A 131666-nucleotide genomic window follows, 5' to 3' on the forward strand; every position below is an offset into this window, starting at 1 on the left:
CTGGCTTGGGGTCTGGCACTTACCAGCGCTGGGATAGTAGATAAGCAGCTTCTCGGCCAGGAGGGTGGTTTGGTTTGGTTAGTTGCTGAATTGCACCTTTCCCTGCACAAGACACCCAGGCATTCAACTTGTAGCTGAATCACAGCACCCACACCCATCCATCAGAAACCATGTTAAATGCACAAGAACCAAAGGAGAAAATTACCCAGCTGAAGGTAAACAGTGTATGACACAGAGCTAGTGGAATACTTAACTTTACAGATGCTGTGAACTACACTCTACCTACACATACCACTTACAATAGGGCCCCTACTAAAATTGTCTCCTACTGCTAATCCTTTCCATATCTGAATCTCCTACCTGTGATTTCCAAACCTGTTCTCCCCCACTACTTCCTGACAATTCACATAGCGCTCTCATATAACCCAGAGTGCTACTCTAGCAGTGTCTGACAGGAACACCACTTTCTAAGGGTTTGTCTGTACTACCCGCTGGACCACCGTGCAGCAATCGATCCAGCTGGGGTCGATTTATCATGTCTAGTCTAGACGTGATTGATCGACTCCTGTACTTCGCCACCGTGAGGCGCGCAGGCAGAGTCAACAGGGAAGCAGCAGCCATTGACTCACGCAGTGAGTAGGTCTAAGTATGTCGACTTCAGCTATGTTATTCACATAGCAGAAGTTGCGTAACTTAGATCGACACCCCACCCCCCACCCCGGGTAGACCAGGCCTAAGACATTATCACTTCAGGCAAGCACAGAGCAGTTGGAAAATAGGCTCAGGAGCACTAAGGACAGCCGCGTACACAGCTGCATAGCAGGAAAACCATTTGACTTTTTATCCATTTAAGTTTTCTAGGACGCTGACCTTTGCAAATGATGCCTGTATCCTTAAGACCACAGGACAGTATTCTAAAGTAACCTCCCAGAATTTTGCAGTATTTTTGGTAAGGATATTGCTACAGGACTTTACCTAAATCATATCTTAAATGAAACTACACAATACCCACTCAATATTAGTTTGTTTTTAATGGTAGTATAATTTTTATGATAGAGATGCAACAGTGGCTCTACAACAAAAGTTGCAACTAGCTTTTTCATTTGAGATTGTATACTGAAGGACTCACGTGACAGGCACACGTTTTGGAAAAACATTTATGGATTCTTTTTAATTAGAGTTATACTATACTTTATACAATGTCCATGAGACTGCCCATAAAACAGTGACAGTTGTATCTCGCTATTGCATGTTATCTGCCTTGCTTGATGCTCTACTTTTGGTTCAAAACCTAACTACAGCACAACTTTGTAAAACTGACATTTCAGCAGCATGACAGAGCTGGATCTAAACTCTAATATGACCATATATTTTTACAATATTTTTGTGAAAACATTTTCTTAACTGAATAAAATTAAGTTGTAATTAATTGCTTGTAAGGTTTTTATTTGATTAAAATACACATTACATCCCGTTCTGAGTATATTAATTTATACATATAAAATCTTGCAGTGCCAGCAGTGTGCTATGTACTTTGCAAGCAGAGAAGGCATGATTCCCGCCTCAAGGAACTCAAACTCTTGGCCTCGTTTATTAAACACATAATAGATGACTATTACATTTTGCACAAGAATAATGGAACAAACAGAATTCTGCTGCATAAATGAGAACTTACCTCGTTATTTCAGAGCTTATAATCATTTTAAAGTTTTTTTTTGTTTAAGAATAAAAGCTTCAAAAGTGCCTTGGTACTCATGCACTTTTGAAAATTTTACCATTAATAACTGGCAGCTGGACTGAAATTTTACCACCGCACTTTAAAGGCGAGACCACTGAGTAGAGGAGCTATTAGTGAATAGTCAAGACACCAGTGCTTTTCTCTTTCTCTCCCTTAATTATTTGCACCAAGAGATTTCAGGTCAACTAGCTGCCTAAAATACGTACCGTGTAGGGCTAATTGCTGCACGCCTTTGAGCACCTTGTAAACAATTCTGCGGTCTCTTTCTGCTTCGTCATTCTATTTTATTTTGGCGGTGCCAATTACTGAACACATTTGTTTGAATAAAAGCTCTTCCCCTTTCAGCTCATTTTCCTCCTCTTGACTGGAGTCTTCAGAGGAGTCAAAAACTTACATTTGTGATGACCTCTTCTATTGCCATAGAAATAACTGGAAAAAGAGTCGCTGAAGTTTAACCTGTCAAACTAACTAGAAAAAGCAGTCTCCATTTTGAACAACAGAACATAGACCAGCGGCCATGTACGACCTACAGAATCGTGGAAATGTTAATTGTACATAATAAGGATATAATTACATCCATTGGCTCTTGTTATTTGTGGAACTTCAGGGCATTATTAACATGAGCAGAAGCCTGAGACGGAACAGTTGTCTTTAATGCACATTTGAGGAGGGTTTTTTATTAGATGGTTTAAAAAAAGTTTCCTGGTCCTTTTTCCCCCTTCCTTCTCCTCTGCACCCATTTTCTATTATCAAGTTGAAATAGTCAAACTAGCTGCAGCTTTAGCAGCACCGACAGGGGCTTTCTAATCAAGCTCTTAAATATGGGAAACTTAAACTCCAGTTTTACTTTTTGTTAAGAAAGTGAAAATTACATACGAGCTCTGGAGCATGAATGTTGCAGCCAGAAAGCAGTTTTCAGTCATTTTTAATAATGGTTTTGTTAGAGTCTTTCCAATCTTTACCTTCAGCTTTTTTCCAGTTGCCGTTGCGGACAAGAAGTGCACTAGCCACTGGGCCTGGCCAGCAGACTTGGTTTTCCTGCCACTTAGTTTACATTGTATCATTTCCTTTGCATCCAGCCCCAGGAACTGGGCTAAGCAGGGGAGTACTCAGTAGAACCTGTATGTGCAACAGGAGCAGAGCCATTCTACAGCTGATACTTCAGGCTAAGGACTGGAGTAGGCTTCTAAGCCTACCCACACATTCCCCACATCCACTAGTTGAGGGAATGGACTAGGTCAGTGGTTTTCAATTGTGGTCCATGACCCCTAGGGGTCTGCAGACTATGTCTAAGTTTTCCAAAGGGCTCCACACCTCCATTTGAAATTTTGTAGGGGTCTGTAAATGAAAAAAGGTTGAAAACCACTCGACTTGAGGATCCTTATAGCAATGTATTCTCCAGTCCCTCTGCTCACATGCTCTAAGCACGCACCACTTAGGGGAGTGCACCCCCTTCATAGCCTCCACAAATCCTGCCCTTGCCCCCATGCAATAGATCTTCTTCGTTAGGCTGCATGTGACCCTTCTACACCTGTGAAGTAGTGACAGAATTATTGCTTATTGGTCAGTACAGCTAAACTGCAGACATGCATTGTCAAGTTCATCTGTGCATGACTAAAGTTAACAGAGCTGCAGCTGCTGACACAGTGAATTTGGCCCTCAATGTTCACCACACTTAGAGGCAATTATTCCACCCCTGAATTCAACTGTCATCACAAAACCAGGGAAAGTTCACTAGTGATTTATCAAGTTAAGGTAAATTCCTTGTTATGCAGAGTTATCTTTATAGAGATTAAACTGTAAAAATAACCTAAAGTGTGGTAAATGGCAGTTGTATTAAAAATACAGTTAACACTGGTCAGCTCTGTAAAATATTATTCATACGCTAGGTTGGCTGGCAATTTCATCTGTAAAACTGGATTGCCATTCCAGACAATGAAGTTCTATCAAATACTAGGTCATAATACTGACCTGATGCTAAATCAGTAGCATAGCAACTTCTTGTTGTCAACCCAAGAAGTTATTAGAATTGTCTGTTTACTTTGGTATTATTGAAAATACTACCCACTACCAAGCACTTAGACCGTGTGTGTGTGTGTGTACACATACACAGCATTTTCACCCGTAGCTCTGAGTGCTTTATGAAGTTAAATATTTTTATCTACACTTTATAAAGGAGAAACTGAGGCACAGAACCAATGTAGTGGATCAGTGATAGACCCTGGAATACCCAGATCTCCTGACTCCCAGACCAATATATTATTCGCTGAACCAGGCCGCCACCTCAGCATCGCCCCACTAAACTAACAGATGTCTCCAAAAATCAAATGTTCTTTATTACATAATAGCAATTACTAAAAGGCTTTTTCTTAAAGTAGTTTATTCCCCTGATTCAGTTTTCTCCTTATGGTACTACAGACGCAGTAAAAGCTACGGACTATGCATCTCAAGCAGATTAGACACAAGAGTGTTACCATACCTCCTTCATCAAAGTCTCTGCATCATTATTAATTTTTTCTATTCTAGAATTATACAGATGAATACAACCTTGATAGGCTTGTACACCATCATTATAATTTGAGATCGCTGTTTCCCAGTGACTTAAAGCAATTTTCCACAAATTCATCTGTTACTTCTTCTAAGGTAGCTGGCTTCCACTTTGGAACTTGGTCTTTGTCAATCAGCACTATCAGGTAAAGTAGAAAAAGGTGAAGTTATTAGTGAATTTTCTCAATCAAGAGGTCTTCAGATCACATCAAGACAGTAGATTATACTGTTGCTATATTTAGTATATATCAGGAGTAAAATCAATATGCAGTACAGTGTATTTGCAGTACAGTGTATTTGGCTTCAGTAACGGCTTAACTTTTTACCCTTTTATGAATGTTCACTGAACAGTCACACCCTTGCGTTGCATGACACTGGGAATATTTTACTGCTCCAGAAATCCCCATAATGACCCCATCCAATATAGCATTCACAAACTCTGAGTGATGATCGATACTATTATCAAGCAAGCCTCTAACCAGTCATTTATTGTAGACCTGCTGCTCAATCCTAACATATATAGCCCACCTCCTGGAGGTTGGATGGAGGTATAGGGCTCTATGTAGGATGCTTCAGTTAAAAAAAGAATTATTAAATCCTCATGTAGAATCTCACTTTTGAAGACTGTAGAGGGTAGACATTCAGATTCCTATGGGAATGTCATATAAACTAATATAATAATAATAATGGGGAAAACAATATGGCAGGATATCCTCAGAGGAAAATCAACAGTAGTTATATACAGCTATTGAGAGAGAGAGAGAGAGAGAAGACTTATATAATTTCTCTGAAGAATTACCATTGTAATATGTATATTCTGCACAATACTGGAATATACCCCCAATGCTGTATATAAAAATCAGTAATGAATGGGCTATATGCAAAAATATAACACAAGAAAATATGATGCAGAGATCCATTCCCAACAGACCAGGAGGAGAAATGGATCTTAGTTAGGAAAATAGAGAAGGCAAAGTAATAAACTTAAATTCCATGTGGATCTCTTACATGTAGCTGGAGATGAGCTAATCAGAGGCTAATTACTGTTACTGATATGTCAGTAGAAGAGACTTTTACATAACCAGCAAGAGACTGCCCCCATCAGAAAGGAACAATAAACAGTATTATATGGTGTGGAAAAAACTCAATGGAATTTCAAGAAGGTCTTTGATGCCTCTGTATACAATTTCAGGGAACTCTTAAAGGTCTGATTATGTAGCTCAGTGATTTGACTAAATACATTATTGAAAAATAAAAGCCCTCCACATTTAAATTTAAAAAATGTATTCAGGTGAAAAGAAAAGATGTTCTTTAGTTTTACTCTGATCATATTGACTTGGGCTTTCTTTATTTTAAGCACCAGTCATGAACTCATTAGATAGTGGGCAGAAAGCCTTTTACCCTTGTTCCTCAAAGGTCAATATTTTGGCTACAGGAATTTTAATTTGCATAAGAGGGTAATCTACTGTACGGGTTTGAATGAAGGAGCTATGCTGCTGTTTCTAGGGGAGAAAGACAAATCAATCATTCTGCTGTTAAAATTCAAAGTGTGTGCTGGTTCAGTTTCCACCTCCTGCCTCTAGAACATTCAAGCCAGACTCACAACAACCTGTTCTGTGTGTTGCACAGAAAACTTCCCGTCCTTTACACAACTGTGCAGTTAAACCATTCTCCTTATTTACATCTATTGCCTGTGTTATATTGGAGATCAAAATACATAATCATAACGGTCCTGCCTGGACCTCAATCCATGAAGTCTCAGGGCATGTAGCTTAATAAGTATTATACACTTTGAGCATCTAGTCATATATTTATTGAAGAGGGGAGGGCTAGTGCCACCCCCAGAGACCCTAGATCTGCCGCTGTAGCAAATATGTTCACTCTCTTGTCCTTTAGGAGGCAGGTTAAGTTAGACCCGAAAGGAATGTGGTAGGTTCAGTGACCACACTTAACGTGGCTGGAATTTTAACAGGGTTACTTATCGACATCTTCAAGCACAGCTGAAACCAAATATGACTTGGCCGGCTAAGGAGTTAGGGTCGCAGAACTTGTTTCCCTACAGCCTCTGCCCTTGGAGATAATGGAGACTATATGCACAAGATAGGTTTCATCCAGTAAACAGGAGACAACAACTAGCAGGAAGCTCCTTTTCTTATGTTTAAAACTAGCACTTTCCTTTTCAGGCTAGTTTCAAAACCCTGAGGACTGCCTGACATATCACAACTGATCCTGTTCATCCTAAACATACTTTTTTCTTCCCTTGCTTGTTGATGCAGCTGATTGCCAGTTAGCAGTATGCTGTGTTGTTTCATAGGCCAGATTTCTGAAAGACCTTTGACCCCAGGGTTTTGCCTTTCTAAATCTTTGTCCAATTGTCTTCTTCAATGGAAACCAAACATTCCATAATCACAGAATCTGGGTTGTTAAAATGTTCTCAAATAGTATCCATTAAAATGATTCAAGAAACAGAATGTTTTCATCTGGCTTGATATTGGGAGAGAAGTGTTGTTGTCAAACAGGAACAGATGAGAAAGTTGGGAGACTTCCGCAGCTGATTTAAGGCAAGTTCATGACTTGTTACTAAGTTAACATTGATTTAACATGAACTCCACTTTTAATACTAGTAAATATCTGACCTCCAAAGAACAAGTTCTTCAGACTCTCATGCATTTGATTACAGACTGCTGTTAAGAGGTGATTAGCACCTGAAACTTGCATTGGCTTTAATGGGATTTGCACATCTGCTCAGCACTTCTCGGGAGGAGCCCTATGTCAGAAGAATGTCTGTTCTCCAGGATGGAAAGTACCAGTACTACAACCATTTGCAGTGGCGGAGATGTGAAACCAGTAAAAGCCAGACCTAAACATTGCTTTGAAAATTCCACACATACATTTCTACCTAGCTACCTGTGCTATTGCAACTAATCACATTTGCCACCCGATGCCGTCGAATATTTTTCTCCCATATAGGGCAAAGCTTTGTTATCTATGATACCCCTCTGTGATAACTTAGCAAATGCTGTCTTTTAATGGCAACCACTTAAATATTGTTCTAATTTTTAAATCCACATATTATTAAAGTAGGGCTTGATCCTGTGAGGTGCTGAGCATCTTCATGGGAGTTGAGGGTGCTCAGCACCTTGAAAGATCAAGCTGTCAATGATTTGGGTGGGTGGGTGTGTGTATATATGAAAAAAATAAAATATTACAGTTCATCTTTAAGGGCCAGTTTCTGCCACCGTTTCTCACATTAAATAAGCACCTTATCTGACAAGTGGTCTAAGTGATTTCAGGGAGATTATTCACAGAGTAAAGTACTAATCAGTGTGAGTAGGGGGCAGCTTGGGGTCAAAAATGATTCAAGAACAATTGATAAAATTGCCAATTATATATTGCACAATGAAATTTGAATATTTTCTATTACCTGTAGACCTATTCTAATCATGTAATCGTGCTATAACACACACAAGAAAGAAATACTATGCAGCCAATGGAAGTTTCCCAGCTGTTGCCTCTTGATGCTTGTTTCTTAATCAGTGGTCTGTTTGATTATCTTGAACAGTATGACAAGTAATCTGTCTCTGTCCTCTGCCCAGTTCCCAGATGATTTTAATGACCTTGTGCATTACAAATGAGAATCACGTCTGCTGCTTGACTCTCTCTCTCTTGGCCTTTGAGTGAAGACTGCCATTTTCCATACAGACATATCTCGGTGATTGTGCATATTTTCCCGTAGATTTAGAACATATTCTAGGAACTGCATCTTTTAAATTGTGCATGTTTCCTTCTCTTGTTTGCTAGCACAATGATGCCATACCTGTCCTTTGATAGATATGGCCTGAGGTTTCTTTATTAATACTTAACACCCTTAATCCACAGAGCTTAAATTTGCTTTACAAAGGTAGATAAGGATTATTAGAGAAAAGGAAATAATATTTAAATGAATTAAATAAATTCTGAATTAAAATCTCATCTGGGTCTCTCAGTCTTAACTAGATCTGCTGTCTTACACTGTAATCTCTTTAGGAAACCATCTCCATCAGTGTCTCATGCTGTGCTAAGTGCATCAGCTCTTAAATAACCACCGAGTCCCATTTTACAGATGGGGAAATTGAGAGGCTTGCACAAGGTCACATAGTGACTCAATGGTAGAGCTGAGGAGAGAACCTTAGTCTGACTCCCAGATCAATCCAATAGACAAAAGCCCTGCTGTTTGCTGCCACTTCCTTTCCTGCCTACCTAATACTGAGAAATGGTTTAAAAAATTCAAAAGTTTATGTACTGTGACAGGGTCGCGCCACATGGCTACAGGATAGTGATAGAAGACAGATATATTAGCCCCAGGTTAAGCAGGTCCCTTTCCCCTGGGTAACATGACAGGGAAGTTTCCAGAACAATCAGGAACCTTCTGGAAACAATTAAGACAGGCTGATTAGAACACCTGCAGCCAATCAAGAAGCTGCAAGAATCAATTAAGGCAGGCTAATCAGGGCACCTGGGTTTAAAAAGGAGCTCACTTCAATTTGTGGTGCGCATGTGAGGAGCTGGGAGCAAGAGGCGCTAGGAGCTGAGAGTGAGAACGTGGACTGCTGGAGAACTGAGGAGTATAAGCATTATCAGACACCAGGAGGAAGATCCTGTGGTGAGGATAAAGAAGGTGTTGGGAGGAGGCCATGGGGAAATAGCCCAGGGAGTTGTAGCTGTCGCACAGCTGTTCCAGGAGGCACTCTAGACAGCTACATTCCACAGGGCCCTGGGCTGGAACCCGGAGTAGAGGGCGGGCCCGGATTCCCCCCAAATCCTCCCAACTCCTGGTCAGACACAGGAGAAGCTGACCTGGACTGTGGGTTCATGAAAACGGCCAAACTGAGGGCTGCTGTGAATCTCCAAGGCGAGCAAATCCGCCAATAAGCGCAAGACCCACCAAGGTAGAGGAGGAACTTTGCCACAGTACCCAGGAATGTTTTCCATGGTAAGATATAGGTAATGATAATATATGAGACATTTGCCAAAAATAGTTCCTGTGCTAATGAATGTGCTTCCACCCTGAAACAACCAATGTATCTGTTACTAACTTTACCTTTTGATTTTGTAAATCACTTTAGAGCTGTCTGACTGCCTAGCACTCTGGCTGACACCAGAACCGAACTGAATGCATGAGAGATGGTAGATCATGCGTCACATCGTCATTGCTCGTTATTGCCCACACTGGATATATCTTGTTTCTTTCAGATGACCTGGTGCACATGTTTTCATGGTGCTGTACTAGCAGTTAATGCTGCAAGGGGAACATGTCTACAAAACACTGAAAATACTTTACATTAACAAGAAAGCCTTTTTCTATCATGTTACAGAATGACAACAGGCCAGTTGGCAATCTATGGCTGCATGGAGGGAATACAATGAGCAGGATAAATTAATGTACTGACCATATTCTCTAAGATGATGATACTGGATATTACTGTAAAAACAAACTGCTGCACGTTTACTTATATCTACAAATGAGCAATAAAGCAATGTGTTTTACCCACTATTAACTTTAAGTGATCTTTCTGGCGTGCATGCTTACCTGCTCGAACACCTTCATAGAAGTCATGGCCACTCTGAAAGACAAAGAAACATGTAGAACAATACATTCCATTTCACCCCCTTTCACTGGGGGCTCCTTGCTTTTGCATCAAGTCCATGCTACCCAAGCCTCTACCCAACTTCACTTCCACTGCACTCGTCTTTTTCTCTTACTCTTATTACACTGCTCTGGATGTTCTCACCTAACTGCTCCCTTCTCTCTTTCCTCAATTCTGGCTTTTGCACCTTCTTTCATGCTACACCCTATGTTTGGAACAACCTTCTGAGTCAATCCACCAAGTGCTCTCCTCCCATCCAAAATCTTCCTATACTGATCCATCTTACTACCATAGCTCCAAACCTCCTAACATTTGAACTGCTGTCCTGTGCACTGTGGCTGACTGAATTATGGTCACATCATCCTCCCATGGCACATCTCATTGATTTTCCATTGTATGGGAGTTCCACACAATGGGGGCTTACAGGATTGGTCTTTAGACTGTAAACTCCTCAAGGCAGAGCCCTTGTCTTCATTTGTTTTGTGATGTACTATGTATGCGTATCACACTTTTCAGTTAAATAATTATGTTCTATCAAATCCTGATCACATTTTATTAGAAATGGAGTGACAATACTCATTTGAGGAAAGGAGTAACAATATTTTCAGTATGAATGAGGCATGCCACACATTTCCAAGGTCTATCTTAAACAAAACTATCAATTCCAAAATAATATTTTTATGTCATTTAATATTTTATATGACAAAAAGTGACTAAATGAACAAAGCAGGCTTCCTGTCAGGAATCTTAGAGGGTTTCATTCAGACACTATGAAACTATGCTGCTGCGCCAGAACTACTTCACCAAGCTTAGTACTGGACGCTACTTATTATTTAATTCTCCATATTGTAGCTTCTTATTTTTCTTAGTAAACCATTGTCCCTCCTATAACCTTGTTTTGCTGGCTACCTTTCCTTCCAGTTGCACAAGTAGGCATACAAATGGAAACTGTCATTTTGAACAAAGACACCACTAAGATACTGACAGTTATATATTTGTCAGCTATATTTGTTGATATAATTAGTATGGAATTGCAAAAGTGGGCAACCAGCTCATTATGTCTGGAAGGGGCAAATGTACCATATTTTTTTCTTACCATGCATGCCTGGCTCAGTCTGTATTCCATAGTTAATACATCTTGCAAGTTCATGGAAGCTCCTTCTCTAAGCTGTCTCAAAGTCATTTTTAAGGACGTAGGTGACATTTTATTAATTGTCTGTGGAAGACATTAAACTTCATTTTTTCTGTATTAGATTTTTGTTTAAATGGTTTTCAAAAATGAAGACAAAAGGTTATTTTATTACAGGTGTAACAATACAAAACAACACTTGGCAATACTCTAGCACTTCCATCCTCCTAAGCTTAACTGCCCGATCCTCTCCACCTCTACGTAACCCACCTCTGCCATGCTATGATATAAAATCATGTTAATTTGCCCCAAAATCTCTGTTATTCCCCCTTCCCTAAACTCTTATCTATGGCATATAAAAATAGCACTGAAATCCCATTGATCTCTAGCAGGCTTCCAAGTGGCCTCAAAATTGCCCCTGCTGTTCCTTAATCTTCTTTTTTTCTCTTGTGCATTGTTTCTCAGTACTACAGCCCCTCTTTCAATGGAGAACAGAAGTCTATCCTGTGAAGACAGGGCTCAGGCACTAAACCAGCAACCTACTCCACACAAGGACCCCTGTGCCCAGGCAGACGCTCACTGTAATCTGAGTTCTATACAGGCACATATTCCACCCCCAAGGAGTAGTTTGCAGGACTGGGGCTCAAATCTCGACTAATTTGATTTGTCAGTGGACTTCTTGATTCATACTAGGGTAAATTAGAGCAGAATTTGGCCTTTTATATCAGTTCAGTATGAACTATTACACATTTAAGAATTACAGGCACAAGTTAAAAAAACTTCTAAAATTCTGATCATTATTTGCATCATCTACAGCTACAAGAGATCTTGCAGGTAAGCTGTGGATAGTGTGGCTGATGTTATTAGGCCCTGTGATGGTGTCAGTATTTAAGATTCGTTTAGTGCAATGATCAGAATAATTTGGGAATATGTGAGTTGGCCCAACATTTGAGTTTAAAAACATGCATTTCTCCTTATACTTATTTGTAAAGACCAGATAATTGGTATGCACTACTGCCACTAAAAAAAAAGATAAACAATTGCCAGAAGCCTATCACTCATGAGTAACTTTCAATTAAAAAAGGAGTACTTGTGGCACCTTTGAGACTAACAAATTTATTTGAGCATAAGCTTTCGTGAGCTACAGCTCACTTCACGAAAGCTTATGCTCAAATAAATTTGCTAGTCTCAAAGTGCCACAAGTACTCCTTTTCTTTTTGCGAATACAGACTAACATGGCTGCTACTCTGAAACCTTTCAATTAAAAACAGACCACATGCCAGATGGATGAAAAAACATAGTTAAGGAATTAGAACTGAGCTCCAAAAATTTCCTTGGAGAAAAGAATGTAAACAAGAGTTCTATTTTTTAATTATGACAAATAGGTGATTAATAAGAACATAAGAATGGCCATTCTGGGTCAGACCAATGGTCCATCTAGCCCAGTATTCTGTCTTCCAACAGCGGCCAATGCCAGGTGCTTCAGAGGGAATGAACAGAACAGGTCATCATCAAGTGATCCATCCCCTGTTGCCCGTTCCCAGCTTCTGACAAACAGAGGCTAGCGACACCATCCCTGCCCATCCTGGCTAATAGCCATTGATGGACCTATCCTCCATTAATTTATCTAGTTCTTTTTTGAACCCTGTTATAATCTTGGCCTTCACAACTTCCTCTGGCAAAGAGTTCCACAGGTTGACTGTATTTTTTTAAATCTTAAAACTGAAGGATTTTATGTAAGCATGAATAAATGATCCACACCATTCATACCACAATAGTGTGCTCTGATTTACAAAAGATTATTTATTACTACAATGGGAAGTGGCAGATGGTAAGATTTACCTATTCAGATTATCAATGAGGATATTAAACTCTTAACCCACAGACTGAAATAGCAGATTTCCATCATTAACACCAAGGAATTTTCTGCTCCTCACTGCTCTGATTTCTCATTCTCTCTCCCTCCAGATGATAGCTCCTAGGGAGTAATAACCTTGTTTGCCTGTTTACTTATGTCTATGAACTCAACTGCTGTGCAAGCAGTAGATCCTATAATTGTAACTAGTGATTCAAGTTTTATCACAGTTTTGCATGTATCCATCAGCTGGTTTGAAAATGGAGCTCGGGGAAATAGTTTGGAAAAAAATACATCCTGGCTTGAACTGATAACTTTCATAATTCCATTAATTATCACAGACCCGTAGCTGCTTTTTTGTACTTTAGCTCCTCTACCTCCCTCCCTCACCCACCCCGACTGCAATCTGCTGCTCTTCAGACCTGTTCAGCGATTCCTAATAAAGCCGCCTTAATTTCCCTTTTTCCCCTTGATTTCCTTTTCTCTTCCTGGCCCCATTTCCACATAGGGCCCTTTACCCCTTTGCTCAGTGGCAAACTCTTGTGTGATCTGGAAATCTTTGCTGGGACCAGACCAGATGTTATATTCAAAATTCTGGGCACCTATGAGCTTCCCTGGGTGAAATATGCACAGTGCATCGTGGGGCACCACTGATCAAGGGGAGCACTGAAGCAGGAAAGATTTGAAAACAGCAGTTTACTAAGCTAATGCACACAGAGGCTGCCAAAGAGGTTGGAGGTGGAGAGAGCATTGCTATAAATCGTGCAGGGAATCGAGGAAAGGGAAAGAAAAAGAAGCACAAAAGGTGAGTGTAATGCAGAAAAAAGGAGTCACCAATATATCTATAAATGAACTGATAGTATAAGAGGAAGATCATGTCTGGGGAACAAGATCAAAGAGGAACAAGTTGCATTATGAGGGAGAAATAAGAGAGGCAGATAAGGAAGGGTGTTGCCACTCATTCCATTTTTTAAGGATCATCTTTATTTCAGTGTAGGAGTCCTGCACACTGCAAGTTGGATTTGCAACACCATTAAACATCAGAACTTTATCATCGTTCGGTGAGGGAACTAAGTGTAAGGAATGGAGTCCTCCCAAAAATAACAGCTGGAATAGCAGCATTGCTCCCTTTCAGTCACACAATATAGGTTGCTAAGAAAGTTTCTCATATGCACCATAGCATCCAGTTTCTGGGAAGAAGAGGGTTGTTTGTTTGTTTGTTTGAGATGAGTGACAGAAGTAGCCCTTTCCCCTCAACTGTAAGGGAGGAAGAAACAAAAAGGTTACTTACAGAGATGAAGAGTTAATTATGTCCTGCAGGGAGAATTGGGCGTGAAAATCCTTACTATATTAAGAGAAACAGGTGACAAAGCTGGGATCCAGAAAGGAACTTAGGCATTGCAACACTGAGGGTCACAGTGCCTAGGAAGTCACAGGAATAACACTGAAATCCACACGGCCAAATTAGGCGCTTAGGCTCCCTAGACAATGAATGGGGAAAGATGGGCACCTTAGAATGCACTCCATAAAGCCAGCACACTAGGTGAGGCTCTGCCTAAGCTAGCCAACGAAATGCCAATGAGAAGAGTGTGTGCTCAGCCCCGCCCCTACATCAGAGAGCTGCTGCAGTCCAGGCTGCAGGGAGGTGCCTATGTCATCTTAGCGATCCACAAATGGGAACCAGCTGTCTGGAGTCAGGCACCTAAGCTGTGTTTGAGCAAGAGAATTAGGCGCCTGCCTCCCTACACATAAAACAACCAGAGGAGGTGGTGGTGCGGCTGCTGCTGCCACCGCCACCTTATAATTTTTAGCCTCCTCTGGCAGAGGGGTAAATTGAACCTGGGTCTCTTACTTCCCAGGCAAGTGCTCTAACCACTTGGCTAAAAGTTGTGGGAGAGCACCCTCCCACACATCAATTCTGAATGGACCTGCTCTAGTAGGCACGTGCAGAGCCCCCCACAAGATGGGCTCCACAGGCAACTCAGCTGCTGAATGCCTGTCTTCTCCTGGTTTGTGACTCACTCTGGGCTTAGGCAGGAGATAGGTGTCCAGATACCTAAGGGGGGCAACAGTGCATGTGCTCAGCGGCAGAAACATGGGCATGGAGGGAACTTTTATTCTGAAAAACATAGGCACCGAGTTTAGGCACCTACAGGGCTTGGCAGGAGTTTTGGATCACAGTGGAGCCACTGGGACTGAGGTGCCTAAACCTGATACTTAGGCACCTAGATCTGGGTATAAATAAATAGGGCCTAAGTACCTTTGTGGATCCCACCCAGAGTGTTTGACTAATCTGAGGTTTCCCATGTTAACTCATTTTAAGTTTAATTGAGCTCAAGGAATCAAGGCTACTCTCCCCTGTATGAATGAGTAATATGTGGCACTTTCTTTCTTCAAACTATTCAACTTTTTCCAAGCTCTTTCTACCCCCAAGTAGCTAAAGCAGTAAACTCCATACTGCTGTATCAGGAAAACATAATCTTTGCTGGGTTTCTAAGCCTAAAAAGGAAAGTACTGGTGTCTAATGTGGCACTTCTCCTTAGAATAGAGAGGAGACACTCATTACTGGCTTGCTAAAAGAGAGACCAGTCAACTCTATTAATCTGAGATGAACTCATAAGGTTTCTTTTGGTTGAACTAAGAATGATAAGGAAAAAAAAAAACAAAAGGAAAATGCTGCCCTATCCAGCAGAGTAAAGGAAAACAATTTAAAGGGAACTATATGGCTACATTTTTCTGTTGGCCCATCAGGAATTGCTCTTCTGAAATGCTGATGGGACCTCTGTTAATTTGGGTGCAAGAAGCTTCAAGTTTTGGGGAGGGCTGTGTGTGTTTTCTTTTCTGCTTTTATTATTAGCTTGTTACTGTAATCCAATAGGATCTTGTGATGTGGTATATCTCAATCCTGGCTCTGAAAGGGTTAATGTGAGTCTGAAAGGCCAATTAACTCATCTGGCTGCACCTGCAGGGTGGGTCAGGCACTGGGTGATGACTATATGGAAAGGAAGCACAGATGAGAAGGAGGCTGCAGGGAGAATGGGAAAGAATACTTCAGTTCCTTGTTTGGTGTGAGAGACTGGGTGAGTCACAGAGGAAGTTTAGGGGGAGAGTTGGCTCTAGAATCCTCTGCTGAGTAACAAAGGCTGACAAGAGGCAGCAGAGATACAGAGAAGCCAGTGGGGTGGAGCAAGCTCTGGTGGTGAACCCTGATAAGGGGGCAGGACCTGGACTTCCAAGAAGAAAGCCTTGGACGGTGCTCAGCTGAGGAATGGAGATGGATCAAAGGTCAAGTTTGAGGAGGGGAGAAGTGGGTTATGTTTATACTATTAGTTTAGGATTTTGTTGGGGGAATTCCAAAGTAGAGCCCTGTGAGTTCTTGCCCTGAAAAAAGGGTGACCCTAGAGAGGGTGTGAGGAAAAGGCCTGAAAACAGACTACAAGAGGAAGAAGTCCAGGGAGGCAGTAGAAAGAAGTATGACGAAGCAGCCCTTGGCTTCTAATTATAGGGTCCCTGGACTGGAACCCAGTGTAGCGGGTGGACCTGGGTACCCCTACCAGCTGCTAGTGGAGTTGGTGGTGGGAGGCTACTCATGAGAAGGGAATATGGACAACTGAAAACCTGAGAGAAATGTGTGGGGTCCCTGGGCCCCAAGTCAGGCTGAATTCCTTTGATGCACTTTCTGTCACCCTGTAAAGGGTAAGACTAAAGCATGATTTGTCCAGAGGGCTGAGTCACAAGAAGAGTCAGACCACTGCCGGGCCATAGCCAGCATTAGCAGAGGGTACTATAGAGGACATGAAAGGGTGCACCAACAGAGAGTCCAGCCTTCACAGATCCACACATTAATGGAGGGAATTCCTGAATCTAGAGCATTGTGCCTCCTTTATCCCTCTCACACATCTAAGTATCTGAACTTTCACAAGTTGGTGTTTGTCTCCCAACTTGATTTTTTAAAAAAAGCAACCACCCTAATTTTGACAAGGGGTCCCCATAGCCTGTAAGACAAGTTTATAGGACACTGAAGTGTTTCAAAACATCTTTTAGAGGGAGCAATGTTGGTCGTGAGGTGTTGCTACAGTGCAATACCACTTTATGAATGTCATGACAACACAGCACCACTCTCTCATGATGCTGAGGTAAGTCTGTCCTGAAGGACATTTTAAAAAATATCAACTGGCTACAATCAAATGACCGCTCTGACAGTTTTCAGGTTTTGTCATCACTTCTTGATATTGTAGCTCAGTTGCATAGTGGCCTCATTAAGAGTGCCCATTCGACCATATTCTGATTCAGGAAAGCAGCGGTATTGCATGTCAGGACTGCAGTGGCAAGAGCTGGACAGCCAGCAGAGCAACTGCCTGCAGTATACCTGGATCACAGCCAGTGCTATTCGTTCCACTTTATTAACACTAAAACAACTCACATATCAAAGGCCTAATACTTCCAGAATAATATATTCTGCATTTGACTTTCAATAATGCCTATGGAATAACCATACCCTGCCCACGATACACCATAATAGCTATACATTAATAGATTCTGAGGCCAGAAGGGACCACTGTGATCACGTAATGTGACCTGCCATACAATACAGGCCTTAGAACTCACCCAAAATTATTCCGAGAGCATCTCTCTTAGAAAAACATCCAATCTTGATTTTTAAAATGGTCACTGATGGAGAATCCACCACAACCCTTATTGTTCCAATGGTTAACTACTCTCACTATTAAAAATGTGGGGGGAGTTCTATGGCCTTTGATGTTTGAATAAGTTTAATTATATGTTTGCTTGATTAAAGACACCATTATCAAATATTTGTTCTCCTGGGAGGTACTTACAGACTTTGATCAAGCCACCCTTTAACCTTCTTTTTATTAGACTGAGTTCCTTGAGTCTATTAGCTTATCTCTGTAAGGCAGGTTTTCTAATCCTTTCATCATTCTCTTGGCTCTTCTCTGAACCCTCTCCAATTTTTCAATATCTTTCTTGAATTGTGGACACTAGCACTGGACAGAGTATTCCAGCAGTGCCCAATACAAAGGTAAAATAACCTTTAGTCCTACTTGAAATTTTCCTGTTTATGCATCCAAAGATCGAATTAGCCTTTTGGCCATAACATTGCGCTGGGAGGTCACATTCAGCTGACTATCCACCATGACCCCCAAATCTTTTTCAGAGTCATTGCTTCCCAGGATAGAGTCCCCCATCCTGTAAGTATGGCCGACATTCTTTGCTCCTAGAAGTACATTTACATTTGGCTGTATTAAAATGCATATTGTTGGCTTGTCTCCAGCTTAAAGTGATCCAGATTACTCTGTAGCACTGATCTGTCCTCTTTCTTATTTACCATTTTAATTTACCAAAATACAAACAACGCACACACAACATTTGTATTTATTCCTGTATACACTGAACAAATTAAAGTTTATCTAAGCTATCTGTAATATGCCACTGTAGTATCTAGACACCAACGGTGAAATCCTGGTCCCACTGGAACAGATGGCAAAACCAGGGCAACAGAAATGCACCCAGGGAACTGGAATGACCCTTTGCCAGCTGGGCAAAACTACCAGACAAGGGGCCAAACATCTGCCCCCCCAGGCCTAGTGTCAGATTCACTTTTCTGCTTCTAATATTTAAAAATGCTATTCTGGGTTAGGAGATTTTTATGGCTCCTTCTGTACCTTGTACAATTAGTCACTTGGGGCCTAATCCAATACCCACTGAAGTCAATAGAAGCTTCTGCTGGATGCAGGATCTGGCCAATGGCAATTAAGGCATGTAGACATACAGGTGGAGTGGTACAAAAAGCAGTGTCAATAGATACTTTTATAATTGCCTAAAACACTTTAAAAATATTTTTCCTATAACATGTAGCACACACAGAATACTTAATATGATAGGTAGGGTGATGTAAAGGTTTCATCAACAGTCATTTGGGATGACCTTCATAATTCACTCATAAGTGATGTAGCCATCCCAAGTTCAGGCCAATAAAACTTATTTAGAATATGTAAACTCTCCTGTAAGTTAATGTCAAGCAGGTTTTTGGTCTATACATTTGTACGTACTGTGAACTATTTCAACATTTCTGATCCAGTCTGGATGAGCTGTGGTTTAAAGAAAGACTGATTTTCCCATATAAGTAACTATATCCAGCTATGTTTTCCTGTCTTGTCTGCTGTCTTCAGCTGAGTTTAGTAAAAACATTAATTACACAATTTAAGCACAGCAATATCTGGTAAACTTAATACAGAATTTTTCACTTAAAAAAAAAAATCAAACCTGGTTTTGCAGCTTTTTAAAAATACATAGTTTTGGAATTTAGGTCAACAATGACATTATTAAATTATGAAATATTATACAGCTCTTATAAACTATATTGCTCTTTGTACCAGGAACACACTGCCTTGTCTCACTAGATGTTACCCTGTGTTCATATCCTGAATATAAGGTTTCAGCTTTTTCAACTATTTCTGAAGACCACTTGAGTCAATTCCTAGCCCAAAAGAGAGAACTTTATTGAGCTACCAGTTTAGATCCAGTAAGCATAAGTCATAATGATTAAATGTCTTTTAGGCACATATTTTCAATTAAATACCTATGCTGTTCTGTAGTATTTGACAAAACCATATACTCTATATAGTCAAAATTTCTTAATAGAGAAGATGACCATGACTTACATTTATATAGTCCTTTCATCTAGAGAATCCCAAAGCATTTTACAAACTATGGTACTGTGATAGGGTGCATATCCCACATTGGCACTAAGAGTAAGGTTAATGAGAGCTTCAGAACTCCATTAACCTACCTGTTGGCACCTGAACAGATGTTAGAAAGGCTGGTTCGAAGGGTCACCTGGAAAGGAGTCAAGTTTCCTTAAAAAGACAGAATGCTCAGCTAGAGACAGACTCAGAAAAGATGACGCTGAGAGTTCTTGCACTGTGGGAATGGTTTGATAGAAGTAAGAAGCAAAGTATCTGGGAAGCCTCCAGAAGGACTCACATTCGAGCCTGGGTAAGGTGCAAATGGTTTAAGTTTGTACTTTTGGTTTGGGACTTGTTGGAGATCTTCATGGAAGAATCCTGTAAGTTATGAAGTATGAAACCTCTAAGGGTATGTCTAACTGCAATTAGACACCCGTGGCTTCCTCAGCCTGTCAACAGGCCTTTTCTACAGCTCCTTCCTGGGCCCACTGTGTACCTGTATTTTTCTGAGACTCTCAGGGTACATCTGCACTGCAATTAGACCAGGGCTGATCCATGCCAGCTGACTTGAGCTCAGACTGAAGCAGGGATGTTTAACTGCAGTATAGACTTCTGGGCTCAGGCTGCAGTCTGAGCTCTGGGACCCCCCGTCCCCAGGTCCTAGAGCCTGGGCTCCAGCTTGAGCCTGGAAGTCTACACTGCAATTAAACAACGCTGCTGTCGAAGCCCTGTGAGCCCGAGTCAGCTGGCACAGGCCAGCTATGGGTGTCTAATTACAGTATAGACATACCCTGAGAGTCTGAGAAAAAGACAGGTACACAGTAGGCCCAAGAAGGAGCCATCGGAAAGGCCTGTTGACAGGCTGAGGCAGGAAGAAGTGCAGAGAAGGTAGCACAAGGTGGGTCTGAATAGACAAACTTTATCTTTTCACTATAGGGTCCCTGGGCTAATACCCAGAGAAGTGGGAGGACCTAAGTTCCCCTACCAGTCACCAGAGAAGGTGGAGTGAACTTCCCCCTCGTATAAGGGGATGAGAACTCGTGAAAGCCCTGTGGATAAGAGGATATAAGGACCTGGGGGACAAGAAGATTTAAGGACCCTGGGACCCAGAGTCAAGGGCTGAAAATCTGATGTAAGGTTGTTGGACTTTTTGTTACTCTGGAAGGGGTGGAACTAAAATGTGACCTGGCTGGACGGCCAAGTCATGAGAAAAGAGACCCGCACAGGACCAGACTGAACATCGGCAGGAGACACACCATGCTACAGCGGAAAGAGCAGCTACACCACATTCAGCCACGAGGGGAGCACACCAGCAGCGATTCCACCCTTCCACAGGTAGCAGTTCTGCAAACACTTAATACAAGTAAAGTTACTCGTGTGCGTAAGTGCTTGCAACACAGGGCTCTATTTTATATCATCTGTACATGGGAGAATGAAATGCCATCATGTATAGGGTGAAGTGAGACTACACTGGTTATCAGTTCACAACAGTAGACATAAGAGTTTAAATCAGGAAATGAAGAAGAGTAACATATCCAAATGATACTAAAAGGGCAATCAGAGCTATGCAGAACTGATTACCCAAACTGGAATCTGGCCAGGATATGGGGGTTATGATATTGCTTGGTATTTTTAAAGTATGTGTGCTTTTAACAAGCAAAATGTAAATGAACATCTTCTAAAATATCTGAAATGTTTTTATAAGGGACTTTGAGTCATTTTTGCAGACTAGAAATGAAGTGGGAATTTTGAGAAGCCAGCTCAGGAGAGGGCATCACTGCACCAGCTTTTCAACCACTGTCCCAGCAGCTGACATGTCCATTGTTTCTTCCTTTTGTTTGGCTCTTCTTACCTTTCTAACCGCAAATTTGCGGATGATACTAAACTGGGAGGAGTGGTAGATACGCTGGAGGGGAGGGATAGGATACAGAAGGACCTAGACAAATTGGAGGATTGGGCCAAAAGAAATCTGATGAGGTTCAATAAGGATAAGTGCAGGGTCCTGCACTTAGGATGGAAGAATCCAATGCACCGCTACAGACTAGGGACCGAATGGCTAGGCAGCAGTTCTGCGGAAAAGGACCTAGGGGTGACAGTGGACGAGAAGCTGGATATGAGTCAGCAGTGTGCCCTTGTTGCCAAGAAGGCCAATGGCATTTTGGGATGTATAAGTAGGGGCATAGCGAGCAGATCGAGGGACGTGATCGTTCCCCTCTATTCAACACTGGTGAGGCCTCATCTGGAGTACTGTGTCCAGTTTTGGGCCCCACACTACAAGAAGGATGTGGATAAATTGGAGAGAGTCCAGCGAAGGGCAACAAAAATGATTAGGGGTCTAGAGCACATGACTTATGAGGAGAGGCTGAGGGAGCTGGGATTGTTTAGTCTGCAGAAGAGAAGAATGAGGGGGGATTTGATAGCTGCTTTCAACTACCTGAAAGGGGGTTCCAAAGAGGATGGCTCTAGACTGTTCTCAATGGTAGAAGATGACAGAACGAGGAGTAATGGTCTCAAGTTGCAATGGGGGAGGTTTAGATTGGATATTAGGAAAAACTTTTTCACTAAGAGGGTGGTGAAACACTGGAATGCGTTACCTAGGGAGGTGGTAGAATCTCCTTCCTTAGAGGTTTTTAAGGTCAGGCTTGACAAAGCCCTGGCTGGGATGATTTAACTGGGAATTGGTCCTGCTTCGAGCAGGGGGTTGGACTAGATGACCTTCTGGGGTCCCTTCCAACCCTGATATTCTATGATTCTAACCTGCCTTTCACTGGTTACCAGGTAACTCTGACTGAATTGCTGTGACTGTATATTGAGATGTGACTGCTGTCTTAGTTTTTGTTTTTGAAGTATGGTTTCTCCCTGTCCCATTTCCAGTATTTTAAAGGAGGAAGGAAAGCAACAACTATTGAAATTTTAAAGTTTCTACAGAACTCATTAACAAGCAGCCAAGAGGGGGCACCAGGGTAAAAATATTACATACAAATAGGATTCAGTTTGCCAAAAGTAATTAATGCATCAAGTAAACTATAGGCATCTATCACTCTGGCTATTGCTGTTGGTGACAATTTCACTCTAAAACCTCTCATCCCTCTACCCTGTAGACAAGCTTTCTATTCTTCAGCAACATGGTAGTGGCAATGTAACTTTCCCCACAAGACATCACCACTGTGCCACCATTCTGACCTGGAGATCTCACCCTCCTTGAGGAAAAAATGATCATATGCACGTTCAATCCTTGGCCTCTGAGTTGAGTCTGCCAGTTAAGGTACCAGTTAATGGCAGCAGCAATGGTACTTTAAGATGTCTATAATACTTAAAAATTGACTCATTTCACACAGGCCACCAAACAGCCATCAGATGTTAATGACTTTTGGTCATAATTTTCCTGGGCTGGATTTGAATGACTCTATATTTTATTACCAATTCCCCGAGCTAGTCAGTCTTTCAAAATCTCTATTTCTGACCCAGGCGTGACACTGGAATCTAACTGCCTGTAACCTCAGAAGCCCCAAAGCCAGTCATGTTAACTAGAGGCTTTCATACTGGAGTTACTCTAAAACAGTGGAGACCACATACTTCAGTCTTTTTTTTTTTTTTTTTAACTTTTTAATCCAAGAGAATGGGTAACTATATCTGTAAACTCATAGCAGTGAAAAATAAATGGCAGATTGCATGGGATGCCTGCTTAAACCTCTAAGCAGCACACTAGTTAGTTGATTTTAAAGTGGGTCCAGATAATTTACACTGGATTCAATCTACAGCCAGGAATTTCTAAATATCAGGAATGTTTTTCAAAAGTATCAAATTAATGTTTTATCTGTGAATCATCTCATCACTCTTCCTTTTGCAACAAATATTTATACTATAATTCTGTTACATCTTTGAATTTTGCAGTTAGTGACACCACAATTGGAATTCTAGTCAATTTAAAAAAAAAAAAAAAAAAAAAAGGTTAAAAGTAGTTTCAGGTAGAATATGGGTCCCCTAGCTCCCCCTAGGGAATGTCTGTGGTTTTACCATTTTCCAATTGTTAAAAATGTTTCTTGTTCCTGTGGCTGTATGAAAGACTGACAAAAGCAAAAAGGGAAACAAAGGCCCTGATCCTCTGGACACTTACTAGTGGGCATAGGGCTTCTACTGTAATTCAACTGAAATAAAGGGATTCTTCACAGTAATAAACACTAAATCTTATAAAGTATTTGCAGGATTCATAGGTTCCCAGGCCAGAAGGGACCATCATAATCACCTACTCTGAACTGCTGTATAACACAGGCTATAGACCATCACCTAGTAACTACTGTATCAAGCCTGAGGAACAAGAATCACCCATTAACCAACCATAGAGGGGAAACAGTATCATCTACTACATACCAAGTGCTATTAAATGCACAAACGAATGGAAGAAACAGAGGGGGAAAAAATTCTTTTTAAAGGCACAGGGCCTTTGCTTACTCATACATAGGCTCTTCTTGAAGACACAGATGATACTGCATCAGTTAACCTAAAAAATGTGAAACAAATGTAATCTCCACAACCATAAGGACTGAGAACTTAAATTTTGGCTTTAAATAGGTCAGATTCTGCAGCAAGGGGGTGAATTCTGCAGCAAATCTGGTAGTTATGGGATCGTGGAATATACAGGGCCTGGATAGTGACTATAAACCAATAAGAAAGCACGTCTAGTCTTTATAATGTGAACTGTACTTTGAACGCACAAAACATTGTAACGTCCTTTATACGCTATCTTCTCTGTCAAACAATTCCACTAGATTTCATTATTTTTATAGTGCCATAACTATACACTTAGAAAAAGCCATAGTTAAATAATCTTCGATGGTCTGTCAGCCTCCACAAAAGTTAATTTTATCATCAGCGTGAGGTTAAACATAGTTCTACAATGATATTGTAAAAGGGGTTTACAATATCCCATTGCAGTTCAGCAGATTATAAATACAACTGAGTGGGTTGATCTATGTTAGGTATCTATCTTATATGGCCCCACCACTATAGTATCTAAGCACCTCATAATCTTTACTGTATTTATCCTTACAACATACCTGATTGTTTAATGTTGTGTAGTAAAATAGATCAAACTTTTTCTTCTAAATACTGAGCATAATGCTTGCTATGCAGGTGGCTTCTAAAATTCCCTTTTTTTAGAGATATGTTTCTCTTAATTCACATTTCTCTGTGAAGAAGATTGTCAATATAAACTGTGAGAATGCAAAAATATTACAATGGTCAACATTTTGACTGTCCACAAAAACCCTAGATTGGCCAAATGCTTATTGGTTACAACCTGTGAGGCTGCTAAAAGATAATTTATAGATTCCAAAGCCAGAAGGGACCGTTGTGATCTTCTAGTCTGACCTCAGTGATTACAGATAATTACATCTGTGTTACCTCAGGTACATTCTTTGATAATTTTAAGACATTTATTTCCAGTCTGCCTAGGAAAGTTAATGATACTGTTATAATATGTCTTATACTGTAAGTTCACGGGAGGGTGAGAAGAATACATGTTATACATTTGTACAAGAGCAGCATTTCTTCCCGTAGCTATAATCCTGCATTAGTATCAAAGCTTTCCTTGAGAAATGCATGAATTCTACCCAATATTAAGCAATGTTTGAATAGACCCTGGGAAAATTTTTCACAGGTCAGCAAAGTAAATCTACTTTGAGAGTAATAAAAAGATGGAAAATTCAAAGATTCCATATGACTAAATACATGAAGAGACATTACTTTTTTTTGAGTACTGGAGTCTGAAATGTGCCGCTGAATTAATTTGGAAAACACTGAGTTTGGCACAATTTTTACATATCACTTCGGAGCAACAAAAGGAAAAGTACAAAGAGAACCTCCATTACCACCAAACCTTTGATTATGACGGGAGAGGAGGTGTGTGTGGTCAGGAGTAGATATGAAGTAAAATTTGTGCGGCGTAAGACTGTTTTACAATAAATATGAAGACTTAGGTTCTGATCCTACAGTTACGAGTGTGAGTAGTCCTACTGACTAAATCCTAAAGGACTAAGGATTGGATCTGAAGGGCCTGAGCCTGCTATCACACCAACTTTACACCAGTGTAACTCCACTGACCTTAATGCAGTTGCTCCAGACTTACACAAGTTTCATTGAGACCAGAATCAATCCTTAAGACTTAATTATTAAGGTAAAAATATATAACTAAACATTACCTCTAGCTGCTTAAGAGCAAAAGGAGAACCATCCTGCTTCAAATTTTGAATGATTTCCTCCATGCAGCTTGCTGAAAACAGACTAAAAAAAACCAAGAAAAGCCTCATATGACTAAATGTGTTATCTGATTCCACCCTCCTTCCTGCCTGGAAAGTAATGAGAACTCACAGACATTAAAAACAGAACAGCTTAATTAGATCATCAGCCTGACTCTCTACACTTTCTCATCTCAATTACTGCAACATCCTTTTCCCTGGCCTTGACAAATAAAATTTTGCTCTTCTCATATCCATTCAGAATGCAGCAGCAACGGTCATTTTCTTAGTTCATCATTTTGACCATGTCACCCTCTCTTTGCATCCCTCCATGGGCTCCCTCACTTTTATCATAACAAATATAAAAGTTACTTGTCTTCATTTTCAAGGCCCTTTATGATCCATCATCTCTCATTCAGTGCTGAAAGGACAGCTCCCGCCTCCAATCACCCAATTGTAAAATTTTCAAATAAGCACCTTTGTGCTTTCTTCTGTGCTCCACTTCACACTTGGGAGAAGCTACCTGTAAACATCCACAAAACTAACTACAGTAGCACCTCAGAGTTACAAACACCTTGGGAATGGAGGTGGTTCGTAACTCTGAAATGTTCATAACTCCGAACAAAATGTTATGGTGGTTTTTTTCAAAAGTTTAAAACTGAATATTGACTTAATACAGCTTTGAAACTTTACATGCAGGAGAAAAATGCTGCTTTTAACCATCTTAATTTAAATGAAACAAGCACAGAAACAGTTTCTTTATCCTGTCAAATCTTTTTTTAAACTTTCCCTTTATTTTTTTAGTAGTTTACGTTTAACACAGTATGGTTCTGTACAATACTTGGGGTTTTTTTTGTCTCCACTAACTGATCGTGTACTTCCGGGTCCAAATGAGGTGTGTGGTTGACTGGTCAGTTCATAACTCTGAGGTTCTATTGTAATTATCTTCCTTCAAAACCCTCCTTAAAACTCTCCTTTTTTGTGAAGCCTACAAAAAACTTGACAACTGCTATCATGCTGACCAATGCTGGTTCATTGTTTCCTTGTGCTTCCCCATCAGTCTCTCCGTAACCATCTGTTGTCTCTTCTCTTATACTTAGATTGTAAGCTCTTTCGGGCAGGGGCTCCCTTTTTATTCTGTGTTTGTGTCGTACCTAGTGCAGTGGGGCCGTGGTCTATGAATGGGGCTCCTAGGTGCTATGGTAGTACAAATAATAAACAACAAAATATTCTCTCCTGCTTTGTTCAAACTACTTTTAAATATACTGATGAGGTTTCCTCCATTTCCCTTTCAAGACTATTTCACATTCAAATAAACCTCAGTTGGGAATACTGATATTAATTCTAAAACTTCTACTTTTGTTTTATGTATGTATTTATAATCCCTATCGTATCAATTTCATTCTGACTGCTGTTTGCACTCATAAAATATCTGTAAAGAACTATATCATCTCAGTTATTCAAGATATCCATATATTATTATTTCAGCTTCTCCTCAAATCTATCCTACAAGGCTTAGTTTTTTGTTGGTGGTGTTCCCTGATTTCCATCCATCAACCTCTTTCTGGTACCCAGCTGCACAAAACCGGTCACAGATGTAGCTTCATTTCAATACCCAAAGAATTACATACATATTCTGTCCCTTGCCCCCCAAAACCCTAAATTCCAATTTTCAAGTGTCTTTGTTTTTAGTGTGTTATAGGGCAGTTATGTACAAGAGTGACAAACTGACAAACAAGGGACTTAATGACTATAGCAACGTTCATCAGAAGTTACTTTTATCACTGAATCAGCCAAGAACACCTGTAATATGTAGAAGACCATGGGTAAGTAATAAGTCTACAAGGTCAAGAACCCTACAAAAACAGATGTCCAGACTAGGCTCTAGCCTTTTCTATTACATAACCTGTTAAATCCAGTAAACATTAATATTAATGCAAATCTTCCACACAAAAGAGGTAAGAGGAAAGAATGATTGCGTACCTGTTAATCTTGTCCATATGTTCATCAAGTACAAACTGCTTCTCTTGATCAATTTTGCACTATTTAAAAGAAAATACATCTTTCACTTGGTTCTGTCTCAGCCTATTTGAAAACTTTAAAAGCCCATCACTGGTACTGAAATACTATATTGATTTGCACTACAGAAAAGCTTACGCAGATAGCTCAGTTAATGCTGATTGCCATGTTTAATCAAACAGTATTTTACAGTACATACAAACTTGTCATTGTGTGTTGAACACTTTAAAGTTTTTATCTTGTGATGCAGTTAGTTACAAGCCATCAGATAGCTCAAAGATGTTTTGTCAATATTTGTCAGTAACAGAGACAGAGAGAGATGATTTAGATACACTTTCAGAGTTCTCTGGGGAACAGTAAGGAAAGGGAAGTAAAGCTGTAATATGAGAGATGTGTAGTTTTCGTAAACATTTTTGTACAATGGTTATTTCCATTTTAATATTAGAGATCCATATCTAACTGGAAGGTATGTACAGATTTTCTTTTAATATATGTCCATTTATAAGCGGGGAGGGGGAAGGAAGCAGTAGCAGCTGTTAGCTGCTGAGTTTTTTGGGTGATTTTTTTTTTTTTAAAGAAACTTAGTACGATGGAATTTATTGGCTGATCCCAATTAATTTTATTTTCTCTTTAAGTCTTATAAGAATAAAACTTTTCTCTTTTGTGCTTGCTTCGTTGTTTTGATTTACAGTATTAATGTTGGGACATCTTCTGAACCTGTAAGATAATCAGGTATGCTTGCATCAATAAATATACAATCTTCTACGAGGATAACACCTTACCAGCAACAATAAAATTATTTATAACCCATCCAATCTTCATAGAAGTACCAGGGCCTCTTTCAAGTCCTTTTGTTTATATTTATAAAATGTTTACACATACACAATTAGAAGACATAACAATTTTGCATTAATTGGTTCACATTAACTGCTGGTATTGACTGACTGCCAGCAGCTGGGACTGCATGATGGGGTGTGTTAGAACTGGAGCTCATGACAAATGTTTTAGACCTGCTAGCACTAGGGGGCTTAGGATACAAACTGATGTTTCACTCACACTAGCTGCAACTCAAACAGGTGCCTTGTCACTTCTATTCCAATGACTGCCAAAGTGCAGCTTCCATTCCTTTAACTCTCAGCTTGCACTGTACTTTATAGCAACATATTCTATCTCTTGGCTTATAGTTTCCATTTTATCAAAGATATTCAGTGGCGTTAGATACATTAATTTATTCCAATTATTTTTCCACTCAATGCTTATACAAGAACCTAATAATTCTAACTGGGAAATAGTGGATACTAATCTCATTCTAAAACCAAACAACCTCGGAGGCATACATGGGATGAAGGAACAAAATTAAGCCTCTGTTAGCACCAGGGCTTTTTTCTTTTGGAATAAGTACTGTGAAGCTTACTAGAGTGGCTACATGCCTATTGTACAAACTGAGTGCAAATTATCTAAAACCTTTTGATACATGCATGCAACGTGTTACAAGGAAATCTGACATTTTCTACCTGTTTGATATGAAGTTAAATTCACCGCCAAAGAATTATGAACTCACAGAGAGAATTATGAATTTGCGCTTTGGAAAATAAGTAATCTTTCTCTGAAAATGTAAAACTAGCAATAATTAGTTACTTTAATTTAAAGCATTGCTTTAACATTCCAAATGCATTTCACTAGAGCCTATCTAGAACCTGATCCTGTTAACATACACTATGCTTGGTAGTATTTGCCAAATTGGGCCTCAAAAGTTAAAGGGACATCATTAATCGCTGAAGTCTGGGCTCAAAATTTAGACTCTGACGATGACTTTAAAGGAAATAAGGATGAAATTCACATTAAGCCAGAGTAAAATGGTTTCATGCAGGTAAAGTGGGAATGGCACAGGTGGGAAGGCAAAACCCACCCCAAACTGAGGGATATGTCATGGCATTAAAATGAATGGGGAGTCCCTCACAATTCCTAGTTTGGTCTTTAGGCTGTAACAGCAGTTTTGGTGTCAGGGGATGTCAGAGCCACTGAATCCACATAATTCCAGATTGCGTGGCCACTTCCCCTGCACCCAGTGCCTCCCTCAGTGCTAGTCTCATTCTGTCAGTGGCTGTCCCCAGGCGCTGAACATCAAAATTGAAAAACAATGAATAGTAATACCTAGCACTTACTTAGAAATTTACATGTTCAGCACCACTGTGCCAGTGGATGAGAACCACCAAATAAAACTGACCAGTCTAACTTCATTGTCCAAATCGAAAGAAATGCAAAAAGTAGTGAAAAGTAAATTAGATTTTTAAAATTCTTTCAGTTTTAATCACTTATTTAATGTTAATATATAAATTATTAACACCTTGCAGTAGTGTGTAGAGGCTGGGAATCCATTCTGTAGGGTGCTACACAAACATACAGCAAATGATAGTTATGTAAATAAGATTATTTAACTTTATAGTTGCCCCTTTAATAAAGTTTGAGATTGTAGCTAGCCAGCAGATTACCTTCATGTGATATGAGTTCAGTACATCGGCAACATTTTCTTTAGAAGGAGATTTTAGTGCTATCAAATCTTCCTCTAGTGCGGGCAGCTACCAAAAAAAAAAAAAAAAAAAAAGGCAAATTAAAATAATAGGGGAATAAAATGTATTTCCAGCTAGATTATTTTAACAGTTATGGATTAAAGACTCTTGACCTGATTTAAAGAGGTGATAAGCAGACAATGGGAGCAGCAGATGCTCAGCACTTCTGAAAACTGAGCAGTCTGGACTGAATGACACCTTTGGAGATCAGTACAGAGGGCCTCTTCCTAAGCAGAACCTCTGTGTGGTGGGGCAGAGAGCCACCATACCCCTACCTATCATGAAAGAGTTAAAGAACTGCTGTGGTCACAATCAGCCCCAAACTGCTGCATCTGTGCAGTTTCTCAGGCCTGGGGATGAGCCCTTAAAAGGGAAGAACTCAGGCTAGCTGGGGGTGGTGCTCTGAAACAATCAGATCTAGAGTTCTCAGACCAGAGTTCTAGGCTATGTGTTAAAGAACAGAGCACTACCATCCTGAGACCACTGAGAAAAGAAGATGCGCTGGTTTTGTTGTTGAAACTCCCAGTTCTAACTCTTGACTTTTAGCTCCATAGGAGGATGGGAACTGAGATTTTCTGTGGAGCCTGAAAGTCTGCTTCCCCTTCTCTTCATGAAGAAGAGGGTCTCCTACCTGGAGAGTCTAAAAGCTATTTTCTTCTCTGTATGGACTATTTTACAACCCCCAGGAAGGAGGTGCAATTGCTATGATGTACAGTTGGAGGACTATATTTCAGACCACAGGACTGCTGTTGCTCACAGAACAACATATAAGGTAAGGGAGGTGTCCACCTCCACCTCATGGGGTGACCTTGAGGCATAATCTTTTATACACTGAGACCTGTGGATGAAGCAGGCAAACAATAACTCACAGAGCTTGAGAGGGTACTGGGAGTCCTGATGCTGTGCTATACTTAAGATAATGTAGCGTTTCATAGCCTAGGCACCTAGCTAACTCTGATAGCGCAAATGAGAAGGTAGAGTCAAGGCCTTGCACCCTCCTGATACGCTTCAGAAAAGATACTGTCAGTAGCTGAACTAGCCCTATGGTGTCCTTGTTCCTGAGTGCAAAGAGTGTCACTGTGCAGAGGTGGGGAGAAGAGAGTACAGGGAAAGCTGGTTATTTTCTCTTGCCCACTTAACCCATCCATGCAAGGGATAGGCACAATCTCATGCTATGACTTTACCAAATGAGTTGATGATTTAGATCTCTCTCCAGCCAATTTTTTAAGGCCCCCATCCTGCAAACACTCAGGAATCTAACTTGCACATTAGTAATTTCCATTGGCTTCACTGAAATTGTTAATGTGTGAAAAGATAATCAGCATGTAAAGTGTCTGTGGGATCTAGACATACATATGTTACTGGGAAAGAGAGCTAAAGATGCAGTTTTGACCGTGACTTGATTTCTTCCCTGTGTTTTGACCACCTAGCAGCTCATCTCCAAGTGGGATCTGGAGTCAGTGGCTGCCTTAACTGCTATCACCTAGACTCATACTTGGCTCTCACAAGGACTCAGGTGTGGGCTTGGACTAGTTTTTGATTGGTTGCCCATTTGCAAGCATTAGTAGATTCTTTCAATAGATGCTTCTAGTAAACTGAAGTTTTCACAACTGGCTACCACAATCCAGTGCTGAACATAACTCAGTTACTTTCAGTAGCAAAATATCAATTTAATGTTTTGTAAATAAGAACAGGTGCCTAATACATGCTGAGCACCCAATTACCACTGGCTTCATTGGGAGCTGGCAATGCTCAATGCCTCCTGTGAGCCAGGCTGCTTGAGTTGAGTATGTTTCTGGACCATGAGATCTTCCTGAGTTAGAGAGGAGTACAGTTACCGCAGGCAAGACTCCATCTCACTGGAGGCAGGAGGGTAAAATGGTGATTCATGGTCCTGGACACCCTGAGAAAGTGTAATACCCATATTGCATCAATGGGGTTGATGCTCTTGAGAGACTAAATTTAATTACATAATTAAAAATCAGTTTAATCTGTGATATCTGCACAAAGAAGAAATTCAACTTCAAGTAAATCTAACATTTTGACCTATTATCAAAGGTAGTGATTGACAGACTTACCTTTTCTGATTCTACAAAGTGTGTAGCAATTCCTGCTTTTTGCAAATCTCTTCCTTTCAGTCTAAATCCTGTAAGAGCAAGGTAATAGCCAATCTTTCCTGAAAGTCTTGGCAAGAAGTAGCCTCCACCTACATCAGGAAAAAGGCCTGTAATTGAAGAAAACAAGAAATGTGAAGGAAAGGTCAAAAAGAATTTACTATCATAACAGCCATTTAACACACAACTCACTGCACACTTTCAGCCTTCCTCCCACTCTCACCTCCATGTTTCTACATAGCCCTTTAGCCTGTACCAGCCCTCTTTGACTTGGTCTGCCAGTCCTCCACCCTCTTATCCAAGCCTCTCCCTAAAGTGCACTTCTTCCACAATGCCCTCAAATTCTAGTCCTCCCTCTGGCAAGTATTCACAACAGATAAGCCAGATATCAGTGCTCATTCCTAAGCTTTTCATGAGAACTTTCTCTTTTTATATATATCTGTAAAACACCTAGCATCATGTTGCCGAATTAGCACAAAGAAAAAGATAGTAATTTGTTGCAAATCAAAAGTGGAAGCTAATCTTTCTCTCCAACTTCATAGTTCATTGAATCTATTAAAATATATAATAAACTCCCACATAGCAAATAATATTCTTTTTAAGAAAAAGTCATGAATTTTTTGAGGCCTCCCTAAAATTTTAGGACCCATCAGCTTTGAGACTCCAAAGATTAGTCCTGGGCACCTTTAGAGAAGACCACAACTAACCTGCATTTGGAGGTGGGAGGGGAGGGGGGAATCTCAGCCTTCATGATTGGTTTACATTTTGAAAGTTTTGTAAGTTCAAAGGCAATGGGTAGAAACTTATTTATTTAAAAAGTAAACAATGAAAGTCCAAGAATCACATTAATATTAAAGAGTTCCAAAAGGACAGATCCTTGGGCTTGTCAAAGGCAAATATATACGTTTTGTGGTCCCCAAAAGCAACCCTTAATTTTTTTTACATTTCCCATTACATATTTACACTAATATAATGGTCAAATATTTGATTTTTCTATCCTGTAATGTGTTACTTTGCTTCAAAAATTATATTCACAAAGAAAATTATACTTTTTTTTACTTTTACTTTTTTTAAATTTTTTTTTAATTGCTAAATTATTTGCCTGTTTACAAAATCAATTTCCAATGGCAACTGAGACAAAATTGCAGCTGGAAATATTCACAATAATTTTTCTGCTCATTAGCCAACATCACTGACACAAACCCAATGGCACTGCAAAGTTTCCTACCAATAACCCACTGTTAAAGTCCACAAGCTACCGCATCCTTCTTTAGGCAAGGAGAGCAATAATGGAGAGGATTTGCTCCCATTTTGGAACATAATTTTACAGCTGCCATGGGGGGGATAAGGTCTCTGATGAGATCATCCTTTTCATAATGACGTCACAGTGTAATAGGGTATATTAATAAGAACTCCATGTTACAGACGATAGGCAGAAGCTCTTAAAATATCTAAAAAATGATTCCCCTTGATTGGCTCAAGTTATGGAATTTTCATTTAATGTGAATGGGGTGCCCACTAGCCTGGTTTTGGATAACCTCCTATTAGAGGATGATTGGAATACCCTTCCTTTCAAAGATGTGTAGATTGGCTATTAAAATCTGCTTAGACACACTACCTGGCATGTTGTGGACTGGGGGTGTGTGCACACCCACCCACACCAATTGTGACTTCTTAGTCAACTTATGCATGCTGCTCTCCAGCCCACAGAATGCATAGGCAGAAGAGCATTTACCATAACATACCTTCTTCTGCTGTATTGGAGCACCATAGTGTGAATTAAATATCGTATGAAGAAGCCTTAACTTTGGATTTTTGGGCCTTTGAGGGACTACCAAACTCTTAGCAGTAACACTTTCTGGATTTGTATACTGTACCTCTTCTATCAAGCACAACTGAATTCTAATAACTATAAGAACTTTTTGTATAATGATGAATGGGGGGGAAAAAAAAGGTAAGACTAGATTTTATTTTCTATCTATGGCTCAATAAATAACCTCTTATAATTGCAAGTGATATATAGAATCAAACTCTTTTTAAAACTCTATTGCAAAATGGGTTGTAAGTATTATCCAATAAAACAATTACTAACACCATAGAAATTCTGCAATTTCCCCAGTTACCAAGACACTAAAATTCAGTAAATGTGAACAGTATTATTTGCAGGTCAAAAAGAAATTCAGATGACCAAATATTTTATTTGTATGAATAGTCTCCCAGTTTCCCTACAAACTATAAACATATACAATACTGATCAAATGTTGCTATTTTAGGGTGTCAACTGTCACAATAACACTGCATAACATTGTAGGGAGTGGGGGAGGGGGGGAAGTCTGCCCTGTAACGGCATTGACATTTACAATATTCTGACTCTGTAAACTTTGTTTATAAAGTTTACTGCATCGCATAAGTAGAATGACTAGTACACAAAATAAATAAAACCAATTTTAATATATGGACACGTTTCTTCCCATTCAATCTATACCCACAATTAAACTACTTCCACACAGTACCCTGCTATAGGTCTAGTTTTCCACATTGTTCCATAAAAAAGATGGTATGGCTAGAAAGCACAGAGTGTAAGGATTATGGTCACAAATATTTTATATTACCTATAAAATAAATAGGTAGGGTCACTAGTTGGGGATGTCTGGTTAGATTCCCAGCTGCTTTTAGATCACATATCAACACTGACCAAGACTGCCTTTTTTTTTTTTTTTCTTCCATCGGTATCTGGCCGGAAGAATGCATCCTCTCCTCTCAAATGTGGACCTTGCCACCAGGATTCATACTACTGTCACCTCTAGAATGGACTATGGTACCTTAAATCCACGTTGAAGCAAGCGTAGTATGGAGTAGCTTATTTAAGTGGAGTATCCCACTATGAACATACAATGCTGGTGCTTGGTGAGATGCACTGGCTGCTTATTGTCTTCTGTATAGAATTTAAGGTATTGGTTTTGACATAAATACCTAAAAGATCCTATTTCACTCATATAACCTTTTTATTCATCTTTAGTTGAGTAACCTCAGGTTGGAGAGACCTTTGAATTCCCAACTTGGAATGTTCTGACCTCAAATCTCCCTTGATACCCTCTTCCCTCCTTATGCCTGTGTGTGAAGATCTCTCACCAACTGGCATCTTATAAATGCCTATGTAGACCAACTCCCACATTACCAAAAACAGATTTAAACCAGATCTGAAAACGGGGTATTTAACACTCCCAGAACCTACATGGCACAGGCCATTTTAAATAAGAGTTCAGTTTCATCTACCTCCCTTCTACCACTAACATCTACAGCCTAGCCAACCCTGAGACAAGTTCCTCAGCTGCTTCCTCCTTAATGTCACTCATCTCACTATCCTCATACTGGCTCAGCTCTCTCTCCCTTCCTCCCTCCAGCCCCTCTTGAGTGCTTCTTCCATCCCATCCTTGGCTCCAGAAATCTCCCTTCATAGTGGCCTCGGAAATGAGATTCACATGTGGTAACCACTGGATACTAAAAAGTCACTATTGGTACCTAACAAATCTGGTAACAGTGATATAGTATCAAACATACCAGACTGTCAGTCAAGCCCAAAATAAACACTACAGTAGGGGTTCCCAACCCAATTGAGATGGAGAGGAGGCAGCTTAGACTGCTCAAGAGGAAATTGCAATAATTGCAAGATGTGACTAAGACCATCACAGGGTCTACAATGAAGATATAAACAAAGGAAGCTTGTGATATCCTATATCCACTTGGCCCTCTGTGGAGAGTAAAGGAGATTTACAGCACCACAAGTACTGTCCAGTTGAAGGCAATGCCAGAGGGTATAGAGAGAAGTCAGTGGTGTAAGCTGAGCTGCTGACTTATTTTCTATTCACGATCTCAAGGTAGTTTCTTGTCCAGCTGGCTGTGGAAGCAACAAGATGAAAGAAAAGAGAACAAGAAAGAAAACCAACAGAATAAAGGAGACAGTAGTAGCTGCATCAGGGCATGGCAGAAGAGGACTTGTCAGTGAAGTAGTACCCAGTCATTACAGGATAACTCCAACCAAAACCAGTTAAGAACCACTGATCTATGGCCAAACACCTGTGTCCCTTCTTGACTTCAGAGTGAACACAGCACAATTATGGTCCAAAAGGAAGCATGACAGAACCTGGTACCCTGAGCTGCGACGGATGCAGATATAAAAAACTGCCCAAAAAATGGGAAGAGTATTCAAGTGCTCTGCTTCTAACACTACTACTTAGCAACTACATTACTGCATTTTCCAAATACTTGTCAAACACTGTAACACCGCTGCAAGGTAGGTAGATTACATAAAGATTTTATTTTAGAAATGGTAAAACAGATGCAGAAATGTTAAGTGGTTTGTTCAAGACAAAGATCAGAATTGGGATTAGAAATCCTGAGCTTTAGGATTTTAATACTGTGCTCAAACTACTTTCTTACTCGGGATGAAGATCTGAGTTTGTCATCTGTCTCCAGCTCCAGACTGGCAGATATACTAATATCAGTCTCAGAAGTAAAAAGATGAAGCAAAGTATTACACAAGTTACTGTTGTGAACTAGCACCCTGTGGTAAATTCATGGAGTAAAGTCTTTTGGAGAAATAAGTTTTCACATTCTCTGTGTAAGGAAAAATAAGTACCTGAATAATGGAAAATAAAGACAACCTAAAATACTTATCAAAATGGAGGGATTAACAAGAATTGAACTGTGGAAAGAGTTTCAATTACCTCCTGATAGAAAGCTATAATTTTACCCCCAAATGATAAACTCCAGGGCACAAAACGATTGTGTAAATAACCTGTTTTTCTGATTTATGGCATTACACAGTTCATTTAGGAAAACTGCCATAACTCAGATGTAGGAAACTTACTACAGAATTAGTCACTTTGTCAGAATGCTCTTTTCTCTCCCCTTATTCTGAGAGAACCTTTCTTCAACCTCATCTCTCCAACTGAGCTTCCCCTTCCTTACAGTCTCTAGAACATTCAAGAATTTTACCACCTTTCACATACCTCTCCTCTAGCTTCCTGCTGATCCACTGCAATCTGGGTTATGCCCTCTCTACTCCACCAACACAACCTCAAAGTCTTTAACAACCTCCTCCTAGCAGAGTCACCATGCTTTTCTATTCCTATTCCACTCAATATGTCTTTTTCCCTAAGAACAACTGTTCACTCCCTCATCCTCTGGGCTTCTGAGATTCTGTAACCTCCTAGTGATCCCCTACTCTGCTGAATGCCCTATGTGTATGTATGTAGCTACTCATCTTCTCCTATCCCCAGCTCTGTTGATGTCCGTGCTATATCACGTCTCTATCCTTTTAGGTTACTGAGATATTGAGTACAGATAATCTGCTCCCCTGGTTTGAACCACCACATGTATGTTGATGCAGAAATCTACCTCTCCATCCACTCTCATTTCCAGTTATCAGATATCTGCCCTCACATGTTACCACTATGTGAAATCCACTCTTCAGAATTCAACTGCTTTCCTCTTAATCCATTCAAACCAAAATGGACAGACAAGCAGAATATATACATCAGCACTGCAATCTTTGTAATCACTCATTTTGATTACTGTAACCTTTTTCTCTGACCCAACTATGTAAAATATTGATGTGAAATACTTTTTTTTTTTTCTCCTGCACTCAAACCAAATTCTCCTAGCTTCCCCCCCACGCTCAAAAAACCTTCTAATTGGTATCTTACAACCACTGCATCCTATTCAACTCTTCATACTCATCTTTTTCTTCAATCTCTTCTCTTCCCTGCACTCCTCTCAATCCTGCTTCGTCTTTCCACAATTCTAAGCTCCTTGCCTCTTAAACTGTCCCTGAGACTTGCAACGTTTCCCTCTTCACAGCCACACACCCTCTCTCTTCTTCAAATCCCTCCTTAAAACAGAAGCACTGTGGCCTATTAGATTGAGCACAGCTGGAGGTGGGAGTCAGCAACCCTGAACTGTTATCTAAGTTCTGTGACCGATTCAACTAGTAGCCTTGAGCAAGTCACTTCAACTCTCTGGGTGAAGTTTTGGCCCACTAAAGTCATTGTTCCCATTTGTAAAATGAAGGTACCACTACTTTTTGTATAGTACCTTTTACAAGGTGGTCTGAGAATTAGATAGCTTTTCACATATATGTTAAATAGTTATGTAAGATTGTTTTTAAAATCCTCCTCCTCCTCCTCCATGATTTTCTTTCTTATTTTGGTGTTATCAGTAAAACTTTTTATACCCTCCTGCCCATGCACTGCCATCCTATGTTTTTATCCTCTCTCAGATTGAAACTCCTACAGGCAGGAACTCTTATTTTATGATCCGTAAAGTTCTATGTATATTTTTAGTGGCACAAGTACTTTTTTTACATTTATGCATCATCTGAAAACCACTAGTTTCATTAAAGAAGGAAAACTCTTGAAATAAGTAAATAAGACAATTGAATAATATTGTCTCTAGATACCCTGACACTTTAAGAATGCACTAAAATATAAAAGCATAGCTGTGGCCTTAAACCCAAATAAGATTTCAGATGTTTACTTTGCTTTACTTTGTCTTGTTAAAAAACAAATAACACGTTTTCCAGAGCAGAATTTCTGCTTCCAGGTCCTTTCTCTTCAGGTCTCCACTATCAGATTTTAAATTTGTAAATATTAACAAACAGCGGAACGTGTGTGCAAACTCGATCTTTGTTAATCGAAAGACCTGGACCTTTCCTACTGAATAAGAAAAAAATTGATGTGTTCATTATGCATTAAAATATTTTTAGGAATGAACCAACTTCCTGATCAGGTCATCAGTGTTTCGAAATAGATGAAGAACTTTGTTCTAAGCTGTTTACTACAAGAACAGCTGATTTGTGAATCTCAGGGATATAACAATTGATGCAGCATTGTATTCAAACTGCCTGATTTACTAAAAGGTCCTTCAGAAAATAGACATTCTGAAAACTATCAAACTTAGATTGTACGGGGCTCCATTACAGATTTCCCCCACCCCCACCTGGAGAAAAAAAATTATCACTATTACTAAGGAATTCTCTCGCACTATTACTGAAAAATTGCATAATTTCTCACTTTCACCATATTATTATGTACGTACTTTTTAGTGTATAGTATATAAAGCAGTATAAAGAAGTCATTATCTGTATGAAATTTTAGTTCATACTGACTTCGCTAGTGCTCTTTATGTAGCCTGTTTGTAAAACTAGGCAAATATCTAGATGACTTGATGTACTCCCTGGAAGACCTCTCCATATCCACAGGGGTACATGTATCCCTGGTTGAAAACCACTGATATGGGGGGATTTGGCCATAAGTGCCTGAAGATCACTCATGCTCCTGGCTGTAGTGATAACCATTAGGAAGACTGTCTGAAGTGTGAAAGGAGCGTTCTCAGAAAGGTTAGAATGGGGGCTCCATGAGCCTGAGCAGGACTAAACTGATGTCCCAAGCCAGAGTAGGTTCTTTGACCAGTGGATAAATGTGTAACAGCCCTTTGAGAAATGCTGATGCTGTAGCATAGCATTGTTGATGGCATAGCAAGAAGAGACTGCTGCGAGGAGGATCTTGATAGAGCTGAATGAAAGAACAACCTGTTAAATGAAATAAGTAGTTGAGAATTTTTGGTATCAAGGCCTGGACTGCATCCAGACTGATAGTCTGCCCATGCTGAACCTCTTCCATTCAGATGAAAGTTGTTCTGGCAAACATTTATCCTGCTCTGTATCAAGATCTCCTGGACCTCTCGGGCTCAGTCTCTATCAGCGGTACTTACCCAGCCAATAGCCATGCTGTCAGATAAAATGACTTGGGGTCTGGATGGAGTATCTGGCCATGGTGCTGCAAGATCAGGTCAGTCTGGCAGATGAATGGACATTTGTAGTAGGTCTGGCAGCCAAAATTGCCTCTGCCCTGTATAATTAACTCTCTCTCTATATTGTGGGTTTTGTTCTTGGCAATCACCCAGGGATTGGCAGAATCAGTGGAAAAACACAAATAAGAGGCCTTGGGACCTCTGCAGAAGGAAGAAATTTTTTAACTGCCCCATTCTGGAACTTGGCACTGATGTCGAAACAGGTCTGTCACCAGGGTCCCCAAGCACAAGAATATTGGCTCTATGATGGACTTCCACACTGACCACTCATGAGTGGAACACACTGTCCTCTCAGGAAGTTCATTAGGTAGGGTTGTTGTCAACACCTGGGAGATGAAGAGCCACTGGTGTTCTTACATGTTGATGGCTTCAGGCTGAGGGAACAGGAGCATGTGCTTCCTTGCTTGTTTTTTGAAGCACATCATGGAGGTGTTGTCCATTATGACCTGCACCATGGAGTTGTGAACAGGCAGGAAGGCCATGAAAGCTAGCCTGGTGGTTCTGGTATCTGGGACAGTAAGGTGGAACACTGTAATGACAGGAACCTGTCTTTGGTTCCAGGCTGGCAAGAATGAATCTTCCCAGTCTGAAACACTAACATCTGCAATGGGGTAAGAGACAACTTTCTGTAGTTCTCTAGGTGGCCTCACTGAGAGAATAGAGAAATGGCTTATATTTGTTGCTGCTTCCTCCTGGGATCTTCCCTTGATCAGCCAATAACTGAGGTAAGCATACACATCAACGCCATTCCAAGGTGTGCTGCTGCTACTACCATTAAGCATGTCACAAAGTCTCTAGTCCAGACAACAGTACCTTGTCTCGGTAATGGCTGGGCCTTACAGGAAACAACTGACTAAACAGAAGTATGCCTCCTGCAATCTGAGAGCTACAAACCAATCTTCCATTTTGAGAGATGGAATGATGGAGCATCCTGAATCTGAAGCAACATTTGTTTGTTCAGTTTTATCAGGTTTAGGATATGATAAAGATTCCCTTTATCCTTCTAATATTTCCTTATCCTGAAGTTAACGCCTTTCCCCTGTACTCCTGTGGTACCACTTCTATGGATCCTATTTCTGTTTGTAACAGGCTTTTGTGAGAAGGGTCCTGAAGAGGGACTGGGAAGGGTGGGGGGATAGGAAATAACAAATGGCACTAATTAGGAAGCCTTGGGCAATATGTCTAATGCCCATTTGTCAGCTGTCACAGCTTTCCAGGCCCAGTAGAATGGGTCAAGTTGTTTCCTGAAGCCTACTCCTTCCTTCTGAACAGCTCTGGTGTGAATCTTAATACTCCCATTAAATCTGATGCCTCTGAGAGGGCAACAGGTTGGTTGAAGAGGCAGAAGACAAGCATCCCCTGGAGTACCTAGATTTCTTCTTTTGCTGATACTCTAGCTGTTGGCCCTGGTAATAGGAAGGCATCCTCTGCCTTTGCTGGAGTTGATATTTTTAGAGCTTTCTGTAGGGAGCCAGTGTATAAATTTCCAGAGACCACAGTTTACCCCTTGAGGGAATGAAACACGTCATCTAGTAGCCTCTGGTTGAAGAGCTCCATCCTATCGAAGGGCTCCATCCTACCTTAATCATGACCTGTACTACACGCAGTATGCCTACCTCACACCACAAGGCCTGCCTTATTGTGACAGCTGTAGCCATTGACTTCTGGCCATACCAGAGGCATGCATGACCACCTACAGTGATGTTCTTGGATCATCTTCCCCTCCTTGATGTTTCGTTTCATCCTTGCAATCCTGCTAGATTTTTAGAAAGAAATGGGGTTACACCTCATGTGCAGCAGGATCATTACACTTGCTGAACAATGCTTGGTAGTTTGCCACCTGGCGCTGCAAGGAGGCTGATGAATATGGCTTATACCCAAACAAGTCTAACTTCTTATGGTCCCTGTTCTCAGGACTGCTTTTAATGGACTTCAATTTTTCTTGCACACAGTGATAACCAAGAAACCCTGGTTTAGGTGAGCGTAAAAGTGCCCAAAGCCTTTCTGGGGCACCTGACATATTTTCTGCACATGCTTGCAGATAAGAGGAAGAGTGGATGGGGTTTCCCATAGACCTTTGACCATTTCTAGGATCCCTTCATTAATAAAGGAGGACAATCCTGAGTGTGACAACCCCAACCAGGAAGTCAAAGAGCTTGTGAATCTTTTCTTGTATGAACCTGGTCTCAATATCCAGGGGCCCTGTACCTTGGGACAGGAGGTCCTGGAAAGCTTTGAAGTTACCTATCACTGGGGTGGGTGCTGCTGTCACTGCCTTTGCTATCCTAGGAACCCGAGTTACTGGACATGAGGGTCACTGTCCATCTGTTTCCTGCTCCTGTGGGCCCACATTCAGTTGCAGTGTGGGTGGCTGAGCCAGCAAAGCCACAGGGGATGGGGGGCAGGAGGGGAGCATAATCTCCTCCCCGTCCTAGTCACATGGATGGCAATCTGCTTCTTGACATATGAGGACTGTCCCCACCAAGGAAGGCTAATATGGTCATAGTAGCATGCCACACAGGTCTTGGCTTGGCTGAGCCTGGCCTACCCAGTGCCACTCCCACACTGTATGGGACAACTGTTTAAATGGGGGCTCCCCAATATCCTCTTGGGATCATTCTCTGATGGCAGGGGAGAGGGATTTCTGTCCAATGCCACTGAGAAGGAATATGTTGCCCATAATAAGGAAGTATATCTCCAAAGTACAATATTGGTGCCAGCATGGGCATCATTTCATCTCTGGAGATAATATAGAGCCCATATGATATATGCCCAGGTCCTTGCTCAGCTCCATCACTGGCATCGGTAACTAGACCAGTCACTGGCCTGGTCTCACTCTGGGACTTTCCTTCCAGCAGTGGATCAGTTTAAGCTCAGTCTGACTACACACATTTGTTACCTGTTTATAAGTGGTAATAGAGTTAATGTCTGAAGCACTGGTGTCACGGCAGCCTGTACAAGAGCTGGAGTTATCAGTGTTGCGGCTGTCACTGCTGAGGTCCTGAATATAATATAAATGGTGGTTACTTTTACTTTCTTGCAGTGCATACAAATCCAGAAACATTCAGTCTGGTAGCTTTCCCTTGATTAGTGCTCCATGTGCTGGGGGAGAGAGGGGGCAGGAGGGAGGAGAAGATAGTTTTAGACTAGACTAATAAATCTAGTTCACCCCAGGATCCTTCACATTCCCTGAGGATGCAGAGATCCTATGCCACGGTCACACTGCTTTAAGGAGACGATGCCTGGATGAAATTCCATTTGAATGATGTTCCCTCAGCTAGTAATGTGAAACTATCGGCGGATAAATGATTCAAGAAAGGTGGGGTAGGATCCTGAATGAGGTCCGGTACATGGTCCTCAGGCGTCCCCTCAAAGAGGTTTGTTTAGAACCGGTCGAGGGCTTGGATGGGCCCTGGCTGTGCCTGGACTGGTGGTTGGAGGGCTTCCTCCTCCCATTACACCCCCGTCTCCTATAAAAATCCTGCCTCGGCAAAGGAGGGGGATAGGAGCGTTGTGGGGGCTGCTGAGGTTTAAAGGCTTCTGCTGGGTAGCTGGTATGTGCATGTCCAGTGACTACTTCCATTATAGCCCTTGAGTCTTTAAGGCTTTGCAGCCTTGAATCGGTCTTATCTGAAAACAGGCCCTCTCCATCAAAGTGGAGGTCCTGCAATGTTTGCCGAAGCTCCGGTGGCAAGCCGGAAGCTTGCAGCCAAGAGATACGCCTCATCGCAATCCCTGAAGATAAGGTCTGCGTGGCAGAGTCCGCGGCGTCCAACAAGGCCTGCAATGAGGTCCGTGCCACCATTTTGCCCTCTTCCACCAAAGCCCCAAACTCCTCTCTGGAGGTACTAACTCCTTGAACTTCAGCATGGAGTTCCAAGAGTTAAAATTGTATTGGCTCGGGAGCACCGGCTGGTTAGCAATCCTGAGCTGAAGTCCTCCCCGAGGAGTAAAACTTGTGCCCAAATAGATCAAGGCACTTGGCCTCTTTTGACTTGGGTGCCAGGGTTTGCTGGCTATGCCGTTTCTTCTCATTCACTGAGGCCACCACCAGTGAACAGGACTGTGGGTACGTATAAAGACAGTCAAACCCGAGAGGGGACAAAGCATTTCCACACCACTCGCTTAGCTGTCGGGGGAATGGATGTGAGGGAAACTGTAAGACACAGAAGGTCACCAAAGGTAGGTGCTTCCCCTCCGCCCTTTCCCCCCCCCCCCCCCACATTAACATATGAGTATTTTGGAGTGCTACAAAATGAGGCTGAGGCAGTAAGGGTTTGGAGAACAAGCTCACAAGACAGCAGTGGTTCCTGTCCTGCAGGGCTGGGCCCCGCTCCCCACTCAAGGCGTTGTGACCTGGTGCACAGGTTTGCAGTGCCACTCAAGTTTGCGCATCTGCCCCTCCATTTCCATTTGTGGAGGAGCAGACAGGCCAAACGTGAATAGTGCTGTGACCCTGAGTGCCAGACTGCAATGCTACTGTTTGAGGGCCTAATCAAATGTGTGTGGGGTTTCTTTTGTTTTTGTGTTTTGTTAAAATCATTTCCAAGATTTCATGGACTTTATTCAAATTCACAATTTCTGTGACTTCATGGCAAAACTGTAGCCCTAGTGATAAATCTTACACTTCAGAGAATAGGCTTGATTATTCCCTTTAATAAGGAGACAATTTTCATCAGAGGCTTAAATGATCTCACAGCTTTAATACTAGTGTTTTGAAAAGTTAAGCACTTCAAAGACAGTACATATTAAAACTCAGTGTTGACACACTGGAATCTCACTATAGACTATGGCAGTAGTTCTTAAACTCAGGTCTTTGAAGCACTTACTGGTAGTCAATGAAAAGCTGATTTGTGACATGGTTCTTGCTCTCTCCTCATTTCCAACTGATCAATCTTATTAAAGGACAGATAAAAACACTATATGTTCCCACTATTACTTATGCATGTAAGCAATTGTTGCAGTAGTTACATGGGTGTCACAGAGCATCTATATTCCAGTGTAGTCCACGCTCTAAAGATTTGGGAATTACTCCTGGGGGAATTCTGCGCTACTGTGCACGCACATAATTAATGAGCTGTGCATATTTTTAATTTTTTGTGTGGAAAAAACTTCTGCCAAAATGTTGCTGCAGTTCTGTCTTTGGCCTACAAGAGGGCACTGTTACTCTAGAACACAGCAACAGCTCCTGGCCAGCAAGGGAAGAGAGCCTGCAGAGCGCTCTTTGCAGCGGACCAGGTCAGAAGACAGCGGATATGGGAGACGGACAACATGAGACTGCTGCAGGGTCAAACAGGGGCTCATAAGGGCTAGTGGGGGAAGGCAGACTGGGGCAGGGGCTGAATAGGGCATAGGGCCACAGGGGCAAGAGGTACAGGGCCACATGGCGATGGGAAAGGGGGTACAGGGACACAGACAGGGGAGTGGCTGGATGGGGGCACAGACATGGGGAGGGGTGCAGGGCCACATGGGAATGGGCGGGAGTGGGTGTCTGAGTAGGGGTGGAGGACACATGTGGACAGAGGGTGCGAGGACACATGGAGACAGGGGCAGATGTGCCTGACCAAATGGGAGAGGCTAGGGATCAACAAGGTCTGCATGGGGGAAGCTCCCTAACAATCCCTCCTCACCCCCCACCCCAAAAACCCGTTTCATACTTTTCCCACCCATACCCAACAACCCTCCAAGTTGACACCCAGGCTCCTTCCCAGCAATTTATTTCCCTCTCCTTCAGCTCCTCTGTTACCCCTGACTCCCCCAAACCTTTGCACTGCTTCTGAGAGGTGCAGGAAATACGGTTCTATATTGTAGTTTAAATAAATTATTACTTAGAGTTCTGTATTAGTAAGGAATCTATTTGTCAAAATATTTCCCGAATCTTTTTTGTCGTCTCTATTGTTAGGCATACTTGCTGACAGGTATTTGGAAATAAAATGACCAAAAATAATTGAAACTGGTGTGATGCTATTGTGTTTTGACAAATAAAATACAGAATTTTGCAGAATTTTAAAATATTGTGTGCAGAATTTTTAATTATTTTGGCACAGAATTCCCCCAGAGTAGGGAATGGAGTTTTAATGTCTACATTCTTAATACAGAGAAATGTATTAAGGTTTCCATTTGAAAATAGAAGGAAGGATGAAACATTCTACATAAGTGCAATGTGGTAGAAACATCACTGCCAGAACTTGAACTCAAACAAAATTGTAAATCTTTTTACTTATTTGATTTCACAATTTTAATGTTTCATTAATAGTAGGTTTTTATTTTTGTCTTGCATTTAATTTCCTTGGTTGGAGAGGTTGGTTTAAAGAATTGCAATGAGGCAAAAAGAACTTTGCTCAAACTAAAACAAACAAACTTCAGGGAGAGACCAAACATGAAAAATCTCAATTCAAGAGAGCACTGTTCTAGAAAGTATCCGTAAATGTGGGTTATGCAAATTTTTCTGTACCTTAACCACAGAGGACAGTACTAAGCACCCTCTATAGTACCCCAATCAAGATTATTGCAATAATTCTGCAAACCAGTTCAGATCTTCTCTGTTAATGGCACAATGGGATGCCCCATTAATAAATAGCTACCCTTACAATGTCTATTTTTTTTTTTAAAAGATCCTATTTATGAAAGGAAAAACTGCTAGAATGTTTTATAAGAGGCTGTGCAAGGAGGTGGGATGGTGGGGAATTAAATGCAAGAAAAGGGTTGCAGTGGAAATTGCACATTTTTCATTTAAAGAAAGCTCCTGCCCAATTAAAGTTCACAAAGAAATGAGATCTGTGCAACCCTATCTGTGCAAGGCACTTAATTTCAAAGCACCAACTTTTCAGAAGAATAGGCAACTTATATCTGGGTAAATACTAAAGACAATTCAAATTACCAAGCTATTTTTTGTGATTTTATTTTTAAAAGATTAAACATAACTTATCCTCTAACAGTTATTTTTTTTGGCCATGCTTTTTATGAATGGTTTACAAAGGGGTAACAAGTGATATAGACACAAATAGAAAGTATACACCTAACCACATCAGTAGAAAGTTAATAAGCCACGTTTATAAGCAACCTGTTAGTCCACCAGATCGAGCTATTAGTTAGTTTAAATTGTTAAACAATTTAAACTATCAGTTAACCCTTTATAAAGTCTTCATATTAAAGTTCCATTTATAAAGTCTAATCATTTCATTATGAATTCTGCAATTGTCTTGGCAATAAGCAAAAATGGCTGATGATAATTGCCAGTGGAAAATATGAACTTCAATTTGTCTTTCTTTTATCCTGCAAGTTAAGTATCCTTAACTACCTTTTGGAATCAATTGGAATTGAAGGCCTTCAGCATCTTGAAGGATTGGGCCCTGATTAATTATTTCCTTCAGCTTGAATAAGCTATTAGCTTTAAAATAACTGTCTTTAATAAAGTTTATATTTTTCAGATTTTTCCTTGGTGTCACAGTATGCATGTAAACACTCCCAAATTCCTTCCACTGACTTTTTGTTTTGACCATTAAACTGGTAGCATGTTTTCCATATTATGATTTTTAGTTGCCAATAAGGCACACAGGCTAAAGGAATTTTTTTTAAATTAAAAAAAAAAATGATAGTTCCAATTGAAATATTTACTTATCTTCACTGAATAAATACTTAGCAAAATGAACTGGGACAAATTCAGAGCTAATATAAGCGAGTGCAATTCAACTAATATTAATGGAATTATACCTGCTTGCTCTAGGTCTGAATCTATCCCAATGACAGATTTAGGCACTGCAGTGGGTTAAGTTCTCCTTAGACCTGTGTTTCTCGCGTTGGTTTACAGATCATCATAAAAACCTCAGATCATTTAGCCCAGTTAATTCTTGTTTAGAACAGCAACAGAGAATGGAAATGCACTGGCACAATTAGATTGGGAGTCTTCTGTAGTCCCTGCTGCAATAGCCAATGCTATCAGTCCCTCACTTCAATTATCAAAAATATTTTATCCCAATCTTTTATTTTGATCAATATAGAGAGTAGGTGCTGGTTTGAGTATCATTACCATTAGTCTGTCTATCTAATAGAAAATACTTTTAATGTTACGTCCAGTCCCTTTTGAAATTTTCTTTCATGGGCTTCTCTACTTTCAATCAAGTACACCTTCTCCTAGTTACAGGAACAAGCTTAGTATCATTTGAAACACATTAAAAGATGACATTGTATTCAATCTTTACCTATTGCTGTCTCTGGCATTGCAAAAAGTGTCTTCTCAGTAGCCACTCGAAAGTGTCCATGGACCGACAGACCAACACCCTACCAAGAAAAGTATTAAATACAGAAACTGTAATGTTTAAACCAACACATACAGCTCCACTTAAAGTATATTTCTTACTAAACAATGTCATTGAACTACTTCTATTTGTATAAATACTATAACACTTAGTCTTATGCATAGACTTTCAACATAGTATCCCAAAATAGTTGATAGCACAAACATTAGGCAATCATCATAACAAATTTGTGACTCGGGGAAAGTATTATTAGTTGCTTAAGATGACTCATACAGAGGTTAAATGACTTGCCCAGTTTCGTGGCAGAACAGAACCACGAACTAAAAAAATTTTAGAAATAAAAGCCAGGAATCTAGACACTCGGGACTTGCCTAAATGCCACAGACTAAGTGTACAATCAGGGATGTAAATGTGCCCCACACTAGCTTTTGTGGACCCTTCAGATCACACTGAGGAACTTTTAGTGCATGGTAGATCTACCCCGCTTTGAAACAGGAGTAGATTAAAGCTCACTAGGGAACTCTTGAATGTGCAGTAGCAGGCTCTGCGCGGACACTTAATGCACAGTGGGGTAGATCACACCTAAGCTTACTGTGATGTAAGTGTCCATTTAGACAAGCCCTCATTCTCCTGCTTTTAAACCACTAAAATACAGTCCTTTTATGGAAAACAATATTTTTTTAAATGACTTGCAAAGGAAAAAAATATGTTTGTGCTTCATTTGCTTCTGTATAGTGTCACATGTGTACATATATTTTTAATCTCGGAAATCAGAAATGTTGAGTCTTTTTTCTAATTTTTCTATGAAGAACTAATTGGCAATTCAAACTCAAATTTTCAGCATTTTTGTGAAGTTGTCAGCAATGGAGTGTTGAATTCTTAGAACTTTTCTCCCAAATGTTTTTAAAAAGGTGTTTAAAACCATAACCAGACTTTTAAACAGTCTTAATGACTATCACTCCTCCTTACAATTTAGATTTCCCTTTCTTAGTACTTCTGATGTCAATAAGACAAGCTTTCTAGATATCCTTCAAGTTTTCACGTATAGACAAAAGCCTAATTTTAAAGTGTAGTGGGGTTTTTTTTTGTTTTGTTTTTAAAGGCACAAGCCCATTTTTTCTTTTCCTTTGCAGATCACTTTTAAATAATCCAACATTAAAATAAAACGACGGAAGAATCTGAAGAGCAATGAGTGACTAATTTTAGCATAGGCAAAAAGCTAAAAGTGCTAAACTGACAACCAGCCTAGTTTTTTGTAGGATTACTTCCCTCCCAAATTAATTACTGCAATGCACTCTATAGGAGGTTACCCCTGAAGAAACTTCTGAATCTCCCACTAGTGCAGAAAACTAGCTGCATGCTTATTTACGGAACACTCAATGTGCTATCCAAAAGTCTTGCACCACCTCCATCTCTGCTTCTGAATGCAATTCAGAGTGCTCTCTATGTCTACACTGCACTTAAAAATCCATGGGTGTCTCGGGCTTGTGGGCCTCAGGCTGCAGGGCTGTTGAATTGCAGTGTGACTTCTGGGTTCAGGCTGCAGCCTGAGTTCTGAAACTCTCTCACCTTGCAGGTGAATCTATAAAGTCCTGTATAGTTAGTCCTGGCTACCTAGAAGGCTGCTTCTCTCCCTCTGCCGCATCAGAACAGCTGCACGCCAGAGTGATGTGCTTGAACAGTCCCAATATTCAAACATCTGGGACTGGAGGCAAAATGTTCTCAATGGAACACCTTTTATCTAGAACTCCGGTCCCTCCTGTTAGATCCAAGAGAATGACCTTCAAAATACAATGTAAGGTTAATTTATTTGCTCAGATAGTTCCCTGATGATGGGTCTTTGAGGGGAACCAAACTTATTCTGGATAAGTCTACTAACTGTAACAGTGCCAGTACATTCTGGTTTTGGTTGTTATTTATTTTTACAAACTGAAAACAATTTTCATACATCTTAGTTCTGCCTTCACTCAAATTCTTGAACTCTCTTCTTTTTTAAAAAAATAAATAAATAAAAATTATATGGGTCTCTAACAGGAAATTACTAGAACTGAGTGGTTGGAAAATTTCCTATATCAGTTTCATTCTGCTACTGCCTGTCCACTGGGTGCAAATTTCGATTTGCAAACATCTGTGTTGGTGTTTCCAAAACAAATTTTTTCCTGGAATTTCTAGTTTGCAAGAACTTTTTAAGGGAAAAAAATTATTTCATTCTGATTTGGAACAAAACCAAATTTTGAAATGCAGAAGTTTCTTGCAGATTTCATCACAAGTGTGTACAAGGACAAAAAGACAAATCAAACAATTTAGGATTGGATATAAAGATTAGGGACTGCAAAGAGTACAGCTACATTCTGCAACATCCGTAATTCACATTATCTCATATTTAAGGTACAAAATGACAAACTAGTGGACAATGGCTTGATTGTTGGCTCAAGCATAATTTAAAGGGTGAACATAAAATATTTTAACACTTCAGTGGCCACCTAACACTTCTGCTGGCTATGGTTTGTAGCACAATGTCATCAGAACTTCAGAGGGTTAGTGAGGATTAGCACTCCATTCCTCACACAGACCACTTGAGTTGAAGGAGGTTCTATCTTCCTCTTAGCATAGTGCCTGTGTTACACAACTGAGCCGTTCTGATTCTGGCCTGAGAAGGGAGTAGGGTACGTGTGTGCGTACACACATGCCCACCCATCAGAGTATTTAGCATTTATATTATATTTTAGGCTGACAGAGGGGGTCTTACATTTTTAAAGTGTGAAATTTGGTTTCACCATCCTGCGGCAATGGAGTGTCAGGCTGTGATCAGCAGTAAGGCTGGAAATTTTTATTTGAAAATGCAAGTGTAGATTCTGCTGAAGCTGAAAGCATTCGCCCAGGAAAGCTTCCTCATCATATGGAAGTGGGGCATGTGGTTCTCCCCTGCACCCCCCAAGCCCGGTATGTTGTGATAACCACGCATAAAAAGGAGAAGGCAGTCAGGCGATATAGAATTTTTTTTTTTAAACAAAAAAGGAACCCTCATGTAACTGACTAATTAGGCAATCAGTATTTTACAGCTGAGGTCAGAGAATGAATTAGTATAACAGAATAAATGTAGCTTTTTGCACACATGGTTAATGGTACTGATTCCTGCCCTCCCTCCCCCCAAAATAAAGCAATATCCTGCAACACAGCAGTACTGCACCTGTCTTGTACACTAAGGACTTCTATTTCAAATTGTTTAAAAACACTTAAGTGCAGAAAAATATAATATCAGTCTTGTACCATGAAGAAACAAAATTTCCCAATTCCAAAGCCAATGCTTTCTCTACCTGATTGTATAAGCTAACTCTAGAAGACCAGAGAACTAGCTGAACTTTGTAAATTACATACAAGACTTCCTAAGAAATACCACCTTGTACAATTTTTGTGTAGGGAATGTCATTAATTTCCAGTCTCAATTCCCTACCCCCCGACCTTATGATGGCTGTAGAGCCTTAGGCTTCTCTATGGGAAGAAACTGTGTAAATGGTTATTGTTATATAGAGGGAAAAAATAATACAGCTACACTCTCCATCAAGGGTTACACTGTAGCCTGGCCTGTATGATATTAGCAAGTCTGAGAACCTGTAACATCCAAAAGAAGATGTTTACAAATTGAGCGTGGATTTAGCAGTGCAGCAGTTAGGAATACTAAGAATGGTGATAACAATCAAAATGATAAAGATGCTGAATGACTGTTGATATTCACCATATTCTGTTCTGACTGTGTATAAAAAATGGCACTGAGTATCAAGTGGAGCGGATTCCTTAGCTGAATTAATACCCTTGTACATATTTAGTTTACAAGCATAAAATGTCTGTCTCACAACAAAACTGTAAAATACTATCATCTGTTTACTAAGCAATCAGAATCAAGATTTCAGGGGAAATTCAGTTTGTGAATGCATACCACATCAAGTAGAAGGAAAAAAGAGTTTTCAGGGATGCAGTGCTATAGAAAGAGTGACTGCAGTAATGTAGCATAGCAAAGAGAAGCCTAATTCTAATCTCAACTCACATTCATACCAGTGGATACGATTTTAACTGGTCAAATAAAAAATCTGACAATATAACTATTAAAATTCTCTGCATTGAGTGTTCCTTTCCGGGGGTTTTCCTCCAGCAATCAGAAAAATGTACTTAAATGATGCCATTCCGATATTGAAAAGCTAGGCTCAAAGCCCAAAGGTAATGTAGTGATGAACACAGACTGGACACGAAATAGTATAATCATTAAATACAGATGCATTAAAAGCAACACAGAACAATCTTTTCCAGCTGACAGATTTTCAGAGGTGTTAGTGGTGAAAGCAAATGAGTGGAATTACTCCAAAAAGCTTCAGAACGCAGAGATTTACAATTACATTAGATCAATAACTTTGTCAATGGCCTAAGAGCACTACCCAGGCTTTCAGACAATAGTGAGTCTTACTTTAAGATGTATCAAAACTAATTTGTCCGCATAAAATGCAGAACAATTAATCATTCATAATGTTATGGACCAGCCCAAAGAGCATAACTCAGTTTTATCTGCAGTTACTAAAAGACCGGATGGATTGGTTTGCAAGATCAATACGGCATAATAAAGTAAACTGAGCTAAGACTATCGTGTGCTGAATGACCAGAGACAATAAACTAAGTCTATTCAAAGCTCAAAACACTTATTGAAACAAGCAATTCCTGCGACTTTGGCAAGAGCCTTCGTATAAACTTGGACTGCTTAATGGAACACAAATTTTACATTTAAAAAGAAAGCGACTATAAAGGAGGACTGTGGGGTGTCCTAGGGACTTAATTACACTAGTTATGATTTATAGCTGCTGGGATTTAATTGCTGTAGATATGTTGCTCAGAAATACCTGATCAAGTTAGTATACGCTATTTACGATAATACTGAGAGTGGACTGATTTTAAACCAGTGATTTAAATCACCAATTTTAATCACGATTTACATCAAGCAAGAAACCTTGATTTAAATTGATTTAAATTTGTACTTTTTACTGATTTTTTTTTCAAAGTTCATTCTCATTGGTGGTACAGACATATGTATCCTCCTAGTTAGCAAAAAAGTGCCAAATTTAGAGCAAAGGCTATAAATAGTTGCAAATCAGCATATTTTAATGGATACCACCAATGAGAAGGACCTTTTTGAAAAATCAGTAAAAAGTACAACTGCAAAACATGATTAAAATCAATTTAAATCAAGGTTTCCTGCTTGTTGATTTAAATCATGATTATATACCTTTTATTACCTTAACTTAATGCACAAAAACAGCATTTTAACTTGTATTAAGTAAGACTACCTTAAATACAGTGGATACGTAAGAGTCTATCAAAACATGTTTTAAATATAAAACTAAGGAAGTATTATCCGTAGTTAATTGAACTGGTTGTTTCTGCTCACCCTGTTCTTCAAGATTTTTAGAACCAGTGAATCTCATCCTCTCACACCTAGTTTTTATTCTTGAGCTGGAAGAGGAAAACAAACTTTCCTGCTTTTTCAACTCCCAGTCAATGTCTTAACTTTGAATGAACTAGTCATTGAACTGAACAAGCTAACTAAACTGAAATGAAGAAAATATTCTCTTTGAACCTGCAGAAGATTCTACTGCTGTGAAAAGCTTGTTAGCACTTCAGCAAACTCTGGTTCTAGCTGCTTAGCAAGTGATGTCCACCAGTTCGGTTGTTTGACTTTCTTTTAAAACTTGGCAGCAAACACTTATGGCTTAATATTAAAATTTTTATTTAATTAAAATTATTTTAATAGATTATAAATAGCTTAGAATGTCATATAGGCTTTTAATTTTAAATGTTTATTTTTAAAAATAAACCTGTACTTAAAAGCCAAGAATTTCAATTTAAATAAAAAATGTTTTTTAATCAATTTTTTTATCCATGCCGCTGCAGATGATCCACTTTTCAGTTTTAAATGTTTTCTTTCTTCAAACCCTGTTTCTAACTTCAAAAGACAAAGTTTGTGCCGTGCCTGATGCTGGCATTTTTTGGACACACTCTGATTCTTTGTGCTCCAGTTCATTGCCAAAAGCCATTCAAGTCCAAGTGTCTCATTTTATTTTTTACTGCTTGCTTGTATTGTGTTTTATCTATGGCCAAAATCCAAGCCCTACTTAGCAAAATTCCAGTATTTGAATCTTCTTATCTGATGAACTACCAGCCTGGCTTTTTATGTGTAGATTCTCTTCCAATATAGTCCTAGATATTTAAACAAATTTGGTCCCACCAAACCCACTGTAATCAGTTAGATCAGATTGAGCACAATCTATAACTATAATGTATAATTTAATTGTAATATATTATTCATGTATCCGATATAGTGTGTGTATATTAATTTAACTTTAATCTAATTTATAACTACAACTATATATAATACAGTTTAAAACTGAATTAGAAATCCATTGATATAGTGAAACTAGCTGGCAACATATGTATTGCCTTAACACAAAACTTGGCAGTATTTTTATTTTTTAGGTAATAGACTGACAAGATTAACATTTGATTATTCAATTAGAATTATTCTGCAATTTCTTATTTTTAGTAGTAAGGGTAAGAGATTTTTTCTTGCTGCAGCTTCAATGTTGTATGTCACTTTCCACCTCTTATCTCCACCAAGCCTACAAAGCTTCATGGCATCAGTATTCAGATATTTCTTTTATCAAAGATTCTTCCAAGACACTGGGGGAAACAGAATATTTGAGACTTCCAATGCCACAGAAAGTAGACCCTATATGGCAGGAAAAGACATAGATCTGGTCTGAAAAAACTTTTTTTTGTGTTTATACACTAGCTGGTGACACTGATGTAGGGTAGCCAGACAGCAAGTGTGAAAAATCAGGACAGGGGGTGGAGGGTAATAGGAACCTATATAAGAAAAAGACCCAAAAATTGGGACTCTCCCTATAAAATTGGGACATCTGGTCACCCTACACTGATGTCAAATGCTAAATTCACCCATTCTTTTTTCTCTATGCTTACCCAACACTCCACGAATGTTAAGGAAGACATAGTACATGACATTTATATTTTCTTCCAGCAGTCTTCGAGCATGGTCAGGATACTGACAATATAAGGGATCAATAGTAGGGCAAATTTCTTCTTCATCTCTATTCAGGACTACTCTTCAGCTAATGTTGATTTTAAATGAAACATTTGTGGACTTAAAATAATTGTCTGTGTTTAACAATGGTAATGAAATAGTGTATAAGTAGTGCTCTGCTGATTTCTGATTTAAAAAGCCTGGATTCATTCAGTTTGTTTATAGGGTTTTCTGCAGCATCTGATGCTACGAAAGGTCCAGTAAACACCAGCAAATTAGTTTCCTCCATACTGCTCCCTAGTGGCCATAGAAATAGTTTAGAAGTCTATAAGATGGCAGCTGGACAGCCATTAAAACCCAGACAGATACCAAGGATCAGGAGAAAAAGTAAACTCAAATCGCTTTGCTGGTTAGCTCCAGCATTGTGATCCTCTGAGCCCCACCCCCGCACGTAGCATTCTGGCTTCTGTAGGCACCATGTCTGCACATCTTTCCACCTCAACCCCTCTGAAACAAATGCAAGCACAGAGCTAGCGGCCCCAGTGCAGCAAGTTACAGCAACACGTATTTAACTTTAAGCTTGTGAATCATCCCATTAAAGTTAACAGAAACATGCACATGCTTAAAGTTAGGCATGTGACTAGGTATCTTGCTGCATTGGGGCCACAGTTACTTGGTGAACAAGGAATTAATTGAGGAGTTTGTGTTCCTTGTATTTTTTTAAAGGAAAAAATAAATGGGGAGGGGTCAGATAAGCAAGGAACACTGAGAATATGAACAAGGGAATAATGCTGGGAACAAGATAAATCAAGATACAGGTGTGGATATGGGGGTCACAGGGACACAAAAGGTGGCAGGCAAGCAGGGGATTCCATCCCTTCAGACGGTATCACTTTCCTCCTTAAAAACTGAGGAGATCCTGAGCTAAAAGGGAAGTAGAGGGAGAGAGAGTCTGATAAGCAAATGAAAGGTAGAGATCATTCATCGGGGTTTAGGCATAGATTCAATTAGAGAGAAAGAGGCAAAGGTGTTTAGCAAGGAAGATCGTGGAGTTAAGGAAGGAGGAACAAATGTATAAGAGAGGAAGTGTGCAAGATCTCTGGACTGCCTCCAATGGTGCACAACAGCGCAGGAGTACTGCAGCTTCATATGATAAGCAAAAACCAAAACAAACTTTTCAGTACACCAAAGTTTAACTTTAAAAAAAAAAGGCAAACTACAGCATGAGATGTGCCCTCTACTCACAAAGCAGACACTGACTTGCAATGTTACTTTGGCCTCTTTGTGTAGCAATAACCCCAGGACTGAAATGGAAATAATGTTTCTCACATTTTGGAATCCTAATATTTGAAGTGCTACATCATGTTAAAATAAATAGATATTTGTATCAGAGAAACAAGGTGAGTGAGGTAATATCTTTTATTGGACCTACTGTTGGTGAGAGAGAGACAACCTTACAGAGAGCTCTTTTTCAGGTCTGGTATTTGTATTATCAGTGTTCAAGAAAGATCTTTTTTTTTTTCCTTTTATCTAAGTGGAAAATGGCGCTAACAATTCTTTCATATTGTGCACTACTGAAGTAAGTAATTTTGTTGTTTTTTAATCCACCAAGTACCGTGTAGTAATCAGGTCATATTTTTTTAATAAAGTGAGTCGTCATGAGTTCTTCCCTGAAAGTATTGCATATGCTAGCATAAATCCTAGAACACTCAATAGCTTTAAAAAAAAAAAAAAAAAAAAAAGTCAAGAGCTGCTGATATTCTAGTCAGAGATTAGCTACAGAATGAACTGTACCATTTGTCTCTAGGATCATGAGCAGGAGCTTAGCAGTCACGCCAACATGCCAGATGGTAAATATAGTGCAAGATCAGCAAACTGAATCTTTTTTTAGTCTTGCTTCTACATTGCTTTCAATATTTTATATTACTAGTGCTACTCAGTACCCAACTCGATCTCCTATGGACTTATGACTCAGTATAGGAGATAAGTATCTGCAAACTATTCTGCATATTTCACAATAATAAATACCTTCAGTTGTGAATGCATGAATGCAGTAGATTAGGCAAGAAGCTTCTATTTTGTATGTGTGCACATGTGTTTGTGGAGGGAAAGAGAGGGAGGGGTCAGAAAGCAGCTTATCTAGCTTTAGGATGGCAATAACTTTTGCCTTATGGCAGATTTTCAGAGCAGATATGCGACATTCTCCAGGGGTACTCTGGATTGTGAGGCACCTCACCACAACCTTCCCTTAGTGTGAAGCAGTCTTGTCTGTGCGTGCTGTGGCACAGCTCCCTGAGACAATCCATTTCTGGCCTTGCAACCCGTGACTTGCCAGTCTGTGCAGAATTCACCCTCTCTGTGCAGGGTAGTGATAGGCATACACCAGCCCCCAAGAGTTATGAGTGCTTCCTGCAGTATCTAGCCCCTATTACTGGGCTGTCCCCAAAGGAACAGTGTACATATAGCTTGACTGGTACAACTCAGGATCAAGTCCTCTAACATCACAGTACTGCGATACACTTACAGTGTTGATGATCAAAGGGTAAAGATTTAAGAGATATCATCCTTACTAAGTGGAAAGAGAAATAGTTAAATATATAAAACAAAACTTGAAACACATGAAGACTGATTTGCAGAAGAACTGAGCATTCACAGCTGCAACTGACATCAGTGAGAATCATTCTCTGAACAAATAAAGTGCTATAAAATGCTGAAAAAATGCAGGCCAGAGGCATTTCAAATTGGACAACCAAAATTAGTGGATATTTTTGACACTAACGTCTGTGTCTCAGCTCCCCGTCTGTAAAAAGAGAATAATACCACCCCACTGTCAGAGGGGTTTTGTGAAAATAAATTTAGGTTTGTGGAAGCACTTGGATACTACAGCAATGAATTCCAGAGAAAAATCCAGGAAGAAATTAATAATTTTGTATTCAGAGCAGTGTTTGAGTAGTGTGCAGTAAATAAGGCCTGGGGCCATACATTGAACCAAAGAGGAGAAAATGAAATATTGAATAGCTGCTCATTCCGTGAGCAACATCCATCCTGTGCACTCCATGAGGCAGGAGGTCCTGTGGAAAAATAGCATGTGATGATGTAATTAAAGGCCATATTATAATGCGTAAACACAAGGGGTCTAAACAAAGCTTGCAAATGCAATGTTTATACTAATACTTCTAAACTTCTGAGTGCTTGACTTTGTAGCCTTAATTAAAAGAATATTAATTTTTGTATGTAATGTGTCTGTCTATACACACACTATAAATAGACAAGCAGATTGATATATTGCAAAAACAAAGATAGTGGTCAGCTGTTATCACAATACTGAGATAGGTGTGGGTGCTTCACTCGTGATTTTCCCATAGGGAACTTTATGTATTTGAGGACCATCACAAAATTCCTAATTGAAAAATAAGTGTTACATACTACCTACACTGTAACTATATTTCCAGCCTCCTGCTTCTGCTGATTGCTTATAAACAGATCATTACCAAAATGAGAGAGGTAAAGTAGCCAATCATCCTTAACCTTTTCCTCCTTGCTTCCTTCCTTTACTCTTCAGTCATTTTACCTAAACTTGTTTACATACTATAATCCCATTACTTAAAGTCACTTACAATTCTTTAGTCTTTGTTTTAAATAAAAATATATGCACACAACTTTCATTCAGATTTTTTTAAACATAAAACAGCAATCAAATGTTAAGTTGCACATATATATTGGAAGGTAAATCATTAGTCTGCAGAGACAACGCATATAGACAATCTGAACTTACTGCAAGCCTGTTTTCTCATAACAGAAGAGCCATCTAGACTAGGAAAGACTGTTGGATTAACCACACCCACTAAAGCCATGCCACAGAAACAGCTATTGCATAGAATCCTCTGCTTCTGCCATATAAATCAAGAAATGGTATCAGAGGCTCCAGGTCTGCTGCTTATGCGCCATAGTGTTACCAGTGAACAGTTTATGGGTGAAGGTGGATTCAGTCTGTGGACCCTGGGGTACCTTCCTCTTTCGTCTCTCCTGGTTTTTTTCCCTCTATTTCCTTCTTTCCCTGTCAGCAGTCCAACCCAAACTGTGGCTCAAAGAGTTAGTGGTGGGGCTAAACCCTGCAGCATGGGTACAGGCAATGTTTCACTTCAAACAGTGAGGGAAGTGCCCCTCCCACTGGACATCCTTGCCGTCCAGAGAGGATGAGCCCATCAAGAAACAAATCATTCATTTTTACAAAAACATCAAAAGTAGTAGTTCAAATTAACCCCTCTGATTTTTATAAACACCTGTTGGAGGAAAAACAAGCAAAACTTTAGACTTACCATTTGATGTCAAAACAGTTAAGCACCTGCTAAGAGCAACAAGAGAAGTTTCACAAAGAGTGACATCCACACAATGTTGAATAAGTAGGAAGAGAACATCACAATAAATGCAGCTATCACTCAAATTATTTTAAGTTCCTTTGCATAATGAAATTCTATTTGCTACGAGTTACTTCATAATATTTCACACTTTTAAGTGATTGTATTTCATGCCTATGAATGATATCACTTCTGAGCAATACATCCTCCTAGTAATACGACTACTACCTGACAGGAATTTTGCTACATCCATTAACACAGTATAACAGAACTGCTGATCAAATTTTGCTAAACAACATGTCTATAACTGTACTGATAAAATTTCCATGCTAGTTATGATGAATCTCAACCACTATTGAGTAATATCACCTAATATTCTGTGACAGGTTGGGTCACAGAAACCCCCTTGGGACTACCACCTGATGTACTAAGACTACCTCTGAGCTCGTTTTCCCTGGCAGCTTGAGACTTCAGTACCCTGTCTTGTTGAGCCAGACACACTTGCCTGCTGCAAACACAGACTCAGGTCTGAACCACGTCCCCCAAGCTGCAGGCTTAACTGAAAATGGCTTAAGAAGTGCTCCTGTCTCTAGCACCCAGATACCCAGTTCCCAATGGGATCCAAACCCCAAATAAATCTGTTTTACTCTGTATAAAGCTTATACAGGTAAACTCATAAATTGTCTGCCCTCTATAACACTGATAGAAAGATATGCACAGCTGTTTGCTCCCCCAGGTATTAATACTTGCTCTGGGTTAATTAATAAGCAAAAAGTGATTTTATGTAATATAAAATTAGGATTTAAGTGGTTCCAAGTAATAACAGGCAGAACAAAGTAAATTACCAAGCAAAATAAAACAAAAACGCGCAAGTCTAAGCCAAATACAGTAGGAAACTAAATGCAGGTAAATCTCACCCTCAGAGATGTTCCAATAAGCTTCTTTCACAGATTAGACTCCTTTCTAGTCTGGGCCCAATCTGGTCCCCAGTAGAGTCCTTGTTCCAGCTCAGGTGGTAGCTAGGGGATTTCTTATGACTGGAGCCTCCTTTGTTTTGTTCCACCCCTTTATATAGCTTTGGCACAAGGCGGGAATCTTTTTTCTCTTTGGGTCCCCACCTCTCCTTCTAAATGGAAAAGCCCCAGGTTTAAGATGGATTCCAGTACCAGGTGACATGGTTACATGTCCTGTGAGACCCCAAGCCTCCACTCTTCCCGACCTGACTCACAAGAAGGCTTGCAAGTAAACAGAGCCATCTACAGTCAATTGTCCTACTTGATGAGAGCCATCAAGATTTTAAACCACCATTAATGGCCAACCCTTTGCATAACTACAATAGGACCTCAGAGTTATATTTTAAATTCCTAGTTTCAGATACAAGAATGATACATTCGTACAAACAGGATGAACAAACATGGTAGATTATAAGCTTTGTAATGATACCTTACAAGAGACCTTTGTCATGAAGCATATTCCAGTTACATTATATTCACATTCATTAGCGCATTTTCATAAAATCATATGGAGTGTAACATCACACACTCAACCACTGACACTCATCAGCAACTATTTTCTGTAATTTGCTCACTGTTAGAGTTACTACTACAGAAACAAAGGCAAATAACTTCCACATAGTACAATGTGTTCTTATATTTGCACTGCACATACAGAACACTCAGTTCTCTTGTGACAATGAGTCAGCAGTAGATAATGGTTATATTTAGCACAGAATCAAGTGTTTAAAAGGCATATAGAGAAAATAACTACATCTACTGGAAGTAAAGGACTTGTAAAATACCACATAAGGTGAAATGTGACTCTCTAAATCAAATTGAGAAGCACAGAAATATGCACAAAACTGTAAGGCTATATAGAAAAAAGAAAGCAATACAGAAATTGAGGTCTGGTTTTTGGTTTGTTTTTTTTCCATTACAGAACCTTTAAGAAGCTTTATATTGAAGGAAATTTTGGTATACTAGTAATCTGCACAAATTCTGACCCTTTCCTACATCTTATTTTGACCTTGATGATCACATTCAATTCTGAATTCCAGTAGTGTCCAGTAGTTTTGCTACTGCCAGGATTCTGTCAATTCTAAACACCAATTTTAAAGATGCTTATCAAACGTGGCCATTTGAAATTTATTTTCTATAACTGAATGTGAGGCACACTGGCCTAAAATATGTTCTCTCTAAGAAAGGGAAAATTGCATAACCTAATGTATATTAAACACAAAAATGTTAAGACTTAAATTTACAGAGTCAAGCATCTGTTTGTTACATCTGTTACCAAATTATTCCTTTTGTGTATGTAACTCCATATTGCAAATTTTAACTTTTATACCACAAAGGAAGGACTCTACTTTTTTGGTTACTGCAATCTGTGTAACTCTTTGCCAGAGGATGTTGTGAAGGCCAAGACTATAACAGGGTTCAAAAAAGAACTAGATAAATTCATGGAGGATAGGTCCATCAATGGCTATTAGCCAGGATGGGCAGGGATTGTGTCCCTAGCATCTGTTTGCCAGAAGCTGGGAATGGGTGACAGGATATGGATCACTTGACGATTACCTATTCTGTTCATTCCCTCTGGGGCACCTGGCATTGTCAGAAGACAGGATACTGGGCTAGATGGACTTTTGATCTGACCCAGTATGGCCGTTCTTATGCTCATTCTATGAACTCACTTTCAAGCTCTTAACAGAAACTTAGATATTCAGTATTAAAGGCTCATCTGGAAGCTTTTCTCTATTAGTATTTTGTACATATTCTTCTCTAGCTTTGGGCCTTTTTTTATTTTTAAACGAAGTACTGATATTTACTCTGTTCAAAGAGTAAGAGATTGGCAAGACAGGGAAAATTTAAAGAGTTCACTTTGTCACAGATTTATTGATGATGCACTACAAGTTTTATGGTTCCTACTAGACAAGCTGACTTTTGATCAACTGATTACTCCAATATTAATTTGATAAGAGTCAATTACACTGAAAAATTATGAGATCTTAAAGATGGTTTGGAGTTACACATAGTGTGAGTAATTGATGGTACAGTTTCAAGTGAGAAAACATTGCTAGATTATGTTGTTTGTTTGTTTGTTTGATGGATATAGAATGAATTAATCCATGGACTAGATATTTCTTATTGTCAGATTACCTATGCAGTAATAAATACTTTCAGCCATTCGCATAGAGAACTTGTCCCTAGTCAGATAGAGAAATATGAAATGTATCAATTACATATAGATGACTTACTATTGTATAGGGAGATTATTATATTCATGTTTTTAAACATTTTGGCAACTAACTGCCCAAAATGGAGACACTGTCCTCATAGCTTGATAAAACATTTCAGAGCAGAAAAAGGAAGAGTTACATCACTATAGCTCTAATGTACAACTGTTAATATTACCTCTAAATTATAAGATATATGGATTTGTTAGTTTTATTTTGTTAACAGGTACCAGGCTAAGACTTTAAGGCCAATTTTTCAGAGTAGGTGCTCTATTGCACACCTAATTTATAAGTACAATTATTGCAACTGCACCCTGAAGTGACCAAAATTGACTGTGTATGTACAACCACCTGATTAAGTCTGAAAACTCTGGACCTTAAAGACTAACAATTTTTTCCTCAATGCAGTTAAAGAATGGAAAAGAGAACTGGAATACCGAAGAGTGACCAAACAAATGGCATCTTTAATTGACCGTATTTGTCCAGTGTATATTTGAGTCATATTCACTTACTTTAGTGACAAAAACCAGGAAAATACCATTAATACTTCAGACCCAATAAAGCAATGGGGGAGGGAGTGGAATCTATTCAGACTCACAGATTCACAAAACAAAACACAAAAAAAGGCAGTTAAATTCTGATAACGCTGGTGAAGATGCAAGAGACAAAAGCCCATTTGACTTTCACAACTCTGGCAGACTGTGTCGTGCTAGGAACTACAAGAGTCATATTGACTTGTAAATTGAACAATTTTACTATGGATGACAGAATGAACATGTAAATGTCAATTTCAACCACAATGTCAATTTTCTGAGTACAACTCCTAGCTTTCAAAACTAAATGCTGCAGTTTTATAGCCTAAAATATAGGCCAAATCTGAGAGCTTCCTCCATTGCCTGGCTAGAATTCTAGGGGACTGTCTACATGGTGGGGTAATGCATGCTACAGGGATCTGATTTCTGAAGCAGACTAATGTGTTGCACTTTAATTGGTCTGTGTGGGTCCTGTGGGTGTGCACTAAAAGTCTGAAACAGTACTACATTTAAGTGTATTAGGGAACTTTAGACACCAACAGGTTCTATACAGACTAATTAATGTGCAACACGTTGGTGTGCTTTAGAAATCACACCCCTGTTGTTGGCATTACCCCACTGTAGAGGTGCCCTTGGAAGCAGGATGACAGACACATCCTTTGTGCAGCTTGTACAAATAACATACTTATTTCTAGCTAGCATAACCATCTTTTTTATACAAGGGATGTAATTACTAGAAAAAGAAGTTTTTAGCACCAGAGAGCTAAACAACAACATTCATAGCTTCATGTAAAGTGCCACAGAACAATAATAACAATGGACAGGTAGCTGGAGTAAAATATAATTAATGGCAAGAATCAGCTGTTTAAAAAATCATGGTGTTTTCTTTTTTTATAGTTCCAAGACGTCACAAGAGCACTGCTGATTTGTTAATATTAAAAGCCTTCTTCCATCTCAAATCTTTGATTTTATTAAACCAAAGATTTGAGATGAAAGAAGACTTAAAATATACATACACACATTTTATATCTATGTGCTGTTATGGTTTCTATCCTATTTAGCAGCTACTAGATATGATGGTACTACATTTGACATGAGGCAAGAGGATTTTTTTCAGTTAAAGTCTAATATCCATGGAATGGGACAATATGCTAACAAAGACTCTTCTATCTTCCTGACTTTGAATAATAATACCCATCAATAATCAACTGCCTCAAATTCTCAGTTTAAGCAGATCAGTTAAATGTATAATAGGACTGATATTTTGGGCATGGCACTGGCAAATATTTCTCAGCTTGGTGTGGTTCTTTTCAATAAGCATCAGAAAAATTATACAACTTAAGTTATATATAAGCCCCAAACAAAGCAAAGTGGGCAATAATTTTTGCACTTTTCTAAACTTTGATTTCATCTCTCTAAACCGTCTCCTTATAAGAGATTGCCTTCATTACAAACATTTCTTCTCACTTCTATTGTAGATTTCTGTCAGAAATATGGAATCATGAAATATGGTTTATGCAAAAGGAATTCTTATTTCAAACTTGTAGCGCAAATTGTATGTCTGGTTTTTGGGTGTTTATCCCACTCTTGAACCTTGGCCACTTGAGAAGTATGCTAACCTTTTTTCTCTCTCTCTTTTTTTTTCTTCTCCATACAGGGCTTCCAGTGATTACCAGCTCCTGTTTGGTGTGAAATGCAAGAACACTTTGTTGGCAAGCGAAACTCACCAACGAACAGCAAGGTGCCTGACAGTGGGTATAAACATTGGACACTGTTTTCATCTAAAATATTAATGATTTTCTGGTTGTTTTTTTCCTCTGAACAGTTTTCTATTTTATAGGGTAGAAAATAAAAAAAAATTCTAACACTTAGTGAAATGAATGAAAAAAATTGGCTGTCAGATATTATCTCTTCAGCTCAAGTGCTCTGCTATGGATAAAAATAACTGAACTCTTAACAGCATTTAATTTAGAGCTGGTTGTTAAGACTATGTCAGGAAAAATATGCAAAGCACTGCTTAGCAGACTTTTATCATCTATGAAAATCCTTCTGTATATGATGACGGGAAAGTAAGAATGGGCCTGGCATGAAAAAGTTGGAGAGTATTCTGGAATATATTTTAATTTGAAATTTAATGTGAAAACTTTGACAAGTCTGTATTGCTTACATAGAAAACCCCAAAACAGATTAGAAGTGTTCAACATATTGCTGAAAGGGCTAGCATACTTATTTTCTCATTCTTCCCAAAAATCAATCTAAACTCTTCACTATGTAAAAAGGACTCTGAATGACTCAATAACAGAATAATTCTTGAGCAAAGTTTATCATAGGGACTATGACTGAGCTAGTGTCTGCTAATATGATCTGTGTTTTAGAAAGATATCTGATTTATAATGAAAATGGAAAGAATGACTCCTGCCCCAAAATAGCCATTATACTCTTTTGTTGAAAGCCAGAGGTGTTGCTGACATTTTAAAACTGGTTAACTCATTATTAAAAAAGAGTGCTGTTCTTTTTCTACCACAACAATTACACCTGAGGTCATAATCCATATTGAGTATTCACACTTCAAAAAATAGTATACAAGTCATTTAATGAGAAAATAAATGAAAACACAGAGTCAATTAAGCCAAACTCAATTAATAGGGTGTTTCTGAAATTCACAAGAAGTGTTCTGATGATATCTCAAGATCTTTGTCTGCTTCAAAGGGAAAAAATATGGAGAGAGAGTGGCAAATGAATTTATTCAAGATTACTCAAAATTATGAGATTTTAAAAGTACAAGTTTTGAGTTATACCTTATAATTACTCAAAGTTCTGTGCAATTACTCTTTGCTATGCCTTGGATGTATTTAACTCTCACTGTTGAGAACCGGTATTACAGTGCATATGAAACACAATCCTAATTAGACTGGAAGTTCTGACTTTATGAAGGCAGGACCAGTAACTGGACTGACCAACATAATTAAGTTCCTGTTGCAGCAAGGCCCAATTGGAAGTACGGGTGCTGCGGAGAGAGCAAAGCTCTTGAAGCAACACCTCCATTCAATTGCCCCGATATCAGGGTTACAGCAGGGGAAAGGGATTTCTTTTGTTCTAGAAAATTCCAAATTTAAGCCATCCCTACATCTTTAACTCACCCTATTGTTAACAAAAAAAACCCCACCCTGCATATCAGTATTACACCTTGTGCATATTATCTCTGGTGTTCTGTACAGAGAACTCTTGCCCATTTGCCTCTTGCATTCTTTTAAAATAAAACGTCTGGATTTTGGCTGGGCAGAAGTCAACAAATGAAATAACCATTTGAGTAGCTGTCATATTACCATAAGCCAAACTAATTTTCCACAGGTCCAGTGTGTGCCTTGCACCCAGAACTTGTCCCACTGATTTTCAGTATAAGGTTTCTTGTCAAATTCACTCCAGTTTTTGTTCTATTTTCATCTTATTGTTATTAGCCACACTTCTGTCAGTTGAGCAGCTTATTCTGAAGCCCTTACACATGCATGAAGATATTAAAAACAAGCAACTTTATGTGGCACAAAAAATTACAATTCTAGAAGAGTACACCGTAAGCTTCAGAAAATTAATAAGCTCTACAACCCCACCTACTGGCTCATTTAAAGTTCTTACAGAAAAACACGTCCATTACAAATGTTGACAGCAATTCAAGATTTATAGATAGTTATCATTCACTGTGTACCCAGTTCCAAATTGAATTGTCACAAAGAATAAAAATATACCTATAGATTAATATATTTCCCTGCCATTTCCACTGTCATCTGCTTATACGTGTCAGAAACGGGAAAGTGATCTGAATCAGGTGTTTGTCTAATTTTAAAGAAAAACCAATTAAGAGTCAGATTTGGCACTCTCTTATATGTGCAGTACTGTAAAAGATACAGAGTACCTCAATGTACCTTCAAGCAACATTCATATTTCTACATTCTGTGACTTCAAGTAACCCAAAATCTATTTACTCACATTTTTATATTGATAAGTGGTCGAAAATTAATAAAAATATAAATCACAGTATGCAAAAAGAATGTTCCCAACATTTATCATTTTTGATTTATAAAATATGCCCAGCCGAAGCTCTAAAGTTTAGGTGAATTTACAGTATAAACACCAAATTCAAAACTTATAAAATTAACCAATGACTTTAATTCCTCTCCAACTCTCCTTACTAGATGGACCAAAATTTCCAACTTCTTCTCTTTACGATGTCTTCAATAGCCTAAGACCAAATTTTTCATATTTAGATGCCTAATGTTAAGTTCTTACATCCATTTTTGAACAGCTAAGTAAGTGGCTTGTTTTTCGTAAGTTGCAAGCTTTTTTAGCTCCTATTCACCTTCAGGTTATGACTTACAGGTTATGACCTTCAGGTTATGACTCCCTGGAAAACAGACAGACCTTGTAGCATAAGTGAAAGGTCAGACTCTGGCTTGTTCAGACCCAGAGTGGAGGTTACATGGGATGTGGAAAAGTGTCCTAGATTTGAGTGCCCCAAATACAAAACCAAATGTGTGGCAACATAAAATAAAATAAATTTACTATCAAAATAAACAGGGGTTACTTTGATAATTGTATCCATTTCTGTACTGAATTTATTAAAAGCCCTTTTAAAAACTGTAAATTGAACATGCAGAATTTCTAGTCTATTGCACCAAACAGCTACAGAATCCAGAGAGATGTCCATAACGGTTAGGTCCAATTTGCCACAGACTACACAGACCCGTTATTTGCTGACTAGATACAAGCCCTAAATATCATTATTTAAGATGAACTACATAAAAACAGTTTATGGTATTTTTGCTCTAACAAAAGAACAACTAACAATGCTGGGCCGTATTCTGCCATTTATCTGTACATAAAACTTCCCTTGACATCAATAGAAGTTTCAAACACAGGTCAATGACAACGTATGACCCTTTCTAATTACATGATACTTTATACTGTAATCTAATTATGCCATATAGATTCAGTTTATAGCTCAGCATACTGTGCAACTTCTCTGTAAAATACAGTTTGCAAGTGTGGTAAATTACATGGCACAAATATTCTTCTAAAAAGCTTCATATTATTTTAAAAGTGGAGGCAACATTTGTTTACTAAATCATATTTATCTGTTTTGGTTTATGTGGACACTAGAAAATACCTGCATACTAATCTTTTCCTCAACAGATTTACATGACTGTTTAAAAAGGCAAAAACTTAGAGTTTGAAAAATCGCCTAAACCCTACTGAAGTTTCCATTGCACTAAAAATGATTTTTTGCAAATGACGCACACCTTCCCTAATAAAATCAGAAGGCCTAAATTTTCAGAAGGTGCTAATGACTTTGCCCAACTTGAAATCTGATTTTCACAAATGCTGAGCACATGCTTTCTGAAAATGAGCCCCCTTTCAAAGGTGTGTCAAGTTGGACACACTTAAACTGAAGCACCCAAAATTACGAGTCACTTTCCAGAATTTAAGCCAGGATTTTCAAAGTTATTTGGCTCTAAAGAGGTTTTTGTACTCCCAAAAAGAATTTTTGAACTCAAACTATGGCTTTTCTTACAACTCTTCCAACCCCTCTCTGCCTGATCAAACTAATAATTTGCACTCAAAACTGCTTTTGAATTCAGTTTAAATTCTGCACATAAGACAATTGCAGGATTAAGCCCATACTCTCCTACTGGAACATGCCAAAACTGACACCATTAATATTACTGACAAATATGCTTTAAAAGCAAGTGAACCAAATGAAGAAATCTGAGTTCTGTGTGAGACAGAATGTCAGCCTTACTCCATATATTGCTTATCTGGGTATTTGTCTGGGAAAGAAAAGATGTTCTTTAAAGAACGAAAACTAAGTTCTTTCTGGAAAGTAAATTTTTGGAGCTTGTTCATGACTATGCTGAGGTAATCCAGGTGAAGATCCCTGTAAACCCAGAGCTCCTACGTCCCTATCTTGCTGTAGCTCACTGTGAGAACCATTGTTAAAATTACTGGCAATTTGAGCTTGGCGAAGTTGCAGAATCAAGGCTATAATAGAATTTTCCCACAGAGCTCTAACTGTGGGGAGGGTAGGATATTGGCAAAGCTCCCTCTCTTCCCCCAACTTTCTGCTATGCCTCAATTGTGGACATTTGATACAATGTTGCTATTTTCACATAAAATTACACTGTAAACTCTTCAATCAGGAACTATGTTTTGCTCTGTAAAGCAGCTACCTCATTTTTGGTTGCTGTTTAAACAAAGTTATAACAGAACAGACAAAGTTTATCATCTAACACAGTTTAAAAAAATTAATTATCACACTTAATTATGTAGGCAAAAATCTATATCTGAACTGTATTTTTTCATACAGGAAACGATGACTGAGAATACAAATCGTGAAGTAAAATAGGCACAAGAACCTTCCCTTATTTACAAGGCCACTTTTTTCTCTGCCCTATAAGGCAACTATTGACATGTGCACTGAGCACAATTCTGCCCCTTTTTTATTAGGAGACCGCCACCGCTAAGCAATATTTTTTTTTTAAGTCTCTTCAGTGGTTCCTTAAGACAGGATTCACTGAGCATCATTACAAATGCTCTACACATAGAACGTTACCCCATATAACATGCCGTGTTTAGCAATGCTTCATGGCTATCAATATCTAACTTAATTCAGTTTTAAGCTGATGTTAAGCACAAGGACAGTGGTTAGCATGTAAATAAGCAAAAAATCTAGAGTAACCTACGGAATAGCTTTAGAGTATTTGAGATTAACTTCAGTAGCCACTATTGAGGATGCTAGACTCAAGGGTTTTACATGATATTTTTGTTTCTCAATAACCGGCATTAGAGGACTCACAGGGGGAGTTCCCTGCTATCCAAGACTGCAAATCATACATCTTCCAAGTATTTAATTTAAAATGGCATTTTGCTGGCAAAGATGTGATTATAGAATCATAGAACTGGAAGGGACCTCAAGAGGTCATCTAGTCCAGTCCCCTGCACTCAAGGCAGGACTAAGTATTATCTAGTTCTAGACCATCCCTGACAGATGTTTCTCCAACCTGCTCTTAAAAATCCCCAATGATGGAGATTCCAAAACCTCCCTAGGCAATTTATTCCAGTGCTTAATCACTCTTGACAGTTAGGAAGTTTTTCCTAATGTCCAACCTAAACTGCCCTTGCTGCAATTTAAGCCCATTGCTTCTTGTACTATCCTCAGAGGTTAAGAAGAACAATTTTTCTCCCTCCTCCTTGAAACAACCTTTTATGTGCTTGAAAACTGTTATCATGTCCCCTCTTCACGTCTTCTCGTCTCTGGACTAAACAAACCCAATTTTTTCAATCTTCCCTCATAAGTCAGGTTTTCTAAACCTTTAATCGTTTTTGTTGCTCTTCTCTGGACTTTCTCCAATTTGTCCACATCTTTCCTGAAATGTGGCGCCCAGAAATGGACACAATACTCCCGTTGAGGCCTAATCAGCACAGAGTAGAGCGGAAGAATTACTTCTCTTGTCTTGCTTACAATACTCTTGCTAATACATCCCAGAATGATGTTTGCTTTTTTTGCAACTGCGTTATACTGTGAACTCATATTTAGCTTGTGATCCACTCTGACCCCCAGATCCCTTTCCGTAGTACTCCTTCCTAGGAAGTCATTTCCCATTTTGTATGTGTGCCACTGATTGTTCCTTCCTAAGTGGAGTACTTTGCATTTGTCCTTATTGAATTGCATTATATTTACCTTGGACCATTTCTCCAGTTTGTCCAGATCATTTTGAATTTTAATCTTATCCTCCAAAGCACTTGCAACCCCTCCCAGCTTGTTATCATCTGCAAACTTCATAAGTGTACTCTCTATGCCGTTATCTAAATCATTGATGTAGATATTGAACAAAACTGGACCCAGAACAAATCCCTGCGGCGCCCCACTCGTTATGCCCTTCCAGCATGACTATGAACCACTGATAACTACTCTCTGGGAACGATTTTCCAACCAGTTTTGCACCCACCTTATAGTAGCTCCATCTAGGTTGTATTTCCCTAGTTTGTTTTTTGAGAAGGTCATGCGAGACAGTATCAAAAGCCTTACTAAAGTCAAGATATAAACACACATTGCTACTTTTTTTGGACATTCTAGCTATATGAAATTTAAGAAAGGTAGCCTGATTACAACTGTTTACTCAGTATCTATGCAAAAAGACATATTAGGCTAACATTCCAAAAACTTCTTATTTAAACCTGTTCATAACATCCTGTATACCTTAACTCTAATAAATAAAATTAGAGTTAGCAATCAGTAGCGTGTGGGTAAAAGGTTCAAGCTGTGGTCTCATGCTGCTACACTTAAGTTGAAATGTATTATTAACATGGTCTGTTTTCATTCCTTTTTCTACCTAACCATATTTTATCTTGACAGATGCTTGCCTCTTCCCTGATCTGTTTTTGGTCTGGCAAATGTTGTCAACAGCAACTATAAATACAGATGGTTTTAAAAACATCAAAAAACCATCCGCAGGACTGATTCGATAAGCAGGGAAAAGAAGATTCAATCATCTAATGTTCCATGATGTACTTTAGAGACTTGAAACACTTAAACATCAGCTTCTTGGAATTAGCAACAATCTGTGATAAATGTTTTGGTAAGGATTAAGTACTGTGATACAGCATGGCCAGAGGACAGCAGGAGAGTGTTAGAAGGAAGCCTTATTCCCTATAGAGAGAAGAAAGTTTGCTACAGATTAATTAAAGCACCAGAAGCCAATTAAAGCACCTGAAGCCAGTCACCTGATAAAACCCCCCTGCTCCAATCAGACAGGGGAAGGAGTTGAAGCAGAATGGATTGGTGTTAGAGCAGAGAGCAATTTGGAGGATTGCTGCAGTGGGCTAAGAAGACCAAGACCCCTAGGTAAAGGGACACCTGGTTTGTGCAGAGGGAGGACAGGAAGCCGCACAAGCTGAAGGGCAGGAGAGAGAAGTAGACCAGGGGAAGGAACTGCTAGTTCAAGCGGTTTACCGCTATCCCTAGAGCCCCTGGGCTGGGACCTGGAGTAGAGGGCGGGCCCGGGTCCCTCCCTCTCCACTCCCCTCCTCTAGGACACTAGTTGGGCAGTTAATACCCCAGTTCAGGGGAAAGAAACGGTGCCCTGAACCCTCCCCAAGAAGAGAGTGTGAGGCCCATCAAAGCAATGCCAGCAATTTGCCACAGTACCTAGTTAAATAAATTATTGTATCGTAGGCTTCATCTTAATTCTGTTTTTTGTTAAGTACTGTGAGAGAGTACAAGCATTAAAAAGTTACAGCAATTGTACAGGCCATTTACAAATGCAATAACTCATCTTAAGCAAAATCATAGCATTCGTTAAACTTGTAAAAATCTACAAAAATTTTTATTCATTACTGCTCGGGTAAGCTTTCAAAGGGAGCAGGAGCTCCAACACTTACTTTGAATTTAAGGAAGTTTGTGTATCTTTGTGGCAAGAACTAAATGATACTGAAATGAAGAAGATACCATTTAAAATGAATAAACGGGACTACTAATTAGTTAATAGCCAGACTGGTCTTGGTCTGTGGGGGCTATTTTAAGATCTTGTATTAACCCTGGAGCTCTGCTTCCCTGCAGCATCTGACAGGTTTCCTGTGCACATTATACATGCTGGAATATAGAATACACTAGATCCTATCAGTAAAAAAAATTCCATTCAACCCATATGACTACACCTTAAAAGTATGTGGCGCTGATTCTAGGCAATGTTTAATATTTTAAACATCCCTACAAGTTTTCAACTCATATTTTAAAAGTTTCATTGAACATGTGTCTTTGCACCCCAACCACTCAATGTGAAAAGTAAAGGAAACGCAAACTCTGATAGCTACCAAACAGCAGATGTAATATACTGTATTGCAGTGGTTCTCAACCAGGGGCCGCAAGCAGGTCTCAGGGGCTCCGCCAAGCATGGCCCACGTTAGACTCACTAGAGCCCAGAGCAGAAAGTCGAAGCCCCGCCACACGGAACTGCAACCCAGGGCTAACACCAACGCCTGAACAACTTAGCTTTATGGTGCCCTCTGTGGTGTGGGCCCCAGAAAATTACCCTGCTTGCTACCCCCTAATGCTGACTCTGGCTTTTATATGCAGAAAACAGTTGTTGTGTCACAGCTGGGCCATGGAGTTTTTAATAGCATGTTGTGGGAGCCTCAGAAAGAAAAAGTTTGAGAACCCCTGCTATACTGAACAAACTTTTGCACAAGCAATCTCCCCATAAAAGTAACCTCACTACATCGATCGGCCTGCTTACTGTAGGTCAGGCTTGACATGAGTAATTGGACACGGGGTGAGGCTTCATTTTTGGGAGACAGGATTAGTATATCATACACAGTAAAACCAGTGGTACGTAATATGGAGCCAAACAGCTTGCTCTTTTTTATCGTCATAGAAATACTGTTGCAAGACAATGGAAGGTCTGGAAAGCCCCAGACTTGTACTGCTGTTTGACCTGGGAGATCCTTACATATGCATGTGTAATGTCTTCCAGGCAGAGTTGCCAGCATGTGGGTTCACTGTGGGAGAACAGACTCCAAATTGCACAGTACAGCTGAGATGCTGGAACATTGGTAAAGTAAAAACTGCTTGTGCTGGTAATAAGAATTGTGTGGTGGCTAAAAAGCACCACTTCTGGTAAGGACCTAGGGAATATTATTTTAATTGGCCTATGTTCTCTTTCACACCTAAATTTCCCATGCTAGCTAGTGAGAGAGAGAGAGAATGAATCAGTTTTTTATAATATAGTAAAAGCAAAATTACCAAAAAAAAAAAAATGCTTTAAAGGCACAGCAAGCAAATAATGTAAAATTACATCCCAGTGGGATATACCAAACAAAGTGAGCTTGCACCTCCTGGTTCGTATTTTAAGCCTAATATTAATGATGATTCAAATAATTACTACTATTGCGGTCTTGGAAATGTACTGCTGGACAGTAAATTTAAAACAGAAACCACAAAAAACCCTCAAAATAAAATACAAATAAAACAAACGCTAATATATTAAAAAAAACAAAACCAAAAGCAGTGGAATGGAGGCCTGGTTTGAGATGAGTAACTGGACCTGGGTGAGGCCTCATGTCTTGGGAGACAGAATTAAGGTGCTAAATGAATCAGCAGGCTGGAAACAGAATGTCTGTACTAACTAAGATAAAGGAGAACACCCAGAGAATCATTTACAATGAACAAAATAACAATGGATAAGATAGGCCTGGAATGTAAGATGAGGTAAAGGGTAAGTTGTACATGGACAGTGTGGGCTGTACAGGTATTGGTTCCTACGAAGTGACCAAGCCAATCCCAAAACATATGATGCAATGTATAGTAAATGCAGTGTAATGTGTAAAGGTATATAAAGTAAGAGGTTTACTGTGTAACTCTGGATGTGTTGTACACCCTACGCCCACCTCCTATAACTCAGTTTGATCAACTCAACATAGCTTTATTGTATGCCAAATAAAGGAACCTGAGTGATGAGACTGGAGTTGAACTGAGTTCTTGGGGACCCAAGTGGAAGAGGTCTGGGGGGAACCCCAACACTTGTCTAAGTGTCTGCAAGATATGGTCCTATTTCTTTTTCTTTTAATATGCTATTGTATACTACCAATGAAGGGGTGACATCAGACTATACCATATTAATTGGATAGGCTATATTTTTCCTGGAGGAGAGGAGGAAGAGAAGACATACACGTTTTTAAACTCCATCAAGTTTTTATCTTTGCTATGTATTATTTTTAGCCACACAAAATACTATTTGAATGTTACCATTTTTACAGGTATTTTCAATATTTTAATATGAAATTCTCAAGTGTAACATTTGCTTGATAAATATTGACACTGTTTCTTTCCATCCCCTCCACTTTAAACAAGAGTATGAGTAGATTGATAATGCAAGGCAGAAGGTTTGATTAGCTGAAGGGAAAGTTGGCATGTTTGAGGAAACTACTCAAATTCTTATTCTTTGCAAAGTTCCTCCCTATTGTAAGATATAGGCAGGATACTTCGGAATGAACCTAGAATGCACCAAAACTAGATTTCCTTCAGTGTTTCTACCTTAACCTATATGAAAAAATTGATTCTAAATATCACTATACTTCAGTAGAAAGAAATACTTACCATACTTTACGAGTAATCACCTGAACTCGCTGAAGATTTTACAATCCAAACAGACAAGACAAAAGATGTAGGAAGAAGTTGGGAAAGGGGTGCAACATACAAGCGAAGTGATCAAGGCAATGGCTGACCAATCATCTTTAACTCACTTTATTCTGTCTAGTCTACTTAGATCATCAGCTTGTCAGAACTGAGCACAAAGAAGGTCCTAATCCAGATTCAGGACTTTGAGTTCCACCAGTATCTGAGTATTAAACAATAGTTGGTGTATTGGAGAACAGCTGATAGTCAAATGAAACAGGCAATATGGTGATCTGAATATAAGTCTTGAGCACTTTACTTGCTTTGCATTGCTCCAGGCTCTGTTATAAGGAGAGGGGTTTGACGCCATGAGTCTTTTCGTTGTTTATATTATTAATACCAGAAAGCACCAACCACACTGTTAGACACACCAGCTAATCTGAAAGATTTATCATTTTGCAGGACAGGAAAAAATGCAAGAATTTAAACTGCTCTGTAAAGGGGTAAACCTCCGTTTTAGCACAATTTTTTTCAAAAGTACGTTAAACCTCCCTGTATCAGTTTGCTGAATTTGGCCTAATGTTTGGCAAATATCACGTTAATTGTCACATTTTGTATTTAATATCTAAAAATAGGGGATAGGATGAGGGTGGATGGGTTAACAAAAACAGGGGAATAGGAAAAAGTAGAAAAGGACACAAGATATCTAAACGGTGGGAGGGTTAATCTGTCCCTTTAGAGGTAGTAGCGGTTAGGGGTCAGCACACCATGGCATGGCCCCTTAGGAGTTTGGGAGGTCTGATGTATACAAAGACCAAAAGAAATACGAAATACTGGTAGATAGGAAGTAGCCCCAAGAAAATGTAGTGCTTGAGCGGGGAAAACCTGTTACTGTTTCCTTAAGGACCTGGGACTAGGAACCTTGCAGAGCGGGGAGGGCAAGGCTCCCCTCTTGCCCAGCCAATTGGGATGAACTTCAGGAAGGAAGACCAGCATATATGCTGCCTCCTGCCTCATAGCAGAGGAGACACTAACAGGAGAAGTCTGGCTTGCTGAGCTCTCCAAGTTGGAGAAAAAAGGGGCCAGCTGAAGGAGAAGCTAGCTAAGGCCCTACAGTTGGCCTAAATCACAATCACAGATCTAATGAGGAGAGCTGTGAAAAATCCTGTCTTAAGGAAGGCATTACTGACTACCTGAACCATAATCCCAGCTCCAAGATGGTTATGGGGACTCCTGCCTTAAGGAGGAAGACCAGAGAGACTGCTTGAAATATAACCCCAAATCTAGGAAGAGACTGGCAGGGAACTCCTGTCTTAAGGAAAGAGAGACTGCCTCCAGTATAACCCAAGAAGACTAAGAAGGACCTTGAGAACGCACCTCAGTAGCTGTCTGGGAAGAAGCCACACAAGGAGAAAACTCCAGAATAGGACTAGCGGAGTCCATGTTCCTGTGAGGGATGCTGACAAACAGGGAAAAGGTAGGAGCAGCCTAGGGAAACAACAAGGGATTAGAAGGTGTGGTTGTTAGTTGCCCAACACAGGGCCCCTGGGCTGGAACCCAAAGGAGAGGATATGGCTAGTTTCCCCTATCTGCACAGTAGGAGGCTACAAGCCTCAAACCCTAGAATCAGACAGATGAGTCCAAAATGGGGGCCAAAGGCCCGGTATAAAAACTACTAGACTTTGGGTTGTCTGTATTTTTTCTTCCCCCCTGGATGGGGAATAAACTGAGAAGTGACCTGACGGCAGGGTGTGCCCTGTTACAGGTGGGAAGGAAAAGACAGAAAGGAGCCTGGAGGGCAGGGAGAGCAAGGCTGGTAACAGAAACAGTAAATGAAAGGGGTGAAAAGAGGTCAGGACAACTGTATAACCACAACATGAGCTTATCTCCCTCAACGAGATACCATGTATTTATGTTTAGTTAGATGTGAGGGTTTGTAAATGGAAAGTTTCCCTTTTTTTAGTTTAACTCTGGAAAAACTACCTACATACTGGTAGGCACTGGTATAGTAAGCTGTGTATATTAGAAGGGATGAAAAGAAGAAGGTAGATAAAACTAGTCAAGCAAGGAACAAACAAAAAAAACTTGCTTTCATCCAGGGACTCTATTAGCCCTATCATCTGCCAAGCAACAAATGCTATCCTCTTTCGGCTGCTAGCAGATTTTTATATATATATGCAAAACTAAGAAATTGATAGTCAATTCAGTCAGTTACTGCCTTCCCACGGGTTATTTCCACAGCTTGCTGTAGTCAGACACCACTTTTACTGTTGGTACTACTTCTGTCAGTGTTGCTGTTCACTCAAACACCACCAGTAAAATTGTTTAAGGCAATGCTATCTCCACGGATAGTTTTAAGATACTTTATCACTGGGTTGAAAACGAAGATATTCTTACCTAAAAATGAAAACTCAGCCCATACAGACACACTCCACTACCAAACAAATCACTCAAAGACCCAGGTCTAACCATTTCCAGATTTTATACCACAAATATACAAACTTTTTCTATCATGTGATGTGCTCTGCTAGGATTTGAATTATCAGTGAAATCTAAAAAGCCAAATTTAAAGAGAAATGACCACAATATATCTTTCTTAGAGTACTCTGTTCATGGTATTGCATATAATATGGTATCATTAAGAAACAAAATGGGACTAATGTGTGCAGCCAATGGTAGCTAATCAGTTATAACTAATATTTATATTTCAGACTTCTAACTTTTAAGAAAGTAAGTTATCTATGGTTAGAGTCAAATAACAACAAACTGACCAGAGCTGGAAGAAATTTCTGCAGATTCTGCATGCTAGTGTCCCCACTCTTTCATGGTTCTTATACCAAAATTTCAGCCTCCTTAATAAACTGCAAGGTCCTCTGCTGCCTTCAAAGCTACTACCAAATCCTCAGAGAAAAGCACAGGTTTATCGTTAACAGTAACAGAATCATTAAATATAGCAGTCTGCTCTGCTGTGGCAAAACTCTCTTATATATGATAATGTCATCTCGTTCCCTCTGATTACACCTACCAAATGTGAATGCTATAAAGAGGATAAGGTAAACACACCTTCAAAGAATTTGCAGTGAATATTTGGCACATGAAGTTATTCTGAGTCACTGATGCATACAATTTCCCTTTAGCCCATTCACTTTGCCTACTTAGAAGTATTTTTCCCTCCTGTTCCATGTGAAAGAGTAGCTCATTAACAATATGTGCATATAATTCCAATCAGAGAATAAATGTCAACTAGTCTTAACCATATAACTTTTAGTACGTACAACTCATTGCTTAGTTTTAGCAAAACAGTAAAACCATCTCTTAAATTCATTTTGGGGCTGCAACGTATCAAGAACTAGATTCTTGGAGTTGTCATGAGCATGCCATAGGTTTGGATGGTATTTTACAGATGAAAAGCAAGTTCCAGAGTTAATGTTCATTATATATGGAGTCACATCAGTTTTTTCTATTTTCTGCAATGGTCACTTGAGAGATAGGAACAAAAAGCTGCATTACCTCTTCAGTATATTAATGGGTTATGTCAAAGAGAGACGTTACATTTGAAAATTAACTACTTTCTAAATGATTTGGGCCAAGCATCACCCAATAATATCTGAAAATGACTTATGTTAAATGACTGTTATACTGTAACTCTTCACTTAACATCGTCCCAGTTAACGTTGTTTCGTCCCTGATCAATTAGGGAACATGCTCGTTTAAAGTTGCACAATGCTCCCTTATAATGTTGTTTGGCAGCCACCTGCTTTGTCCACTGCTTGCAGGAAGAGTAGCCCATTGGAGCTAGCTGCTGGGGCTTGGAACCAGGGTGGACTGGTAGCCCCCCTAAGTTCCCTGTGTGGCAGCCACCCAGCAGGCTATCAATTGCCGGGCAGTTCAAGGGTCCCTCCCCCCACTGCCGTGTGCTGCTCCTGCCCTCTGCCTTGGAGCTGCTACTGGGAGCCTCCTACTTGCTGTGCGGAGGGGGTGGGGAGGAAAGGGGTGCTGATGTCTGGGTATCCCTCTGCCCTGCACCAGATCTCCACAGAGCAGGGGGGGACAGGACAGGGCTCAGGATGGAGGGAGCTTGCTGCCAGCAGCTGTTGTCTCAACTTGCTGATCTACTTAAAAAGGCAGTGTACTTAGAGTGGAGTCAGGGGCAATGGGGCAATGCGCGTCTCTCTCTCACATACACGGTGTGTGTGTGTCTGTCTCTCTCTCACACATGCACCCCCCCACCCCCATCAGCACTTTGGAAAGTGGAGGGAGTGGTGCACTTCAGTGGGATAGCGTGGGTTCATCATCACATTCAGTTCCCACAGGGAATGTTTGCAGCCATTGCCATGCGTCTATTGTGTCTCCTCCCTCCATTCCTGCTGTCCTGTAGAGTGTGAGGCTACATTAACAACGTGTTAACCCTTGAGGGCCCAGCCAAGTGTTAGTTCATCATTTAGCAGCAAGGCATTCCCTGGAAAATATCCCACCCTCTGACTCCACCACCTCAACCAAGCGTCACAATCATCATGGCTGTGTACAGTATTAAACTGTTTGTTTAAAACTTATACTGTGTATTTGTGTGTGTGTACGTATATATGGTCTTTTGTCTGGCAAAAAAAAATTCGCTGGAACATAACCCCCCCATTTACATTAATTCTTATGGGGAAATTGGATTCACTTAACATCGCTTAGCTTAAAGTAGCATTTTTTCAGGAACATAACTACAACGTTAAGCGAGGAGTTACTGTACTTACTTCTGTCAATTTTGCTTCACGCAATGTTTTTAATCAAATATTACATTAACATAGACAAGCCATCTCAACTGTCTCACTTAGAAAGATATTTTACTTACACCTCCCATTGTAATCCCATCAATAAGTGCCACGTACGGCTTCTGGCAGGTACCTAACAGAAATGTAACAATTAGGCATATGTAATATATTTTTGTACACTTAACCCCAGCCAAGAAGAAAATACCTCTGACACACATATCACAGATATTTCACTTAACTGGCTGTAGTTTTAACAAATTATTTTATACAATAAAGAGATAAAAGGATAAAACGTTAAATTCATAATGAATAAAGTTATTTTATGTCACCACCCAACAGTACAGGTACTTGAAGTAGTTCATAAATTATATAAATAAACTTCAGTATGATTTGTCAGTTAATTCTCTAGGGGGCAAGTTCTAGAAACACTTCTACCATCCTTAAGAATGCATTTAAAAAGCAACCAGTAAACAAACCTACATTATTTTTAAGACTTTAAGTGTGTGAACACCTAAACATCCAGGCTAACTTAGGAGGAGCAAAACCAAGGTCCCAGTTTCTTCGAGGACAGCTCTTTTTTTTGAATGAAGCTATGCTTTTTAGTCAGTATTTTAAATTAAATCTAAGAAACTGCAAAATCCCAATTCATGCAGTTATAGCAACTAGCACATAAAATGCAAGAAAATGTAGAGTTATAGTTCCCACATCAATTTTAACTCTCTCTTTCTGTATATGTTTATATATAAGAGGGTCTTTCACTACAAGATCCCCACGCTGAGTAGTGGGAAATAGTATTTAGCAAATATAACAAAGGACGTGCACTTTAACCCCATCACCCCAGATGAACATGCAATATTACTGCCTGGATTGCTAAACCGATTTTTGTACTACATCTCTACTTTGACTGCATAAATAAGATGCATTATTTGCTGACAACTTTAGATACCCACTAGAGATGCTTTCAATACATAATACAAAATCTCACTCATAGGAATGCTATCAGATCAAATTTTGCAAAAATATACATTTGCTTTATATATGCTTTAATAAAGCCATGATCAATAGAAAAACTTTTATGTGCTTTAAAGCCAATGGAAAAGGTTTACGTAAAGTCCTGTGTGTTCTTACTGTACAAACATTGTAGGATTCTGCAAGAGCATGAGAACAAGAAAGTAAAATGATAAAACTGACTTGTGCACCTTTCATAGTCAAAGGTGAGATAACAGAAGTTAGATGCGAGAACAACATAAGTTAGATGTTATATTCTCAGGACTTGTTACACTTGAAATGCTAGAGAGGTGCCGCTGTAACACATCAGTGTAGACCAGTGTTTCTCAAACTTGGGATGCCGCTTGTTCAGGGAAAGCCCCTGGTGGGCCGGACCAGTTTGTTTACCTGCCGCGTCTGCAGGTTCGGCCGATTGCGGCTCCCACTGGCCGTGGTTCGCTGTGCCCGGCCAATGGGGGCTGCGGGAAGTGGTGCGGGCCAAGCGACTTACTGGCCGCCGCTTCCCACAGCCCCCATTGGCCAGGCACAGCGAACCGCGGCCAGTGGGAGCCGCAATCGGCCAAACCTGCGGACGCGGCAGGTAAACAAACTGGCCCGGCCCATCAGGGGCTTTCCCTGAACAAGTGGCGTCCCAAGTTTGGGAAACACTGGTGTAGGCACTATCTATGCCAACAAAAGTTCTCCCATTGGCATGTAGGTAATCCATCTACCGCAGAGGCGGTAGGTAGGTCAGTGAAAGAATTCTTCCATTGACCTAGCATTGTCTATAGGCAAGGTTAGGTCAGCTTAACCACACCCCTCAGAGGTGTGGATTTTTCACAACCATGAGTGACATGGCAAGTCAACCTGTTTCTTTAGTGTAGACCAGACCTGTTTTAATAATCTAAGGGTGTTGTATGATAACACACTAACTTTTCAGAAATATGAATTTTTAATCTGAAAACATCCTTTAGCTACACCTGAATTGCCATACAGCATCAAAACAATGGTCCCTCTAGTCAGTATCTTGTCTCTCTGACTGTCACTAGTACCAGATGCTGCCAAGGAAGGCTTAAAGCCCAGAATATTCAATTAAACATGTCTGCAGGAAAAGCTTCTTCCTGACTCCAAACTGCTAGTAGTTGACTTGTGTTCTGAAGAATGAGGTGTTAATAACCCATGTACAGTTTATATTCTGGCTGTAAATAGATTATTCACATAAAGGTCCAATCTTTTTCTGAATCCAACTTAGCCCTTTGCCACAGTAATAAACAGTGGAACTCCTGCTACAAATTGTTATGCAATGAGTAAAGCAGTATTGCCTTCTAATTTCATTGAGTGCTGCCACATTCTTACATTATTAGACAGGTGTGCCCATTTTATGTATCTTGTCACATCTTCTTTGTGTCTTCTCTAAACTAAACAAATACTTCACAATTATCTAAAACACTTCATCTGCAAATCTAGGAATCACTTTCCCCATCACTGAAATATAGTTACTGACAACCCCCAAGATGAAATGGAGAAGCTGTTTAACAGTTTAAAATGGGAAATGAATACTATACTTAGCCGCACCCCTAAAACTATAAGGGATTCCCCACTGCCAAATTAGTGATGGGTTACCAAACTGGCATTTAGTCAGAAATTAATACCTTCGGATTTAATCTTTACCTCTGTTACCAGTTCTATAAAATTAAAGCCACCACTGTGAAAAATCAAACCCACAAATATTCTAGAGATATTTTAGATTTGGAAATTCCTTTGTACACACATACCAACAGCATTGTTCAGGATGTATTCTTCTCTGAAGAAATCTTGTGCTAGCCTATCTCCAACTTTTCCTGCATCTGTGACAGCTAGTAAAATAAGACAAAATTAAAACTAAAAATTGCTTTAAAAATTTGGTAAAATTTAACCAGCACAACAAAAATGACCTTGTAATATTAAATATTGACAATACGCAAGGTCTTCTGTACTCTGCAAAATGGACTTAAATTCTGTAGGAGGGGCCCCTGTTTTCTGCAGCACTCCAGTGCAGCAAATGGAAGTGTGGCAATTACCAGTAGACTTAAAAATGTATTTTAATTACTTAAATACAATCAGTATCATCTTCCTTGCGTTATTTTCATTATAATGCATATTTTTCCCCACTAATTTCTTGTCATAATATATCTGATAATCTACGTCCAGCTCTCATAAATTATGTCTGCAGCATTCATGAGCCTTTCCTACTGGTTGGCAGCTTCACAGTTTGGTTTCACTGGAATGATCACGGGAGGTCATGATCACAGAGGGAAAGCCAATTTCCCAGATAGCTAAAAACATTCCTACGAAAGATTTTGAATATTGGAAAATGAGGACCCAGTGCTGAGAGGACACTAGTTTACAATGAGCAGACAGGCTGTTGCATTTTCAGCCTCTGGAGCATTTTCAGGGTATATAGTTTGTTCTTGAATTAGCTAAAGTAATCTAGTAGGGAGTACACAAATGCATGGATCACTGTGGTCAGATCTGTCTAACAGAGTACAATCTTTATAGCAAGTCATAAATATAAGCAGGTGTTTTTTGCTGCCATGACTATTTGGATCTTTAATATCAGTGGGTTGTCTAACAGGGCCACCAGACTGCAAGGACAGATGCCCTCAGTAGCAAGGGATATTTTTGAGAAGGCAAGTTCTTCAAAGTGCTTCCCTCTTCCTACCACATTCACTTCAGTCATGCCTATTTTAAGTTTTAGAAAGCTACTCATAAAGAGAGATTTTTCAACCATTATAACAAAATTTAGCTGTCCTAGGGCAAATATAGTTTTGCTTTATCTCTGTACTATCTACTTACACTGAAAAGGAACTCATTTAAGATACATAAATGTTTTACAGTGGCCACATTAAAATCTTGATGATTCTTGCACTACAGTATCTATTTACCTCCATCTCACTAATTCACGTATGCCCTGTACTTAGAATGGGGGATATGAATATTGAAGTAACTAATCACTGAAAGTTGTACGTCACAATTGTAAAACAGTGACCAGGGTGAATTCAGCACATTCTCAAGTCCTTACCTCTGATATCACCCCCTGCACAGAAAGCCTTTCCTCCAGTTCCCTTTATAATTATTAGAAAGGTTTCAGGGTCTTTCTCCCATGTCTAAGAGGATGGACAAAAGAAATATTATTCCCCAGTATATAAAAATTCATTTAAAAACACTTTTCCCAAATGCTGTCTTTGGTCATTCTTACTCCTTCCAGAAAATGAGCCATATCCTCCTTAAACTTCAACTGAGCCCTAAAAACATACAAAAAGCAGGACTTTGAAAATCCACAAACACAGCTGAGTAGAAATTTCTCCTGGGTCAGTGCCATCAACCTCTGCCGAATCTATTATTTCACTCTTAAAAAAACAAGTTTGTATCCCCTGAAGAAACATTTAGTTCATGCTTGGAAGGTTAATTGATGTAGATAGGTCTTCCTGAATCTGCCAACAGACAGCTTCAGTGTCAATACCATCAGAAGAGAAACAGGGGAAGCAGCTGGGAAGCACTTGCTACTATTAGAAGTATGTGCCCTGTGAGAACTATTGTCCTCATTCCTGGTAGGAGTTGCCACACCCTAGAACAGTCAGCCTGCGAGGAGCTCCTACCAGTGCTACCCACAGAAGATTCTGTGATTGAGATGGTATTAACTGGGGCTCAAAGTTCAGCCAGTAGGAGACCAGGGTGTTAAAGGCCCAAACAGACTGGGCAGGAAGTACATGACTTGTAGCACTAATGGATTTCAGCCAAATGAATTGACTAAGGCCTGGTCTACGCACAACGTGTTGTACCGGTATAACTACATCAGTGTAGCATGTTTTTGTTTTTAACTGAAATAATTATAGTCGAACAGCCTCCCCAGTGTTGATTCAGTTTTTAAAAGTGTATTATATTCATGTATTTTAATCCCTTTCCCATATGGTAATAAGCTATATCAATATAAACATTTATACCAATATAACTGCATCTGCACTAAAGAAGGGAGTTGAACCACTTTAACTATACCAGTATGATTTCTACAATTGAGGATTTGGACTAGTTCAAGTACTCCCCACCCCCAGCCCGGCTTATATAACCTTTGGAGAAAGGAACCCATATCACCACATATGCAACACTGTTCAGCATTTCACTAAAATGTAGGAAGTTAGTTGGGGAACCAAACTACCATGCAAATGTGGATTCTTCAACCTAATCCGTAGGTCAGGATGGTATTTAAGGATATGCCTTACTTTAAAACTGTAAGTAGTCTCACTGAATTCAATGGATCTACTCACACGTTTAGTTAGGTGCAAGTTTAAGTACCTGTTGAAGCATGGTCTTAATGATTGGGTCAGTGACTCCATACAAGAAGTTACAGATTGATTAGAAAGAACAAAGAAGTGGCAGCTTTATATTTAAAACTGCTAGTAGATGTATGAATTTAGGCTGAGTTAAAATAAAGCCACTAACCTTTAATTGTGGATAAATCTGTCGAATCATGGAAAGATTTAATGCATTTAGAGCCTTTGGTCTATTCATAGTTATGACTCCAGCACATCCTTTCTTTTCCAATAACACTTCAGCTGCAGAATCTGTGTGTTTGGACATATTCTGTACATGCAAAAATAGGGAGACTAAGTAAAACAATGTATTTTCATGTTGAATAACCATACGGTATACAGTATAATTCCATAAACATTCTCAAAACTCACCGTAACTGTGATTAAGGTCATTGTGAGTATTTTGACAGAATTCTAGACTAACATTTTCCAACACAACTCTCAAATTATTTAAAGATTGATTTATTTCAGCTACTCTTTAATATTGCTCCGAAAGCCATACTAAATATATTATACTAGCTTTGAGCTTATTAATTTGCAGGAATATTTGGAAATATTTTGTGTTGCACATTCTGAAATACATTATGTTCCTCAATGTCTTTATTTAGGACATATGGTTGTGATCTTGTTTCACTGAGACTACCACGTTGAAAACACTTGCATCAGTTATGATGATAGATATACAAGACTATTCTCCTACTCACCATCTAACACAGTACACATGGGATCATGAAAAATGGCCTTGTCTGATCATGTTTGGCAATATTATACAAAAAAGTTACTCAAATGATTCATAAGCAAACTCAATTTAAAACTCAAAACTAAAATGTAGAGTAAGTAAACTAAAATATACAGAAGAAAATTTAGCATACTGGAAAACGTGTTTGAATCTACTGAGAAAAACAGAACAATCACTCAAAATATGTGGGGTGCCAAAAACTAATAAATCTATATTATTATTGAAAAAGGAATTTGTAGTAAACTCCAGCTGTAGTGTAACTGGCAACATTAGACCTAAACATTAAAAAGCTGAATTTACAGTATAATACTGCCATGATTGGATAAACTAAAGAACTATACACTTATTCTCTATCACACAAGGGGGAGAAGTTACAAAATCGGCTTCTAACGCTACTAGATAGAACCCTATACTTACCAAGTGCTGTAGTATTATTTGTAATCTGTTGAATGGCTTCAATCTGAAACAAGAAAGCCAAGTTCAATGGTAGCTAAAGCATTTCAAAAATTAAATGCTCTGAGTGAGTTGCACTAAGCTTTGATAGAAGTTTCTCACTGTACGTGTCAAGTTAGTGGCAGGTTTTCTTAACATATACAACTTTGCACAATTCAACTTCTAAATTATGGTTAGTACGAATAGTGTACAAGCAATCACCCTGTAAAGTCATAAACAACAGACTTGTCATAAATCACTAAAATGGGTTTTTTTATGTGTGTTTCTAGCATTGCAAATAGTTGTTGGTTTTAAAGGAACAGGAAAAAAAGAACAAATAAATAGCATTTGTCAACACGTACAAACCACTGCCAGTTCTGAAGTGCCTAGAAGTTTCAAAGGAAGTTTGCACACATACAGAAGGAAGTCCTGACTATAATCAGCAGCTTGGCTCAATGTCCAATATTTAGTAGGCATATTCCAAAAATATCAGTGCATGTTTCAGTGCTTCAGGAATATTTTCTAGCCCTGGCATTTCTGCAATTTTTTTCAGTTGCCCCATCATAACCTCTAGAGACAATTATATAAATTAGTTATTTGGGGACAAAATGTGCTCTAGTTTATCTGGTGCGCATTGAGAATAACTCAAATGAAATCTAATGAGTTATGCACAATTTACATCAATGTATCTGAGAGCAGATTTTGCCATATAGTCCTACTTTGTTGGATCTATAAACTATTTTGTTTTGAGAATATTGCATAGTTGCTTCCTCTTTGCTATCCTGCCCCATTCTTGGGAGCAGACTGAATGATGCTTGCCAGAGTTCTATGAGACCAGATTTTTTTCAGTTTATCAAGACCTATGGCAGTTTGACTATAAAAGATGTCTTATATAACTTTTATACATGTACATGAATTGCCAGTGTGCAATCAACCACATTATCAGTTTCCTAGTTTATACCACTTTCCTCATTTTATTCCCAATATTATCCTATTATTGGCTTTTCCATACCTGAAGTTCATTAACAGAATATATTTAAAAGCATGCTGCCACCTACTTTTAGGCCTGAATTACATTTTGCAACAAGTGGGAATGTACAAAACCTAACATGAACGAGCTGCAGGAGGTGCTGCATGGCTTGGAGGAAAAGATACCTTGAGCTCCAGAGCCATCCGCTAATATCTATTTCCATCTGTAGTACAGAGCCCCTGACCAACACCCCCAGCCTCAGTAAAGGAAAAGGTACCCCCAAATCTCTTGAAAATCAGCAGTCATATATTTGTCTGCTGTGGGCTCTACAAGTAGCTAAAAGACAAAGAGAACAGAGACTCTAGCCCCTTGGACAAAATGGTTAATTAGGGCACTGTGTCTGTGTTGGCCCTGCTGGAGAAAGTTGCTGCAGATACAATTGTACTGTGGCCTTGATATCTCCTGACTTCTCTCAATTAACTCTCTCTGCAAGGGCTGACAGGATAGGTGTATGAAGGAGAAGCAAGAATATCAACTCTGGAAGATCAGGTACAAGGGGTCTCTACCCAGGTGCAGAGAAGCCGAACAGACTTCTCTTCTCTTAAATCTAAAGTGGCAGACCAATGGAAGTCACCACAATACTCTGAGAATTAAAGGAGTACCTGAAATAGCAGAAAGTGAAACCCCCTAGAATTTGTTCAGAGGCTCTTTTCAGAAGTGCTCAAACTAATGGATTATTTTAAATTTGACTTAGAGCACGCAGTTCCCGAATTCTTAAAGCCAGCCTCAAATGCCAAATCTCATGTACTGATAATCAAACTTCTAATACTTACTGTAAAAGAGGGAAAAATGCAGCTAGCTCAAAGGGGAGGATGACAGTGTGAGGGATACCAAGAAAATTATTCTGCAAAAGATGTGGCTGACAAGACCAGACTTTAGAAAAGCTAGGGAACTTGCCAAGTAATGAAGTTTCAAATATTTTATGAAGTTTCCCACTCAGTTCCATGTCAAGACATTGCAAAAGTGCCTTTGTTCCCAAAGCCATAAGAAGCAGAAAGTTCACTGCAGATTATTTAAAACAGTGGCTCTCAACCTTTCCAGACTACTGTCCCCCTTTCAGGAGTCTGATTTGTCTTGTGTACCCAAATTTCACCTCACTTAAACTACTTGCTTACAAAATCAGACAAATACAAAAGTGTCACTGCACACTATTACTGAAAAATTACTTGCTTTCTCATTTTTACCATATAATTTTAAAATAAATCAATTGGAATATAAAGATTGTATTTACATTTCAGTGTATAAAACAGTATAAACAAATCATTGTATGAAATTTTAGTTTTTACTGACTTCACTGGTGCTTTTTATGTGGCCTGTTGAAAAACTAGGCAAATATCTAGATGCATTGATATACCCCCTGGAAGACCTCTGCATATCATCAGAGGTACACATACCCCTGACAAATCAATACATACTATTTGTTTGTGATTACACAAAGTGTGTGTGTAAGCTCAGCAGTGAAATACATCAAAGAGATGACCAGGGGGTAGTGCAGATCCCTGTTGCTCAGCAGGAACTTGAGGGCTCCCATTCCATCTTTTAAAATAGTTGCCAATGGGAGACACTGGTGCATTACCACACCCTACTGCTGGGTGTCCTCAAAGCCTAGCAGCTTGACATCATCGGTGAAAGATGGCTCTCCTCCCTGCAAGGCATCAGGCAAAGGCACACAGGACCTGAGGGATATAGCTTCACCCCTTATAGGCAAACGCAACAGAAAAGACGACGAACGCTGATTGTGGAGCTACATCAACCAGTAATTTCTGCCTTCCCTATCACCACTTACTTCCTCCCTCTCACCCTGTCCCTTTCCCCACCTCCCCTGCCTCCAGCCCCTGCTCCCTTCCTCTTCCACTTCTCCATTTCTTCCCCCATCAGCCCCTTTCCCCATCCTAACACGTTCTACAATATCAGACCCTGAGTACATGAACATAGACTTATATAGAAGAATCATGAGCTTAATCTGATTGTTAGCTATGCCCTTTGGTACAGACACTTGCAATCAGCAGGATCAGTCAGACTTCTCCCCTGTCAGTTATGTTCATTTAATATGAGGAAGGGAAACTGAATGTTTGGTTGTAAACCAAAGGAACAGGGGCATGCAGCGTGGGGAAAATAATCACCACAGCATCTCACTCAGAACACCACAATATATTACCAATACCCTGGTGTTTGCTTTGGCAAACTGAAAAGATTATAGTTAAGAGATTAATACACAGGAATAACCTTCACATACCAGTTAAGAAATATCATGTTGGCAGAGTGCATACTCCCTTTCTATCGCCTTATAATGTGGTTACTACCTTGTATTATAGGAAATATAGAGTGCCTGTTAAAAATATAGTTTAAATAGTGGCTATCAGCAGAGCTCCGGGCCTGGATGGCATCTCCCTGGCCTACCCTCTCCAGAACTGACTACTTGGGTTAGTTTAGTTTATAGTGTTAAGTGTTTCACAATGGCTGCTTTTTCATTGTGATTCGCTTTTTAAGTGGTGAATGGAGAGATACCACTCAGGACAGAGTGAGACTGCGATGCCCTATACCAGAGGTTCTCAAACTGGGGGTCAGGGACGCCTCAGGTAGTCGCAAGTTTATTACATGGGGGGTCGGATCACGAGCTGTCAGCCTCCACCCCAAACCACACTTTTCATCCAGCATTTATAATGATGTTAAATATATTAAAAAGTGTGTTAAATTTATAAGGGGCGGGGGAGGTCGCACTCAGAGGCTTGCTATGTGAAAGCGGTCACCAGTACAAAAGTTTGAAAACAACTGCCCTATACTAATATCTAAGACAACCGGTCACAGCTGATAATAGGCCAAGTTATATATGTTATGTGGTTTTATGTTTTTGCTTTAACCTGGCTGTTTTCTTCCCTCTCCTAAGCCTCTCAGATCCCCTTACTACCGCTACTCTTCCCACCTCTCTCTTGACCAGAAACATGCAGGAAAATTACACCCTACAGGACTGACTTGCATCAAGCATCTGGAGGCGGTTGCAACTAATGCTGATGTATCTACCCTATTCCCTGAAGCATCTGGCAAGGTAATCCAAAAATCTGTGGAATAAGCATCTGAGGCATTTCATCTGTAGACTCTCCCACCTCATGGAATTCTGTGTAGGGCGTAGGTTGGAGTGCAGTAGAGCACATGACACAAGCACTGTCATCCTTGTTTGTAAGGCCACACGTGACAAAAATAATTACCACCACCAAATGGTCCTCCAGCTCAGTTTTATTTCCTAAAATGTAAAGGGACTCAACACACCAATTAAAAGAAAGTATACCCATTATTAAAGAAAGCAAAGGTAGATGTGGTGTTTTTGCTGCAGAAGAGACACTTGATGTTGGATCATATTAAAAAAGTTCTGTATTAAAATCACAAATGAATTTGATTCCCCATAGTTTAAATTCCAGGGTATTATTAATTAAGAGGTCTCTTGGTTTTTGGTACTGTTTCTCTCCCTCTATGTGTGAAACTTGCAAGATGCTAATTGTGTTAGTACAGATTTAATAATTTTATTAAGATAATGTTCTAAGACAGAGTCTGTTCTCAAAGCAATTCTTTGTAACAACAACTACTCACACAGAGAGAGACTCAAAGCAATACTCTGTAACAACAGGAACAGCACCCAGAGACTCCCCGCCCTTTTGTTGTATTCATCTCGTTTTGTTAACAATTGTGATTAAAATAGAAATAGAGGATGTATGTGGATGGATGCTCGGTGTGGATAATAACTGAATGATCAGGGAGATGCCAGCCTAAGAATCCAGTGTCCATCGGCTGAAGAAGGCATCAAGTGGAAATAACTAGAGGACCCCCAGAGGGCAGACTGGAATCCACCCAACAGCCTCAAGAATGGGAGAACCAAAGAACAAGATAACATCTGGCAGCACACAGCCGTCAGGAATGTGCCATCTGCTGATTGATTCAGCAACAGCATGACGAAGCAATTCCCATAGACTGGCATAGGAAGAAATTCCTATAAAAATGGACTCTAGAAAGTGAGAACTTTGGGGTCTGATTCTGCAAACCAACTTCCAGGAGCATCAGATGAGCATCTGACAAGGCCCTGCTCCCTCCTCATGTCCAGACCACCTGGCCAGTGGCTTGGCATGAGCAACTCTAAGGCTGGTAACTATAACAACAACCCTGCAGAACCTGTGTATGTGTATAAATGAATGTGTGAATAAATATGAAATTGAATGGAATGTTATAGCTATAACTAACTGCTTACTATGATTCTTTCTGTATTCACAATAAATGTGGCATTTTGCCTTTTCCCCTTTAATAAGATCCTGCTGGTTTTTATTTTATTGGTATTGGTATAACATTGACAGTGATTAGAATGAGTGTTTCTCATCCAAATCCAGAGGAGAATCCATACACTTCCATAAAGCAATGGCAGTAACAGCCTGAGTCACTTTCACTAGATCAGGGCAGATTTTTAATCTGTAAAACACCATTAATGGATCTGAACTAATCATTGCTTATATGCAATCTTCTATAGGTCTTTTACTAAAATATATAGAGAACTCCATATCTCTACTCCGTTTCCTGGGGATTTTAATCAAATGCTTGATCCTCTTGTGAGCAAATCTCACTCTCAGGGACAGTACCCCACCAAAACTAGAATGACCCTAGAATTGCACATTGAAGATATGAATATATAATCACCAAATATCACAGTCTCAATGGGTAGGGACAAGACATATTTTCCCTGCCACATGGGTCCTATTCCCATATAGATTCCTTTTTGACCTCCAGGGACTTGGTTAATTCTCTAATTAACTCCTCCATTAATTGCTTTCTCTGATCTTGCCTCCATAATTCTTCAGACAACAGCCCCAGGTGAGAAACAGCCCCATAGATGAAGATTTTTTCACTTTTATCAGATCCCCACTTCAAAATTTTTATTTTATTGTTGTCTATTTTAAGGGTATTAATTTCTGCCATGAATAATTGGCAAGTGTCCCAAAATGCAGGTTGAGTTTTAAAAGTTAAATGCTGCAGGTTGCTGCCCCCACCCCAGGATAATTTTAATCATAGATATGTAGGACTAAAAGTGACCTTAGGAGGAAGGATTAAGAATACCTAGAAATAAATTGGTTAGTCTCTAAGGTGCCACAAGTACTCCTTTTCTTTTTGCGAATACAGACTAACACGGCTGCTACTCTGAAACCTGTCAAAGAAGCAAATTAAATTGTTTCAACATGATTGTTCTTGACAAATCTTTGTTGGCTATTACTAATTACCCTCCATGTGCTGACAAACTGACTGCTTAATAATTTTTTTCTATTCTCTTTCCAGGTATTGAAGTTACATGGCCTATTATTCCCTGGGTCTTTTCTTAACCATTTTTAAAGAGGGGTGCTATGTTTGCCATTCTCCAGGAATACTGCAAGAACTCAAAGGTGTGGCCTACAACGCCTAATTGTAACTGACCAAAATTTGCACAGCATAAAAAGAAAAGTTATCTTCTACTAACTCCTCATTATTAAGTAGTGGGAAGATCTTTTGTGGTTGATTCTTTTAAACAGCACTTCCCTAAAACAAGAGAGACTGCGGAGGGCCAACTGTAAGATTATGTGCCCTGGCACCGACACAAACTGGTAACACTTTTCCAAGTCAGACTGTGCTGGATGGCTTCATCCCTGAAGAAGCCTGACCCACACGTGTCCCCTCCTTGCCATAGGGAGGAGGCGGGGACTCACCAGGGGGCAGTGGCGGGAGGGCTCTCTGGGCAGCTCTAGGAGGCCACCTCCCGCTCTGGTCCCGGGGCAGGTCAGTGATAACTGGACGAGAGGGGCGCTCTGCACCCACTTATCTAGGGCCCATGTGTGACCCTCACATTACCAGGGACAGGCACCCAACGGAGCTGGGGGGCGGGGTGACCGTGACACACACAGCCCCCGGGCAGGGCCAGAACGGCTGACCACTCCCGCGCCCCTCCCTGCCCGTTTCCCGCTCGCTTTACCTGGGGAGCTGCCTCACCACCAGACCCAAATGCGGCCCCATCCCCAGTAGGCAGTGAGAAACCGCGACCTCCCCGCGCACGGCACACGCCGGCCAGGACGGCGCAGCCAACGGGCGTCACCGAGCCGCGCCACCACGGCACAGACCGGAAACAAGAAATCACCACACTCCGCGGAAGCCACCGAAAGCGGAAGTGACGTGCAGGCTTGTGGCGTTAGCGTGGCCTGGACACGTATCGGCGGAGGGGAGTGCGCCCCCTACCGCTGCTGCCTCGCTCTCCGCCCTGGGCATCCACGTGATCCCGCAGCCAGCTCTGCTCCGCCCATCACCCCGACCTAGCCACGCCCAGCCCTAGTGACCCCCCAACACCCCGACCCAGCCACGCCCAGCCCTAGTGCCCCCCCAACACCCCGACCCAGCCCTAGTATCCCCCCAACACCCTGACCCAGCCACGCCCAGCCCTAGTGCCCCCCAACACCCCGACCCAGCCAGACCCAGCCCTAGTGTCCGCCCCAACACCCCGACCCAGCCACGCCCAGCCCTAGTGTCCCCCCCAACACCCCGACCCAGTCAGACCCAGCCCTAGTGACCCCCCAACACCCCGACCCAGCCCTAGTATCCCCCCAACACCCCGACCCAGCCCCGCCCAGCCCTAGTGCCCCCCAACACCCCGACCCAGCCCCGCCCAGCCCTAGTGCCCCCCCAACACCCCGACCCAGCCCTAATGTGCCATCCCCCCCCAACACCCCGACCCAGTCCTGGTGTGTTCCCCCCCCCAACACCCCGACCCAGCCACGCCTAGCCCTGGTGCGCCCCCCCCAACACCCCGACCCAGCCACGCCCAGCCCTGGTGTGTCCCCCCCCAACACCCCGACCCAGCCACGCCCAGCCCTGGTGTGTCGTCGTCCCCCCCCCCAACACCCCGACCCAGCCACGCCCAGCCCTGGTGTCGTCCCCCCCCAACACCCCGACCCAGCCACGCCCAGCCCTGGTGTGTCGTCGTCCCCCCCCCCCCAACACCCCGACCCAGCCACGCCCAGCCCTGGTGTCGTCCCCCTCCACCAACACCCTGACCCGGCCTAGTGTGCCATCCCCCACCAACGTGCCGAGCTGGCCACACCCAGCCCTAGTGTCCCCCCCAACACCCTGACCCAGCCACGCCCAGCCCTGGTGTCGTCCCTCACCAACACCCCTCTGCCCCCAGCACCCCGACCCAGCCACAGCCAGTCTTGCTCCCCCCAACACTCTGACACAGTCCCACTGCCCCAACACCCCACCCCAACCAAGCCCTGCTCCCTTCAACACCCTGACCCAGCCACAGCCAGTCCTGCTGCCCCCATCACTCCTACCCAGCCCTACTCCCACCAGCACCCTGACCTAGCCACACCCAGTCCTGCTCCCACCAATACCTCACCCCGACCGAGCCCTGCTTCTACCAGTGCCATGCTCAACCCTGTTGCTTCCAATTCCCAACCTTACTCACCCCCAGACTCCTCAACACCCAAATCTACTCTCCTCCCCCCACATACTCCAACAACACCCAGCCCTATTCCCCCTGCACCCAGAATGAGTGCTATTCCCAACATACACCCCAGTTCCCAGAGCCAGTGCTGCTCCCACACAGATACCCCACCTAACTACCCACCCATACCTAGTGCTGGTACTTCATCTGCACTCACACTGTCCACTGCTCACCCACACCAGTGGTGTTTCCTCCCTCCCTCCACCAACACACTCTATGCTGCTCCTGTGCACATTCTTATACCCAGCCCTGCTGACCCACACACACATATACCCTGATCTCCTTCTAGTATGTCCCATTACCTGCTTCAGTGCTCCCCATTAAGTTTTGAAACATTTTCTAAAGCTCACCCTGACCTAGCATAGGCATCTAATGTAAAAGGACCAAATTCCTCTATCAACCCTCTGCTTCACATCCACTTCACTTCTTTTCCCATCTCTGCCAGATTATACTGATCAATATCCCTTATCACACAACCCACTCTGCAGGTGATGTTTCCCTATCAATCACCTTTAGCACTTCCCCATGAGGAATAGGAATATTTGCAACTGTGGGAGAATCCAGTGCCTTCCCCCATGATTTGTTAAGAACAGGCTTTAAGGGTAAGTTCAGAGGGTTCCTCACTGAGCAACATTAATAGGTCCTGATTCCTGCTGCTACTGAACAGCTGGGGAATAATAGGTAGATCTGCTCTCCTGTGTGGAGAATATATTATGGGGAAACAGCAGCCAGCCAGCCCTGGTTTCCCTAATGGCAAACAGGACTACAAAGGGCCTGGTATGTCTCCCACCTCAGTAGAGAAGTCTTGAAGAAGCCCTTCAAATTGGTTGCAATTCAATTTGAGCACATGATGAATGCTAGCTAAGTGTTGGTATACAGGCTCACGGTCACTGAAAATAGACTTAATTGAAGAAGTTTTAGCTACCTAGCTATACCATTGTCATCACTGTCACAGCTCAAGGGGGAGTTTGAATGCATTGAAGTCTGCATTTACTAAGAGCACAAACGTAGCCCCATCCTCACTGTCATAGGAGTGGTCTCTAAAAGAGGTATAGAGTATGTCTTGTCTTCTGCTTAGATTGTAAGCTTTTTGAGCTGGGGACTATCTTTTTCATTCTGTGTTTGTACAGGACCTAGCATAATGTGGTCCTGCTCTGTGACAGGCTGCTGCAGTCATACAAATAATGAATGCTACTACTATTATGTAAATAGTTAAAAGAAGATGGTGCTCAAGAGTATGCAGAACTTGTGCTCTGCAAATGGCTTCTCATGTACAGCTTGTTAGCACGATGCAGTTCTTTGCATGAAGTCAAAAGCAAAAGTGTTTTTACTGCTTTTATTCAGCATTACTGTGTTTGAACATTATCTCAAAACACAATTCAAACGGGGATCTCTCTGAACTGGCTTTGAGTGTGAATAGGGCTGCACCAGTTTCCAAAATCATATGAGAGACATGGTAGAGGCTAATAGTAAGTACAGGTTTTTTAAAGTGGTTTTGAACATAGTACTGCCCTGTCTAGAAAAGCCAGCTGCAAATGTTTTAACACGTTTGGGGATGGGAGTCTATTTGAACAGAGTTTAAAATGATTTTCAAACATGGTTACATCTTTGGTGAGATTAGGAACTTGGGTGATGATTCTGCAATGAGGTCCATATAGGTGGATCTCTGCTGTCCAGTAGATTCCCATTGATTGCCCATATGGAGATCACTGCAGGACTGGATTTATCCCTCGTGTGCCACCACTCACCTTAAAATAGAAAAAAAATTAAAGTTTAAGGAAAACTTTGGGGGTGATTTATATCTTTGCTCTCTACAGGATGGAATCAGAATTGTATAACTGGGTTCACAGGCCTTACCCTGCCAACAGCTAACAAAGATTCTACTTTAACTCAAATAATATGGGCCTGTGCTTCCAGTGGAGGAAAATGCACTGTTTTATCCCACTGCCACTACGAAGTTCCAAGTAGCCATACAGTCCTGTGTAAAAAGAGCTGTGAAGTCCTAGGTGTCCAGGTATTTGTTACAATAATATAGTAAAAATAATTTAGTAATCACTTTGAGGTCTTCTCAGTGCTGTTCTCTAACATATAAGTGTGAAGGATATACACCAACATTATGTTAACACTTTGAGTGAAAATATTAGTATTAGAGTTTAAAAGTGTGTGAGAGAGATTGCGGGGTAGGTGAAACTGCAGTTCATGACGCGGGGACATATCAACATATGTTGGTGTAGCATGTTGCTAAACTTGTTGTCTTGATCCAACTTCATTTTAAAAACTTACAATAAGATTTGTTTTCCAGGATAAAAATCCACCTCAAAAACACTAAAAGACTCTAGATGGCAGACTTGCTTTTCGTTTCTGAAAATGTCAGTCCCTACTTGCAGTAGCACCATCTATAATAGCATTTCTGTTGCAATTTATTTCTCTGTATGTTTTAAATTCAATTGTAAAAAATTGACTAAAACTTGACATAAAAGAGGATGAAGTAAATTTCTGTAATATGGACTGTTAACAAAATAGGGCCCCACTCCTGCAACTTGTTATGCAAAGACAGACCACTGCACCAGCATGGAGCCCCATTTTCATTTTGCAGGCACCAGGGGTACTGCCCACATGGAATCATTTGCAAGATATCAGGGTCTAGATTTGGCCATAAATTATATTATTATTAAAAATGCAGCCTGTTAATCTATTTTGAGTGTATAAGACATCAATATTCTGCCTCTCAATACAGTACAATTAGAAATAGGCCCAAATCAAAACACCATAACTGAATGCCTCCAAAGTTTGGAGGAGTTCAAGATCTGAACCCAGATCTCCGTCCATGCTTTAAAAATGACTTCTCTGTAAATGGACCAAACTTAAACCTCAAATTGAAACATACCTGAATTATGAGGAGTTTGATATCCAGGTAATATTTTGCACTTATATGACACCTTCCATCTGAGACTCTGTATAGTTTACAGACGTGTATTTAGCCTTACAATATCTCTTTGAGATAGGTAAATGCTATCTGTTGTTATTCCCATTGTACAGCTGAGGAAATATAGACTCAGAGATTGGCTCAAAATTATAGAAATGTGCTGGAGGGGACTTTTGGGAGCTCTCGGAAGCCCATTATTAAAGCAAAGGGGAGGATTGTGTTCAATACAAGGTCACACAGGATGTCTCTGTTAGATCCAGGAGTAGAAGCCCAGGATCTGATTCTTTTCTGACTTACACTGATTTTTACACTAGTGTGACCGGATTGGCTTCAGTACAGTTGAGATTAATACTAGTGTAAATTATGGGATTTTGAGCCCCTGGTCTCCTATCTCCTAATCCTGTGAACTGCTCACAGCTCCACATCGGAATTTTGCACCTTGAACCAGACTGGGTAGGCTATGCAAACAGTGAGGTTCCACAAAGCATTTTCTTATCCATGGTTTCCATTACATTCCATGTAGGTAAAATCCCATGGGAAGCAAGTCCAAGGGGAAAAACAATTGACAACAGTTGGCAGTTTTTCAAAGAGACATTATTAAGGGCACAAGAGCAAACTATCCCACTGCATAGGAAAGATAGGAAGTATGGCAAGAGACCACCCTGGTTTAACCAGGAGGTCTTCAATGATCTAAAACTCAAAAAAGAAACCTACAAAAAGTGGAAACTTGGTCAAATTACAAGGATGACTATAAACAAATAACACAAGTATGTAGGGACAAAATTAGAAAAGCCAAGACACAAAATGAGATCAAACTAGCTAGGGACATAAAAGGAAACAAGAAAACATTCTACAAATACATTGGAAACAAGAGGAAGACCAAGGACAGAGTAGGCCCATTACTCAATGATGGGGGAAAGACAATAACAGAAAATGTGGAAAGGGCAAAGGTGCTTAATGACTTCTTTTTTTCGGTTTTCACCAAGAAGGTTGGTGGCAATTGGACGTCGAACATAGTGAATGACAGTGAAAATGAGGTAGGATCAGAGTCTAAAATACAGAAAGAACAAGTCAAAAATTACTTAGACAAGTTAGGTTTCAGAGTAACAGCCGTGTTAGTCTGTATTCGCAAAAAGAAAAGGAGTACTTGTGGCGCCTTAGACACTAACCAATTTATTTGAGCATAAGCTTTCGTGAGCTACAGCTCACTTCATCGGATGCATAAAGTGGAAAATACAGTGAGGATGTTTTTATACACACAGACCATGAAAAAATGGGTGTTTATCACTACAAAAGGTTTTCTCTCCCCCTTTTCTTTTAGACAAGTTAGATGTCTTCAGATCACCAGGACCTGATGAAATGCATCCTAGAATACTCAAGGAGTTGACTGAGGAGATATCTGAGCCATTAGCAATTATCTTTGAAGAGTCATGGAAGACAGGAGACATTCCAGAAGACTGGAAAAGGGCAAATATAGTGCCCATATATAAAAAGGGAAATAAGAACAACCTGGGGAATTGCAGACCAGTCAGCTTAACTTCTGTACCTGGAAAGATAATGAAGCAAATAGTTAAGCAATCAATTTGCAAACACCTAGAACAGTGGTTCCCAAACTTGTTCTGCCACTTCTGCAGGGAAAGCCTCTGCTGGGCCAAGCCGGTTTGTTTACCTGCCATGTCCACAGGTTTGGCCGATCGCAGCTCCCAGTGGCTGCAGTTCGCTGCTCCAGGCCAATGGGAGCTGCTGGAAGCGGCGCAGGCCGAGGGACTTGCTGGCCACCACTTCCAGCAGCTCCCATTGGCCTGGAGCAGCGAACCGCGGCCAGTGGGACCCGCGATCGGCCGAACCTGCGGACATGGCAGGTAAACAAACTGGCCTGGCCTGGCAGGGACTTTCCCTGCACAAGCGGCGGAACAAGTTTGGGAACCACTGACCTAGAAGATAATAAGGTGATAAATAACAGTCAGCATGGATTTGTCAAGAACAAATCATGTCAAACCAACCTGATAGCTTTCTTTGAGAAGTTAACAAGCCTTGTAGATGTGGGGAAGTGATAGATGTGGTATATCTTGACTTTAGTAAGGCTTTTGATACTGTCACATGACTTTCTCATAACTAAAATAGGGAAATACAACCTAGATGGAGCTACTATAAGGTGGGTGCATAACTGGTTGGAAAATCGTTCCCAGACAGTAGTTATCAGTGGTTCACAGTCATGCTGGAAGGGTATAACGAGTGGGGCTCCGTTGGGATTGGTTCTGGGTCCGGTTCAGTTCAATATCTTCATCAATGATTTAGATAATGGCATAGAGAGTACACTTATGAAGTTTGCAGATGATACCAAGCTGGGAGGGGTTGCAAGTGCTTTGGAGGATAGGATTAAAATTCAAAATGATCTGGACAAACTGGAGAAATGGTCCAAAGTAAATATAATGCAATTCAATAAGGACAAATGCAAAGTACTCCACTTAGGAAGGAACAATCAGTGGCACACATACAAAATGGGAAATGACTTCCTAGGAAGGAGTACTACGGAAAGGGATCTGGGGGTCAGAGTGGATCACAAGCTAAATATGAGTTCACAGAGTAACGCAGTTGCAAAAAAGGCAAACATCATTCTGGGATGTATTAGCAGGAATATTGTAAGCAATCATGAGAAGTAATTCTTCCGCTCTACTCCGCGATGATTAGGCCTCAACGGGAGTATTGTGTCCATTTCTGGGCGCCACATTTCAGGAAAGATGTGGACAAATTGGAGAAAGTCCAGAGAAGAGCAACAAAAATGATTAAAGGTTTAGAAAACCTGACTTATGAGGGAAGATTGAAAAAATTGGGTTTGTTTAGTCCAGAGACGAGAAGACGTGAAGAGGGGACATGATAACAGTTTTCAAGTACATAAAAGGTTGTTACAAGGAGGAGGGAGAAAAATTGTTCTTCTTAACCTCTGAGGATAGTACAAGAAGCAATGGGCTTAAAATGCAGCAAGTGTGGTTTAGGTTGGACATTAGGAAAAACTTCCTAGCTGTCAGAGTGATTAAGCACTGGAATAAATTGCCTAGGGAGGTTGTGGAATCTCCATCATTGGGGATTTTTAAGAGCAGGTTGGACAAAAACTTGTCAGGGATGGTCTAGATCAGCGGTCTCCAAACTGGGGTGCGCGCGATGATCCCAGGGGGTGTGCGGCAGCAGGAGCACCACCGGACGGCACGCCACCATTTTTTTTCTTCGGCGACAGCTCTGCACGTCCACAGCTGGTGTTCCTCTCCGGCGGTGCATCTGCAGCAGGTCTTCCGGTCTTCTTCCGTCGGTGGCACATCTGCGGCAGGTCTTCCGGTCTTCACCCTGGGGGTGCCCAAGCCAAAAAGTTTGGAGACCACTGGTTTAGATAATACTTAGTCCTGCCTTGAGTGCAGGGGACTGGACTAGATGACCTCTCGAGGTCCCTTCCAGTTCTATGATTCTGTGTCTGAGGTGCTGGGACTTGGAGCAGAGAATATGTAGCATGTTTTTCTTGTTTTTACATAGGAAGAAGGTGGAAACAGCAACACCATCAAGGGGACAGGTGTGTGTGTGCAAGGAAAGCCTCTGTGAGGGCAGAGTGACAGAAGAAGCTGGTCTTTGTGAGGCTGTTCTTACATTTTCTCAAAAAAATGTGTTATACCAATACTGGCTTCAGCCCATCTCTAAACACATATAATTGTTCCAGTAGTCTTCCTCCAAAAACACTTTGCAGAGAGGAATGTCAGAGAGAAAATACCTTACAGAGCTGGGTCCACTGACTCCTACAAGCAGAAATAGGAAAAAATACAATGGGGAGGATGGAGTTGTTCAAGAAGGAATACATTGTACTGTAACCCTTTCACCTCTGAATTTATGGGCCAGGTGATACTGTCAGTGGAAGGCGTGTGGGAGAGCCTTAGCAACTGGGAAAAAGGACTGCTGAGGAGGAAGAGTACCCCTAATAGCCAGGTCAGGTATTTACAGTGGGTGGATATTTGGTGAGGGGGAGAGCCATGGCAACCAGAAGGAAGGGCAAGTTGTATTTATCCCACTGAGATGAGGGTTCTGAGAGTCTCATCAGGGTTCTCAAAGTTTGGGAGAAAATGCAATTGTGGGAGGACTCATGTGTAAATGTTTTTCTGCAGAGAAGAATACAGTTCCAGCAGCTAAATGTAACTCCTGGGATTTAGCAGGAGGGCTCCAGCAGCAGCTGGATTCCTGGTATGTCACCTACATACTAATGATTAATAACATACACCTATATATTACCTATATATAACATACACCTATATTTTACTAGCAGTGCTGACCGGAGCCACCAGGATCCGTTTTCGACTGGGTGTTCCGGTTGCTCCTGGCAATCCTACTTGTTAACCTCAACAGAGAGGCCAAGGACTAAAGGCCCAATTCTGCTCCACTGAAGTCAATGGCTAATCGCCCACTGACTTCAGTGGGAGCAGGAGCAGGTCCTAAGTGGACTGTGGAAACTGAACTATTACATTCCCTAAAAGTGACCCTCGCCCAGGGAAGAGTTAAGGGACATTGGGAGACTAGTATGGTAGGGGGAAGCCTTTCCCTGTACTTTAGTAATTCTGTGGCCAGGGAACTGCAGTCTCCAGAGCTTTTAGTCTAACACCTTTCACAAATGTTAAATTCACTTCAATTTTGAAGTCATAGGTGCTTTATTCTGTTTTGGGGTATGGCCTGCAGCAATGAGGAAGCAGTGACTTCTGTCCCGCAGCAAGAATGCGTGAGAGAGAAATAAGTGTGTTTCTCCAAATGTAATCTTCATCCTGTTAGTGGGGAAGGATGGAAGCAAAGGCATTATGAAACTGTTTCTAGTGAAGCTGTTTCCATTGTAGGGCCTCAGAGGAAGCCTTGGGAAATGAGGGGGCGGCTGCATTCTGCAGCGGCTGCAGCTGCTATTATGATTCTGCTGGGATGGAGGCCCAGCAGCAAGGATCTCGGCCCAGTAACATCCATCACTGCACATGCTTCCTCCCACCACCCTGGTGTTACAGGCAGCAATACCCCCCATTGTACCAATCTCTCCATTATTCCCTAGGTTAGATGACATCCTCATCAAACTTTCTCCCACATCACCTAGGGGGTAGGGGTAGTAGCATCTCCCTTGTCACCTTCTCCACCATCTCTCTCTCATCTATATATTGGGATAAGCAGCACCTTCCGTAGCACATCTTTCCTCTTAAGCAGCAGGCAAATGACCTATCCCAAGAGATCTGGCCAGAGGCTGGATCCTGCAAAGTGCTGAGTAGCTCCTGAAGTTGGTTTCAGTGGGAGTTGAGTGTTCAGCACCGTGAAGGATCAGGCCCTAGGAGAATAGGTTGGGCGGATGTGTGTGCAGTGCAATAGCTTTGTGCGGATGAGTGCATGTGCATGTGGGGTGGGCGGTGTTTGCCCTGATGTCTTCCCTTGCTAGAGGATTCCACTCCAACACCCCACCCCACCCCCAGCCTCCAACTCAACTTTAGCAGTGAGCAGTGCTGCAGCAGGCGGACCATCTAAGCCACCCGCTGGAGGAAGAGCACCAGCAGCAATTCTTCTCACCCTTTCTATTCTTTAACCACAGCAAGAAAGAGCTGAAGTGTGGGTGAAAATAGCTGTAAGGGGTGGAGGGGGAGCTTGAGGGGAATGAACTTTCTTAGTCACTAATGAGGCTTATTTTTGGTATTTCTGAAGGGAACGTCCTGTCCTCTTGTTATTTTGTGTGTCCTCAGGTAAGTAGTAGCTCTATATGGATGACATGATTATATTGCTTTTCCCCTCATAGCTCTAGTGAGGGCACTTTGGCAGCCCAGCAGCTATCACTTAGGTTTGTATGCATGACCACTTATGTTGGTATAACATTCAGAGGTGTGAATAAGCCACTCCCCGATCAAGGACCTAAGCACCAGTGTGGACAGGAGAGCTTCTCCCACTGACATAGCTACCGCTTCTCGCGGAGGTGGTTGTATTATGCAAATGGGAGAGCATAGAGCCTCTTCACCAGACATGCTACAGTTGCACAGCTCCGCCACTGTACTGCTTCAATAGACTAGCCCTTAGAGAAGCTTATCCTTAAGAGGGGCCTTCAGGAATCTAGATAGAAAAATACTGAGTTTATTTTGGAGAGTCTGGGTGAGACAAAATGTATCCCTTTATGTGATCCGCTGTCACTGTGTGAGATTCAGGGTGATCTCCATATGTGCATGTGGAAGGGGAGAAGGTTGCTTGTTTTTGATATATTGTGGGTTGGTTATTTAAATTACAGAATATCAGTCCTGACATTCTCCTTCACGTATACCCACTGTACACTTATGTAACTCCACTGGCTTCAGATTTACTGCTGATTTACACTGGCATATGAGAGGTGGAAATCCAGTTCATGAGCTTTACATAGGCTGTTGCCCAAGATTTTGTTGTTGTTGTTGTTGCTGTTTTCCCTAGGATGGAAATGTTTATGCAGTATTGGTATGTGCAAGTAGAATCTGTAAAACTAACAACCAGATTCATGCTGTGAAGTAATATCACAAGACCTTCACCACTTCACAGATAGCACTTCAAAGTCAAAGGAGAAATAGTCTGAGGTACACTGGACTAGATCTTTTAAAATATCCCAGATGTTGGAATATGTATGAGCTCAGTTAGGGCCTGATCCAAACCCACTGAAGTCAAAGGGAGTTGACTTTAATGAATTTTGGATTAGGTCCTCTGCACCTTCTGGGTCCTCGAGACTTTATAAAAAGTATTAGAGTGTATAGAACAGCATAAGTACATAGTTAATCCTGCTAAGTTCAGCAAATGTTTAGCTTAACATTGAGCAGTTAAATAGAAATACATTTTTTAAATCTTAGATTAAAGTTTGTACCGAACTGTGAGAAATGTAAGGCACTATTTTATTCTGAAGAAATACCTTTAAAAGATCATATTATTTTTATCACTTATTATAGTTTTTGTTCTTAAAAGACTGATACAAAAAAGAATGCTATTTAGAAACTGATATAGTTATAGCAGTAGAACCCATAGTGTGGATGTGATTATACTGGAATAAAGGTTACTTTATTAGTATAGTTTATTTTTGCATATTTATAGAAATAAACTATACCGATAAGGAACATTTACACGGCATTAGCTGCATCCAGACTAAGGGGTTGTGCTGCTTAAATTATATTGTTTTCTAAACCAATATAGTTAAATCCTCCTACAAAACCCTCCTTAAAATTCTCATTTTCCATGATGCTGACAAATAACTTGACAATGGTTAGGCTGCTAGTGTGCTGAGACCATTGCCTGTCATGCTGACCAGTATAGTCTCATTGTTTTTTAATACTTCCATATCAGTCTGTCTGAATCTATTTGTTGTTTTAGTCTTGGATTGTAAACTCTTTGGGGCAGGGACTGTCTTTTGTTTGCTGTTTATAGAACATGGAGTCCTGGTCCATTACTCGAGCTCCCAAGCTCTACACGAATACAAATACTATATAATAATAAAATGATATGAAAGCTATGTAAACAGCAGAAAAATACCTTAAAGCCAGTGTAGCCAGTTATTGGAAGATTCCTCAGTGCTAGAGGAATCTTTAGGTGGCATAAAGACACTGTAATAGCTCCTGTGCCATCTCTTCTTGGCCAATGGAATGTGACCATATCACTTTAGGAGCTGTCACAAAATATTAAAGAGACACAGTAGGGGGCAAGACAACAGGTTTATTAAGGGTGTTCATCCCCTTCAGGGGAGTCATTGCCTGCAGCAGTCCCAGTCCGACCAGAAGCAGGTCCTAGATAGAACAGTAAACACAATAACCCTGGGTCAAAAATGGACCACAATAGCCCGGGGTAACAAAGTAAACACAATAGTGGTAGGCCAGACCTACTTTCCTTCAGGGTGGCTCTGGCCTCTAGCAGTCCTGGTTGTACCGCAACCCCAACCAGGCTATCCTTGAGGAGGCTAGCACTAGAGAACTTCTCTTCCTCCTAACTGAGATGGACCTTTTCTTTTAACCATTCCCTCCAAGCCTGACAGCACATGCAGGTGAACCAGGGTGGGACTGACTGAGCTCACAGCAACTCGTTACAAGAAGGGATGGCCACGTCTCTCTTATGCCCTGCTGATTTGTGACTGCCATAATGGCTTCTTGGCGCTTTTGGCAACCAGCATACAATAGAGTTGTCTTCAGACTGCTTTAATTTACCCTGGGGACCGCACCAGTACTAACATGGCTCTAGAATAAGGAATGTAAAGCTGTCTTAAAACCCCTCTTTTGCATCCTCCACCCTTGCGCTGCACCAAGCACTCTTCAGGATATATCCCACAACTTAGTTTTGTATGATCTAGACTATAGGGCTGGCAATTGAAATTTTTGTACAAAAAGTGTTTGCAGCCATTGTGATCCATGAGAAAAATGTGTGCAAAGCAGAGAATGTTATCTAGGTTTTCATGAAGCAGCAAATCATTGATAAAACACAAGCTTTCAGATATGGATGCTTATGAATTACAAATGATTTGCTGATCCATGAACATCACAGGATACCTTTTGTATACCTTATTTTCTAACAAAGGACTCCGTTCTGGAAGGTGCTGAGTGCCTTATGCAAGACACTGAGCATCTTCTGTGAGATATGAGGGTTCACACCAGCTTGCAGAATCAGGCGCAATTTAATTTTATCTATATGGGATATATGGCAGTCTACAAAATTTTATAATATAAATTTACAATAATGCCTTGAATTTGGTGCACCTCAAATTACTGAGTTCAGTGCATCCCTCTGAACCCAGAATTCAATCAATATTTATATTGTTTGCATACTTTCAAATTATTTTGTCAACTCAGTTTAAGACATTGCATTAACAACATTTTATGAACAGTGCTTATTTGGGGCAAACACCAAAAGTAACATAACAGGCAAATATTGAGTTCTGGGGCATTTGGCTCTGATAAAGCAAACAAAATCTAATGATTAAAATTCTTGTTAAGCTTTATTCTCCATTGCCTTGTACTTTGTGCAGTAATTTATGAAGGTGGAAAAATTAGTGGAAAGTGGGTTTTAAATGCTATCAAATTGCAGTGGTTTACACCCACAACAGTAGTATTTTATATCCACTTTGCACAGGTCTTAAAGGCAGTGGAGAATCATGTTCATTAACTTCAATAGGAGCAATATCTGACCCTGCTTTACCACTGTCTGCCTATATTAACGTGAATCATCTTAAAGGAGGAATGGGAAGAATGAGAGATTTGGAGCAGAATCCTCATAATGCTTATCTGTGAATAATTCCTTCCATTGACTAGCCCAGAAACAAAGGAAATGATGTATAAATCTAATTAACATGTTTGCATATAATGCGGCAGAAGTATCAATGGATGGGATTCCATTAGCAAAAGTTAAACAAAGAAAGTAGAAACAAGATCTGAAAAGAAACTAATTGCCTTAAGACTTAAAAAAAATTTTTTGAATGACTTTAGTGTTTAATATTTTAAATATATGCCTCTTATAACTATCCATTAATTCACATGTAACTCGTAATTATAATCTGCTGGAATTACAGGCCCACACTGAGGAAAGAGAAATATACCTAATGTTAAACACATGTAAGTTGACTGACTTCCTTTAGACTATTGCAGATATTTCCCTTTGTCAGTTGCTTTTCTGCAGTATTAAAGGTCTTACTTGTAATTCCATACCACATTTACCACTGGATTAATTCATTTTAAAGGTGTTGTTCATGGCAATCTTTACATACAGAATTTTCAAGCTAAAATTAATCTTACAATATAGCCTTCTCTTGCCAACTACTGTCATTCTGAACTTTTCTTCATATAAAATGAACCAGGACAGGATTGGATGGCTCTGGGGATATATAATGAGCTCCGCAAGCCCAAGTCAGCTGGCACGAACCAGCCATGTGTTTTTCTTTGCTGTGTAGACATATCCTTAGATGCCTAAGGTGCCTGACTCCAGAAGGTTTCCAGCTGTGGATTGCAAGCCGAGCTAAGTACCTCCCTGCAGCCTGGACTTAGGCCTTGCCTACACTACAAAATTAAGTTGATCTAAGTTAGGTCGACATACAGCCATGGCAGTAATTACTGCAGTGGTTCATGTCAACACTACGCCCCCTCTGTTGGCAGTGCGCGTCCCCACTAGAAGCTCTTCCATCGACTTAACTGTGTTGGGCATTGTGGGGCACTGACAACTAGAGTCCCCGCACCCCCTCCGACCTGGGGCTGAAAGCCCGAACTGCCAGCCCCACACAAAGCTCACAGCAACAGGCAATATAAGAAAAGCAGTGTCTACACTGACACTGTGTTGCCCTAACTACATCAACCTCCATAGAGGTGGAGTTATTAGGTCAGTGTAGTGGGTGACTTACACCGGCGGGAGCAATGTTGTAATGTAGATACTTACAGAGTTAGGTTGATGTAAGCCTGTGGAACCTAACAGTGAGAGGGGACACTTAGGACACATCTCTCTCCTCAGCATCTCCCATGGGCTAGCTTAAGGGGCTCCCTGCCTAGCATGATGTCTTTTTTTGCGGATCACATTCTTAGATGTCTATCTCTCCCCATGGATTGTATAGGAAATCTAGGCATCTAAATGAGGGTTTGTGGAGCCCAATTATTTTTCTAGGCACCTGGAAGTTAGGCATTGCGACCCTGAGTATTGCAATATCTAAGTCCCTTTGTGGCTCCATGCTGATGTTTTTACTTCAATTGGAGTTCCATGCACCCAGGTGTTAAAAGATTTGGCCCTAGATTATTATTACCTGAAAGCTTTTTCAATTTGATGGTTTGTTCGTCGGTGAAATTAGTGGGTGGTCTCAGTCTAGTTCCTAATGAACTGGTCACAGAAGTACTGGCAGTAATTAGTATCCTTTTTGATGGCTTCAACAGGCCAAGGATGTAATTAACATAGAAATGGAACAAACCTCTCAGCCCAAGAGATGGTCCTTCTGGATATGGCAGGGCAGTTTGGCTAAATTTGGCAATTAACCTTGTAAAGAGAAATTTTCTATATATGTTCAAAATAGGCATTATAAATTTGGCACATTACACAGGTACTAACGTCACTTAAAATATTTCCATTTGGATTAAACAGGAGTCAGTGCTTGGATCTTTTTCAAAGTCTCTTTGCTTTGCTTTTTTCAATTTTAGAGTACAACTGGAACTGTTTCTTCAAAGAATGTTGCTTAAGGGGAAATATCTTGCTAAATGCCACAAATGATGCAAAGGACAGGGCAGAACAAATTGAAGAATTTAAAAATGATGAAGAAAATAGGTCAGCAGAATAAATAGCACAGTAGAAGCCATTAGAAAGTAAATCTTTACCATCCTTTATCACAGATATCTTCTGTTGTAAGTATAGGGATAAACTGTAGTAATCTCAGCTGTGTGGTAAAAGTAGACAAATATTGACTTTTTAATGGCAACCACTCCATTTACCAACTGTCCACAACTATGTGTAACATGTAACTAGTAACCTTATGGAAAGGATATTTAATGAATTTTGTTACAGAGGAAAAAGCATTCTGTTTAAGCAACACAACCCCTATAGACCAAATCATAACTTCCTACAATCAAACTAATAGGAGGAGAACAGCTTTGAGAGTTTCTGTTGTATATACTATTCAGGGAGGACAGACTTGGGAGCCATTGAAGAGACAAATAATAAATAAATAAAGGAATGAACACATGTCTGAGAGCTATGAACACCTGTGTTTTAATACCAGCTCTGCTAGTCATTCACTGTCTGTGCATAGGAATGTCACTTTACCACTGTCTTTAGTTTCCACGTTTACGATATGGGGAGAAGGATTTCTACCTACATAACAGGGGTGTTGTAAGAATTAATAAGCATTGGTTGAAAGTGTAATGTGCTATGTAAGTAGTTACAGTTGTCAGTTTCATCATGCAAATTAGGTACCATATTTATTATTGAACTAAAAAGTCAAGTATTGTTATAACACGTACGTTCACAATGGACACATAGAAAATGTCTATTTCAGTAGATAGTTTCTTTATAGGTGTGACTGGTAACCCCATCTATTATTAGGGTTGCCTAACATTTCCCATTATAAGACTGTTTTCAGTTTTTATAACTGCCAAACTAATAGTTTGGGATGAAATTTCCATGATAGGTATCTGCCTCAGGCTGAGCTTTTTTTTGCAATTTCAACCAAAAGAGTTCAGTCATTTCTTAGAATAAGGCTAAGGGGAAATACATTGTTTTTCAATGTAAAAAAAAAAGAATTCTGTCAATTTTTTTTTTTTTTGAAAGCTCGTGTGCTCCCATACTTTGGTGCCGGGACTTGAAATTTGGTAGGAAGTTGGTGTTTATGTCAAGGATGTGCCTTTTGCTGTCCCTGTGAACATCTGCCCAGATTTGGTCAAATTACGAGCCTCTGAAAAGTCACAGTTTGTACATGCTCAGTAGAGACTTGCTGGACATTTTAGCAGCTAAAATATCCAAAGATTGCATCCTCATTGAACATGCTTGAGTGTCAGAGCTCCTTGTGCTGAGCAGACATTTTGAACATGCTCCATCCCATCAAAATTTCTATGTGTGACAGAACTGCATGTATGCTATCCCCACAGAGCAATGGAGCATATACCAGCACAGGCTACAAGGATGAAGCTGTCTTTTTTCCTGTAATGACTGCTCCAAGGTGGGGTAAGGTCAGGCACTAGAACTGAGAACAGGGAGCCTGTATCGCCTGTGCTGTCAGTGACATCCTCCCTTTCTCTCTCTCTCCTCCCATTCCACAACGGCACCCAGGCAGCGTGGAGGAGGAAGTCATCCGATTAAAATGCAGAGGGGACAAGTCCCAGACCTAGGCATCGTGGTGGAGGGCTGGGAGTTGACTAGGCCAAGAAGCCTGGGAGGTGGAGACTGGGACTCAAGTCTGGCACAGGGGTGTAGACTTGGATGGGGACTAGCTGGACAAAGAGACTGGGACAAGGAGCCAGAGAAAATGAGGAAATTGAGACTGAATGAGAAGTCCAAAGAACCTTAATTCTGGCATTTTCTAACTTTTAAGTGCTCCACTTTTAACATAGTTTTTTTAGACGTGGTTGGATGTTGGGTTCCAGAGAAGATGTAAAAACCACATGATGTAGACCTTTACACTATACTGTGATACACTGGGGAAATATTTTGACCAAACCTAGTATATAAATAATTACAAAACAAACATGTACATAACACTATTGGGTCACGAGAATGTTTCAAAGGATCATGTGGCAGCTCCTGTAGCTCCTGTCTCACAGGGCTGGTTGGGCTTACCGGCCTGCTCCAGGCAATGCAACCTGTGGAGTCCCAGTGCCACTCAGTTTGGCCCAGCCGTCATGATGATGGGAGTCCGAGTAGGCCAGACTTGAGTGAGTAGCACTGCAATCCTATGAGCCAGGCCACAACTCCACTCTCACAAATTTGTCCAGTCAGGAGGGTGGGGCCAAACTTCAGCGGTGCTACAGTCCTAGAGGTTGCAATGCCCAGCCAGACCTGAGAGGTAAGTGCAGCGAGCCCCATAGCACAGGAGTTGCAGGAGCTGCCATTGTGGCTGCCCAGCACTACGTGTGCTGGGCAGGACCCATCTCCTTCGAGGAAGGAGTGGGGCAGGTTCAGGTTCAGACCAAAACAACCCCAGGGCTTCCAACCCCAGACTATTTACTGGGTCACGACAGGCCATAAATATTTTCAAATGGATCCTGAGCCCAGAAAGGTTGAGAACTGCTGGTTTAGATTATTCAGCATTGCTCTTATCTCCTGGACCTCCAGTTCCACTGCAGTGACTATCAGAAGGATGAATGGAACTGGATGGTCTGGTAAACAGACAAAACCAGAAGAGAGGGGGAAAATGGAGGGAACACCCTCTCTGGGTTCTGCTCTTAGATGTTATTTATCACCTACATCTTCTCTCTGAATAGTTGAAAGGTGTGTATGACTATCAGCCTGATTCAAAGCTCATTGAAGTCAATGCGAAGACTTCCACTGATTTCAGTGGACTTTGGATTTTAAACTGTTATCATTCCTAGGACAAGAGACTAATTCTCTGATATGACTAATCACCAACCAAGTTTATGCTTTGTTGGCAAAGTCTGGAGAAGAAAGTTCTGTGGCAGAAAAAAAAGAGGTTACTTTGCTTCCTGATTCATTTTGGTCCCATGGTTTTTTGTCTTGGGAGCCATGAGAAGCAAGTACAGTATAAACCATGAATCTCTGAATTTCTGCAGAGTACAGTACTACATTATTAATTTTGGACCTGGTCTTCTAAGGTGCTCTGTGTTCTCAGTTCCCACGGGCTTCAATACATTTCAAGACATCTAGCACTTTGCAGAATTGGGCCCTTCAAAGCTAAATTAAAATTTTGTTCAAAACTAAACATATGTTGTTTTTCTTCACACTCAATTTAGTTTCCAGGTTTGGAAAAAAACATTGCTGGGGAGGAATCCAATGAATTCACTAATGAGCTGGGTAAGTATGGGGTTATTATTATCTTCTTCTTGTAACTTTATTCCTGTGTTATTTTGATCCTCATCTTGACACTCTGAAACAAACAGATGTTTTGAAGCTTTCCACTGTAAATACTACAATATGTTAAGTCCCATTACAAATACCTTGTGAACATGGTATATTTTAGGAAACAGGAATGTCAGTGATACAAAATTGCTTCAGAAATGCTGCACACATGAATAATTGATCTCAGACTGGACTGATAGCACTAAAAAGCAAGTATCTCAGGTTTATCATCTATTATTAGTGAATTTAATTTCCAGCTGAAAATGTGAGTAGAGACAAAAATAGTATGGTAAACGTATATTGTAGTATTTATGTCAATTATACATAGACGTTCACATTATCAACTCTTGTTATGACTGGCATATGATAGTCTATACATTCTAAGTGTATAGAAATCTTTAATGAGAATAATTAAATATTAATGTTTCTATCCATCTTCAAAGGTTATAGAAGCATCGCAATCTGTCCATACGTCTTTACCTGGGATGTTTCTTTAAAACTTGAAGAAATAACATGGTGTATTTGGGCCTGATTCTATGCTGATTGAAATTAATGGCAATGCTCCCATTGACTATAATGGAGTAGGATCAAGACAGTATTTCCTAATACAGAGGATGGGGTAGTCTAGGCATGTCCTCATGAGAATGTGTTTCATCAGCGCATCAATGACTTGCCTATTATTTTAATACTAAAATGAAAACTGAATTCAACTTCTAGCGTTATCCAAATTCTAAAATATTAACACACACAAAATATAGATTACATTAAGGTTAAGATGCTCGCTGCAAAATAAAAGCAAATAAACTCAGGGCTAACTGTTAAAGCCCTGACTTACACTATCTAACTCACTTTTCTGTGTTGAGGAATTATAGGGTCCTAACACCACTGCATGTTGTCCTGTATAATGGGGCAAATTCAGCCCTGGTGTAAGGGGGGCATGGCCAAAAAATGAAAAATTTGAGTGCATATATGTAAGCACCTAAATCCATGTTTGGGCACCTAAATGGCCTGACTTTCAAAGATGCTGAACACCTGCAACTCTGATTCAAGTCACAGAGTTCAGTGAATTCCTATGGAAATCACTCTAAAAAATGGCTGGGACCAAGATTTTCAAAAGTAGGAGTCTAAAGTTAAGTTCCAAACTCCATATTTAGTCATGTAAGAAACTGGCCTGACTTTCAAAAGTGCTGAGTTCTTAGAAGCTCTGAATGACTTCAGGGAGAGCTACTTGAAAATCAAGCAACACTTTTAAGTATTTGGTGCCTAACGTTAGACTTTCTAATTTGCAAATATTGGTCATTATTTTTCTTTCACTTTGGTGTTGTCGAATTTCTTTTCAATATTGAATAAAACTGTATTTATTTATCCTCTGACAACAGATGTTAAATTGTGTAAATATGTAATTCTGGACTAATGAAAAGTACTATCTTGTAAGAAATATGCACTTACATGCACAGTAACCTATTGTTTAAACCAAATAACTCAATCTTTTATTTAATTTTTTACGGTGATTTCAGTGGACATTTTGCCTGAATAAGGAATCTAGGATTTAGACCCCTTTCTTACCGAGGGTCTCCATGGTATGCATGTTAATCGGCGACATGATCTTCCATACCTTGCATATCCAACTGTCAGTGAAATAGAGTTTGTGAAGTGGACAGGGGAGGGAAATCTAATTAGTATTGAAAGTAAAGAAGCAGAAAGAAGAATCTAGCATTGTTAAAAAATGATTTCTGAGAAACATTGTTTTATAAGTCTTCCTCTGGTGACAGAAATTCTGTAAACAGTCTCCTTTTATGTTAGTTTTTTGAAGAAAAGATCAAAGTTACAGTTTGCTCAATGAGAGAAAACTGCATAGTTTCTTAGTAAAGTTTTGCTGGTAACATTCTGGCATCAAAGTTACTAGCTGAAGTAGTTCATTAGGATGTTGCATTTACAGACCCACTGGATGCAGTAAAGGAGATAAATATTCCACAAGATATTATGGGTATCTGGGTGGATACTATAGGAGGATAACAAAAGGGAAGAACAAATATAACTGAGGAATTTGTACCCTTGCTAGTATACTGTATCACCATGAACACAATCAATTTTTTCCTGTGTAAATAATTGGTATACACTGGACACGCCAGCCTTTTTCCTATTTAATTGATAAAAACCTTCTATTACCCTTGTGCCCCAATGTATGACTAGATTCACCCCTTTTGTTACTACAGGTATAATTGAACCTATACCATTGTGCCAATGGGAGCCACTGTGCCTCAGGGGGATTCACCCCCTGTGAGAGTAGGCAGTGGTGACATCACTACTCTCCCAGGGGACTCACCCAGGGAAGGATAGCTTTAATTTCTATCTGGGACTCCATAGAAGTTTTCAGCAGCAGAGGATGCCCTAAACAGCACATATCCTGGATGCTCTAGCCCAGCGTTTCTCAAATGTGGCCTCCGTGGCCACATGCGGCCACCAAGGGATTTTCCTGCAAAGCCACAACAGCCTCTTGTGTAGAGATGGGGGAGGGGGCAAAGCAGTGGCCCCTCCCTGCAGCACTCAGGGGTGGGCTTCAGCCTCCCCTGCCCAGTTCAGCCAGAGGCGGCTATAGTCCCCCCATCACCTGGCTGCAGCCACAGGACTCTGGCACCAGGCTTCAGCTGAGGGCCTCCTGACGGGGGGCCTCAGCCCCTCCCTCCCCCCCACCACCCACTTTCAGGTCTTTGGGTTTCAGTCCCCACATAGTAGCAGGGCTCTGCCTGTGGGCTTGGGGCTTCAGCCCACCCCTGGCTCCAGCCATGGGGCTCTGGCTTTGGGCTTCTGCAAGGCCAGTTTTACCAGGCGCTGTGGTCCAGAAGCAAGAAGTGGGGTGAGCCTGGGGTCCGAGGCCATGGAAGGGAGCCCAAGGCAATGGGGGAGAAGCAATGGGGCCCGGGGAGGTAGCGGAGGTCAGGGGCACCAAAATATAACTGTACGTTATTTTTACTACTGAGTTTTTCTAAAGTTAATTAAGTATTTTAGGGAAACAATTGTCAGAGCAGCCACCAACCAGAGTTGGTGGCCACACTGAGGCTGCCAAAAAATGTGTTGTGAGAACCCCATTCTAGCCATGCCCCATCGTTGGCCAGTGCCACTCCTTTTTGAGGATCCACTGGCTGTCACCATGCCAACAGTGGGGCGGTGGTTGCAGGAGGCCACCTCATGCCATTGCAGCATTCTTCCAGCTGGACTTTCCATCCTTGGGGCCAGAAGTCAGTGTATTCACTACTGATGCAGACCCTTTGTATATATATTTAATCATGATTCTAATTGTGTCTTTAATTGTTATAAAATTATTCCATTTTTAGATTCCACTTCCCAGTAAATAAAAGGTTCTACAGATATCTAGCCAAATCAAGGAGTTTTCCCATCTGGGCTTCAGTATGTAACTATTTTAACTGGAGCATATGACATACAAACTGAGATGCCTTTGATGTTAGTCATCAATCAACCATTTGCAGCACAAGATCCAAGGACATTCAGGTGAAAAGGAGAAATATTTTTGTGTTAGTTTTTATTCATCTTGCATTTACAGTTCATAACACACAAATTTCAGTTAAGTATAGCCTAAAACACAAAATATGCATTTATATTTATGAAGTAAACATGTTGTGCTCAATGCTTATTCAGTCCTCACACTAGCAAAAAATCCTAGTGCAGTCAATAGGAAGTTAGGATGAGAAAACTGATGGTCTGATTCTGATCTTCCATCAGTTTTACACTGGTTTAACTCACTTGATTTCAGTTGAGTTATTCCTGCACAAGAATAAGTGATACCAGAACCAAGCACTGAGTGAATTCAGCAGGATTTGGCCCCATGTAAATTCCATAGAGGTTAAAAATTTTGCTGCTCACTAGTGCCACTGTTCTCTTTAAGTCAAATGGAGTTTATTAAACAAAACATATACAAAGATAATACTTCTCTCTGTGTTGTTAGAATGGCTGTGGATGTCAAGGCGTTAGACCCATTAGCTTGGCAGTAATACTGTGTATTGGAGCATGGAAGCTTGGGTGTGAGAGTAACCTTGAATCTCTCTCTTCTTGGCTCAGGAGTACTTGGAACAATGTAGAAGAGATATATACCGGCTTCTGGGGCAGAGAGGTAAAATGATGCTTTTCCATATGCCATGGTGCTTCCTATCACCCATTTTATAGAGCTGTACTAGTGTGTGGCTCAAAAAGAATTGTTTGCCTAAATTCTCGAGGAAGAGACCCAAGATTGGTCCCATCAGAATAAATCTTAGAAATTAAAATTATAGGCTGAAATGCTGGCCCCACTGACGTCAATGGGCGTTTTCCCTGGGAAAAGGATTTCACCCATGGTCTCAACATGCAACTGGTTACAAAAGCCTTTGAGTTGTACAAGGTTTTGCTGATATTTATCTCATTTCAGAAAATTCCACATTCAAGTGGAACTGCTATGCCCTGCATGCTGTGCTGAGATCCTTAGGAGGAGGGAATAGTAGACTTGAAAGAATGCTTAATGAGAAGACAACAAATAGTGCATGATGTGCCACATTTACTATATAATGTAGAAGTTTAAGGGGCCCCTGAAACAGAAAAATGAGCCAATAAAGGTGGGGTTGCAGCTTACAGATCTGAGAAACATTTGGAAAGCTTTAAGTCTTCTGATTAAAAACCTCTGTTTGATCAATATGTTACCATAAATGGCAAATCAACCTAATGTAGATGGTAGAGGACTTTTTCTTATTTCATTTGTTTTAAAGAATGAATTAAATTTAGTTTTATGAATAATTGCCTATGTAGCTTCTAAGGCAAAACCAGATCTCTGTATGATACACAGCTGTAGTGAAACTTGCCCTCAAACCAGTTGCTCAGTAGAGGTGGCCTACTAATAAAGGGAAAGCTGAATAGCCCATAGTACACATGAGAATGCTTTGAGGTAACCCTTTAAGACCAGAGGTTGCCTAATATGCATGGTCTCATACAGATTTCACTGCATTCTAATCACATAGTTCTTGCTTTAAAGACCCGATTAATAAAACTTCCATTGATTCGTAGTGGGAGCAATATCAGACCCATTAGCTGTGACTCTTTCACCTTGTCTGTTGAACAGAGGAAAATAGAGGAGGAGTTGGTTCCAAAATATCTTGGAATATCTACACACAACGAATCTTGCTTTACAAAACCAAAATGACTAACAATGATGGGGCATGACTTTGTGAGGGGACAGATCACTTCTGGGGCATATGTAAGAGGTTCTGAGTGCCTCCTGCAAGATGACTAGTTCCCTCACCTGTCCCTGAAGTTAATGGGAGTTGAAGGGGCCAAGCGCCTGGCACAATGGCTTCCTTCCCTTACTCATCAGTCATGCCCAACCCTCACACGCCAGTCCTGAGATATGAACAGCTATCAAACATATCCTGAATGGTACAGACAAAACAAAAAATAATGAACTAAAGAGATGCACCAAAAAACTATTTAATGTGAAATATATCATTCTTACTACATTACCTCTTCAAGAATGAGGTTTGTTTTCTTGAAAAATAAATTTATTAAGTGAAGAACTACTACATCTGAAGAAGTGGTTTTTTATCCATGAAAGCTTATGCCCAAATAAATCTGTTAGTCTTTAAGGTAACCCCGGACTCCTTGTGGTTTTTGTGGATACTGACTAACACGGCTACCCCCTGATACTTTACAATCAAGTGCCCACTCTGGACTTAAAGTACATTTCCCATTAACAAAAACACAAATAATAGACCCAGTGCTACAGTGAATTTCACCCCTAAAGCACAAATAATAGAAAATGTCATCTTAGGCCCTTATCCTGCAATGAATTCTTTATGGGCAGAGCCTTGTACCCACGTGGAGCTCCACTGAAGTCAGAGTCTGCCTTCATGAAGCTCATTGCAGGTTCAGGGCCTTAATGCTTTTACATACAAACAGTAGCTCCTGTCTTAGTGTTCACCCAGTGATACGCAAAAGTGCATATGTAAAAATGAAAGGCATATATCCTGTAGTTAGTATTTGTTTTTACACATTGCTTTTCTTTCCCTTTACCAAATGAATTTAATTCTTGTAAAGATGCCAGATTAAAAGTCTGCTTCTCCACAGAATAGTCACATCAAGGGTAGTGGCATTGCAGGGTTATCTGATTGCCTTATCAGTAGGGAATAATAATTTTCACTCCACTGAGCTGCATTTGACATTGTTTTTGACTCCTCTGTTATTCACCCATGAGGATGTAAACAGCAGAAACCTGCTTATTCATCATATGACTCTTTTTCAGTTCTCGGCCAGGATTTTTCTCTTATTGGTATCAATGTCTTTGTTTCGCTCTTGGAAACATAGTAATTGCATTATGGACCACATTGTCAAATGATCAGAGGAGTAACTGCACATGCAAAATTTATATGCACAATTACTTGATTTGTGTGCCTAAAGTAGGCATGCACTTACATTTCTGACATGTTCGAAAATCTGGGCCAATGCTTATAGTACATACTGCACATCTGTGTATTTATTATATCCACACACTTCCAATTTGTACAAAAGACACGTACAGTAAATTTGTAGCAATACAGTAATATTTTCCTCAATAAAATTTACTTTCTCCTGTCCAATGAATTTATTTTTAAATTAATAATTCATTGTCATGCTAAGTATGTGATATACTCTTATTCTTATTTTTTTAATATTTGTTTTGCATTGTATTGGCCCCAAACAGGAATCAAGACCCTTTGTGGCTAACTACTGAATACGCACATAACGGAAGAGCCCTGCCCTGAAGAGCGTACAATCAAAGTATACAGCAAAAGACAACAGTTGGATGCAACAGATAGACAGGAAGCACAAGGAAACAGTGAGAGGACTATGATTCGTGTAATAAGCATCAGCCCTTGCACTCCTATCCTCTGACTTCATACCCTTCTCCTCTTCACCTAATTACGGGTTGCTTTTTTCATTTATGTTGCTATATTAATAAGAAACTCTCTTCTAGTTCCTGACAGCCATTTTTTCCTTATTTCTTTCAATGTCTTGAATGCCCTCCAGATTAAAACTGGAAACTATGCAAGTTTTGTGTGCTGTGTAGAACACTCTTTGAACATGAGGTATGAGAGCCCTGTTTATGCTGCTTCATACATCAAGAGATAAGCCATGTTTCATAGAATCATAAAAATGTAGAGCTGGAAGGAACCTCAGGAAGTCATCAAGCCCCCTCTGCTGAGGCAGGACCAAATAAACCTAGACCAGTGCTTTTCAACCTTTTTTCATTTGCAAACCCCTCAAAAATTTTGAATGGAGGTGCAGATCCCTTTGGACATCTTAGACATAGTCTGTGGACCCCCAGGGGCCCACGGACTGCAGGTTGAAAACCAGTGACCTAGACTATCCCTGGCAGACATTTGTCCAACTTGTTCTTTAAACCTCCAGTGATGAGGATTTTAGAATTTTTTTTCTAATATTTAACTTTAATCTCCTCTGCAGCAGATTAAGCCCATTACTTCTTGTCCTACCTCTAGTGGACATGGATAACAATTGTACACACTCTTCTCTCTTTATAACAGCCCTTAACATATTTGAAAACTGTGTTAACATGTCTCTCCTCAGTCTTCTTTTCTCAAGACTAAATATGCTCAAATTTTTAAAATCTTTTTTCATAAATCAGGTTTTCTAAACCTTTTATCAATGTTGTTGCTCTCCTCTAGACTCTCTCCAATTTGTTCCCCTCTTTCCTAAAGTCTGACATCCAGAACTGGACACAGTACTCCAGCTGAAGTCTTACCAGTGATGAGTAGACCAGGACAATTATCTCCCATATCTTACATTCAACACTTCTGTCAATCCAATATAATTCTGGGGGTGATTTTTCGCAGCTGCATTACATTGTTGACTCTTATTTAATTTGTTGTTCACTCTCACAGCCAAATCCTCTTCAGCAGTACTACCACCTAGCCATTTCCCCCCAATTTGTAGTTGTGCATTTAATTTTTCCTTCCTAAGTGAAGTACTTTGCACTTGTCTATATTCAATTTCATCTTGTCAATTTCAGACCAATTTTCCAATTTGTCAAGGTTCTTTTGAATTTAAAGCCTGTCCTCTAAAGTGCTTGCAATTCCTCCTATGTTGGTGTCACCTGCAAATTGTATAAGCATATTCTCCGCTACATTATCTAAGTCATTAATAAAAATACTGAATAGAACCGGACACAGGACTGACCCTGTGGAATCCCACTACATAAGGCCCTTTTAATTTAACAGTGAACCATTGACAACCACTCTTTGAACTACACCTGCTATCCTTCAACCTGTTGTGCCCCACTTTGAAGTCATTTCATCTAGACCACATTGCCCTGGTTTGTTTATAAGAATATCATGTGGGACTGTCAAAACCCTTACTAAAATAAAAATATCACATCTGCTGCTCGCCCCCCCCCCCAACAGGCCAGTAACCCTGTCAAAGAAGAAAATTAGGTTGGTTTGGCATGATTTATTCATGATAAATCCATGTTGGCTATTCTTTAAAACCCTATTATCCTCTAAGTCCTTACAAATTGATAGTTTAATCATTTATTCCAGTATCTTTCAAGGTATCAAAATTAGGGTGACTGGTGTATAATTCCTCAGGTTCTCTTTGTTCCCCTTTTTAAATATAGGTACTATGTTTGCCCTTCTGTAGTCCTCTGGGACCTCATCCATCCTTCATGAGTTCTCAAAGATAATTGCAACAGTTCCGAGATTCTTTCAGCTAGTTCCCTAAGTACCCTAGGATGAATTTCACTGGACTCTGCTGATTTGAATACATCTAACTTATCTCAATATTCTTTAATCTGTTTTTTCCCTGTTTTGATTTGCTCTCCTTCCCCCTTGTTGATAATATTAATTGTGTTGAGGATCTGGTCACTATTAAGTTTCTTAATGAAGACAAACACAATATGCAGTAAACTCCTCAGCCTTCTTGATATTGTCAATTTGCAGAATCCTTTATGTATATAATCAGATCAAGTCACATAGGAGTTACTCAAACTAGTGATACAGTTATCTAAGTTTTCTGTGGAACATACTCAGGGCCGGACTGAAACAGGAGTCTTTCCTTTGATGACCGTATTCTTTGGAGCAGGCCATAATGGCACAAATCTCTCCTTGAACCTTTCTTTCCTATTTGACTGATGTAGTAAGGGCTTTGGTGACTCAGAGTATTGAAGCCACTATATGAAAATAGACTATATTGTATCAGCTGAGAATTTTTGCCTTCAAAGTACAGTCTTACAATGTGGAAGCACTGTCAGATAAGGTGGATGTAAGGGAAATTAAGCTGTTTAACTAAGAATCCTGCCACTAGGTGTCTCTCAGCTCTCTTGAAAAATAACGGCAAAGGCAAAGTATAAAAAGTGCATATCATGTATATAATGCCCAATATTTCTTTCCAGAGCAAATGTTGTTCGTATTCCACTAAATGACTTATGGTTTATGTTCAAATTTTTCTCCAACTTCTGTTCTAGCTAGACGGGGCAGCAGACTCCACTGAGCTCTTTCCCAGCAGGAGCCACATCTTTTAGCACAGTGGGGTGTTCTAGGCAGGCACATACTGCCAGAGCAATAACAGTTTTTTCAAATACCTATCACTATTTTAATATCTGCATCTGGTTACAGTGTATTGAGGATTTTTAAACAGTGAGGGATATGTAGCTATTTATAGGCTACTGGGTAACTTAAAGATGTTGAACACAGCTAATGTTCTTTCTACAATATTTTACTTAGTGATATAGCTGGGAAAATAGTAGGATAATTTAAATCTCTGTAAGTCAAGATGGGCATATCTCCAGCAATCACTCAAAATGTAGTATTGCCCTTCCGTACAATTCTGATTAATAAGTCCACCATCCGTGAAGACTAACACTACAATTATAATAATACGGCATTGTATTTCTCAGCAGGATGTCCAGCCCTTGATGTGCAGCAGGACTGAAAGTATTCAGTTCCCAATTTATAGCAATGAAAATGTCAAAGTTGTTTTAAGCACTAGACATTTTTATAAATAAAAAATGGTTAATGTCACAATTCGTTCAAGCACTGCTAAAATTAATCAAACATTTATATATGTAAGAACTTTACAGCTACTTTGAAATGCCCTGATTTCCACTGGCTTCAAGTGGGAGCTTCTCAGTCTTACTCCACATACTCATTGACAAAACAGGGTCTTCCTCTTGGGTTGTTGTTTTTTGTTTATTATATTTCAGATACTAAATTTTGTAGTGATTTAGTGCCTGATCCAAAGCCCATTGAAGTCAATGTGCCACTGATTTCAATGTGCTTTGGATCAAACCCGTACCCATTTCAGGAACAGTGATGAGAATATCTTTTATATTGTCTTAGAGTTTTCCTTAAAAATACTGCGAATGGAATAATTGTAACTATATTCTCTCTTTTTAGAGCTTTTATTTGGCTGTAAGTACATAGCTTTCCTGGCATTGCTAATCCTCAGTTCCATGTCTGAAAGAATGGAGGGATCTGCACTAGAGGGTGAGGATTTTCAGACATGGGCCGTGATCCAGATACTTGTTTGTAATATTGCCGAATCCTGCTACCTTTGCTTATTTAAGTAGTCCTTACTGGCTGAAGTCAACAGGATGACTCTATCGGGGCTCAATCTAACTGTCATTGAAGTCAATGTTGCCAGCGGGGGAGTGGGGTGGGAGGAAGTTTTGTTCTGAAGTTTTGTTTCATGGTCTCTGTGTGTATATAATGTCTTCTGCAGTTTCCACGATATGCTATGCATCCGATGAAGTGAGCTGTAGCTCACGAAAGCTCATGCTCAAATAAACTGGTTAGTCTCTAAGGTGCCACAAGTACTCCTTTTCTTTTTATTGAAGTCAATGGAAATCTTTGCCAAATTCAGTCAGTACTGGCCCAGGTCCTCATGGATGCTATGTAGATTTACTAAGAAACATTCTTTTATATACAGGAAAATAAATCAATATAAATTACTACCTGCTGATCAACATCAACACTCAATATTCTTCAGCTATAATTCCACATTCCCATCACAGGCTGTAGCAAATCTCTATATTCATTCTGGCTAACAGATGTTATACAGTTATATAGTTTGCCAAAATTCCTCCATTCACAGAGTGGAGAATATATCCTTTAAGAAATATTCCAGGGATGTCAAAAGAAAGCCATAAAAGAGAGGGACGGTTAAGTCCATCTATTCAAAACCACAGCTCTGAGGAATGACATAGCTGGGTCTGCAAGACGAGGCAGCGTGTTAGCATTCTATTTCCACCCCTCGGTGGGGCTTCCTGTGTTTGCAGTACTGAGCTAATTGAACTACAGTGACAGCTTGGTCTGACAGCTTCAGCCAATGGAGTCTGAGACTGCAAAGATCAAATTTTTCTTTGTGACCCACGACCACTGACTACAAATGCTTACTGGCCCTGAAAACGTTAGTATAGTCTGACAAATGTATCCAGCGCTGACAGACTGTAAGGCAGAGCATTTTAAAATGTATGGCGCTTCCATTATTAAAATAATTTTCAGTCTTTTTTTTGCTGATGAATGTTAATGTCAGAGTTTATAATTGTCCTGTGAAGCCTGTGAGGCCGTATGAGTCCCATGCTCCTGCTCTCATCTTATATAATTCCCGTGTCCGTATCTGAGGAGTTGAAATGGACAGGGGAGGGAGATTTTGAAAGGCAAAAAGAGGAGTGCCCAACTCCATTTGGACATTTGAAAATATTCCGCATAGACCAGCAGTTTCATAGGTGTGGGAACAAGGCGTGTGGGGGGTGCTGCAGCACCCCCCGGCTCCCAACTGCCAGCCCCATGCCCATGGTCTCGGTTGCCAGCTTGTGCCCGGGATCCCGGTTGCTGGCCTCAGCGGGGGCGTGGACAGAGGCAAGGGGGATGGCTTTCAGCATCCCTACTATTAAAAATGTTCCAATGCCACTGAGCAGTTCTCAACCTATTTACCATTGTGGGCCACATATGCAGCACCCTGTGTGTTATGTGGGGCTCATCCACACAATATATATACATGCTACCTGTATGGCCCTGAGAATGTCACATAGGCTGCAGCTGTGTGCTGATTGGGCTGCGGGTTGAGAATCACTGCCATTGACAAATGTTAGGTGAGTCCTTCACTGTGTTAAGACATCTCCTTTCTGGAGTTCAGGTTTTGGCCCTTTGCCCTTTAGGGTATGTCTTCACTGCAGAGGTAGCCAGCACTCTTACCTGACGTTGCCCCTAAACTCCGCCTGTTCACACACAAAAATCTCTCACTTGAGTTTAGTAGTGCTTGCAACTCAGCCCAGGCTAGCCGGCCCAGCTGCGGGGTAGAGCCCACGTTCTGCTTTCATTCAGGCTGGTAACCCACCCACTTTGCAGTCAGCACTCGGACTAAATCACTCAAGCTGTGATAGTCCTCCAGTGTGTTCACACAGTTCCACCCTGTGCACGAAAGGATAGACAGGTTCTCCCACATTTCACTGGAAAAGAATCATCGAGTGGCTCCGCTTACTGCAGCACAAATGTAAGCGGGGAAATTGTTGGGAATTTCCTGGCTTATACGCTACCCTGGTGGAATGGGCTAGTGAAAGGATCTGAGTCCTACTCCGACTCCCTTTACCCAGTGGCCTGCCTGACCTTGAGGACTCCCCTTCCACCCTCCTGTGTAGCAAAGTCCTCATGACCCTGAAAAGGGTGGGCTTAGGATTCTTGGGGGGCTTGATCCCCTATGTTGTTGTGGTCTTTTATGACAGAGCTAGATTGTCCCCATTCCGGGGTACTCGCTCTGCTCTGGACGCTTCCCTGACCCTCTGATCATTGCATATTGTTCAAGCAAATACAATGTATTAAACAGCAATCAATTGAAAAAAAAATAAGGAAAAAATGGGAAAGGTTAAAGGGAAACATGTAACCCCGCTCTGTGGCATGGGGACATTACAAATAGCTGTCACTGGAATGTAAGGGACATTCATAGCCTGTTCCTCGCATGCGCCACGTCAGGGGTGCCGCAGGTCAGACACTTGCTCTGGCAGTGGCCACATGCTTTCAGGCTCTAGGTGGCAGGACTCTTCTTCCCAGCATCATCTCCCTCCCTGTCAGGCCTGAAAGGCCTCTTGGCTGGAGGCATCTCCCTGTGCTGGGCCCACTGCCCAGGGTTCCCCTCATGCTTCCCAGCCACTCACTGCACCTGGTTCCAGACAGCTCCGGCCCCCGTTCAACTCTGCCTCAGCTCTCCTGCTGCTCCTCAGCCTCCAGCGCAGCTCCCTGGGCTGCTTCTCTGGTCCTTCTGGTTCTGGTTGCTGCAGCTCTGCTCTCAGCACAGCTCTCTGGGCTGCTTCTCTGGCCCCACTGCCTGCTGCTGCTCTGCTCTGCTCAGCTCAGCTCAGGCTGCTTCTCTGGTTCACTCAGGCTCTGTTCAGCGCAGCTCAGCTCCCTGGTGCAGCTCAGGCTCCGGCTCTCTCCTTAGCTCAGCCCCACTCTGGTAAGGCAGCTCCACCTCACAGGGAGGACAGGACCCTGGCTTCCTGACTTCCTCATTAGCCTGCCTGCCCTGTCAGTCAGGCTGACCTGGAAAGTTTGCTTCTCCCCATTGCCCCTGGGGACTGTCAGTCTCAGGGTCCTGGTTTCCTATTGACCCTTCCCCTTTCTTTGGTACTGGGAAATGGCCAACCAAAACCCCCACTAAGTTTTAGTAAGGGGCAACCATCCCCTTACATTAAGAACCTTTGGCTGTGCCCACAGAAGCCCTGAGGATGCAGTCAGTGAGTGCACCATAACTCGGGTAGGATTTTGCAGTGTGATTGCTCACACCGGGCAAGGCTAACCCCTGGTGTCAATCATCTGGGCTAACTGCAGTAAAGACATACTCTTTGTTCTCTCTCCAATTTATTATTTTTACCGATAACCCTAGTTATCATCTTTACAGTGAGGATACTCTAGTGCACATATGGTGTTAAAACTTTAAATGATTCCACCCTCTCTGTCTACTTTGACTCTGTAAATGTGTGGCTTTCTCTCAACTTCCTTCCTTAATAGGGTGACCATATTTCCCAAAGGGAAAAAGGGACACTGCATGGGGCTGGCCCGAGCCCTCCCCCACACTACAGGGCTGGACCGAGCCATTCGTTAGAGCCCCCGTTCCCGCCCACGGGGCAGGCAGGGCTCAAATGAGCAGCGATGCACATACAAGATAGGGTGACCATATTTCCCAAAGGCTGGGGCTGGCATCACAGCTCTCCCAAGTCCTGCCTGCCCCCCATGTGGAGCTGGGACTAGCATCACTGCTCGCTCAAGCCCTGCCTGCCCCCTACCAGAGCCCTGCCCCGCCTTGCGGGGCTAGCATCACTGCTGTCCCCGTGCACGTTCCTCTGCACCCCACTTTTTGGCAAAAGTGGACATTTGTCCTGTTTTCTCTTGGTAACTGATCAAGGAGGACAGTGGAGATGCAACAGTGGTTTAATTTCAGCGTTTTAATAAAAGTGGTATAACTTGTGGCACAGAAACTTGCCAGTATAATCATACCCATACCATTCCTGTTCCATTCAGGATGTTCTCCCCCAGTCCTGCCTACTACATGAAATCTTATCTTCTCCTGATTGTTTCTTTCCTTTCATCTAGCACTGATCACCTTTCCAGCATTTCAGACAGACTTGCCACTGTTGGAGCCAAGAGCCGTCTCCTTTGTAGGTCTTGCCAGGATTCTGATATCTCTTTGCCACATTGTCTTTTGTACTATTTTCAGATCTCGTCTAAAAACCGAGTGTTTTTTCCCTTCCCATGTTTCTTAACTCTTTTGTCTCTGCTTTTATGTATGTCTGTAACAAGACTAATTAAAGCAAAATTACACATTGTAGCATGTAGTTGATGGTACTTACTTCCAAACAGCAGGAAATGCTGTAAAAGTGAGAGAGATCTGAGTGTCTTGGGCTTTCCGAAGCATTCCAAGAGCATTTCTTTAAACCTAAAAGGCTCAAAATGACAATCCTTGTGGAGGGAAATTTCCCATTGGCTTCAGTGGAATTTTTCTTGAAAATGGACTGCAAGATTGGGCTCCAAATTAATTTAATTCTGCATACTGCCATATTCCAGAAAAAAAGTATACACACACACACACACACACTGCATTTATTTTCCTGTAATTTCTGATTACTATAAGTTTTGAGCATGGAAAATTTGCCTTTTCTATTCAGCCACGCCATCCAAGTTTGGTTGATTCATGCTATGATATAATCAACTGTTTGTGACAGCCCAATTGCTACCATGGTGATGAACTGTGATATGCCAGAATAACTCAGGTAAGATCAGATTGAACTTTTGCCAAAAGCTCTTCCCCTTCTGACAGTTAAAGTGGTGCAGCAGCAATGCATATTGTTGCTCCTTAAAAAGTAGTATTTCCTGATCCTGACTGTGTCCAGCACTTTTCTTAGAACTCCATAGCATCTTATTGTTTTCTTATTTGTATGCCTACTGGCAGAAAGCAGCAGCCTCTGGGCAGAGCTAACTATGTTATTCGGTCAGACCTGTAGCCAAGACTAGCTAGCACAGGTTGTATCAGGTACAGATAGAACCAAAATCCTGTAGACAGAGTATCTGGAGACACACATCATGGAGGTTGGAGAGTCAGGATAACACTTGCAATCTAAAAGATATGGCCAAGACTAAAAGATGCTTAATTTAAGCATAAATGATAGAGTAAACATTTATTCTGAAGCTCTTATTTCCTTTACTGTCAAAAAAGCGCAATATAGGTGCCAACTCTGGTCAATTTTTGCTGAACATGGCATACTGGCAGTCCTGAATGATTTGTGGTAGAAAATGTGTGTGAGTGCCAGTAATGGCTAATTAGTGATGAAATGCTATCTGGATGTCACTATTGACTGATTTGTGGAGGATATTATGGCATTCCCAGGACTGATTTGTGGCAGATTTTGGACAGATGCTGTTACTCATTGATTAGTGGTTGGATATTATTAGGGCTGTCAATTAATCACAGTTAACTCACGGGATTAACTCAAAAACAAAACAATGTAAAACTTCAGAGCCTACCAGTCCACTCGGTCCTACTTCTTGTTCTGCCAATTGCTAAGACAAACAAGTTTGTTTACATTTACAGCAGATAATGCTGCTCTCTTCTTATTTAAAATGTCACCAGAAAGTGAGAACAGGCATTTGCATGGCACTTTTTTAGCTGGCATTGCAAGATATTTACGTGCCAGATATGCTAAACATTTGTATGCTCCTTCATGCTTTGGCCACCATTCCAGAGGACATGCTTCCATGCTGATGACACTCGTTAAAAAAAAATGTGTTAATTAAATTTGTGACTAGGGTAGAACTCCTTGGGGGAGAATTTTATGTCCCCTGCTCTGTTTTACCTGCATTCTGCCATATATTTCATGTTATAGCAGTCTTGGATGATGACCCAGTACATGTTGTTTGTTTTAAGAACACTTTCACTGCAGATTTGACAAAACACAAAGAAGATACCAATGTGAGATTTCTAAAAATAGCTACAGCACTCAACCCAAGGTTTAAGAATCTGAAGTGCCTTCCAAAATCTGAGAGGGATGAGGTGTGGCGCATGCTTTCAGAAGTCTTACAAGAGCAACACTCCAATGCGGAAACTACAGAACCCAAACCACCAAAAAAGAAAATCAACCTTCTGCTGGTGGCATCTGACTCAGATAGTGAAAATGAACATGCATCGGTCCATACTACTTTGGATTGTTATCAAGCAGAATCCATCATCAGTGTGGAAGCATGTCCTCTGGAATGGTGGTTGAAGCATGAAGGGACATATGAATGTTTAGCGTATCTGGCATGTAAATATCTTGCAATGCCGGCTACAACAGTGCCATGAGAACACCTGTCCTCACTTTCAGGTGACATTGTAAACAAGAAGCGGGCAGCATTATCTGCTGCAAATGTAAACAAACTTGTTTGTCTGAGCGATTGGCTGAACAAGAAGTAGAACTGAGTGGACTTGCAGGCTCTAAAATTTTACATTGTTTTATTTTTGAATGCAGTTTTTTTGTACATAATTCTACATTTGTAAGTTCAACTTTCATGATAAAGAGATTGCACTAGGGTACTTGTATTAGGTGAATTGAAAAATATTATTTCTTTTGTTTCTTTACAGTGCAAATACTTGTAATCAAAAATAAATATAAAGTGAGCACTGTACACTTTGTATTCTATGTTGTAATTAAAATAAATATATTTGAAAATGTAGAAAACATCCAAAATATTTAAATAAATGGTATTCTATTATTAATAGTGCGATTAATCACACGATTAATCACGATTAAAAAAATTAATCGTGTGATTAAGCGTGATTAATTTTTTTAATCGCTGGACACCCCTAGATATTACATAATCTGCAGGGAACTAGCTGATTAGTTCAACCAGTATGGATTGCATGGGGTCCTGGTACTGGCTAATCTGTGGAGGGTATCACACAGGCATCAGTACTAGTTAATACGTGGAGAAGATCACACAGGATGTTGGTACTGGATGATCAGTGGCCAGAGGTGAAAGTAAGCTGGTACGCCCCGGTACGGCGTACCAGCAAGAGCCAGTGCACCGTACTGGGGCAGCCCGGCTTCCCCAGGGGGCAATTTAAAGGGCCTGGGGCTCCCAGCAGTGGCTGGAGCCCCAGGCCCTTTAAATTGCCTCCAGAGCTCCGTTGCTGGAGCCCTGGGGTAGTGGCTGCGGGGCTCCAGCGGCTATTTAAAGGGCCGGGGTGGTAGAAGCTCCCGGGGCTGTTTAAAGGGCTGGGGCTCCAGCTGCCACTGCCGCCCTAGTCCTTTAAATAGCCGCTGGAGCCCCGTCGCTTTCCCAGGGCTCTGGCGGCTATTTAAAGGACCGGGGCAGTAGAAGCAGGGGAGCCCCGGGCCCTTTAAATACCCCCCGGGTCCCCAGGCTGCTGCTGCTACCCCGGTGGGGGAGGAGGAGAAGGAAAAGGACGGGGGGCACTAACCTTACAGGGTGGGCTGGGGCTGGCTCTGACCCCCTCAGACTCACCCTTTCCGCCCTAGGCCCCGCCCCTTCCAGGGGCCAGAGTTGGCCCCAGTGTACGGGTAAGTCACTCGACTTACTTTCACCCCTGTCAGTGGCTGATATCACATTGGTTTAGGGTGACCTGATGTCTTTCATAGGCAGAAAAAGTGTCCCAATTTTTCACATCTATCTGGTCACCTTACATGAATTGTTGGTATTGGATGATCAGTGACACTGGCAGATATCACCTGGGGTATTAGTACGAGGTGATTAAGGGTGGATATCAAGCGGGGTATTGGTACTAGGTGATTGGGGCAGATATCACGTGGAGTAATGGTATGGGGTGATCCGTGCATGGTATGTTGGTACTGGATAATCCTAGTCAGATATCATATAGGG

At 40.6% G+C, this 131666-nt stretch overlaps 2 protein-coding genes and 1 long non-coding RNA gene across 7 annotated transcripts; 2 read left to right on the forward strand and 1 right to left on the reverse strand.

The window, feature by feature from the left end:
* Positions 1-1429: 1429 nt before the first annotated feature.
* On the reverse strand, positions 1430-94577 carry HIBCH (3-hydroxyisobutyryl-CoA hydrolase). 5 transcript variants are annotated; one of them, XR_005227451.2, is made up of 15 exons: positions 94311-94492; positions 87289-87331; positions 86263-86403; positions 84845-84929; positions 83559-83639; positions 80877-80929; positions 48616-48694; positions 32507-32652; positions 30351-30437; positions 27823-27881; positions 25804-25885; positions 11009-11128; positions 9855-9888; positions 9366-9590; positions 4292-4424 (listed from the first exon to the last, which is right to left on the reverse strand). XR_005227451.2 is itself a non-coding variant. In XM_007069888.4 (14 exons), exons 1-14 carry the CDS (start codon positions 94349-94351, stop codon positions 4309-4311), a joined length of 1167 nt encoding a protein of 388 aa, XP_007069950.1. In that variant the 5' UTR covers positions 94352-94577; the 3' UTR covers positions 1430-4308. The 5 variants fall into 5 exon arrangements, 4 of the variants coding, with proteins under 4 accessions (XP_007069950.1, XP_043380828.1, XP_043380830.1 ...); XM_007069888.4 differs by lacking the exon at positions 9366-9590 and having other exon boundaries at positions 1430-4424; positions 94311-94577; XM_043524893.1 differs by lacking the exons at positions 9366-9590; positions 94311-94492 and adding an exon at positions 89749-89944 and having other exon boundaries at positions 1430-4424.
* LOC122462269 lies at positions 30183-39028 on the forward strand. Its single transcript, XR_006284737.1, has 2 exons — positions 30183-31200; positions 35947-39028. It is a non-coding gene; the product is annotated as an uncharacterized LOC122462269 (long non-coding RNA).
* A 1967-nt stretch (positions 94578-96544) lies between the features above and the next one.
* INPP1 (inositol polyphosphate-1-phosphatase) lies at positions 96545-117934 on the forward strand. Its single transcript, XM_043525564.1, is given in 8 exon segments — positions 96545-96608; positions 97649-97845; positions 113166-113226; positions 116625-116781; positions 117349-117400; positions 117454-117463; positions 117608-117753; positions 117755-117934. Coding segments are annotated over 8 exon segments (867 nt in total).
* Positions 117935-131666: the final 13732 nt, after the last annotated feature.

The sequence above is a fragment of the Chelonia mydas genome, chromosome 11 (genome assembly GCF_015237465.2).
Source record: "Chelonia mydas isolate rCheMyd1 chromosome 11, rCheMyd1.pri.v2, whole genome shotgun sequence".
Taxonomy (NCBI): Eukaryota; Metazoa; Chordata; order Testudines; family Cheloniidae; genus Chelonia; species Chelonia mydas.

Excerpts from the sequence above, each read along its gene's own strand:
- HIBCH (XM_007069888.4), bottom strand. The coding sequence starts at position 94,351 with ATGGGGCCGCATTTGGGTCTGGTGGTGAGGCAGCTCCCCAG. Across the intron at positions 48,695-80,876 it reads ATGGGATTACAATGGGAGGT|GGTGTTGGTCTGTCGGTCCA; the intron begins GTAAGTAAAATA and ends TTTTCTTGGTAG. Across the intron at positions 11,129-25,803 it reads TTGCTCTTAAGCAGCTAGAG|ACAATTAATAAAATGTCACC; the intron begins GTAATGTTTAGT and ends TGTCTTCCACAG.